Raw genomic sequence first — 144,179 nt, 5'->3', positions numbered from 1 at the left:
AAACAATGGCTTCAGAGAGTTCAGATTCTGAAAAAGATCCTTTCTTGTGACTCATCCAGTTATGAATATGATTCAAATAGTTCTGAAGAGGAAAGCATAAGTGCTTGCGATCGATTAAAGAAGTCCTTACGTATCAATTCAAGCCGTGTAAGCAAAGCGACAAAACTGGTGAAAGAGACAACATATGAAGCATATATGAAGCTCCGTGAATAAGAAATCTAGCATCAACTTTGGTGATATGTGGCATATGAGGACATGAATAACAACTAATAAGCTACAAGATGTCAACATCAATGCAGATTGTTTAATGGTTGGGCATGCAAAACGTTGTTTAAACTTTCAAGATGAAGAGTTATGCACTTGCGTATGAATGACAGCGGTTATCTATCTCTAACTCCGGTTAGCCCCTCGTTCCAGCAGCTGAATGTTTGTCCGATTGGTTTGCTCCACTATTATGACGATTGCTCTCTTTCACCACTGGAAGCAACGTTCTACCCATTGTCAGGCTGAGAAGATGACAGCGGTTATCCAAGCGGGGATTCGCGCACTCCGGGTAGCTCCTCGACTGGCACTATACTGCTCTGGTCCGCTGGGAATTTGTGTAAACTTACACCTTCTTTATGCGTGTTACCGCAATTAGCTGCCACGCAACGATTCACCATCACGTTATTTATGTAGTTTTCCTTCTAATTTTGCGATCAACACGGTGTTCCTTCAGCGACGTCACTTCAGGCATCGGCATCAACTCGAAAACAAAATGTCATGAATATTCAGCGCAAGTTTTAAAATGTAATATGTAGCTATATGCGGTGGAATCTTTGTAAAATGCGGTCAGTAGAAGTCATTTGAAGTGATTTTACAAATTATGGACGCAATTTGTCAAGGAGGTGTCGGTTGGTCTTTCAGGGGTCGCCACAGCGAATCAGTGTCCTCCATGTAATCTGTTTTGTGCACCGTCTTCTCTCACACAAGCTTCCTTCATGTCCTCTTTGACAACATCCATAAACCTCCTCTTAGGTCTTCCTTTCAGTCTCCTGCCTGGCAGTTAATGGCTGAGCATGCTTCTCCCAATATAGTCACTCTCTCTCCTCTGGACATGTCCAAACCATCTCAGTCTGGCTTCTCTGACTTTCTCTGCAAAGCCTCTAATATGAGTTATCCCTCTAATGTACTCATTCTTGATCCTATCCAACCTGGTCACTCCCAAAGAAAACCTCAAAATCTTCATCTATGCTACCCCCAGCTCTGCTTCCTGTCTTTTCTTCAGTGGCACTGTCTCTAGTCCAAACATCATGGCTGGTCTCACCACCGTTGTATACACCTTTCCTTTCATCCTAGCTGAACCCCTTCTATCACACATCACACCGGACATTTTTCTCCAGCCATTCCAGCCTGCCTAGACATGCTTCTTAACCTCTTTTCCACACTCTCCATTGCTCTGGACAGTTGACCCCAAGTACTTAAAATCCTCCACCTTCTTTATCTCTTCTCCCTGTAGCATGGCTCTTGTGCTTGGATCCCTCTCATTCACACACATATATTCCGTCTTGCTGCGACTGATCTTCATTCCTCTCCTTTCCAGGCCATATCTCCACACTTCTAATTTCACCTGTTCCGTGTTCTCGCTACAGATCACAATGTCATATGCAAACATCATGGTCCAAGGAGATTCTTGTCTAACATCGTCTGTCAGCCTGTCCATCGCCACAGCAAATAAGAAGGGGCTCAGAGCTGACCCCTGGTGGAGTCCCACCTCAACCTTAAATTCCTCTGACACACCAACAGCACACCTCATACTGTCCTGTTCCAGTCATGATACATGGCTTGCACCACTCTGACATATTTTTCTGTCACTCCAGACTTCCTCACGCAATACCACAGGTCTTCTCTGGGCACCCTGTCTTTTTTTCTACAGATATATTACATACAATTACTGCAAAAGAATTAAAATGGCTCCCCTATTTTTAGCATACATTTGAAGGACAAATCAAACCAATTACATACTTGTAGAACAGCAACTGCAGCATTTGTTATTTTGGGGGGGAAGAACACAAAAGTTTTTTTTAAATAAAAGTTTTATCACGAATGGCATAAATGATCATATGATTGTATTTTCATTTATTTAATTACAGTAACTTTATGACTAGCTCATGGGTTAAAAAATAATATGAATTCCAAGACGGGATTGTATTCAAAATGGAATTGTGATATTTAGAGAAACCCTACCTTTATTGTTACATTGGTTGCTGAAGCTGGGTTGACCATGAGTCTTGAGGTGGCTTGTGATGTAGGCAGCACTTAACATTTTGCCACAAATGTTACAGGTAACTTTGCCTTCATGTCTGATCATGTGAGAGCGTAGACGGTCTTTGGTAGCAAAAGCAGAAGTACAGGCCTAAAAGAAAAAGAAAGAAAAATTAACCAAACCCCAACCCTCGAATGGTTACTCAAAATATGAAAGGCAGAAAGAAACCCCTTGCATCCAATAACCATACTTGTACAAACTTTCTTCAAAGGAAACTTATGAATACATACAAAAGTTGTTTTGTTTTTGTTGTTATACCATTTATTTTAAAGCAGTTTTGAGAGTAAATACAATTCAGTGATTCAAGATGAATAAGAGGTTAAGGATGCACAATAGCTATCGACCAATAATCACAAAGCCAAAATTGGTTGAAAATGACCTCACTTATCTGTCCAGTATCTGTAAATTAGGCCAATATTGAATGCCGCCGACGCGATGCCGCCAACATGATGCCGCCGACGCAATGACAATTCGTTCTGCCGTTGGCGCTCGGCCCACGTCGCCACCGCCTATTTGAGGCTTTTTTCCATCAGGCGATGCAGCCTGTGCCGGGGACCTACCCACCATTTTCCTCACGGCGGTCCGGCGCACCCAAGCGCCGATGCCCATCCGGCTCGGCTTTCGCGTTGGCCGGTGGACACCCCCCCTCCGATGCCATTACATGGTCAATTGCTGTGCGACAGTGAGATACTGGCTGGCCAAAATTGCGCTGCGAGGACGTTGCGGTGCCTGGCGTAGAATTTTTAAAAAAGGGTCTGGCGGTTGTGGTCGTAAGTATGTGTGTGTGTGTGTGTGTGTGTGTGTGTGTGTGTGTGTGTGTGTGTGTGTGGCCTGTGTGAGACACATATTGACAAAAAGAAGTCATTAGATTAGCTTCAGAGAAATAGTCCCCTGCTCCCCAACCTTAGAGCAAGGACCTATCAAAGCAGAGGTCTGGAATCGCCACCTCTGGACATTAGGGTATATATAGGGCCAGAACTGCCAGCACAACTTTAGTTCACTGAAAAAGCTTTTTGGATGAGGAGTGAAATGTCCAACACCTTCAAAGAAGTAAGGGTGACGGCTGAAGAAACCTTTTCATCGATGTGTGTGTGGCTGGGGGAAGTGTGCGTTTGAGTGAGAGAGATAGAGAGAGAGAGAGATAGAGAGAGAGACAGATTGAGAGAGAGAGAGAGAGAGAGAGAGAGAGAGAGACAGAGGATGAGAGAGAGAGAGAGAGAGAGAGAGAGAGAGACAGAGGATGAGAGAGAGAGAGAGAGAGAGAGAGAGAGAGAGAGAGAGAGAGAGAGAGAGAGAGAGAGAGAGAGAGAGAGAGAGAGAGAGTTGTATATGGTCATGTTAAATTTGACACATTTTTACAAAAAAAATCTTTACGATAGTGACATGAGTTACCGTGACTTGGCACTTGAAAGGCCTCTCAGAGGAATGAACATGCTTGACATGACAGCTTAGGTGATCAGGCCTGCAGAGAACGTTGGGGACATTTAAGACAATTAAAGTAGGATCAACAGCCTTAAACAGCAAGAACTGAAAGTGGCCGCCAAAACTTCAAAGTTTCTTTTATTAACTCATTCACTACCAATCACCATTTTTTTCGGGAATTGAAAATATGATGTACAGCACCATTCCCAAATTTGTTCGGTTTTGATTTTTCTTGTTTTTGTGCCGATAAAGCACTGGCCATGGCCTCTGGCAATGTGTTTCCTTTCCACAAGGGGGCTGCATTCCCCTTTTTCCACGTTAGCGCTTTGTTCCAGCTTCATCTGTTATTAAAGCGCTATATAAACCAATATGTATGTATTGCATTGCATTTTGGACAGCCGCCCTCATTTCAAGCTCATGTAACTCCAGACCCATATAATTTAGGAATGAACTCTTTTTGTCTGATGAAAGAAGACAGTCTCAGGTTTTTTTTACACTACATTGAGTGTTTATGTAGAACTAAATCTCAATATTCCGTGGGTCCTGGAATTCGAGTGACAATGACAAACTCTGGTGCAGTACTGGACACATCTTTGCACGTCTGGCAGTCAATAAGTTGTTTGTTTCTGTGGTTGCTCAGTGTGTAATTTCCTGTGAACTCGAAACACTTTTGTGTCCCTCAAGATTAAGAATATAGTTTTCTTCAATGAAAATATCATTGCATTTAAAATATCTATCTACTGGTGAAAGGACACTTTGATCCTACCCTCTTTTCATTTATAACCCCGTCATACAACAAAGAGGCAGAAATGTGGTTAAGATGGAAGACTGACTGTCTTCTCGTTGTACTAAATTCATCCTGTCTACTTGATAACTAATGTTAAGCAGATTCCTTACTTACAGACAGTGTATTGTAGGTGTTCAAATAACTACAGACAGGTATTTGAACACCTACAATACACTGTCTGTAAGTAAGGAATCTGCTTAACATTGACTGTCTTCTGTCTTGCATTAGAGTATATTTTGTTATTATAACTTCAAGATGCCGCCGCAAGAGTGGTTGCCTTTACAGCAGCTCCTATATTAGTTCTTTTACTTCGTTTATACTTTGCTACTGTTAAATGGGAATATCTCCATTGTGAAAGCAATAGTTATTCTTATCTCATTTATTCAGTAAAAGCATAGTCATTATTCTTATCATTATTTAAATTGTGAATGCAAAGCCACCCCCGCAGACCATTTTTGAATCAAAACAAAAATCTATGGGAAAATGCCTCAGGACCTTTACATCAGGAACCAATATTGCTTTCCATTTTGGCTATTTCCCCACTACCTTCCATTTTAAAATTTCAAAGCTATTGGTTCAGAATCTGTCAGCATACCAATGAGCACTATTCTACAAATAAAAAATGTAAACAATTATGGCTACTAATAATATATATGTAGGGGAGAGACTGGAGTTTCCAATAAAAACTATAATTGTGTCATCACACCCAACATGACTCTACACCCAAAGGAAAATAAATTAATGAAAAAAAATTAATTGCCCACCTGCGAGTCAATGCATCACCTTCATCACTTTTTTAAATACATTTTATGGGGTAACTTTTGAAAATGTACCATTTAAAATTTTATAATTTTTTTCCCACGAACATTACATTTTGTAAAGATTTGTAATGGGCATATGTGCATCATGACCATACTGACGTCTTTTCCTTTACCATATTTAACTGTGACCAGTTCGGCTTTAGTAATCTACAATACTTCTATTGAACATGCTCAAATGTGTTTGGGTGTGTTTTTGATTCAAATTTGAGCATCTACATACCTGGAGAATCCTTTCCCACAAACAGAACAAATATAAGGCTTGTGAACCCCGCCGTCATGGGAGCGCGCATGATATGTCATTCGATCCTTCCTTTTGAACCTTTGACGACAGATGGGACACTCAAAAGGCTTCTCATCAGAGTGTGACAACTTGTGGCGGTTCAAGTGATAGACATCCCTGAAAGCCTTGCCGCACATTTCACAGCCATGATTTTTTTTCACAGGTTTTGGGGGTTTCTTAGGGATGTTCTGCTGCTGTTGGTGTTGCATCTGGGTCATGATACTTGTGCCCGTTGCTGTTGATGTGGTGGCTGTTGTCAAAATGCCAGCTACAGTAGTAATATATGACGGGGGTCCACTGTTATCACGGGCTACAGTGGATATGATTGGCACCATGGTGGGAGCTGGGTGTGTCTTCTTAGGCCGTGAAACCATCTTAATGCCGGTGTGGCATGACTCGTGCCGCCGCAGGTGGTAGCTGTCCCGGAAAGCCTTGTTGCAATAGCCACAAATAAATGGTGTCTTGGATTTCGGCTCTTTTTTGACAACAGCAAGTATAGGTCCTCCACCATCTCCTCCCGCAGTCCCGCTGGCCACATTGTCTTTCAACAGTTCTGCAGCACTGACTTGTGGTTTGTGGTCTAATACTATAGGTAGCACTGGTTTTTGATCAGGTGGCTCCGTTCCAGAAGTTAGCAAAGGCAAGAGGCTGTTCCCGGCTAATTGGTGCTGGTGGTGGAGTGCCTCATTGGCATGCTACAATGACAAAAACAGAGCATGGGAATGGTATTTAAGTCAGACGGAATAGAAAATCAACAATGTCTATCTTCAACTAACTGAAGTAACAGAACGCGACTCTAGCAGTGGGAAAACAAGAACACCACACCACGGTGAACACAGTGAGAATTTTTTCATTCAAGAGAAGACCACAGTAGGAAGAAAACAGACCGCTTTCGCCAAGTGAGATCTGGTGGACAATATTGTAGTGTCTCCAGTGAGGCTCTCAAAAGTAACAGTGTTGCAGCAATGATGAATTTCCTTGACTAATGAGCAGCCGATAGTGGTCTATGTCGGTCAGCCCAGGACAAAGTCCTGGCTTTGCGTCCATGAAGCAGAACTACGTCGAACATTACATATACAGTGATACCTTGGCTTACGAACTTGATTGGTTACACCCCATCGCCCGCTGCTGCGTTCTTGACCAATCACGTGGCTTTAACCGAAGACTGGGGGCAGGGAATAGAGGACAAAAACAGTGGCCACCATTTTTTTGTTAGGAGAACGGGCTCGTTCGCGAACGAGACATCACTCATTGTGGCGCCTCCGTGTGTATCCCGAAAAATAGTTCGTATGCCAAGGTAAAATTTTCATAAATGTAACGTTCGTAAATCGAAAAGTTCGTAAGCCAAGGGGTTCGTAAACAGAGGTTTCACTGTATAGCCGCCCTGCCTTTCCACACCCTTTCTCTGAATGCACACGATCGAGAGAGACAGACACAGACACAGACAGAGACAGAGAGAGAGAGAGAGAGAGAGAGAGAGAGAGAGAGAGAGAGAGAGAGAGAGAGAGAGAGAGACAACCCCTTTCTCTGAATCTCAGCCTGACACATTTCCCACGCTGTGTGTCACTTCCCTGAGAGTAACTTTCTACTACCATTCTACAAATAAAGAAACCGGTACCGGCCACCATTGCTACCATCCTTCGCCTAAAAGCTTTACACAAAGGCGTTTTTTAGTCACTGCTTTCACGTGACTAATGACGCCGAAATTGTCACGTGCGAGATGACAGCTGGGACGGGGCCGCCGCTCCCAAACTCCAGCTGATGTCAATTCCCTGATCACCAATACTGGGAGAATTCAACGAGTCGCTGTCACCTCACCAGTGACATGATTACGACGCCTCGCCAGTGTCTTGGACTTGCCAGCACAAGAGTTTGCTTCGCCCGAGGTGATTGTTAGCCACGATCGCGTAAGTTTGTTGCTTTCCGGGATCGCATGTTTTTTGTCCACCCCCCGCATGCCATTTTATTTTGCCTAGCTTGATAGGCAGGACGGATCGCCCCCGCCCACTTTCTTTTGTCAGGTCCGTGGAATCATCAGACTTGCGCCTTTTGTTGTCATAAAATCTTTGCCAACACCTACGTCTCTGCCGCCTGCTTAGCTGATAGAAAATGCTTGGCATGATGTTACCCTTCGATCCTTGAAAGCAGCATGGAAGAATTTGTGATGTGCAGGCTTTTATTGAACAGTTCCATCCAGAAAAGACTGTGGCTATGAGAATCATCAACATGATGAATGATAAAGTGATGCCTCAGTTTCGTAAGACCTTACAAGTCAGAAAGCAACAGGTGTTAATTAAGAGCCATCAACGACCATCACAAATGTAAATAAAGTGACTTTATTAGACAGTGCAGTGTATTTCTTTCATTACAATACAATAGCACATTTATTATACATAGAATAAGGTATGTTGTGTGTAGTTTTAAGGCTTATTTTATATTTTATGGAGACCTGGGAATGGATTATTCTCATTTTAATGGTTTCCTATGGGAAATTAATTTTTGGGATACACACTTTTTGCCTTACACACTGTCTGGGAACCAATTAAGTTCGCAAGCCAAGGCCCCACTGTGTGTGTGTGTGTGTGTGTGTGTGTGTGTGTGTGTGTGTGTGTGTGTGTATATATATATATATATATATATATATATATATATATATATATATATATATATATATATATATATATATATATATATATATATATATATATATATATATATACACACACACATCAGAATCAGAATCAGAATACCTTTATTCGTCCCGCAATGGGGAAATTTGCAGTCCACAGCAGCAATTGAAGAGGGATGGGGTTGGGGTGGGATGAAAGGATAGAAAACAAGATATTCTAAGCATAACAAAATAAAATACACATATATATATATATATATATATACAGTAAAGTCTCGTTATATCGATATCGGATATATCGATAGTCCCGGTTATATCGATACTATTTCTATGCACGCACGGAGAAAAATACATGCAAACAGGGTCGGATATATCGATATCCCGGTTATATCGATATTTTTTCGGGCTCCCTTGGATATCGATATAACGAGACTTTACTATATATATATATATATATATATATATATACACACACACACACACATATATATATATATATACACACACACACACACATATATATATATATATATATATATATATATATATATATATATACACAGTGAGACCTCAGCTTACGAACACCTTATCTTACGAACTTTTCGTTTCACAAACGTCAAATTTATGAAAATTAAACCTTGAAATACGCACTACTTTTCGCGATACACACCCACCACGGCTGGCGGAGTGCTCTTCGGATCTGGCGGAGTGATCTTCGGCGGGAGCACACAACCGAACAGAGCTCCAGCCGGCGCTACTTTCCACGCCCCCTCTCTCTGAATTCACACATCGATCGCCTCCGAGGTACTTTTTGCAGATAATTTTACTATTATGGGACCAAAAAAAAACCACCACACGCTCGTGTTCAGCCAGAGAAGACACAAAAATAAAATCAGCGTCGAGGAGAAGTAGATCATTGAGAAACACAAACGAGGTGTGCGTTTGTGGCGTCACATGTGCACACCACGGCTGTCGTGAATCTCAGCCTGACACGTCTCTCACGCTGTGTGTCACTTCCCTGAGGGTTTCTCCACCATTGCCACCATCCTTCGCCTAAAAGCTTTACAGTGTAAAATAAAGCTTCAGCGACTCGTTGAAATGAAATGAAATTGAAGTGTCGCGAGCGGCGGCGCTGCCCCAGCTGTCAACTCGCACGTGAAAATTTTGGCGTCATTAGTCACGTGAAAGCATCGACTAAATAATGCCTTTGTGTAAAGTTTACACAACACTGTAAAGCTTTTAGGCGAGGGACGGTAGCAATGGTGGAAATGAAGAATGTTACTTTCCCGAGAAAGCGACACACAAATCATTTTGGGTACTTGATTTGGTCTGAAAACGTCGTGTCGATCCATGTTGAAGGCGAAATTAGAAGGAAAACAAAAAATAACACGATGGTGAATCGTTGTGTGTTGCTATTTGATACTAGCTGACACAAATTCCCAGCAGACAAATCAGCCCATTTCCAACGGAGCTTGGGCGCCATCTTGTGCATTTTCTGGGAAGCTACATTGGAATCCAGACACCTCAAAAGGACACGGAAGGACTTTTTTAATCGATTGCAAACATTTATGCTATCCTCTTCAGAACAATTTGAATCATATTCATAACTGGATGAGTAACAAGAAAGCATCCCAATCTGAAGCCATTGTTTTGATTCTTGAGCAAGGCAAGACGTCTTGGCGTGACGTCACGAACAAGGGGGCGGGACCTTCTGAAACTGAAACTTTCAGAGGTCATTTTGAACTGGTTTTGGGACATTTTAAGTCATTTTTATTGGTGTTTTTCATTTGACAAAAAATATCAGCCTGCATGTTTGGGTATTTTAGATACTATAAAACGTTTTTCTGATGTCAGTTAGGAAACAAAAAAATGGTGTTGGTTGTCCTTTAAAACCGTAAATAAAGTCTCTTCAAGATCAACAGCACATATTCTTAGCGAAACAGTTCTGACCACTTTAAAATCAAAATGTTAATTCTTATACTATAATTGCTGTTCCCGTGTCTCTCCCCAAATATGCCCATTGCTTGCGTCTGCACTTATTCCAACGTTGGCTTACGAATCTGTCCTCAGTGAAAATGTGTGTCTTTCATTCACCGACACACAAGAGTTTGCGGTGGTACTGATGGACAGGTAACGATAGATGTAAATGCCCACCCACCTCTGGTTGCAACAAATCTTTCACGGACAAAATTCATACATGCCACTCAACATAAAATGTCTTTACATGTTTTTCAGCAAAAAAATAAATAAATAAATAAAAAAGCATGATTCATGGAACGTTGGCAAGCTGGTCGATACCTAATTCATAATCACGATATCTGTTGCATAACTTTTTAGACAACCTGTGGTAGCTCACAATGTCAAGGTGAGGTGAAAAAACAAAAATGAGCTCTCAAGGATAACACCTTCCAGCAACTAATGTAGATTTAAGAAAATAATTTAGTCTAAAAAAGATGATGGATGCCCAGTCTTTGAATCCTCCTTGCCTAGAAAGATGACACACTAGCCACCATTGTTTAAATTTGCATGTGTTGTAGGTTTTAGAGGACACGACCTTGGCAGAGACCAAAGTGTAATTAGCTTTGACCACAGACAGCAACATATTTATCAGAATCAGAATCAGAATCATCTTTATTGCCAAGTATGTAGAACACACAAGGAATTTGTTTCCGGTAGAACACGCTGCACTAGTATCGTTGTAAAAAAAAAAAAAAAAAAAAAACTGATTAATAATAATAATAATAATAATAATAATAGTAAATGCATATGTTATCTTGAAATTGGAGAAGTTTGCTGCACGCCGTATTTTAATTTGTGATAAAACCTCCAGTGTCTTGAACACTATTCATAGGTTTAAACTTGAAAGTCGTAATTGATAACTTGAGGCGACTTTAAAATGAACATCTTGCAAATAATAAAATAAAGTCCGTTTGGGGCAATGGCATTCAAATGTGACATTTTTGATAACTTGTGGTTCAGGCGATGCTCCTGTGGCGTGGTAAGTTTGGAAAGTTTGTAATGGTTTCGTATGAGGTTTTGGCAATGGCTACGCGCGCTACTTATCTTAGCTTTGAGTTTACATTGTGATCCCCTATTGTGGTTTGTGGTCAACTCACGTTATGCTTCATATATGTACGTACGCTAATCACCGAGAACAAATAATTAACTGAAATCCGTTCAGTCAACGGTGAAGAAGATTGCTGCAGTGCGAAGGATAAATGAACCATAAGCCAACACGCTTAGCATGGCTCAATGGAAAAGCAATTGGCTCGCGCTCCTAAGTTAGCGCGCGCGCAATGGTAGCTTAGTGAAGACGATGTAAAATCACCGTTTCAAAAAACATAAGTGTTGCAAGTCGGGTGTCGTTAAATCCCCTTAAACGAGGCGGTGGTTCGGTTATCTCTGCATCGCTTGAACGTGGCTCGCTTATTCGATATAGTAGTTTGTGTGCTGAACGGGCGAGCGAGAAAGTCAAAGCTAACACCTTTGTTTTGCTGTGTATACCGAACTTCAGTGTAAAAAAGCAAAACAACAATCACTATTTTTGTTAACATAATTTGCAGCTATATGCAAATGAATATAGTACATTTTTCGGACACACGTCAGAGTTATATGACTTACTTGAAATAAAAACGTAGTCCAACTTGATTCCATCGCAAGTCTAATGCTAAAACCTGCAGGAAACCATGAAGGAAACCTCAACAAAGCAGCCAGCGAAACATGGCAGCAACTTCCTGCCACCAATCGGGCTGAGCCAAATAAAATTCACCAACTTGCCCATATTTGAAAAAAAAAAAAAAAACGTTTCTGTTTGTAATGATGCTGACAGACAATTTACATTTACAATTTACATGGTTTGTCTGTCTTTTTTTAGCCACATTATAAGTGCCTTGCACCCTGGGTCAGAGAGGATAGTAATTACATATGGTGGTGTATGTAATGCATATTAGCATATTTGACAATAAAGCTGACTTTGACATAATACGTATTGCCATTCCAAAATTAAATGATCATTTTATGCACAAAAATCTAAACTGTCTACAATGATACCTTGGCTTACGAACTTAATTGATTCCCAGACAGAGTAAGTGCGAAACGTATGTATCCCAAAAATTAATTTCCCATAGGACACCATTAAAATGAGAATAATCCATTCCAAAGTCCCCATAAAACATAATTTTCTACGATCTAATTTTCTTAGCCTTGAATCTACACAAAATATAACTTATTTCATGTATAATAAATGTGCTGCGGTATTATAATTAAATAAATAAACTGTACTTTATTATAAAGTCGTATTATTGACCTTTGTGATGGTCGTTGATGGCTTGATGGAATGGATAGCTTTTTGCATAAAGTGTATGAAGGAGCTCTGGGTTGTAGATCTTGGCAGTTGTGATATTGCAACAGCAACAGATGCAAGCAGACACACGAGAAACATCATTAATAGCTGGTTCCCTTGCTTGTCTTTTCATTTCAAATTGAACTGATGGCTAGTGCTGGTTATTTGTGGAGCCTGATTGATGAGAATTTTAACCTTGCAGTCTACACACTGCCTTTTAACTATCAAAGTTAAAACGAGTCCAAATTTCACTGTTTTTGATCCATTTTCTCACTGTCTCTCTGTCGTTTGCCTGTCTCTTTAATGTTTAAACCACCTCCCTTCACTGCTGCATCCTTGACCAATCACGTGGCTTTAACCGAAAACTGGGGCCGGGGAATAGAGGACAAAAAAAATGTCGGCAGCCATTTTCTTTTTTGGAGAATGGCTTCACTCTCTCTCTGTCTGCAACCCCCCCGCCCCTCACTGCTGCTTCCTTGACCAATCACATGGCTTTAACCTACGACTGGGGGCGCGGAATAGCGGACCAAAACAAGCCGGCTCCCATTTTCCTTTAGGAGAACGGGCTCGTTCACAAACGACACATCACTCAACGACACATCACTCATTGTAGCAGCTGCCAAATTTTCATACATTCAACGTACGTAAACCTGTAAATATATATACAGTAAAGTCTCGTTATATTGATATTCTCGGGAGTCGGAGTTGGAAAAAATATCGATATAACCGGACTATCGATATATCCGATCCTGCGGCATGTAAATTTTCTCCTTGCGTTCATAGAAATAGTATCGTAATAGTAATAGTATATATCGTAATAAGCAGTACTATCGATATAACCAGACTTTACTGTATATATATATATATATATATATATATATATATATATATATATATATATATATATATATATATATATATATATATATATATATATATATATATATAAAATCCTCGTCTCACCCACCATGGGTGGTGTCTGTCCCCATTTCAGCTCGGGTCCTCTACCAGAGGCCAGGAAGCTTGAGGGTTCTGCGCAGTATCCGTGCTGTTCCCAGCACTGCGCTTTTCTGGACCGAGATATCCGATGTTGTTCCCGGGATCTGTTGCAACCACTCGTCGAGTTTGGGGGTCACTGCCCCAAGTGCTCCGACCACCACAGGCACGACTGTCACCTTTACCTTCCATATATATATATATATATATATATATATATATTGCATGTAATAAGCCAATCGCAGGGCACACAAAGACATACAACAGTCACTCTCACACTCACACCTAGGGACAATTTGGAGTGGTCAATCTGCCTGCCATGCATGTTTTTGGAGTGTGGGAGGAAACCGGAGGACCCGGAGGAAACCCACGCGGGCCTGAGGAGAACATGCAAACTCCACACAGGAAGGCCAGACCGGGACGCGAACCGGCGACCTCTGCACTGTGAAGCCGGTGTGCTAACCACTCAACTACCGGGCCGCCCATATATATATATATATATATATATATACAGTAAAGTCTCGTTATATCGATATCGGATATATCGATAGTCCCGGTTATATTGATACTATTTCTATGCACGCACGGAGAAAATTACATGCAAACAGGGTCGGATATATCGATAGTCCCGGTTATATCGATATTTTTTCGGACTCCCTTGAATATCGATATAACGAGACTTTACTGTATATATATATATATATATATATATATATATATATATATATATATATATATATATATATATATATATATATATATATATAATATATCAAACGGTCGTAAGTCGAAATGTATGAACCACCATTGTTCCCGACCCAGAAAGGTCAGGTGGAGGTCCCTTTCTGTACAACTCAATCTCAGATGGGCCCATCATGTGTGGAAGGAGACCAGAGCCGGTTTATCTCGCATTGCAGGAGGTGTGGCTGTCGACAAGGTATCTGTGTCCGGCAAGTACCTCGGCCAAGTTGGAGCCGTGATTTGCGGGCCCATATATTTATGATCAGCCCCGTGGCCGTCAAGCTCCGGCTGCCAGCTTCGATGAAGTGTTCCATGTGTCTCTGCTCAAACCGGTGACGACCAGTTCATTGGCTCCATCTTCCACCCCGCCTCCGCCTCCACGGATTGTCGATAGTGATCCGGTGTACATACACGGTGTGGGAGATCTTGGACTCACGGCGCAAAGGTAAGGGTGTCCAATGCTTGGTCGATTGGGAAGACTACCGCCCGGAGGATCGCCAATGGGTCCCCCACTCCTGGATCTTGTGTTCCTACCTTATACTCCTCTCACCCTTCGAAACCGAGTAGTCCGCCAGGGGGCGTCCATTGAGGGGGCAGGGGGGTACATTCATATTCAGATTTGGCAGCAGCTGGCGGGTTTGTGCTTGCCTGTTGTTACGCAACTGCTGCCAATCTCCTCATTATTCACCGGGTGTCATTCGGGCATTAGATTGCTGGTCAATTGTTTGGCTTGGCACTGCTCGTGCCCAGGTTTGGTATTTTTCCATCTTGATCTTGTTATAGTCGTTCTTGTTGCTCTTTATTGCGTACTTGCACGAATTGGGTATTCCCAATTTTGTCTTGTAGTCCCGTGATTGTTTTTTTTCTCCTTACCTTTTGTGCAAGCGCTTGTTGTTAACTTATAGTTTGTATTTCCTGGTCTTTATTTGACCAGCGCTTTGAGGTTGATTTTTGTCCGTGCGTATTTACGTCACCAGATTAATCATTTTGTATGGTACGCCTGTCTCCGTCTGGTATTTTGGGATCCAGCTACTTATTTCACTCAAACGAAGCGAGACTTCTCTTCGCTTCGTTTGGACGTGACACAAGGTCGCTCATCCTTGACCTTTTCCTCCGTTGGCAATTTTATCAGGATGTCCCTCTCAAGCTAGGATTGGGCATGGCTTGATGTCTCTCAGTATTTAAAATTGAGTGATCTGTTGTCAGATCATTCCACTTTCTTCCATGTCTCCCGCATTCAGGGCTGCTCTGTGTGTTTACTTCATATTAATTAATTAATTCATTCATTAATTAATCTGACCACTTAATTCTCACGAGGGTTGTAGGGACTGCTGGGGTCTATCCCAGCCATGTTCGGGCTCTAGGCGGGTGACACCTTGAATTGGTTGCCAGCCGAACGCAGGGCACAAAAAGACAAACGACCATTCGCACTCACACTCACACCTAGGGACAATTCAGAGTGTTCAATCAGCCTGTCATGCATGTTTCTGGAATGTGGGAGGAAACCTGAGGACCCGGCAAAAACCCACACGGGCCCGGGGAGAACATATAAACTCCACACAGGGAGGCCGGAGTGGGACTTGCAACATCTACATTGTGAAGCCGGCCACTCGAACCGCTCGACTACCAGCTCGCTACTTCAATTTTTTTGGATAAAAAGATTTTTTAATTGACTTCTGTGTTTACATTTGATTGAAATTCTACTCCTTATGTGAAACTTTTGGCAAATTATTTTTTTTATTTGCTTATGGTTTTGGAATGCTGATCGAACACTCTAAAGTATAAACTGTTGTTTGCCTCTGTGTTCCCTGCGATTGGGTGCCCACCGGTTCAGGGTGTACCCCGCCAAGTGCCCGAAGATGGCTGTGTTAGGCTCCACCGGGTGCCCACCGGTTCAGGGTGTACCCCGCCAAGTGCCCGAAGATGGCTGTGTTAGGCTCCACCCCACGCGACACAAGTGAAGATAAAGCGAGTTCAGATAATGAATGAATCAAGGACATTAAAGCAAATTAAAACCTTTTTTAATCAACTACGATAGCTTTGTACTTTAGTAGTCGTTGTTGCTGAACAAAAAGGTCTGTTGAAGAAAGGCATATGTTAGGAAGTAGCTGCTCATTCACAGAAAAAAAAGTTCTTATCATCTATATCTTTTTTTTTGTTTCCTAACTGACATCAGAAAAACGTTTTATAGCATCTGAAATACCTGATATTTTTTGTCAAATGCAAAACACCAATAAAAATGACTTAAAGTGTCCCATAACCGCCCCAAAATGAGCTCGGAACTCGAGAGATTCAGAAAGTCCTGTCCCCTTGTTCATGACGTCACCTATGGGTCACACACTGCCTTGCTCCAGAATCAAAACAATGGCTTCAGTGAGTTCAGATTCAGAGAAAATGCTTTCTTGTTACTCATCCAGTTATGAATATTATTCAAACAGTTCTGAAGTGGAAAGCATAAATGTTTGCAATCGATTAAAGAAGTCCTTCCGTATCAATTCGAGCCGTCTGGACTCCAATGTAGCACCCAGAAAATGCACAAGATGGTGCACAAGCTCCATTTGAAATGAGCTGATTTGTCTGCTGGAAATCTGTGTAAATCTACTTGTTCTTTATGCTTGGTACCGCAATTGGCTGCGATACACAACGATTCAGCATTCGCATATGTAGTTTTCCTTCTAATTTCGCCATCAACATGGTGTTTTCAGATGAAAAAAAGTACCCAAAATGCATCGTGTGTCGCTTTCTCGGTCAGGGGCATTCCAAATGTGACATCACTTCAGGCATCGTCATCAACTCGAAAACAAGACTTCGTGAATATTCAGTGCGAGTCTTAAAATGTAAAATATAGCTATATGCCGTGGAATCTTTGTAAAATGCGCTCAGTAGAAGTCATTTGAAGTGATTTTACAAATTATGAACGCAACTTGTATTGCAACTTGTACTGCATAGAAATAAAATGTATTATTATTATAATGCCCTGCTGAAATAATGGCAAAAATATAGTAAGTTGCCACTATAACATGTTGTATAGAAAGTGACTGACTGTGTATAATAAAAGCCTTGCAAAGCAGATAAGGCAGTGGTGTGTAACTCATTTTTGTCGCGGGTCATTCTGGATGTATGTCTTCCTTTGAAGGGCCGTTCAGAGAGTGAACCGAATAAATGTTTATTATTGCATTATTACTTGTACACACACAAATGCACACACACACACGCACACAGACACACACACATACTGTCGTTTGGTTTCATAGTTGTTTTTAAGTATGGGCTTTATTTTATCCGCTAAACACAGGGTGTTTACAACACTTGGCATTGTTTTGTTCCAGCTCGTTCTATACACTGTTGAACCGTTTCACCATTCCCAGCTTTTCAGAGAAGGAACCCCCTCATTGTGTTTTGCACTGTACATTGCCTGCCTTTGCAGCCACACCGGACAATGCCAGGTTCAGACGGACCGGTTCATTATGTGTGGTCAGCCTATTCTCCTTTACCAGGCTCAACGGGATTCATCTCATCCAAACTTGAAGATTTAAAAAGCCATGAAAATGCATTGCAAAGATTAGTTACAAAGAATTTCGGTCTTACATGAAGGTAAGTTAAACCTTCATTCTGCTACTCATTATTTGATTTGCTTAGTTAAGCAGAGTTGGTAGCACAAATACCAATTCTTGTGATGTGTAAAATGTCAAAAACAGAATACAATGATTTGAAAATCTTTACAAACTATATTCTATTCAATTCACTACATTGAACAGATATTTTTATGTTTATCCAGATGAATGTTATTATTCTTTTGTAAACATTGTCTCATGAACAACAACAATGCCTGTTTGAAACATTGCACGGGTGAACTAGTTATGTGGAAGCATGTGAAGCATAATTTCATGACAAAAAGAGTGTCTGCGGAAGACTCACTGGTTTACAAGCAGGGACAGACTGAGTTTTATTCCTGTGTGAATACCTGTATGTGGAAATAGTCCCGAAAGTTGAACTATGTTACATAACGTACATTCAAAAGGAATTAAATGATTTTGTCATTTGCAGTTAAAACATTTAAAGTTTCTGCAGAAACCACAAAAATCTCTAAACATAAGTGGTGAGATAAGATACAGTACAAACACTTGATTGCTGAGGTTGCACTGCATTAAAAAACGAACTTAATTGTTTTTCCTGTGATTGCTTTGGAGCTCTTTGTTGCAATAGCTACAAATGCAACGTCAAATGTTGCCATGCATGGCAAAAGCTATAGCTCAGCACTATCCAGAAACGCAACAGGCGTCTTTGGGGTTGAGCTTATATGAGATGGATTAATGCAAAGTGTGCTTTTGTGCGATGGGCCCACATTTCAAGTTGTTGGATATCATACTCTGGCCAGGGATGATTCAGATTGTTTTCAGCATAGAGTTCAAAGGTGAGCATCAGGGACGTTATGAAGCTGTGCTTGTGTCAGTGCTATGGTGATCATTAATCATTAAAAGACCACCAACACATTTTTTTTGTTTCCTAACTGACATCAGAAAAACGTTTTATAGCATCTAAGATATTTTTAGTCAAATGAAAAACCAATAAAAATGACTTCAAGTGTCCCAAACCTACTTCAAAATGACCTCACAATGTTTCAGTTTCATAGGGTCCCGCCACCTTGTTCGTGACATCCACTTGAGGGAAAATCTCTTCCCCGACCCAGAGGGGGCATCCACTCTTTTCTGACTGAGAACCATTGTCTCAGATTTGGAGGTGCTGATTCTCATCCCAACCGCTTCACATTCGGCTACGAAACGCTCCAAAGAGAGTTGGAGAGCCCTGCTTGAAGGCCCCAACAGTACTACATCATCTACAAAAAGCAGAGATGCTATTCTGAGGCCACCAAAACGGAACCCTTCAATGCTTCGGCTGCACCTAGAAATTCTGTCCATAAAGGTTATGAACAGAATCGGTAACAAAGGAAAGCCTCACTGGAAATAATTTGGACTTACTGCCGGCAATGCGAACCAAACTCTGACATCAGTCGTATAGGGATCGAACGGCCCGTATCAGGCGCTCCTGTGCCCCATAGTCCCGAAGCACACTCCACAGAACTCCCCAAGGGGCACGGTCAAACGCCTTTTCCAAGTCCACAAAGCACATGGCGACTGGTTGGGTGAATTCCCATGCACCATTGAGGACCCTGCTAAGGCTGTGGCGCTGGTTCACTGGTTCACTGTTCCACGGCTGGGAATAAAACTACACAGCTCCTACTCAATCTGAGGCTCGACTTCCCAACGGAGCCTCCCCTCTAGTACCCCTGAAAATATTTTACCAGGGAGGCTGAGGAGTGTGATTCCTTTGTAGTTGGAACACACCCTCCGGTCCTCTTTTTAAAAAGGGGGGCCATCACCCCGGTCTGGCAATCCAGAGGCTCTTTCCCCGATGACCACACGAAGTTGCAGAGGCGTGTCAGCCAAGACAGCCCCACAACATCCAGAGCCTTTAGGAACTCCGGGCGGATCTCATCCACCCGTGGGGCCTTGCCACCGAGGAGCTTCTTAACCACATCAATGACTTCAACCACAGAGATCGGAGAGCCCATGTCAGAGTCCCCAGACTCTGCTTCCTCCAAGGAAGGCGTGTTGGTAAGTTGAGGAGGTCTTCGAAGTACTCTGTCCATCGGCTCACAACGTCCCGAGTCGAGGTCAGCAGCCCCTTCCTCCTTTCCATCCCCTCCTGAGATGCCGGATGGTGGACCAGAATTTCCTCGAAATGGTTCGGAAGTCGGCTTCCATGGCCTCACCGAACTCTTCCCATGCCCGAGTTTTTGCCTCGGCGACCACCGAAGTCGCATTCCGCTTAGCTAATTGATACTTGTCAGCTGCTTCAGGGGTCCCACAGGCCATATAGGCCTGATAGGACTCCTTCTTCAGCTTGACGGCATCCCGTACTACTGGTGTTCACCAGCGAGTATGATTGTTCCCTCCACGACAGGCACCAACCACTTTATGGACACAACTCCGATTGGCTGCCTCAGCAAGGGAGGTACGGAACATGGTCCATTCGGACTCAATGTCCCCTACCTCCCCCGGACATGTGAAAAGTTCTGCCGGAGGTGGGAGTTGAAACTCCTTCTGACAAGGGATTTCACCAGATGTTCCCAACAACCCCTCACAACACATTTGGGTGTGCCAGGTCGGACTGGCATCTTCCCCCACCAACGGAGCCGACTCACCACCAGGTGGTGATCAGTTGACAGCTCCACCCCTCTCTTAACTCGAGTGTCCATAACATGCGGCCGCAAATCTGATGAAACAACTACAAAGTCAATCATCGAACTGCGGCCAAGGGTGTCCTGATGCAACGTGCACATATGGACACCCTTATGTTTGCAAGTGTTCGTGACAGACAATTCGTGTCGAGCACAGATCTCCAATAACAAAACACCACTCGGGTTCTGATCGGGGGGTCGTTCTTCCCAATCACGCCCTTCCAGGTCTCACTGTCATTGCCCTCATAAGCATTGAAATCATCCAGCAGAACAAGGGAGTCCCCAGCGGGAGTGCTCTCCAGCATACCCTCTAAGGTCTCCAAAGAGGATGGGTACACTGAACTGCTGTTTGGTGCAGATGCACAAACAACAGTCAGAACCCGTCCCTCCACCCGAAGGCAGAGGGAAGCCACCCTCTCATCTACCGGGGTGAATCCCAACGTACAGGCGGCGAACCGGGGAGCAATAAGTGTGCCTTGATTTGCTTAGTTAAGCAGAGTTGGTAGCACAAATACCAATTCTTGTGATGTGTAAAATGTCAAAAACAGAATACAATGATTTGAAAATCTTTACAAACTATATTCTATTCAATTCACTACATTGAACAGATATTTTTATGTTTATCCAGATGAATGTTATTATTCTTTTGCAAACATTGTCTCATGAACAACAACAATGCCTGTTTGAAACATTGCACGGGTGAACTATTTATGTGGAAGCATGTGAAGCATAATTTCATGACAAAAAGAGTGTCTGCGGAAGACTCACTTGTTTACAAGCAGGGATAGACTGAGTTTTATTCCTGTGTGAATAGCTGTATGTGGAAATAGTCCCGAAAGCTGAACTATGTTACATAACGTACATTCAAAAGGAATTAAATGATTTCGTCATTTGCAGTTAAAACATTTAAAGTTTCTGCAGAAACCACAAAAATCTCTAAACATAAGTGGTGAGATAAGATACAGTACAAACACTTGATTGCTGAGGTTGCACTGCATTAAAAAACGAGCTTAATTGTTTTTCCTGTGATTGCTTTGGAGCTCTTTGTTGCAATATCTACAAATGCAACGTCAAATGTTGCCATGCATGGCAAAAGCTATAGCTCAGCACTATCCAGAAACGCAACAGGCGTCTTTGGGGTTGAGCTTATATGAGATGGATTAATGCAAAGTGTGCTTTTGTGCGATGGGCCCACATTTCAAGTTGTTGGATATCATACTCTGGCCAGGGATGATTCAGATTGTTTTCAGCATAGAGTTCAAAGGTGAGCATCAGGGACGTTATGAAGCTGTGCTTGTGTCAGTGCTATGGTGATCATTAATCATTAAAGGACCACCGACACATTTTTTTTGTTTCCTAACTGACATCAGAAAAACGTTTTATAGCATCTAAGATATTTTTAGTCAAATGAAAAACCAATAAAAATGACTTCAAGTGTCCCAAACCTACTTCAAAATGACCTCACAATGTTTCAGTTTCATAGGGTCCCGCCACCTTGTTCGTGACATCCACTTGAGGGAAAATCTCTTCCCCGACCCAGAGGGGGCATCCACTCTTTTCTGACTGAGAACCATTGTCTCAGATTTGGAGGTGCTGATTCTCATCCCAACCGCTTCACATTCGGCTACGAAACGCTCCAAAGAGAGTTGGAGAGCCCTGCTTGAAGGCCCCAACAGTACTACATCATCTACAAAAAGCAGAGATGCTATTCTGAGGCCACCAAAACGGAACCCTTCAATGCTTCGGCTGCACCTAGAAATTCTGTCCATAAAGGTTATGAACAGAATCGGTAACAAAGGAAAGCCTCACTGGAAATAATTTGGACTTACTGCCGGCAATGCGAACCAAACTCTGACATCAGTCGTATAGGGATCGAACGGCCCGTATCAGGCGCTCCTGTGCCCCATAGTCCCGAAGTACCCTCCACAGAACTCCCCAAGGGGCACGGTCAAACGCCTTTTCCAAGTCCACAAAGCACATGGCGACTGGTTGGGTGAATTCCCATGCACCATTGAGGACCCTGCTAAGGCTGTGGCGCTGGTTCACTGGTTCACTGTTCCACGGCTGGGAATAAAACTACACAGCTCCTACTAAATCTGAGGCTCGACTTCCCAACGGAGCCTCCCCTCTAGTACCCCTGAAAATATTTTACCAGGGAGGCTGAGGAGTGTGATTCCTTTGTAGTTGGAACACACCCTCCGGTCCTCTTTTTAAAAAGGGGGGCCATCACCCCGGTCTGGCAATCCAGAGGCTCTTTCCCCGATGACCACACGAAGTTGCAGAGGCGTGTCAGCCAAGACAGCCCCACAACATCCAGAGCCTTTAGGAACTCCGGGCGGATCTCATCCACCCGTGGGGCCTTGCCACCGAGGAGCTTCTTAACCACATCAATGACTTCAACCACAGAGATCGGAGAGCCCATGTCAGAGTCCCCAGACTCTGCTTCCTCCAAGGAAGGCGTGTTGGTAAGTTGAGGAGGTCTTCGAAGTACTCTGTCCATCGGCTCACAACGTCCCGAGTCGAGGTCAGCAGCCCCTTCCTCCTTTCCATCCCCTCCTGAGATGCCGGATGGTGGACCAGAATTTCCTCGAAATGGTTCGGAAGTCGGCTTCCATGGCCTCACCGAACTCTTCCCATGCCCGAGTTTTTGCCTCGGCGACCGCCGAAGTCGCATTCCGCTTAGCTAATTGATACCTGTCAGCTGCTTCAGGGGTCCCACAGGCCATATAGGCCTGATAGGACTCCTTCTTCAGCTTGACGGCATCCCGTACTACTGGTGTTCACCAGCGAGTATGATTGTTCCCTCCACGACAGGCACCAACCACTTTATGGACACAACTCCGATTGGCTGCCTCAGCAAGGGAGGTACGGAACATGGTCCATTCGGACTCAATGTCCCCTACCTCCCCTCCGGACATGTGAAAAGTTCTGCCGGAGGTGGGAGTTGAAACTCCTTCTGACAAGGGAATTCACCAGATGTTCCCAACAACCCCTCACAACACATTTGGGTGTGCCAGGTCGGACTGGCATCTTCCCCCACCAACGGAGCCGACTCACCACCAGGTGGTGATCAGTTGACAGCTCCACCCCTCTCTTAACTCGAGTGTCCATAACATGCGGCCGCAAAACTGATGAAACAACTACAAAGTCAATCATCGAACTGCGGCCAAGGGTGTCCTGATGCAACGTGCACATATGGACACCCTTATGTTTGCAAGTGTTCGTGACAGACAATTCGTGTCGAGCACAGATCTCCAATAACAAAACACCACTCGGGTTCTGATCGGGGGGTCGTTCTTCCCAATCACGCCCTTCCAGGTCTCACTGTCATTGCCCTCATAAGCATTGAAATCATCCAGCAGAACAAGGGAGTCCCCAGCGGGAGTGCTCTCCAGCATACCCTCTAAGGTCTCCAAAGAGGATGGGTACACTGAACTGCTGTTTGGTGCAGATGCACAAACAACAGTCAGAACCCGTCCCTCCACCCGAAGGCAGAGGGAAGCCACCCTCTCATCTACCGGGGTGAATCCCAACGTACAGGCGGCGAACCGGGGAGCAATAAGTATGCCGACATCTGCTCTAAGCCTCTCACCGTGGGCAACTCCAGAGTTGAAGAGAGTCTAACCCTCTCGAGAGGGCTGGCACCAGAACCTGTATGTGTGAAGACCAACTATATTTAGTCGTAACATTTCGACCTCGTTCACCAGCTCGGACTCCTTTCCTGCAAGAGAGTGACGTTCCACGTCCCAAGAGCTAGCTTCTGCAGCCGAGGATCGGACCGCCAGGATCCCCGCCTTTGGCTGCCGCCCAGCTCACAATGCACCCGACCTCTCTGGCCCCTCCCATGGGTGGTGAACCCTTGAAAAGGGGGACCCACGTTTCTTCTTCGGGCTGAGCACGGCCGGGCCCCACAAGGCGCTCACCAATGAGCCCCATCTCCAGGCCTGGCTCCAGAGAGGGGCCCCGGTAACCCGCGTCCGGGCAACGGAGAATCAGATCCATTTATGTTTTTCTTCATAAGGGCTCTTTTGAGTTGTACTTTGTCTGGCCCCTCCACCTCATACTCTGATTGTATACTTCAGATTCTGTTTGTTCAAAGTTGAGATCCAAATTAAACAATGCAAATTTAATTTGTGTAATTTAGAATCATTTTTTTCGTCGCACTTCCTCAAGTTTAAGTCTTCAAATTCAAATATAAATATTCAGATTCAGTTTCTGGTGTCGCATATTTTAGCCCATAACAATTGTACATACATATATGCTCAAAGTAATATAACTTTATGTCAGACATGTTCGATCGGACACTGTGTACCAAGGCTCGAACACAGAAAGATTGTCTTTTATCAATCATGACAGACGTCTGTCAATCGTCTGTCAATCATGACAGACGCCTGAATTCTGCAGCCCTCTGCCAAGCTATTTATTGAGAGTATATGCAAATTTAAGTGATACATTAGTAAAACATAGTTTTCTTAATTAGAATACCACACCTCTTCAGTTCTAAGCACGAACAGCTGTAAGCAATAAAACATTGTCTTTTCCACGAACTGATAAATTTGTAACCTGGCGAAGGATGTTTTCAGGTGAAGGAGTTTCCCAAGTCCTAAATTCCATCCAAGGCCAGATCTCCTAGATGAAGATGACAGTTTAACTTATGGTGACTGTTAAACATAGATTGACCTCAGGCCATCTGCGCCTTTTCTTTGGTTGGCCAGCTAAACATGAAACTTTTAAATATGATAACTTCTTATTCTGTCTAAACTCTATCACTTTATCAAGGCATTTTAAAGTAAAGAACACAGAAACAGAAATAATGAACATGTCTCAATGAAGTTAGATTTTTAAAGAAAAAGAAAAAAAACAACAATCATATGCTGAGCACTCCACATTTCGATAATATAAAAATGAACAATACAAAGCAAATCAATGAAAAGGTTTCTTCAGCCGTCATCTGCACTTCTTTGAAAGTGTCGGATGATTCGCTGTTCATCTGAAGAGCTTCGTCAGCGAATACAAAGGGACATTATTAATGGATCATGTAATAGAAACAACCTAGTCTTCTTCTTGTTTTCCTTTCAGCTTTTCCCGTCAGCAATAGAAACAACCTAGTCAAGAACATAAATTATGTGCTTCCTTAAAGGACAACCGACACCATTTTTTTGTTTCCTAACTGACATCAGAAAAACTTTTATAGCATCTAAAATACCCAAAACACGCAGGCTGATATTTTTAGTCAAATGCAAAACACCAATAAAAATGACTTAAAGTGTCTCAAAACTGCTTCGAAATGACCTCGGAAATGGCGAGTTTCAGAAGGTCCCGCCCCCTTGTTCGTGACGTCATGCCAGGATACTCCACACACAAAACAATGGCTTCAGAGAGTTCAGATTCGAAGAAGATGCTTTCTTGTTACTCATTCCTTTCATCACTTTGCTGCTTTGAAATGTAAATTTCTGCACTGTGAGACTAATAAAGGCAAATCCAATACAATCCAAAAATCCAATCCAGTTGTGAATATGATACAAATAGTTCTGAAGAGGAAAGCATACGTTTGCAATCGATTAAAGAATTTATTCCGTGCCATTTTGAGGCAACATTGGGGGGGAATGTATCACCAAAAAAGAGGCAGAAAATGGCGGCCAAGCTCCGTGTGAAGAATAAATCAGCCCGTTTTGATCCGTATCAATTCGAGCCATTCGGACTCCAATGTAGCTCCCAGAAAATGCACAAGATGTCGCACAAGCTCCGTTGGAAATGGGATGCTTACAATTTGTGTCCATTTTATCGTGTTACCGCAATTGGTAGTGTTGGTGAGACACACAACAATTCACCATCGCGTTATTTATGTGTATTTCCTTCTAACAACACGATCTTTTCAGACCAAACAAAGTACCCAAAATGCATTGCGTGTCGCTTTCTCGGTCAGGGGCGTTCCTGACGTCACGTCACGTCAGGCATCGTCATCAACTCGAAAACAAGACTTCCTGAATATTCAGCGCGAGTCTTAAAACGTAAAACATAGCTATACGTCGTGGAATCTTTGTAAAATGTGCTCAGTAGAAGTCATTTGAAGTCATTTTAGAAATTATGGACACAACTTGTCCGGGGTGTCGGTTGTCCTTTAATGGTGTAGTTTAGAGTCAATATAATATACAGTAAAGTCTCGTTATATCGATATCGGATATATCGTTAGTCCCGGTTATATCGATACTATTTCTATGCACGCACGGAGAAAATTACATGCAAACAGGGTCGGATATATCGATAGTCCTGGTTATATCGATATTTTTTCGGATTCCCTTGAATATCGATATAACGAGACTTTACTGTATACATTTTAGGAAGAAAAGCACACAGTATCAAGATGTTTTACTTTTTTGTTTCTTTGTTTTTTTTTTACTCAGGTCAAGTCATGGGTGACTGGTCCATTCTTGGCCGTTTTCTCTCAGAGGTCCAGAATCATTCTACAGTCATGGGAAAGATCTGGCTCACTATGCTGCTGATTTTCCGCATCCTGCTGGTAGCCTTGGTGGGAGACGCCGTCTATAATGATGAGCAGTCCAAATTCATCTGCAATACCCAGCAGCCTGGCTGCAACAACGTCTGTTACGACACATTTGCACCTGTGTCCCATCTGAGGTTCTGGGTTTTTCAAATTGTGCTGGTTTCCACTCCATCAATATTCTACGTAGTATTTGTTTTGCATAAAATTTCTAAAGATGAGAAGCTGGATGGACAACAAGGGCAGGTATTGATGCAAATGTCTTCAAGGCAAAGTGCTCGCAAGAAGGATGGCAAGGAGGCGATGAGGGTGGATGTACCGATTGACTGTCCTCATTTTCGGGAGGATTGGGATGAGAGAGAGAGAGTTCAACAAAGCTTCCTGGAGGAGGGTCGTGGTACACTCACAGATGATCCCACCAATCAATCTCACCAGGTTCTGCTCATCTACATTCTTCACGTGTTACTTCGATCCATCATGGAAATCACCTTCCTTGTGGGCCAGTATCTGTTATTTGGCTTTGAGGTTCCTCACCTCTTCCATTGCGAGACTTACCCCTGCCCAACTCGCACAGACTGTTTTGTGTCTCGCGCCACTGAGAAAAACATTTTCCTCAACTTTATGTTTATCGTCAGCCTGGGCTGCTTTGTGCTAAACATTGCAGAGCTTCACTACATTGGTTGGGTTTACATTATCCGTGTCCTCTGCTCAGCCTGCTCCAACTGTTGCAGTCAGGAGAAGGATCCAAACAAAATGTACTCCAAACTCGAGCATTCTCTGAGAGGTCAGCTGGTTCTTCAGACCAGATCAGCCAAGGTTCCAGAGAAGATGGGGTGTTTGCTCACACGTGCCCCATCGATCTCTTTTGAGACAGACTCAATAGTGGAGTGCGTCTCAAATGGGAGTCCGGAGAACACAGACAAGGTGAAGGTCAAGTTGGCCAACATGGCCAGGCTGGGGCGAACTAAAAAGTCTTGGCTGTGACAGCTTTGTGGTTATGCTATACAAAAATGTGTTGTCTTGTTTATCATAAGTACCTTATTCATTCATCTATTCAATTACTAACACAAATACTGTATTGTATTATATGTAGCATCAGTGTCCGAAACTCATGACAAAAAGTTAGCTGACACCAGGGAAGGCAACACTTAAAAGTTGCCTGCCCGGCCATAAAGTTGCCTGCCCGGCCATAAAGTTGCCTGCCCGGCCATAAAGTTGCCTGCCCCATTTTTCACAACTTGAAACACAATACGACGATTAATCGCAAAAAAAAACATTGTTGCGAAGTATTTTTTTAAATTAAGGAAGTACCTACCACAAATGCTCCCTTGCTTAACTTATAGTAAATAACCCTTGCTGAAGATTTTGCTGCAGTTGTCATCATGGTGCACAATGCAATGTTTGCGTTACGTTGTCTGCTAAAAGCCACGTGGACTCCTCTTTCTAAGCGCATTTCAAAACTCTCAAGTACACTTTTCAGTCACGGTATAGTTCGAAGCACGAAACAGGCTCCTGATTGGCTGCCCTGCAGAGTATGCAAATTGCAAAAAGGAACATTCGTTTGGCAATTTGCGTACTTGGCACGACAGCCAATCAGAAGCATGTTTCGTGCTTCGGACTATACCGTGACTGTAAAGCAGGGGTCTCAAACTTAATTGACCCGGGGGCCGCTGGAGGCAGAGTCTGGGTGAGGCTGGGCCGCATCAGGATTTCCACAAGAAAAGCACAGATAAAACATTCCAATGTTGTCAAAATCTTTATTTTTAACATACAAAAAATGAATGAATAAATGGAAAAATGAATAAAAAATAAATTAACCAGCAATGAATAAATCAAATGATTATAATATCATAAGGCAGATACAGATGACTGAAAAAAACCACAGGAAAACTAATTATTATAATAAAGTTTCAAATGTTCAAATTCACAGTTCTTCTAACCTTTAACTTTCTTAACATAAATAAAATATTGAACATGAACTGTCCAAAACATGGCTTATATTGCCTACTTGTTCAGCTCCACACACAGGTTTCATTCATATCAATCATGCGGGCCGCACTAACATTAATCTTTCATATCAGGGCGGGCCGCAAAATATTCTTTGGGGGACCGCATTTGGCCCGCGGGCCGCGAGTTTGAGACCCCTGCTGTAAAGTGTAATTGAGAGTTTTGAAAGGCGCTTAGAAAGAGGAGTCCACGTGGCTTGCAGCGGTTTGCTTGTAGCTTTTGCTTTATTGATACAAACGTTTGATTTGAAAATAATCTTTTTTTTTACTTGAAGAAGTTGTCGGCCACCTGGGCCGAGACGTTTTGAAAGTTGTACGCGCGATGTAAAAGTTGTACGCCCCGTTATTTCAAACACGGTGTAGTATGCAAGTTTAGTTCAATACAACCATTTGCAATGGGTATAATCAGAGATTCATTCATTTTCTGATTGTGAATAATTGTCTTGATTATGTTGAAGTGATTGTTGATTGTACATGTCCGCTTTGGTATTTTTAGATTTAATATTTGATTGTTCAATCAATTGTTGGAATAAATGAATGTACAGTTGTAATATTATTTAAAAAAACGTTTGAAAGTATGTACCAACTAATATTAAAACATCTATAAACATCCAATTAATGGGTTGCAAATTTTCTACATTGCGATCAAATAATGGAGACAGACAATGAAGCCCAAACAATGTGATGTATCTGATCTACAATAAGTATGGCTCTGCTAGGTTGGACCGGCATTTTCCCCATCAGAGCTTACTAGCACCAGGTGGTGATCAGTTGACAGCACCATCACTCTCTTCACCCACAATATGTCCAAAACACACGGCCACAAATCTGATGATACAACCACAAAGTCAATCATCGAACTGCGGCAAAAGATGTCCTGGTGCCAAATGCACAAATGGACACACTTATGTTTGAACAAGGTTCTTCGTTATAGACAATCCGTGTCGAGCACAGATCTTCACCACTCTGGTTTTGATCGGTGGGTCCATTCCTCCCCATCATGACCCTACAAGTTTCATTGTAATTGCCCACATGAGCATTGAAATCACCCAGCAGAACAAGGGAGTCCCCATCAGGAGTACTCTCTGGCACACCCTCTAAGGCAGGGGTCGGGAACCTATCATATATGGCTCTTTTGATGATTGCATATGGCTCGCCAATAAAACTAAATACATATTCTTGTTTTTTTCGACGTTCATTTCCCGTTAAGGCTGCAGTTGACGGAAAGCGCAATTTTGATTGAATGACACTGACCTAGGTTGGCCGAAAGCGCCATTTGGATGGGATGATACTGGCCGTCATCTTGAAACAGGTAAACGCCCCTTTAAATGAACCCAACGAGTGCACTTCAGCTTGAATGCACCGGAGGATTCATTTGCCTTTGTGCAGAGAAAAGGCAATGAAACAATATAAATAATTTGCAATGAAACAATACCATTGATGAAACAGTCGAATGTCAGTGACATTTTAACAAGCCCCATGTTAACGTTAGCATCAACATACTTCTGCGAGAAGTGGATTGCAGATGTTGAAGCTAATGAGCCGTGTGCAGGCTAGCTAGCAGTAACTTCGCCTCTGGACCGGCAAGTTCAATTTCATTCCGATCGTTTGCCTGGATTTTTACCAATCACGAGGAACTGTGAGTTATTTTAAATAATACATTTTGATATTTTGTTGAAAAGTGTGTTTGTATGTGGGCACGCGCGTGCGTGTGGCTATCACTGAAAAACATTTCTAAATATTTTACTTTTATGGCTCCCTTAGTCAAAAAGGTTTCCGACCCCTGCTCTAAGGCAAGGGTGTCCAAAGTCGGTCCACAACCACCGCTGTCCTGCCTGTTTTCCAGCTCTCCCAGGTGCAACGCACCTGATTCAAATCATCAGGACCGTTTTGATGCTGCTATAATAATAATAATAATAATAATAATAATAATAATAATAATAATAATAATAATAATAATAATAATACAGTAAAGTCTCGTTATATCGATATCGGATATATCGATAGTCCCGGTTATATCGATACTATTTCTATGCACGCACGGAGAAAATTACATGCAAACAGGGTCGGATATATCGATAGTCCCGGTTATATCGATATTTTTGGGACTCCCTTGAATATCGATATAACGAGACTCTACTGTAATAATAGGGCGGCCCGGTAGTCGAGTGGTTAGCACACCGGCTTCACAGTGCAGAGGTCGCCGGTTCGCGTCCCGGTCCGGCCTCCCTGTGTGGAGTTTGCATGTTCTCTCCGGACCCGCGTGGGTTTATTCCGAAACATCCAAAAACATGCATGGCAGGCAGATTGACCACTCCAAATTGTCCCTAGGTGTGAGTGTGAGAGTGACTGTTGTATGTCTTTGTGTGCCCTGCGATTGGCTGGCAACCAATTCAGGGTGTCCCCCACCTCATGCCCGAAGACGGCTGAGATAGGCTCCAGCAACCCCCGCGACTCTAATGAGGAATAAGCGGTACGGAAGATGAGATAATAATATTATTATTATTATTATTATTATTATTATTACAGTAAAGTCTCGTTATAGCGATATTCAAGGGAGTCCGAAAAAATATTAAAAGCCACGTGGACTCCTCTTTCTAAGCGCATTTCAAAACTCTCAAGTACACTTTTCAGTCACGGTATAGTTCGAAGCACGAAACAGGCTCCTGATTGGCTGCCCTGCAGAGTATGCAAATTGCAAAAAGGAACATTCGTTTGGCAATTTGCGTACTTGGCACGACAGCCAATCAGAAGCATGTTTCGTGCTTCGGACTATACCGTGACTGTAAAGCAGGGGTCTCAAACTTAATTGACCCGGGGGCCGCTGGAGGCAGAGTCTGGGTGAGGCTGGGCCGCATCAGGATTTCCACAAGAAAAGCACAGATAAAACATTCCAATGTTGTCAAAATCTTTATTTTTAACATACAAAAAATGAATGAATAAATGGAAAAATGAATAAAAAATAAATTAACCAGCAATGAATAAATCAAATGATTATAATATCATAAGGCAGATACAGATGACTGAAAAAAACCACAGGAAAACTAATTATTATAATAAAGTTTCAAATGTTCAAATTCACAGTTCTTCTAACCCGATATAACCGGGACTATCGATATATCCAACCCTGTTTGCATGTAATTTTCTCTGTGCATGCATAGAAATAGTATCGATATAACTTGTGAATAATTGTCTTGATTATGTTGAAGTGATTGTTGATTGTACATGTCCGCTTTGGTATTTTTAGATTTAATATTTGATTGTTCAATCAATTGTTGGAATAAATGAATGTACAGTTGTAATATTATTTAAAAAAACGTTTGAAAGTATGTACCAACTAATATTAAAACATCTATAAACATCCAATTAATGGGTTGCAAATTTTCTACATTGCGATCAAATAATGGAGACAGACAATGAAGCCCAAACAATGTGATGTATCTGATCTACAATAAGTATGGCTCTGCTAGGTTGGACCGGCATTTTCCCCATCAGAGCTTACTAGCACCAGGTGGTGATCAGTTGACAGCACCATCACTCTCTTCACCCACAATATGTCCAAAACACACGGCCACAAATCTGATGATACAACCACAAAGTCAATCATCGAACTGCGGCAAAAGATGTCCTGGTGCCAAATGCACAAATGGACACACTTATGTTTGAACAAGGTTCTTCGCGGGACTATCGATATATCCGATATCGATATAACGAGACTTTACTGTATTATTATTATTATTATTATTATAATAATAATAATAATAATAATAATAATAATAATAATAATAATATAATAATAATAATAATAATAATAATAATAATAATAATAATAATACATTACATTTTAAGCGCCTTTCAAAGCTCTCAAGGACAGGAAAATTGAAAGAGCATATTTTTCACGCTGAAAAATAAAGAAACAAACTTCTTCTTTTCCTTTGCTTTGCCCTTGAAGGGGTCGCCACAGCAAATCAGTGTCCTCCATCTTTAGAGGTTTGATCCACATGTTTGTTTTGGCCAAGCTTTTACATCGGATGCCATTCCTGACACAACCCACTGTATTTATCCGGGCTTGGGACCGGCATAAGAAGACTTATGTCCCTTTGTGGCTACAGACCAAGCAACTCGCTCAGTAAAAGGCCCCCCGAACACAAAATGGTCATCGGCAAAGCAACATTCAAAAAAGCAAAAACTATACTCACCATTTGATGACAATGCTCTGATCTTCCTGTGAAATAGGCATTTCTTTCATTACATTACATCACAAACAGAACTTTAAAGTCCTTTAAGATGCTTTATCTTCCAGTCACTGTATCTTCTTCTTTTCCGTTCGGCTATTTCCCCTAAGGGGTCGCGACAGCGAATCAGTGTCCTCCATCTTCAGAGGTTTGATTCACGTTTGTTTTGGCCAAGCTTTTATGTCGGACGCCCTTCCTGACACAACCCTCTGTATTTATCCGGCTTTGGGACCGGCAAAATAAGACACTGGATTATGTCCCCAACAAACAAATGTATAAATACTGTTAGCTAAAAGAGTGGCACCTATAAAATTGCCTTTTGACAAGACAAAAAAAACCGAAAAAAGGATTACCGTGGCCTTAGCGAATCAGGGTACAGAATATTAGTGGGGTGTCAGCGAATGAGAAGTGCCGTTTTTTACCTTCGTGACTTCAAGAACTGGAAGCACAATCTATCTCGCTCTTTTTCTGACGAGACCTGAGTGCGAGCAGACGTATTCTTTGTCGATTAAAGAGGTGTTTCAGAAGAGTGAGAGCAGGCGGAGCGTTCAAGCCAGCTGGCTCAAGCTATCGCGGAGGTCCGCCAAACCGTGTCCACGCTTGATCAACGTCTACAAGAGGTAGAGACACGCCTCGCCACCCATACGGCCCCTTCCTCCCCTCCCGTGAGTAGGGGTGAGCCACCCCTACCTCACCCCTCACGCTACGCAGGAGAACCCAGGCGCTACGCTCAGTTTCTGATGTGTTCGCTCGTGTTCGACCAACAACCCTACGCCTACGTTAGCGATGAGGCTAAGGTAGCTTTCGTCACCAGCCTGCTCACGGGTCAGGCAGAGACATGGGTGCTGGCTGTCAGGGAGTCCCGACAAGAACTATGTGCCTCGTACCCGGACTTCTTGGCCGAGCTGCGCCAGGTCTTCCACCACCCGGTGACGGAAGTCGAGGCAGAGAGGCTCCTCCACGACTGCGTCCAGGGTTCCCGTTCGGCCGCTGAATACTCGACGCGGGCACCACCCTCAGCGAAATGATGGACGCCGTCATCAGCCTGGATCATCGCCTTCGGGAGAGGCAGCGGGAGCAAAGCAACCAGCGGTCCAACAAACCAGGAAGCAAGCTGCGGACGACCACACTCGGCGGACACGAGCGGTTGCGGCGCCTGGAGGGGTCCCCCGAACCCATGCAGATGGGAGGTGGAAGCGATCGCACCAACCCCGGGGCTCGTCGCACCCAAAGCCCCCAGCCGAAGACTTCCAGCTCCTGTAAGTCCCCGCCTAAACGGTGACCGGGGCGACCTCTGGAGGCGGCTAGCATGGCACCCGTTACGCGATTGAAGCTGGACGGCAAATTATTTGGCCCTTCCAGCTCCCAAACTATACGGGCGCTAGTGCATTCGGGGTCCGATGGGTGCTTCATCGATCCCCAACTGGCCGAATCATTGGGCTGCGATTTAGTGAATCTCCTGCCTCCCAAGGAGATTCTCGACCTCCTTTACTTAGACGACATTCTCATTCTTTCCAAATTTCCAGAAGAACACAGGCAGCACGTCCGACGGGTCCTGGCACGGCTCTTCCAAAACTGGCGCTACATGAAGGCAGAGAAGTGCGAGTTCCATGTCCGCTCTCTGTCTTTTCTGGGGTTCGTTGTGGAGTAGGGGCAGCTCCGGGCCGATCCCGCCAAAACCAAAGCGGTGGTAGAGTGGCCAACCCCGAAGACGTGCAAACAGCTCCAACGATTTTTGGAGTTTGCCAATTTCTACCGCCGCTTTATCCGCGGTTATAGTCAGAAGGCACATCCCCTCACTAACCTCACTTTCACCAAAGTCCAATTCAGGTGTACACCCGACGCGGAGGGGGCGTTTAACCACCTCCGGCAAGCCTTTTCCAACCCCCCAGTCTTACGTCATCCTGACCCGGACGTCGCGTTCGCGGTCGAGGTTGACGCATCTGAGTCTGGAGTGGGGGCGGTCCTATCTTAGCGCTCCCCGGTCGACCAGAAACTCCACCCATGCGCCTTCTTCTCCCGCCGGCTCAGCCCCGCAGAAGCCAACTATGACGTGGGGAACCGGGAACTGTTGGCGGTCATCCTGGCGCTGCAGGAGTGGAGACACTGGCTTGAGGGGGCCAAACACCCCTCCACTGTATTTACCGATCACAAGAACATGGCCGCCATTCGGTCCGCCAAGAGACTCAACTCGCGGCAGGCCCGATGGGCGCTGTTCCTCACGCGATTCAACTTTACTCTCACCTACTGCCCAGGGTCGCAGAACACCAAACCTGACGCTCTATCTCGCATCCACGAGCTGGCAGAGAGGTCGTCGCCAACATCCTATCGGCGCAACACATCCTGGGTGCCCTGCGGTGGGAGGTTGAGAGGAAAGTCCAGGAGGCCCTGGGGGATAATCCTATCCCCAAGGGCTGCCCAGTGGATCGCCTGTTCGTCCCCCCGGCACTACGCACTGAGGTGCTACTCTGGGGACACACCTTCAGGGTCGCCTGTCACCCGGGGGTCAACAGGACGATCCAGCTCATCGCCCAGCGGTTCTGGTGGACGCAGTACAGGAGGGACGTCCCGAAATTTGTGAAGGTGTGCCCAGCCTGCGCCCGTGGGAAGGCCTCCCACCAACCCCCGGTGGGACTTCCATCCCGACCCTGGTCCCATATCTCTGTCGACTTTGTTACAGGTCTCCCCCGTCCCGTGGCATGACGGTCGTTCTCACCGTCGTGGACCGCTTCTCCAAGTCGGCCCACTTCATCCCAGGTTAACCAGGTTGCCGTCCGCCATCGAGCCGGCTCAACTCCTGGTTAACCACGTCGTCCGTCTCCACGGGATTCCGGCGGACATCGTGTCAGACCGGGGACTGCAGTTCGTGTCCAAAGTATGGAAGCGTTTCTGTCGGTCCCTAGGGGTGTCGGCGAGCCTGTCGTCTGGCTACAATCCTCAGACCAACGGCCAGACGGAGTGAAAGGACCAGGACCTGGAGGCAGCTCTCCGGTGTGTGTGCCTTCACAGTCCCGCGTCATGGGCCCTCCACTTGCCCTGGGTGGAGTACGCCCACAACGCCCTGGTCTCCACAGCCACAGGTCGGTCCCCCGTTCATGTCCGCCTGTGGTTATCAGCCACCTCTGTTCCCTACCCAGGAGGGCCAGGTGGAAGTCCCGTCCATCGAGTGTGGAAGGAGACCAGGGCCGCCTTGGTGCGCACAGCGTCCCAGAACCAACTGGTTGCGGATCGTCGTCGCCGCCAGGCACCCAAATACCGGGTCAGGCAGGAGGTGTGGCTCTCCACAAGGGAACTTCGGCCAAACTGGGCCCATGCTTCACAGGTCCTTTCCCCATCGAGGCCTTCCTCAGCCCGGTCTTGGTGAAGCTCCCGCTGCCACCTACGATGAGGATCAACCCGGTCTTCCACGTTTCCCTCCTCAAGCCAGTGGAGACCAGCACCCAAGTTTTCCGATACCGGTCGGAAATTTGACCACATCCATCTGGGTCTGGTCTTAGCGAAAGAACATAGATGGTTTGAAAGGGGGGTAAAAGAAGCGATTCTTATAAAACAACAAAATCCTTCATTAAACCGGTTAGGCCGTGAAGCCGGTAAGCCTGCTTAGGCAAAACAGGTTAGGCAACATTCCTAATGCTGATGAGGTGATACCGGTGGGAGTGGGGCAAATAGGCCAGTCGTTAGTCAGGAATGTAGGAACAATCAGTGGGGCCACAGGGAGTGGTCCTCTGCTCCCCCCAACCAGAGTAGGGACCTATCATAGCTGTGTCCGGCGCCGCCATGTCTGGACATTAGGGATATATAAATAGGGCCGATACGACCAGTCAGACTTTAGTTCGCTGACGAAGCCTCTTGGATAGGAGGCGAAACGTCCGAAACCTTCAAATTTGTACAGATGACGGCCGAAGAAACCTTGTCATCGATAGACCACTCCTGTACGACTGAGAGCTTACACAGACTTGTTGGTATTAGTTTAGCCCTATGCTGGAGGGTTCTGATAACTCCTAGTTTGTGTTGTAAAGAGTGGTTAGAATCGAAAAGTAAGTATTGGTCAGTGTGCGTAGCCTTCCTAAAGACTTCTGTTTCTATATAGATATAGATTATATATAGACAAACAGATGTATTTTAGATTATACCCAGGAGAGGCCACGCCATATATCTATGGCCTGCCAAAAATACATAAAAAGGGGTTCCCCCTCAGACCCATTGATTGTAGCATTGACTCCTCTACATACAATGTAGCCAAATATTTAAAAAGTATCTCCTCAGTCATCGTCCTCAGAAGGGTTTCTCTGACCTCAAGCCGGGTGGGGAGTGAGGAGGGGGAAGAGCCCAAGTGGCGCCCGGTTGGTGCCGCAACGTTTGATGACGCGCCCAAACACGGTGGCGCTGATATATGACGTCACGCATGCAGTCTCAATTCCTCCTACCTAACCATTTCTATTTTGCCGCATCGATAATCACCTCGTACCAGCCAGGCACTTCATTAGTGGGGTAGTGTCGTTATTTGGACGGGTAGGACAGAGTGGGTTTGAGATTCGTGATTGGGCTAAACAAGAAGAAAGAAGAAAACTGCAGTGGTGGGAACTTTAAGGCGTTCACGACGGTTTAAGTCATCAAGTTATAACGTTTGTTTGGAAGTCTTCAATAGTAACTGCTCGATTGGAGGCGGGAGTGGGTGTAGGTTGGTTAAACCTGTAAATAAAGTTATTAGTATGACTGCATCCTGCGTGGAGTACACTATTGGAGGGGTACGGATTCAGTTCCCCTGCAAGGCGTATCCATCCCAGTTGGCCATGATGAATTCAGTATGTAAAACTTCTCTTTACTCGACATAATCATTTTTGAAAAGATAATGTAAGAACGGGCTCAACAACATTCACGTGATCTTTTGAGTTGTCTTGACGCATGGCGCCATGTGGTGTGACTCAAGGAGTGTCCACGCGGCAAAGATTTGCATCGGTGCTGCACCGATGTGTTTTGCTGCAATGTTTTTCACCAGTTTACATTTGCGGAGCCTTCACGGGTCGTTTGCTGCTGACGAAAAAGAAGCGTGTTGAGAAGTGATGTGTCGTTCGCGAACAAATACGCGATTTGAAATGAACGACGGGAACCGGATCCGAATCGGGAGCCGCTTGAACAAGAAGCACATTTTTTTAAGCTGCATGTGATTGGTCAAAATCCATGTCATTCATGGCCTTGTGTACGGTCGCCACGGTGACCAAATTACCCAGGATGAAAGTTTGCAATACCCATATGTACTTATCTCAAGCCTAACAAATTTACTCCAATTCACACATCCGATTTTATATCAGTGCTGCCCCGCAAACAAGAACTAACAAACAAATAAATGAAATGTTGGAGAAAAAAACAAATATTGGAAAGTATACAGAAGCCAGAAATTTACTACAAACATTATTCGTCTATTTTGAACAGACATCATATTTGAACCAAAGCTGTGCATGCGCCCCCTTTACTGACTTGCAGTTTCATACTAGTCTTGTTCGAACCTGTCAGAGACTAAAGTATTGCAAAAGTTAAATAAACAAAAGTCTTGGAACCATTTCGAAGTAAAAAAAGCACTCGAATCGTTTCCAAGTAAATGGAGGCATTGCAACAGTTTCTAAAAAACAGAAGTTTTGGGGGAAAAGAATGCACTGTAACAATCATTTGGAAAATGAAGGTAAAATATGAAAGAAAGATGCGCCCCACTTATAATATATACAGTACAAGCTTTCTCTTGAGATATTGTCTGGGACGCAGGTGGGCAAACCATGGCCCGTTGGAATTTTTAATCCGGCCTGCCAAAGGCTGTTCCACAACTGAGGTTCGATGTGAACGAGTACATTCATTTCATTTGAAAGACATTTCAACAATGGATGGCGCAATTGGTTGAAGTTGGAGAGCACAGGGAGGGGAGGGGAGGGGCAGAAGAAGAGAGAGGGAGAGAGATGGAGGAAGAAATCTTATTTACCACTTGTGGACCTTTGTCAACTGTGAATTTCCGAACCAGGTTTAAAAAAATGTATGCATTAAAATTTTGACTACTACAAGACATTAACGATTGATGATTAACAACAAAAGTACTGGATGCCATACGGAACCCCGCAGTAGCGCCAACCGAAGAAGCTCCCTCTCGAAAAGAAGTACCCAAAATGCATTGTGTGTCGCTTTCTCGGTCAGGGGTGTACCAAAAAATGTTACGTCGCTTCGGGTATCATTATCAACTCGAAAACTAGACTTTATGAATATTCAGCGCGAGATTTAAAACTTAAAATATAGCTATACACCAGATATGGGCAGACTGGCCCGCGGGCCACATACGGTCCGTTAGGGTTTTTAATCAGGGCTGCCAAATTTGTCTAAATGATAGTAAAAACAGTGTCTGAAACTCATGAAAAAAAAATTAGCGGACACTAGGGCAGACAACGCTGAAAAGTTGCCTGCCCGGCCATAAAGTTGCCTGCCCCATTTTTCACAACTCGAAAGACAATGAGACGACTAATTGCAAAAAAAAACATTGTTGCAAAGTACAGCAAAGTCTCGTTATATCGATATCGGTTATATCGATAGTACCGCTTATTACGATACTATTTCTATGAACGCAAGGAGAAAATTACAGGCGCGCAGGGTCGGATATATCGATAGTGCCGGTTATATCGATATTTTTCGGACTCCCAAGAATATCAATATAATGAGACTTTACTGTATTAAGTTTTTTTTTTTAATTAAGGATGTATGTACGTACCACAAATGCGCCCTTAGTTAATTTACTATAAATAACCATTGCTGAAGATTGTGCTCCAGATTATGTTTGTCCTTTCACTGGTGCACAATGCAATCTTTGTGTTGCATTGTCTGCCAAATGCCACTGAGCGCCTTTCAAAACTCTCAAGTACACTTTACAGTCACGGTATAATGCACGTTCACGTTTTGTGGCGTCATAAATTTTATTAGCTTCTTTTGAATCTTTCTTCTGGGGTTGAGGTTCTGTGCACCTACTTTGGAAAATGATATGCAAATGCACAACTTTATAACGCTCGGGAAAGTCCGAAGCATGGAGCAGACTTCTGATTGGCTGCCGTGCCGAGTATTCAATTTCAACTGCAGGTAACCTATGTCTGTGTGCTTGGTAATGATAAACGTGTACTGTTTGCGCGTGAAGGCGAGGGTTTCCGTGGCGAGTTTGTAGAGCGCGCGGTCAGGACAATCCATCCATGATTTTGCAGAGTTTAACACAAGTAGATATTATTGATCTTGAGTATTTCGTTGTGTAATACAGTGAGACCTTGGCTTATGAACTTAATTGGTTCCCAGACAGAGTGTGTAAGGCGAAAAGTGTGTATCCTCAAAGAACATTTCTGATAGGAAACCATTAAAATGAGAATAATCCGTTCCTAGGTCTCCATAAAATATAATTTTCAATTAAGTAAGCCTTAAATCTACACACAACATACCTTATTCTATGTATAATAAATGTGCTATTGTATTGTAATGAAAGAAATACACTGCACTGTATAATAAAGTCACTTTATTTACATTGGTGATGGCTCTTAATTGACACCTGTTGCTTTCTGACTTGTAAGATCTCATGAAACTGAGGCATCACTCTGTCATTCATCATGTTGATGATTCTCATAGCCTTTTCTGGATGGAACTGTTCAATGAAAGCCTGCACATCAGCTCCTGGATGGCCTGCTTCTGCTTGTCCTCTTGAAGGCAAATCAAATCCTCTGTTTTGAGGACCTCATTATGGTCAGCAACAAGCTCCTCGATGTCATGGAAGGAGACAAATCATTTCATTTCAAGACTTAAAGGACAACCGACGTCTCCGGACAAGTTGTGTCCATAATTTGTAAAATGGCTTCAAATGAATCTTATAGCTATATTTTACGTTTTAAGACTCGCGCTGAACATTCAGGAAGTCTTGTTTTTGAGTTGGTGACGAGTCCTTGCGTGACGTCAGAAAAGGATCGCCTCCTGACCGTAAAAAAGACGCGTTGTAGCGTCTTTCCATCACGTCAATGTATTTTGCTGTACTGTTTTTTTTTAAACCTTGTGTTACACCCAAAAGCCGCCAGCAGAGGGAGTCCAAGCTCCATGGAAGGAATTTATCAGCCTGTGGAAACGGGCTGATTCATTCCTCACAGCTCGGTGGCCATTTTCTTGCCTCTTTTTGGGTGAGACATTCCCCCCCCCCACCCGTTTGCCTCAAAATGACACTGAATAAATTCTTTAATCAATTGCAAACATGTATGCTTTCCTCTTCAGAACTATTTGAATCATATTCATAACTGGATGTGTAACAAGAAAGCATATTATCCGAATCTCAAGCCATTGTTTTTATTCTCCAGCAATGCGAGACGTCTTGGCGTGACGTCACAAACTGGGGGCGGGACTTTCTGAAAATGCCCAATTCGCAGCTCAATTTTTTGCAGATTTTGGACACTTTAAGTCATTTTTATTGGTGTTTTGGATTTGAATAAAAATATACTGTGTGTTTTGGGTATTTTAGATGCTATAAAACGTTTTTCTGATGTCGGTTAAAAAACAAAAAAGTGACGTCGGTTGCCCTTTAAAGGAAAACCGACGCCTCCGGACAAGTTGTGTCCATAATTAGTAAAATCACTTCAAATGACTTCTACTGAGTGTATTTTGCAAAGATTCCACGGCATATATCTATATTTTACGTTTTAAGACTCGCAGTGAATATTCAGGAAGTCTTGTTTTCGAGTTGATGACGATGCCCTACGTGAGGTCACGTCTGGAACGCCCCTGACCGAGAAAGCGACACACAATGCATTTTGGGTACTTTGTTTGGTCTGAACATTTCATGTTGATCCGTGTTAGTGGCGAAATTAGAAGAAAAACATAAATAACGCGATGGTGAATCTTTGTGTGTTGCACCAAGACTACTGTTTGATACTAGTTGACACAAATTCCCAGCAGACAAATCAGCCTATTTCCAACAGAGCTTGGGCGCCATCTTGTGCATTTTCTAAGACGGTACATTGGAGTCCTGACTGCTCGAATTGATGCAGAAGGATGTCTTTAATGGATTGCAAACATTTATGCTTTCCTCTTCAGAACTATTTGAATCATATTCATAACTGAATGAGTAACAAGAAAGCATCTTCTCCGAATCTGAAGCCATTTTTTTCTATTCTAGAGCAAGGCAATATGTCCTGGCGTGATGTCACGATCAAGGGGGCAGGACCTTCTAAACTTGCCATTTCCGGTGTCATTTTGAAGTCGTTTTAGGACACTTTAACTTATATTTAATGGTGTTTTGCATATGACTAAAAATATCAGAATGCGTGTTTTGGGCATTTTAGATGTTATAAAACATTTTTCTGATGTCAGGAAACAAAAAAATGGTGTCGGTTGTCCTTTAACTTTTCAATAAAATGGTCAGCTTTTCAGACATCCTTGATGTCATTTTCTTTTCAAACCCCAGTGGATCAACAGTTTCATCACTAACAGGATACAATTATAAATTTGCTTTCTAATTTACAGATTGTACGAGGTTTGAACTATGGGCAGCATTGTTTGTTGGAAAGTCCTACTGGAAGTGGCAAGAGTTTAGCCTTGCTTTGTTCATCACTTGGATGGCAGCAGGCACAGTTTGGTAAGTAAAAAATACATTGAACTCTATTTGGGTTGATTACCTTGTTTTCTTTTTTTTTTTACATTTTACAATTGATTATGATTTCACTGGGCCATACAGTCAATTGAAAGAAAAAAGCAAACAGCTCACATCAAACGTTTGCTTTATTCTGATTTTGAAATATTTGTTTGGTTTTGGAAATTTCGGAATTTCGGTTTGTTTGCATTGTGCAACATCCCGAACAGTGTATGTGTATGGACAAACGACAACTGGAGCAAAATCATCAGCAAGGCATATTTAAAGTGTTGTTCTGTTATATATTCTGATTATCAATCCTTAATACTTTGCAACAATGTTTTTTTTTTGCGATTAGTCGTCTTAGTGTGTTTCAAGTTGTGAAAAATGGGGCAGGCAACTTTAGGGCAACTTTTCAGAGTTGTCTGCCCTGGTGTCCGGTAACTTTTTGTCATAAATTTTAGACACTGCATCTGCCCTTCATAAAATTTTCCTTGACTGTGACTGCTGTAGTTTTGCACATATGTGGGGCCCCCTTACCCCCCCCCCCACATGCACAATGTGGATAGGGACTGTAAACCGTTTAGTATGTAATCTAATCCTCTGTTTCAATTTGTGATTGCAGAAAAAATGCAAACCAATGCAGCAAGCTGTGCAGATGGAAGTCAATCTTGTAAAAACACTACAGATGTTACAAAGTCAAACGTGACCATCCCATGTCAATGTCTGTGCCATAACAAAGGTACCGGGGCCTCAACTACCACTTCAATCAACACTGCTGTTCTTGACCTTAAATATCACTTGGATACTGGAAATGACACTCGTAAGTACCAATTATTATGATGCTTGCTTAGTCAAAACGAGGGAGAAAAAGTAGATTAAAGTCAAACTTATTCTTAAAATACAGTAAAAATTCATCAATCCAGAGGACAAAAAAAATACCATCCACATTTCAGGAATGTACAGAAATCTTACATGCACTGTAACATGCGGTGTTGTTTACTGTCTATCCATGTGTACATGAGCAGAATCAGAATCAGAAAACCTTTATTCGTCCCACAATGGAGAAATTTGTAGTCCGCAGCAGCAATTTGAAAGGGGATGGGGCGGAGGGTGAAAGGATAGAAAACAAGATATTCTAAGCATAGTAAAATAAAAATGTCAACTGTATACTGTGAATGTGCAAAATTGTTTCATAAAAAAACTGTACATAGTGCAAGTATCAATCAGCACATTGAGTGCCACAAAAGGTTGCTTACTGTTGATGTACGGATGACAGCCCAAAGCAGCAGTGTTGGTACCCTTGCATTCATGTTTCATACATTGAGTGGTCACATGGAGCGTTTGACACAACAGGCAGGTTGAGATGGAAACTGTAAAGATATGAGGGTGGTGGGCAGTGTTTCCTCTCAATAATAATAATAATACTAATAATAATACATTACATTTTAAGCGCCTTTCAAAGCTCTCAAGGACACTTTACAGTCACAGACAAGCATAGGTACTATTATAAATAAAATACAATCACAAATAGAATGCATTAAATAAAATACAATGATAAATAGAAACAAGAGAGAGAGCTACGTACACAGAAACTGCAATTTTAAAGAGGTGGGTTTTGAGATGGGACTTGAAGGGGGGAAGAGAATCGATGTTACGAGTGTTGGGAGGAAGTGAGTTCCAAAGTTTGGGGGCAGAGCAGCTGAATGCTTTGTCACCCATCGTGCTGAGACGGGCAAGGGGGGCACACAGAGGTAGAGGGAGGAGAGGATCTGAGGCAACGAGAGGGAATAGAAATTTGAAGAAGGTCAGATAGGTATGGGGAGGCAAGGTTATGGATAGCTTTAAATGTATAAAGAAGAATTTTAACGTTGATTCTATATTTGACCGGGAGCCAGTGGAGCTCTTGGAGGATGGGGGTGATGTGGTGAAAGGATGAGGTTCTGGTGATGATCTTGGCTGAAGAATTCTGGACGAGTTGAACTTTGTGGAGACGTTTCTGAGGGACACCAAAGAGAAGTGAATTGCAATAGTCAATCCGGGAGGTTACAACACTATGAACGAGGCGAAGACGAAATAGGCGTGCGAGCAATTGCACATTGGTCTTTCTTGAACCAATGCCACCCCAACAAGCCTTTCATATTTTTAACAGTTAATTACTCTTTGCACCAGTTATTCAGGGCTGTCAAGGAATATAAGAAAAAGATGAAAGTTAAAAGTAGATGCTGTCATTATATATAAATGCAAGTGGGAATAGAACAGCTGCGACAGAGTTCAACATCAATGAAACTATGGTTTGGAATTTGGAAGAAACAAGAAAATTAACCTCAAGTTAAGACAACAATATTAAATCACCCCAGCCTAAAAACAAGGTGGCCACTGTTCGTCCAACTTGAACAATAGATTACAGTAAAGTCTCGTTATATTGATATTCTCGTCAGTCGGAAAAAATATCGATATATCCGATACTGCGGGCATGTAATTTTCTCCTTGAGTTCATAGAAATAGTATCGTAATAAGCAGTACTATTGATATAACCGATATCGATATAACGAGACTTTCCTGTATTGAATAAAGAACTGCAGAGAAAAACGTCTCGACCATTCGACTTAAAGGACAACCAACACCATTTTTTGTTTCCGAACTGACATCAGAAAAACGTTTTATAGCATCTAAAATACCCAAAACACGCAGGTTGATATTTTTGGTCAAATGATAATTTGACCAATAAAAATGATTTAAGTGTCCCAAAACTACTTCAAAATGACCTCAGAAAGTTTCAGTTACAGAAGGTCCCGCCCCCTTTTTCGTGACATCACGCCAAGACGTCTTGCCTTGCGCGAGAATCAAAACAATGACTTCAGATTCGGAGACGATGCTTTCTTGTTACTCATCCAGTTATGAATATGATTCAAATAAAAAAAGGAGTCCAAGATGGCGCCCGAGTAGGCAGCCGTCAGCAAGTGCTCTGATGAGCCTTGCTTTTTTGTTGTTTTTGTGTTTTCTTTTGTCACTTTGTGTTGTTGTGCGTCGTGTGGAACGGATACGGGTTGTTTTTCAGCATTTTTGACCACGACATTCATCAAGGAGGAGACTGTGCTAAGCGGTTGCGCCTTTTCGGCAGCATGAATATGCCAGTACTGTTTTTGAATGGGAGGAATGTTGGTGCCATTCGACTGCCATCGCTGGACACCAAAGGGGCCATTGTGCTTTTTTGCGCCTGTAATGGGCAGCATCTTCACAGCCCCGCTTTGTTCAGTGGAAGGTCGGTGCTGTTGGACAGTCTGCGGCTGGATGGATACATGGCTTGGGGAGCCCGCGATAAGAAGGAAGGAGCGTCAGCGCAGAGCGCCGATGCGTATATGGAATTGTCGCGGGATGAAATTGAAGCTGATTTATGGGGGACAGGAGATCGAGACAATCTCTTTTCGTCAATGGATGCTACAGCTGCGTGTTTGCTTTCAACATTTAGCTTGTAGTCGACGTGCACATTCCACCATGATGTCCCTGATCCACTGGTGAAGACACGCTTTGATCCTCTCCTTTTTCATCTGGAACTGCTTTATGTAACAAAGAGGGTACAGAAAGTGCTTAAGAATTAATGTCTTTCCGTGTCTTTGTGTTTTCATGTTATTTGTTATTTAGTTTTTTTGTTCTTTTGACTTCAAGACGGCGCCGCGAGAGTGGCTGCCTTTCCAGCAGCTCTGACTTCATGCACCCTCATCTCACCGCTACTGTTAAAAACCAAGTGAAGAAAATTAATTGGGAGATTGCCATCATTCTGGTGGGGACATTGGTGTCACTGGAATGCTCACAGTGAATTTGTTAGCGGCATAGGAACAATTGTGACAGATACAGGGACATTAACCAAGACAGGGAGGAAGCACCAGGCGTCTTACAGCATCACATGTAAATGGTTATGCATGTCTGGGCTAAACTATCTGCTTCAACTGTCGCGGCTTGGAATTGAAGCGGGTTTATGTGGGACAGGAAATGTGAGGCAATCTCTTTTCATCAATGGATGCTAGAGCTGTTTGCTTTCAACATTTAGCTTGTAGTAGACATGCACATTCCACCATGACATCCCTGATCCACTACTTCCGGGTTGAGTGAACGCTGGCGTGTGTGGCTCCGACTGCTCACCTGCAGAAAAAAATATCCTGTGACTGTAAAGTGTCCTTGAGAGTTTTGAAAGGCACTCATAAATGAAATGTATTATTATTATTAGATTATTATAATAGGTTTTGTGATGGCTGGCATCTTTGGTCAAAAATGGCGACCAAGCTCCGTGTGAGGAATTTATCAGCCCGTTTCCACAGGCTGATAAATTCCTTACATGGAGCTTTGTCGCCCTCTTCTGTCTCTTTTTGGTGCAACACAACGATTTCAGACCAAACAAGTCCAGCAAAATGCATTGACATGATGGAAGGACTGCTACAATGTGTCATTTTTTCGGTCAGGGGCGTTCCTTCAGTGACATAGGGTGAGGACTCATCACCAACTCAAAAACAAGACTTCCGGAATATTCAGCGCAAGTCTTAAAACGTAAAATATAACTATATGCGATGGAATCTTTGTAAAATACGCTCAGAAGAAGTCATTTGAAGCCATTTTACAAATTATGGACACAATTTGTCCGGAGATGTCGGTTGTCCTTTAAAAGCACTGTTAAATAAGACATTGTGGCACATCACAACATTAAAACGACCAAACTCCAAACCGCATTTCAGGATGTCACTCAAATGCTACATAAAGGAAGCCTTTTTTCCCCTAGCCATCACTTTAGGCCAGGGGTCGGGAACCTATGGCTCGCGAGCCATATATGGCTCTTTTGATTATTGCATATGGCTCGCCGATAAAACTAAATACATATTCTCATTTTTTTGCCGTTCATTTCCTCTTGGGGCAGCAGTTGGCGGAAAGCACAATTTTGATTGGATGACACTGACCTACGTTGGCGGAAAGGGCAATTTTGATTGGATGACACTGCTGTCAAGTTGAAACAGGTAAACGCCCCTTTAAATGAGCCCAACGAGTGCACTTCAGCTTGAATGCACCGGAGCATTCGCCTTTGAGGAGAGAAAAGGTTCTGATTCTAATTTGCAATGAAACAATACCATCGATGAAACAGTCGAATGTCAGTGACATTTTAACAAGCCCCATGTTAACGTTAGCATCAATATACTTCTGCAAGAAGTATATTGCAGATAGCAAGTGTGAAAGCGTTTGAGCTGTGTGCAGGCTAGCTAGCAGGAAGTTCGCCTACGAGGAACGGAAAACCATTCATGTTAACGGTGAGTACTATCACAAAGTTATTTTAAATAATACATTCTGAGATTTTGTTGAAAAGTGGCCGCGCATGCTTGCGTGCGTGTTCGCATGTGTGTGTGTGTGCGCGCGCTCGCGTGTGTGTGGCTCTCACTGAAAAACATTTCTAAATATTTTACTATATTTACTATATATACTAATACTTTACCCCTTTCTGACTAAGAGAGCCATAGAAGTAAAATTTAGAAATGTTTTTCAGTGAGAGCAACACACATACGATAACACGCACGCACGGCCACTTTTCAAAAAAAATGTCAGAATGTATTATTTAAAATAACTTTGTGATAGTACTCACCATTAACATGAGTTTTTTTCGTTCCTCATGATTGGTAAAAATCCAATCAAACGATCGAAATGAAAGTCAACTTGCCGGGTCCATAGGCAAAGTTACTGCTAAATAGCCTGCACACGGCCCATTCGCTTTCACACTTGCTTTCTGCTGTCTCTCGCAGAAGTGTATTGATGCTAACGTTAGCATGTGGCTTGTTAAAATGTCACTGACATTCGACTGTTTCATCGATTGCATTGTTTCGTTGCAAATTAGAATCAGAACCTTTTCTCGCCGCAAAGGCGAATCCTCCGGTGCATTCAAGCTGAAGTGTACTCACCAATTTTTTACTCGTCTGGCTTATTTAAAGGGGCGTTTACCTGTTTCAACATGACGGCCAGTATCATCCAATCAAAATTGCGCTTTCCACCAACTGCAGCCCCAACAGGAAATGAACAGTGAAAAAGCGAGCATATGTGTTTAGTTTTATTGGTGAGCCATATGCAAACATCAAAAGAGCAATATATGGCTGGCGAGCCATATGTTCCCGACCGCTGAACTAACTTTTAAAATATGGGCTTTTGGGTATCGGACGTACAAAGCAAAAAATAAATACATTGAATTGACAATATCAGTCGTAATTTTTCATCTTGTGTCTCACTATTTATCAAATGTACACACTTCATTTTCAATGTATTTAGCAGCCAAACCCATTCCTGGAAAAGGGTTAACCTGTGAACTGGGTGAGACAATCATATTTGACCAAGATAAAGCCGATTTCCAACCTGAGAGGAAACGCATTCGCATTGCTGAACCTAAGGTAGGATGATTTAAATATAAAAATGTTTTTCAAACCTTGTATTTCCAGCACCGTTCTCTTCCTGACTCAAAATGAATTTTTCGAACTTGTCCTATTATGTTTTACATGATTGGATTCTTTAATTGTATCAAACAAGGCTAGTTGAGTGGTTAGCACTCCGACTTCACAGTGCAGTGGTCCTATGTTCCATGTATGGCGTTGTTTGCAGTGTTGTTTCTTTTGCACTGAAGCCGCGATAAGTGAAACACAAATTCGCAAGGGATCACTGTGTATATATATATATAAACAGTATATATGCGTGTCCTCCCACCCCCCCACCCTTTTTTCCAGGCTTTTTTTTCTCATTTCTCATTCTCATCCCTGATGATGCTTGCTAAAATCTCGAACAAAATGTAAAATTCTTATATGTACTAAGAAAGGAGAAGCTCCAAGATAGATTTTTTTGTCTCCAAATCCCTGGTGACACTAACCTACTGATAGTTTAATAAACTGGTCTTTACGAGCTTTCAATTATAACAGTAACAGAAGTGTGGACCGCGAAAAAAAAACAATGACACCCCAGCTATATGGCAACCTTAATGTGGATCAAGCTGTTTTGCAAGCACCTCTCCTTTCCTGAATGTAGATATTTGACACTTATTCTTCTGAAAAGTAAAACACTGTGTTTGTTGTAGGGAGTTGTATTTTCAGAAGATATGCCGAAGCTGGAACATCATTCTTCATGTCCTCAGAGTTCATCTATGGACCTCAAAAGCCACGGACATCAAGTGTTGTCCCAATGCCATGTGAGTTTACATGGAGCAAATGTATTTTGCTGTCTTCGATTTCTTTTCTTTTTAACATGGGGACATATGTTCTCACGTTTTTTTTCAATTTGCTGTGATGTTAAGGCAAATATACTAAATACAATAAATGCATTTCGGGCACCCCGGTTGTTGAGTGGTTAGCACGTCGATTTCACAGTACAGTGCTACTGGGTTCAATCCCAGCTTTGGACTCCCTATGTGGAGCCTCCATGTTCTCCTCCGGCCCTGCGTGGGTTTTCTGTGATCTAAGACATGCCTGACAGTCAGATTGAACACTCCAAAATTTTCCTAGGTGCGAGCTCAAATGGTTGTTTGTTTCTGTGTGCCCTGCGATTGGCTGGCAACCGGTTCAGGGTGTCCCCCGCCTAGTCCATGATGACGGCTCAGATAGGCTCTATGCACGCGCCGACAAATCAAATGTATTATTATTTGTATTATTATCATCATTATACAATTATAAATAGAAACAAGAGATGGAGCTACACAGAAAATGCAATTTTAAAGAGGTGGGTTTTGAGATGGGATTTGAAGGTGGGAAGAGATTGATACACTGGACAACCAGTCAGATGACATCTCATTGTTAGGTACACTGCGTGCTCAAACAACGCCCCTGAGCCTTGCGAAGTAAACAAGTTAGTCGTTAGTTACATACTAATTTTTCACTCATTTTTTTCCCTCTTAAAAGTTCCGGTCCCAAGCCCAGATAAATACAGTGTTGTGTCAGGAAGGGCATCTGACGTAAAAGCTTGGCCAAACCAAACATGCAAATAAAACCTCTAAAGATGGTGGCATGGTGCACACTGATTCGCTGTGGCGACCCTTTGAAGGGAAAAGCCGAAAGGAAAATAAGAAATGGAAGATAGCATATAAAAATGAGTGGGGGAGCTGGATCACTTTCATACAGAATGGAAGGAGGAGTTTTTTTCACGATGACATTTTCAAAGTGTGCTTGTTTCGTCTGCCAGTCATCAGAGTGAACTCAGGTAATGGCAAAAAATGTACATAATTATGTTATTTTGTGTGTGATTGGCTGGCAACCAATTCGGGGTGTCCCCCGCCTCGTGTCCGAAGACAGCTGAGATAGGCTCCAGCAACCCCCGCGACCCTAATGAGGAATAAGCGGTACGGAAAATGAGATGAGATGAGAGATGTTATTTTGTGCAATATATGCGCTTATACAACAACATAATTTGCATGAATCCTTACTTTCTCAATAAATATAATTTTAATATAAATATCATTTTGACTTGGTCATTTCAAAAGTAGCTCCCATGCTGAAAGTGTGAGCACCCCTGCTGTAGACTAGAGATGAAGTATGATACTGTAATTACATTCACAATTATCATGGCCATCTGTTAACACATGTGTTACGCAAATTACTTTAAAACAGTCGATGTAGTGAACTAAATGCTTCCAATAACATTTTTGACACTGTTTTTGCGGCTCAATAATTTTAATTGTTGATGACCCATTCTGACGTCTGTTTTTTGTTATAAACTAATGCATTTTTTTGTCTCCTCCCCCCCTAACCCCACACATGCACACACACAATTTTTAGTCCCCTAAATCATGCTTCCAGTGCCCATGTGCATCATCAGCCAAGGATAGTGCAAAGGATAAAGATGGAAAAAGGAAGATCCCCAAAATCTTTTTTGGCACACGCACGCATAAACAAATCACTCAAGTTGTTCACGAGATGAAGCGTACTGCATACTCCACTGCTCCAATGACCATATTATCCAGCAGAGATCATACTTGTGTCAACCCAGATGTGACCCCTCACTCTAACCGGAATGACCTCTGCAGGGACCTCATGGAAGCCAAAGATGTGAGCTCTTACCAACATTCTAATACATATTACCATTTTTGGGGGTCATTCACACATATTCACGGCTCCACATTTCAAAATGAGCTTTTTGCATCTGGTCGGTAAGCCGTATACACCTACCTTATGCTTTCGTCCTTTTCCTCAAACTGGCAGATGTAACTTTGTGTGTGTCTGTGTGAGAGAGAGAGAAAGTCAAAGTCAGCTTTATTGTCAAATATGCTCATATGCATGACATACAGCAGAGATGAAATTACTGTCCTCTGGGACCCAGCGAGCAAGGCCATGATAATGACTTTAACAAACATAATAAACACGAAAACGGCAATTCGCCAGGAGACAGAGGAGGCGCTGCGTGTTCACGCGCCGCCATCTTGGGAAAAAAAACAATAACTGATAATATGACAACACAAAATCACAGGGTCATTCATTCTTCAGCACTTGCTGTACCCTCTTTGTGATATGAAGCAGTTCTAGATGAAAGAGGAGAGGATCAAAGCATCCTTTTCAGCAGTGGATCAGGGACATCATGGAATGTGCACGTCTACTACAAGCTAAATGTTGAAAGCAAACACGAAGCTGTAGCTGTGTGACTGTGTGCGTGCATATGTGTGTGTGTGTTCTGAGGTGGGTGGGTGTGTGGGTTGTGTTTTCTTTTGGGCGAGTGAGCGGGAAGGTGTACGTTTAAACCTTTGCTCAATGGTCTGTCTACATATTGACTGGAGGAGGGATTGGATGCAAATGATAACACAGTGTCTATATCACAACATTGTTTTTATATTTTAGGGAAGATCATGCCATTACTTCCATGCAGTACAGAAAATGGGAAACCAAAACACTCTGCAGTTGGTTCATGGAATTCACCAAGCCTGGGACATTGAGGATCTGGTCTCTTTGGGCAAACGGCTTCGTTCATGTTCATACTATGCTGCTCGTGAACTCATGCAGGGCTCCAGCATCATCTTCTGTCCGTATAACTACCTGTTAGATCCAGTGATCAGAAATTGCGTGAGTCAACTCAGAAATCATGGATAATAATAATAATAATAATAATAATAATAATAATAATAATAATACATTTCATTTATCAGTGCCTTTAAAAACTGTCAAGGTCACTTTTCAGTCACAGGATCAGTTTTTCTGTGGGTGAGCAGTGGCAGCCAGATGCGCCAGCGTTCACTCAACCGGGAATAACTCAATAGATCAAGTTACCTAGCTAGCTAATACATAACTAATAGAGAGCTAGCTAGCTAGCTAGACAGCTAATAGATGGCAAATAGATGACCCTAGTGACACTCTTCAACCGGGAAAAACTCCACTTTGAGTATAATAAAGGTAAATCCAATCCAAATAGATCAAGTTAGCTAGCTAACTAATAGATTACTAATAGCTAGCTAGCTAGTTACACAGCTAATAGATAGCAAATAGATAGCTAGCTACGTAACCAGCAACGGTGACCCCGTTCAACCGGGAATAACTAATAGATAGATAGATAGAGAAGATAACTAATAGATAGCTAGTTAGACAGCTAATAGATAGCAAATATATAGCAAATAGATGACCCTGGTGACCCCGTTCAACCGCGAATAACTCAAATAGATCAATTTAGCTAGCTAGTTTATAGATTACTAATAGCTAGTTAGATTATAGATAGCAAATAGATAGCTAGCTAGGTTGCCAGCAACTGTGACCCCGTTCAACCGGGAATAACTCAAATAGACCAAGTTAGCTAGCTAGCTAATAGATGACTAATAGCTAGCTAGCTAGTTAGACAGCTAATAGATAGCACATATATGTTATTGCTACCACACAATATTTAATAACTAAAATAGCAACATTTTATTGGGAATCAAAGATTGGTCAGGTCATAGCAGCTGCAGTGGACGGTAAATGTTTGCCCATCCTATATCCAGTCTTAACTTTTCAACCAGATGGAGATTGACCTTGCAGGCCACATCGTGGTTCTGGACGAAGCCCATAATATTGAGGACTGCGCTCGGGAAAGTGCCAGCTTCATGTTAGACCACAATAATTTGCTGATGTGCAGGGACGAGCTTGACGGCATGGTCAACAACAACATCCGGCGGTTGAAACATGAGCCTCTGAGAGATTTTTGCTATAGTTTACTCAAGTGAGTGACTTTTTTTGTTCTTTTTTAACCTGTATCATGGCCCTTTGTATCCACTTTTTTCATTATTGTGATGCATTAATGTCCATATAGCTGGGTCCAGGAGAGCCAAAGCCTCATGTCTGACAGGGGATATGAAGATGCGTGTAAAGTTTGGAATGGAAAGGAAATACTGAGCATTTTTAACACCCTGGGCATTACTCCTGACACCTTCCAGATGCTGAAGGTATGCTCTTGGAAACTATGCCTGTTTCACAGTTGTAGTTTGGGACTTTTTTTTTTTTTGCGAATGTAAATTTATTAAAGGACAACCGACGCCTCTTGACAAGTTGTGTCCATAATTTGTAAAATCACTTCAAATGACTTCTACTGAGCGTATTTTACAAATATTCCACCGCATATAGGTATATTTTACGTTTTGAGACTCGCACTGAATATTCAGGAAGTCTTGTTTGTGAGTTGGTGACGATGCCTACCGTGACGTCACTTCTGGAACGCCCCTGAACGAGAAAGCGACACACAATGCATTTTGCGGTACTTTGTTTGGTCTGAAAACTTTGTGTTGACCCGTGTTGATGGCGAAATTAGAAGGAAAACACATAAATAACGCGATGGTGAATCGTTGTGTGTTGCACCAAGACTACTATTTGATATTCCCAGCAGACAAATCAGCCCATTTCCAACAGAGCTTGGGTGCCATTGTATGCATTTTCTGGGACGCTACATTGCTCTCATTGACGGCTCGAATTGATATGGGAGAACTCCTTTAATGGATTGCAAACATTTATGCTTTCCTCTTCAGAACTATTTGAATCATATTCATAACTGGATGAGTAACAGGAAAGCATCTTCTCCGAATCTGAACTCCGTGAGCCCATTGTTTTGTTTCTTGAGCAAGGCAAGACGACTTGGCGTGACGTCACGAACTGGCGGCGCGACTTTCTGAAAATCCCCAGTTTCGAGCTGATTTGTGGCAAATTTTGGACATTTTAAGTCATTTTATTGGTGTTTTGCCTTTAACTAAAAATATCAGTCTGTGTGTTTTGGGTATTTTAGATAACATAAAACGTTTTTCTGATGTCAGTTAGGAAATAAAAAAAATGGTCTCGGTTGTCCTTTAAATGTTTTATGTCATGAAGCAATAACAAATACAACATATAAATAAACACACAAACATAAATCTGTGATAATGATTTGTCTTTCAGTAATTAATGCTTGGGAGGATGCATTAAAAGACTGAAAATTGTGGTAATAGCATAAATAATATGTTGCTTCAAAACAAAAGCAAAGAAATACCTGCAGTAGGAGTATAACCTGTATATTTCTGTGAAAAAGCATTGATAGAGCGGCATAGTGAGCAAACGCTGGAGAGACTATGTGTCCGATTAAAACTTCGTTTGTCTCTCCTGGTTCGCGCATTGTCTGGAGTTCACTTGATAAAAATATCAGCAAGTACAATAGATGGTGGACAAACATCTACTTTATTCTAATGAGGCAGAGAAAGCACTTCTCCTCTCGGTGGGACGAAGACATGAGCACAAGAGCACAAAGAACAAAGAGTAAGCAAGAGAGCAAAAGAGAACGAGCTCCCGCTCCTACAAGTTTTAAACGTACAGAGTGGCGATCTGTTGTCCAATCAGTTGCGAACAAGTCGACCTTTCCCGTCCAATCGGTTACGAGCAACTCAGTGTTGGGCGGGTCTTAGATTGAAGTTGGAGCCGCTGCTTTTTTCCTTCCACGGCTATTGTACTAATAAGACTGATAGTTTTATTTAACTAAATTAGACTGAAATTAAACGTGCACAATTCATAATATATACTAAGCTAAACATGAAAAAACATATGTTTACTTAATCTAAACATGAAATAACGTAATATGTTTACTAATGTGCATAAACACTCTATCATTCCCTCCTGTTGTACATTTAAACATCAGTTCATACATTTCCAAAAGATTTCATGCATGCACGTCATACTAATTGCACGGGGAACCATTCTAATCTCATCTATCCAACGTCTAATATTATTTAACTTACCATGGAGAAGGCGAAAAACCTCTATCACAATTTTGCTGCTGTGATATATAACCTCTCCATTTTTTGGGGGTTTTTAATGAGGAAAACTCCTTCTCGGCTCTCCGTTTTCTTTTTTTTGCTTTTGTTCTTTGGAGCAACCACTCTCTGGCCATGGTGTACTATCCCTAGCTACAACACTGGGTCCCCTTCACGCATTTGTTGATACAAAACCTTTGCGTAATTCACCTGGGAATTAGTTATCATATTCATTAGCATTGTTCTTAAGCATGGAATAATACAACCAATGACTAAGAAAATAAGTACAATCACAATTGCGAATGGGATAAACAGTCTGAGCAAAGTCTTATACCAAGAGCCCCCAAAGAGCCCGTCAAAGATCCACGGTTGATCAGGCCGGTGATCTTTGGCCATGGCATCTCTGAGATCCCTGACAACAGACAGAGCATCAGTCATGTTTATGGAATTCGCTTCTTCGGGTATGTACGTACAACAAGTATCACCCACCATAGCACAGACGCCCCCTTGTGGCGCGGTCAAAAGGTCCAAAACCATTCTATTTTGCAGCACCATTTGTCTAATTGCTGCAATTTCAGTGTTTTGCATTTCATCTACTTCCAAACTGGCGTTTACAAACACTTGAAACCTGTAGTCAATTGTTTCAATTCGTAGCATGTTTTTAGCTACTCCAATTTGTGGAAAAAGAGCTAACATTACCTTACTTCCCGTGCTATGGTGTTTGAATTGTTCTGGAACATCAGTTCCCCAGATCGAATCGTGGGGCTTAAACGACACTCTTCTTTTCACATGATGGTGTGCTGGACGACTGGTAATGATGAAAGTATTGTCAGTCACAGTAACAGGTGCGCACATACCGTAGGCTTTCGGAGGAATAAAAGAATATACTTTCCAACCACATAACCACCAAAGATGTGAAGATACAGGTAAAATGGTGACATTGGTGTTTAACGGTAGCACGTATAAACATCTATTCTCATCTATAAAACCTAGATTTTGACCTGTACCGTACATTGCAACGCATACTGGTAATCGCAATCCGCTCTCGGTCATAACCTGATTTTCAGTTTCCAAAATGGTATCCAAACTTGGAACAATCTCTCCTCTCGAAGCATTGCGAAGAACTGGAAAATGTTGATCAGGTTTATGCGAAGATATTAACATATACGCAGCTCGAGCCATTTTATCTCCAAATACCTTTGAATGCACTCTTTGTTGCGTTACAGAATGTGGCATAAAAGAACAAACAAAGCAATTACTTTTCCTATTTTGTTTAGCAATTAATGTAGCATAACGATACCACGTGTTTGATAACAACGGATTCCAGTCATGTTTTTCTCCTGCAAATGGTTGATATAATGCGTCCATGACATCTGAATTTTGGGCTTTTTTGTCAGGTGTTTCCATCCAGGCTGTCGGTTTGATGTGTGGTTTGCGCTGGAAAGGCGATGTCACGACTGGTGTTGTCAAAGATGACAACATGCATATAGTTACAGGAAAACCAGTGTGATGTTCACGAAAATCAGGACAGAGTCTCAAGTCCATGCATCCCGCAACCTTGTGGGTTACGATAACGAGTTGGATATCTGTCATTGTGCCAGTTCCAGTTCCTAACCAGTTCCCTTGAGTTATCTTTCTGACAATTCGTTTTGCTTCTTGGGCACAGCTATTTTGAACCCATTTTGTTTTGGGCTCAGAATGGACCACAACTGAGTCCCAACCAGTGGTCCAAGTCTTCCCTGACTTGATACGAGCGTACCAAGAACCATGAGGGTAATCACTTCCCGTTTGTCGTGCTTCGTTCCTGAGGATGTTAAGAGGAAATGAGATGATTCCTGCATCTTGTAGTGGCAAGCAGGCTACAGGATGTGCCATGCTAGGGCACTTTTCTGTCATCGTTGGTTGCAATGGTGGAGTCTGGCAGGCTGATGGAATGGGAGGCTTTACGTGCGTCATCTGGATTGCCTCCACTAATTCATACAGCAAGATGATGTGGACCAAACCCATGGCTATTGAGTGGTTTGGCTCCGTCTCTCTTCCACCTGCTCCGGATCTGGTTGGTGAACGATTTTGCAGTGGCTTTGATGCACCCAGGTGGACCTCTCGGCGATTTTGATGGCAGTTGGCGTGGTTATCAGCACGGTGAATGGCCCCTCCGACTTTGGTGCAGACCTTGATCAGCGCCTTCGGGGAGCCCAGCAGCCTCTCTGTTCCTGCAAAGGGAACACAGGACTGCGGCAGTACACGTGCTGTGGACCTCTTTGTTGTTGTACAACATTTCACACAACCATTTTGCCAACAAAGCGCCTGGATCTGAATTATTCTTTTAGAATAAAATGCAACTGGTCTCAGCTTTTGTCCATGCTTTTGTAACAGGACTGAAGTCATGTATTTGTCTTTGCAGTCAACTGTTTGAACAAAAGGTTTGTCATAGTCAGGTAAAGCTAAGACGCTAGTGTTTGCTATCAAATTTTTTAATTCTGTAAATGCTTTACTGCCCTCTTCGGTCCACTGAATAGAGTCTTTCAGTGCCATTTCGTCTTGGTATATAGGTGTCAATAATGGTTGGGTAACTTGTGCATAATGCGGAATCCAAGTTCTGCAATAATTGCACAGTCCCAAAAACGTCATCATCTGTTTTTTCGTCTTAGGTCGAGGAACCTGCAAAATTGTCTGTTTTCTCTTAGTTGTCAACTCTCTTCCCTTTCTTGACAAAAGATGTCCTAAGAAAACTACTTCTTGTTGACAGAACTGCAATTTATCCAAAGAAGCTTTGTTACCTGTATTCGCTAAATATTGGAACAAAGCTATTGATACAGTCTTGTTCTCATCTTCAGTCGGTGAAGCAATTAAGATGTCGTCAACATACAAAAGAATCTGAGAAGATTCAGGATGTTTAAAATCAGCAATGCACGAAGACATTTCCTGTGAAAAAATTGTAGGACTATCTGTAAACCCTTGTGGTAATCTTGTATATGTATATTTTTTCCCATTAAATGTAAATCCGAACCAATGACGTGAATTTTTGTGTAACGGAATGGAGAAAAAGGCATTGCTCAAATCAATCACTGTAAACCATTTTTTGTCAGGTTTTAAACTGTTCAATAATGTGTGCGGGTCTGGCACACACGGAGCACGTGATTGTATGGATTTATTTACCTGTCGTAAATCATGCACCATTCTCCAAACTCCAGATTCCACTTTTTTAACAGGAAATATCGGTGTATTACATTCACAAGTTGGGTCTTCAATCAAAATACCAGCTTTCACCATATCCCGTATTACAGGGGTGATGCCAATAATAGCGTCCTGTTTTAATGGATATTGTTTAAGTCTTGGTCGATAAGTCGTTTTAGGCAATACTTCAACTGGTTTCGCTGTTTTAAGTAAGCCCACATCAGTTTTTCCCGATGACCAAAGGGTGGCAGGGACGTCTGGAAAGTCCTCCGCCCCTAAAGTGGCCATCAGTCATAATTCTAGTGAATCGACCTTTACTGGGTCCCCCATAGCGTCAACTACGAAGGACTCCAGAAAATTCACTTTTTTGGGTTTATACCCTTCTTCTGTTGGTATTAAAGCTATTTGCAATTTTTGTAACAGGTCTCTCCCCAACAAATTTATAGGACACTCTCCACTCAAGACCATAGTGACCTTGTATGGACTTAGTCCCTCATCTAAAATTTTTATTGGTTTAGAAATCGGTAACAATGTCACTTTCCCATCTGCAGATACCACAAAAATTTGTTGTCGACTCGGAGTGACACCTGGAATGGTGTCTCTTAACACTGATCTGCATGCACCACTATCGCAAAGAAATTTGACATCCTTTTTCCCGATTTTTAGCCAATAATAAGGTTTTTCGTTTTCCGGTAAGGTTAAGGCAAACACATTAGTCAAATCCAAGATTTCAACCGGTTTTATTGATTCCCATTTCTCACTGTTGTGACTGTTGTCATCAGTGTTGAAATGGGGTTCCTCGCGTCAATCTGAATGTTTTGTTTTATGTCCTTCACCATATCGCGTATTATATGGTGGAGGTCTGTAAGATTTCCCATGTTTCCTTTTCGGTATAGGTTTCTTTTTGCAGTGGCGAGCCATATGCCCTACACTGCCACAACTGTAGCATCGATCATTGTGCGGCATCCGTCTCTTCATCCGATCCTGGTATAACACGTTCTCCATTATGTTACCCATGGTAGATGCCATCACATGTTCCATCGGCGAATCTGCACCATTTCCCCACTTTTTTCTCACCACTTCTTGGGCGTGTATTGCCCATTCCATGAGATCAACCAACCTTCCAGTCCGGTGTTGGACATAATGTTTGCGAATGAAATCTCCAATTTCCGGCGTCAAATTCTGCAAAAATGTTTGCTTGAATTGGTTGACATATATAGAATTCTCATCAGCAGATTCAGGAATACAGCAGTGGTTTCGAAAAACATTTTCCAAGCGTCCCCGAAAAATGTTAATATCTTCCCCACGTAACTGTCTACAATTCTGAATCAAGCCAAAGTTTGGTGTTTTCTTCCATAATGTTCGGATGTTTTCACAAACCAATCTTCGTTGGGTTGTTGCTTCCTCGTACGTCATATTTGTTCCCATCGATGTTTTCCCAGTGAAGTCACCTTTCACCCGATTCCAATGATGTCCCAAGCATCTCCTGAAAACCTTAAGTGTTTCTTGTCCATTCAACTGATAAGAAGCACATAATTCCTCAAAATTCTCAGTCCAACTTTCTGCATTTTCAACAACATTACCTAGTCCTTTACACGCCTCTGCAACATCACTGTCGCCCCATGGCCGATAAACCAAGATAGTTTGATCATGTATGCTTGAAGAATTAGGATTTGCTACCTGAATGAGTGGCAAAACGTCACAGTCGCTTCCATTATTCATTTCAATTCCATTCAACTCTTCAAACGGATACAATTGTCCAGAACAATTTGCTTTGCTCCTCGTACGCGAAGAGACACAATCAGCGGCAATCTGATTTGCCATCTCAGGTTGTAATCCTCGTATTCCTCCAGTAGGGGTCATAAGCGCTCCATTCTGCTGGTCTGCCCAACAGACATTTGGAGTCATCACCTGGGGGGCCCACGCAGGGGGGCCCACCCGCCCCACAGGGGTTGAACAAATGGCGTCCTCCCCCTTCTTCAGCTCCGCGGAGGATGGGTAGAAGGAGTGGTAGGAGGGGGGTTGTCGTGGCGCCTGCTCGGGGCAGCCCCCCGCCTCTCCCCCTCGCCTCCCGTGGGGGAGCCCTGGGGTTTGAAACAATGGCTGCTCTCCATTTTCCACCAACTTTTCATTGGGACGTGCAACAGACGAAGCCACAGTTTCATCGTCAGAGCTCACTTTGGAAGACATTGCAACTATCGCTTTCTCCTCTTTTTTCATCCGTTTGGCTTCCATTTCTCTCTCTCTGATTTTTGCTTGCGCAATCCAAGCTTCGCAGGCAATTATCTCGGCACGTATCTTTCCAAGAGATTTTTTCATCGCGGATGCTTCCTGAAGTTTCAATAGAAACAAAACTTCCTTCAGAGGCTGTAGTTGCAAAGAACCAGAGAACGTACTACAGTCCATCCACTTCTTGCAATAAAGTTCGCTACCTGGGAACTTTTTGGACATAAACTCTACGTCCCTATGAATTGGGGTCTTTTTAGAAAAAATAGCACCCATTTTCACGATTGCAACAACAAATTCCTTCTTCAACTATCACAAGAAAGGAAGCACACCTCGCGATGTTGATTCAAACCCAAGAACAAAGGGCGTGATTCGCGCCAATCCTCAGCCAGGATGCGCGTTCACGCACACACACAAGGAATGCTCTTACGCACACACGCACACCACACACACACACCAACGGCTCAAATGACTTCGCCCCCACCCTTTCTTCTCTCCGAGACAAAGAACTTTCTCTGAGCCACGATGCTAGCATAGACAAACCAAGTTAAGAATGTATTTTTGATCTTATTTCTTTCCTCTCGACTCAGTACAATAGCAGCTGCCCTAAAACACTTCCGCTCTACAGACTAAAAGCGGTCCACCACACAAACTGAATCCCAGCTATCACCACCTTGTGAACAATATTCTTTCGCTGGAAAACTTCCGATTCACATTTCGGCGTGTGGATATTGCGTGCACCTTAATATGCACTCCTCCACCGGCACACGTATTCTCATTTGGCCACCTTGCCTAACGAAAATCGCTTCACACCGGTCCGTACGTGAGTCAAGTGGAAAAGAGACTCTCTGGCCAGGAGGTCTCACAATGCATTCAAACAATGGCTGCTAGCTAGCGCGCTACTTACTTAGTGAACTTTTGAATGCTGCCGTGTAGTCCTTCAGCCAGAACGCGAGGAGCACAACTGCCACCAGAAAGTTGTGATTCCTTCTGTCTCTCGCGTGGAGGATTTTCCGCGAACAGGCTTTAGTGAAGAACGAAAAAAAAAACTTCGTTTCTTCCGTAGGTTGTCCCAATCAAAGCGCAGATTTGACGCGCATCTCAATGCGGGCCTCCCGTCGAAAAAATCATAAACGGGTCAATCGCCAGGAGCTTCTTTAGCTCCCGTCTCGCTTTGACTGGTCACCCAGGTTGTGGTCCTCGAGCAAAGGCTGGTCGACGTAGCACGGGTTTTTCGGCACCAATTAATGTCCGATTAAAACTTCGTTTGTCTCTCCTGGTTCGCGCATTGTCTGGAGTTCACTTGATAAAAATATCAGCAAGTACAATAGATGGTGGACAAACATCTACTTTATTCTAATGAGGCAGAGAAAGCACTTCTCCTCTCGGTGGGACGAAGACATGAGCACAAGAGCACAAAGAACAAAGAGTAAGCAAGAGAGCAAAAGAGAACGAGCTCCCGCTCCTACAAGTTTTAAACGTACAGAGTGGCGATCTGTTGTCCAATCAGTTGCGAACAAGTCGACCTTTCCCGTCCAATCGGTTACGAGCAACTCAGTGTTGGGCGGGTCTTAGATTGAAGTTGGAGCCGCTGCTTTTTTCCTTCCACGGCTATTGTACTAATAAGACTGATAGTTTTATTTAACTAAATTAGACTGAAATTAAACGTGCACAATTCATAATATATACTAAGCTAAACATGAAAAAACATATGTTTACTTAATCTAAACATGAAATAACGTAATATGTTTACTAATGTGCATAAACACTCTATCACTATGTCACCCCGGTGACTCAGGATTTCAATGGGACCTACCAGGAATAGGTAGACGAACTGGCTGGGGAGAGGGAAGTCTGCCCTTCTAATTCTAATTTTATCTGTGGTTTCATTTTTGTCCTTGTTTTGTGATTGTGAAGTGTCCTTAAGAGCTTTGCAAGGCGCTTAGTAATAAAATGTATTATTATTATTAATGCTGCTGCCCACACGACTCGACTTTGGATAAATGGTGGGAAAATGGATGGATGGACGGATGTTCTTCATAGAGCTTTAATTGTCACAGCTCTAGCACTAGATAGATAATATATTTTCATGTATTGTTGTGGTAGTGCCACCAACTGGCTCCTGGAAATCTGTTTTATACTTTGGCATTTTTTTGCTCCCCCGCGGGATAATTACATCAATTCATATTTGTCTGCTAGATGTCCTGATGTTTTTGCAAAATGCTGTTGCTGTGGCGTGCGGTTCTCTAAGAAAACACTCATTTTTAGGGGTCTAAATATGCACGAAAGGTCAGAATTTTGGACACGCATGGTTAGACAAAATCTCCATTGTTGTATTTGTTTATTTTGGAATTTTGAAACAATGGCATACCACTGCCACATAACAATTATTAACAACATAGGCCTGATTCTTTGTTTCACTTTGGTGGTGTATGAAACAGGCAGAGACATTAAAAAAACTTTTATTGAAGCCATAGCCTAAACCCAAAAGTAAATTCTTAAAAATGTTGCATTGCCTTGATCTCAAAAGCTGATCTAACTTCAGTTAAAAGTGCTCACTGTTTTTTTTTTTTTTTAACAAAATAGCCCTGGAATGTTTCACAGAGAGCAATGCAAATTTGGTCGCATATGAAAGATTTATAGTCAGTTGCTTGTTCTGTAGCCACAAAGGGTCTTTGTCACGTTTTGCAAGGTGGTGATGGCGGCTGCGGATCCCAAAAAGCAGGCAGGAGTGAGCAGGAGGTTGTTTGACAAATTGTATTAAAATAAAGGTCAGCAGGAACAAAATGTAAAACATCAAAATCATCTGAATGGAAAAAATACAAAGTATTAAAAGAAGACCAAAAGTAAAAGTCCGCCAAGGTTAAACAAACACATGCACAGCATACACAATGCATGCAACAAAAACAATGAACCGACACCGGATGGTCGTGCCGTGAGTCCTTTTAAGTGTCACTGATTAAAACGACCAGCACCTGTGAGGCTGCAGGCAGGGCTTACGTCGCTACCCGTTGGTCGCCAATCCGAACGTTGCAGTCCGCCACTGATCGGGACGACCAGCACCTGTGCAGGTGCAGGCGGGGCCGACAGCGCCACCCGTTGGTCATCAACCAGATCATGACAGTATCCCCCCTTCAAGGGGCTCCTTCCAGAAGTCCCAACAGTCTCCCAAAAGGTCCACTCACCCGGGAACAATGGTGGAGACGGCAACCGCTGCCTCTCCAGCATACGACGGGCGGCGGCCTGATGGGAACGGGACTCGGCCTGGGGTGGACGAAGACGCGGCACGGATCTTCGTGGGCGTGTATCATCAAGAAAATTGTCAATAAAAGTCACAGTTTTGTTATTAACATTTATTTCTCACATATTGCAGCAAAATCTGGCTGCAGTGCTGGAAAGGGACGAGATTGTGGAATTCGTAAATGGGAAAGAGCACATGATGCCGGTCCCAACTATAAGCTCCTCAACATCCATCATCCTCAAAGGACTATTCATGGTTCTTGACTTCCTTTTCAGAGATAACTGCAGGTTTGAGTCAAAACAAAACATAAAAGCCAATTTGTTATTTGACAATACTGCATTACAGATCTGAACTGAATGTTGCTAACAAATCGCATCCATCATTCCATTATTTTTTTCTTCCTGTCCTTACATACAATTACAGTCGATTTGTTGACTTTTGGTAGCACCAGTTCCCGGTGCTGATACTTTCATGCCGACTGAATGGCAAATATGCATGTAAAGGGTGTGAATCTAATTGTTGTAATTGTTGTCTTTGTGTCTGGGCATTTATAGATATTCTGAAGACTACAGAGTTGTACTTCAAAAGACATGTACTTGGCCGACCAAAGCCAAGCCTAATGCACAGGGGTCCATGGTCCAACGAGGCAGACAACATCGAGTCAGAGTGAAGACTGAATCTCTGTCACTGTGTTTCTGGTGCCTCAATCCTGCCGTGGTGAGACTGCATTTGTACTTGATACAGTAGGGAGATATATATATATATATATATATATATATGTGTGTGTGTGTGTGTGTGTGTGTGTGTGTGTGTGTGTGTGTGTGTGTGTGTGTGTGTGTGTGTGTGTGTGTGTATGTGTGTGTATATATATATGTGTGAGTGTGTGTACAGTAAAGTCTCGTTATATCGATATCGGTTATATCGATAGTACTGCTTATTACGATACTATTTCTATGAACGCAAGGAGAAAATTCACATGCCGCATCGGATATATCGATAGTCCGGTTATATCGATATTTTTTCCGACTCCCGAGAATATCGATATAACGAGACTTTACTGTATATGTGTGTGTATGTGTGTGTGTGTATATGTGTGTGTGTGTATATGTATGTGTGTGTGTGTGTGTGTGTGTGTGTGTGTGTGTATGTCTTCTTCTTTTCCTTTCGGCTTTTCCCCTCAGGGGTCGCCACATCGAATCAATGTCCTCCATCTATCCCGGTTTTGTGCATCCTGTTCTCTCACATCAGCTACCTTCGTGTCCTTTTTGACCACATCCATAAACCTCCTCTTCGGTCTTCCTCTCGGTCTCCTGCCTGGAAGTTCAAGGCCCAGCATCCTTCTCCCGATATAGTCACTCTCTCTCCTCTGGACATGTCCAAACCATCTCAGTCTGGCTTCTCTGACTTTCTCTGCAAAGCCTCTAATATGAGTTATCCCTCTAATGTACTCATTCTTGATCCTATCCAATCTGGTCACTCCCAAAGAAAACCTCAACATCTTCAGCTCTGCTACCTGTCTTTTCTTCAGTGGCGCCGTCTCCAGTCCAAACATCATGGCTGGTCTCACCACAGTTTTATACACATTTCCTTTCATCCTAGCTGAAACCCTGCTATCACACATCACACCTGACATTTTTCTCCAGCCGCTCCAGCCTGCCTGGACACACTTCTTCACCTCTTTTCCACACTCTCCATTGCTCTGGACAGTTGACCCCAAGGACTTAAAATCCTCCACCTTCTTTATCTCTTCTCCCTGGAGCATCACTGTTGCACTTGGATCCCTCTCATTCACACACATATATTCCGTCTTGCTATGACTGATCTTCATTCCTCTCCTTTCGAGGGCATATCTCCACCTCTCTAGTTTATCCACCATCTGTTCCCCATTCTCGCTACAGATCACAATGTCATCTGCAAACATCATGGTCCAAGGAGATTCTTGTCTAACATCGTCTGTCAGCCTGTCCATCACCATCGCAAACAAGAAGGGGCTCAGAGCTGACCCCTGGTGAAGTCCCACCTTCACCTCCGTCACACCGACAGCACACCTCACAACTGTCTTACAGTCATGACACATGTCTTGCACCACTCTGATATACTTTTCGGTCACTCCAGACTTCCTTATGCAATACCACAGCTCTTCTCTGGGCACTCTGTCATGTGCTTTCTCCAGATCTACAAAGACACAATGCAATTCCTTCTGACCTTCTCTGTACTTCTCTATCAGCATTCTTAAAGCAAACACTGCATCTGTCGTACTCTTTTTTGGCATAAAGCCATTCTGCTGCTCACAAAAGTTCACTTCTGCTCTTAGTCTAGCTTCATGAATGCTTGGAGTGTATAAAACGGTGGTGAGACCAGCCATGATGTTTGGACTGGAGTCAGTGCCACTGAAGAAAAGACAGGAAGCAGAGCTGGAGGTAGCAGAGCTGAAGATGTTGAGGTTTTCTTTGGGAGTGACCAGATTGGATAGGATCAGGAATGAGTACATTAGAGGGACAACTCATATTAGAGGCTTTGCAGAGAAAGTCAGAGAGGCCAGACTGAGATGGTTTGGACATGTCCAGAGGAGAGAGAGTGACTATATCGAGAGTAGGATGCTGAGCCTTGAACTGCCAGGCAGGAGACCGAGAGGAAGACCGAAGAGGTTTCTGGATGTGGTCAAAGAGGACATGAAGGTTGCTGGTGTGAAAGAAGAGGATGCACAAAACCGGGATAGATGGAGGACATTTATTCGCTGTGGTGACCCCTGAGGGGAAAAGCCGTAAGGAAAAGAAAAAGAAGAAGAAAATGGCTTCTTTTACTCCCCTTTACTCCCCTACTTACAAACAAGAGTTTTAACGAGAGCTGGTATCAAGTGATCAAGAAAAATACCTCTAAAAATACAATCCTATGGAATAGCAGAATTCGGAGCAGAGTCCTTAATTACAAATCTTGGCTTGATTAGGAAATGAGCCACAGATGCTCATGCTGGAGGCGAAACTCCCTTCACTACAGCTGGAGCTGGAACATAATCAAGACACAATATGGCAGATTTCAAAATAACAATTTATTTCGTCTGAGCAGGAAAAAAACCACCAAAAACAATCATGAGTCCAAATAATATTTTTTATGACAGGCCTCATTGTGACTCACATACTGGACATAATAAAAATGTGTGTATTTAGCCTATTCAGCAGACTCATTGTTTTAAAGTTGTTGGAATTTTTTTCCGGCATTTAGAAGCCTGATGTCTTGTATGTAGCAATTTTTATGTTTAGAAAAATTAACAATAGTTTTATGACAATTTTTTTCTCTATGCAAGGTTTGTTAACAACTCTAGGAATGCTTGTTTATTTTATGTATTTATTTGTTTGTTTATTTGAAATAGGTTATTAAATACTGTATATATTTTGGACTTAATTCACATTAAAACTGAGAAAACACAAACTTAATTGTGATTTAAAATCCGCTTTTTACGGGGCTAGCCCTTTTCACATAAAATATGCTGCATGTGTCCTCTGAACGGAGTTTTCCACTTTAGTTTTTCTTTGGGGGGTGTTTCAGTGGTAACTTTCGTATTTTATGACCAGAGGTAGACAATATTATTGATATATGTATTCATTATTATTTTTTATTGTTTATGGTCATTTTATAATTATAATGATAATACATTTGATTTCTAAGCGCCTTTGAAAACTCTCAAGATCACTTGACAGTCACAGGATACGTTTTTATGACCAAAGGTAGACAATTTACAAATTGCTGCCCTGGATACTAATGATGGGAATATGAGGCCTTATCGAAGCAATGAGACTTTCCACCCAAGTAGTTCACTTTTTGGCGATACTGCATTTGCATCATCGGGCCTCACTTGCTCTACTGTGGTATCATGTGGATAATAACTGTCATGACAGAGAGTGATACAAGGCAGGGAGTTGTGATGTGAATCACTCTGTGTGTGTTTTACTTAAAAGCATAATTGCTTTACTTTAGACATTGACCTAGAAACAAGGAACAAGACACACCTTTCATTTTTTTGCTGAGGGAAAGGTGTTCTTCTGGTACCCAAGTTCTTTCAAAGTTTACATTCACCTTTTAAAATGTCAGCTAGTAGAATCAGAATCAGAAGCCTTTGATAGTCCCACAATGGGGAAATAGAATATGCTAAAACCAGTGATACACCTTGTTGTCACTGAAGTATACCTTATATATTCGCTCTGATAATTGTTATTATAATGTGTACCCTTTTAGCAGAGATCTGCACAAAATGATCCTAGCCAGGGGATGTTCTCTTCTTTTTCGTTATGAACAAAGCAGAACAAATCCGATTAATACCTGTCAACTTATACGTTTTCCCCATATTTTACACGTTTTGGAATTTTTTTTTAGCATTTCAAATGATATACAGTGATACCTCAGTTTACGAACCCCTTGGCATCCACAGCCACAATGAGAGATGTGTCGTTCGCGAACTAGCCCGTTCTCCTAACAAAAAAATGGTGGCCGACGATTTTGGTCCTCTATTCCCCGCCCCCAGTCTTTGATTAAAGCCACGTGATCGGTCAAGAATGCAGCAGTGAGGAGGGGTTGGGGGTTACAGACAGAGAGAGACTGAGGCCGTTCTCCCCAAAACAAAATGGCGTCTTTGGTTTAAAACCACGTGATTGGTCAAGAACGCAACAGTGAGGGGGAGGGTAAACATTAAAGAAACAGGCAGACGACTGAGAGAGAGTGAGAAAACACACACCCACACACACACATGAAAAGGAGACGACAGAGCTTGAAACAAAAAAAACAAAAGTGAAAAAAACTGAAATGGTGAGAAAATGGATAGAAAACTGAAATTTGGACTTGTTTCAACTTTGATAGTTGAAAAGCAGAGTGTAGACTGGAAGGTTACAATATCCCATCAATCATGCTCCACAAATAATCCGCACAAGCCATCTGTACACTTGTTGCAAAAAGCTATCAACCCAGCTAAACAATTAATGAGGAACTAGGCAAAATTATCACAGAGAAAGCACATACAAGGGATCATTCCTCAAGATGGTGACAGAAGAAGGCTACGTTCCTCATCAAGTGTTTAATGCTGATGAAACCGGCCACTCCATTCCATCAAGCCATCAACGAGCATCACAAAGATAAATAAAACAACTTTATAATATAGTACAGTTTATTTCTTTAATTAGAATACCATAGCACATTTATTATACATAAAATTTTATTTATTATACATAAATTATGTTTTATGGGGACCTGGGAACGGATTCTTCTAATTTTAATGGTTTCCAATGGGAAAATAATTTTTGGGATGCACACTTTTCGCCTTACACACTGTCTGGGAATCAATTAAGTTCATAAGCCAAGGTGTCACTGTACGGCGTACTACATCTTTTATACAGGAAAAAATGTGAACCGATCTTACAAAGACCATTTTGGCTCAAATCCAGTTCGTCTCAACTGCTGGTTGTCGTCAACGACAATGCTGCCGCCGATCGCTACAATTGTCACGGCAATCCAGCAAAAGTACTCCTCAATCGTATCGGCACAGTCGGGCACATCACTACTGGATACCCTTCTGTCTTTCAGTGAAGTATTTTAATATTAAAAGTGGAACTGTTTACAATTCTAGTTGTCTCAATTGAACTTTTGCCACCCACAAAACTTAAAATCAACAGAAGCAATGCCCATCTCAATTCACGTCAGCCTCTTCATCGACTGGTTTTGTGTGTATCAACTTCCGGAATGTTGTGTAGCATTGTAGCCACCTTGGAAATGTCTGTAACCTTCTTATCAATGTCTGTCACAAAGTGATGAATACACAGGGATGACTGGAGCTCTGAGTGTAATCTAATATGAAAAGATGTTAATTGGTAATTGTTCTTTGTATTATGTCATTTATAGGCTTTTTCTGATTTAATTGGGACAGTACACAGCATTGTTCTGACATCAGGGACGCTATCACCAATGAAATCCTTCTCCTCAGAACTCGGGGTGAAATTCTCAAGTCAACTGGAGGCCAACCATGTCATCAACAAATCTCAGGTTAATTTACTGTTTTATTTAGTCTACTGTATTGGATTTTTGTGCTTTTCTGTCAGAGAAGTCTGTTCGGACACTGAACAAAGGCTCTAACACAGGAAGATTAATCGTCTTACTGCTAGCAGGGCACGCAGCCATTCCTGACTGACGCCATGTTTTGCAGCCCTCTGCCAAGCTATTTATTGGGTATATGCAAATTTAAGTGATAAATTAGTAAAATATAGTCTTGATTTGAATACCACTCCCGTAGACGTCCCAAGCACCAACATCCATAAACCAACAGTATGTAGACATTTTAACGGGTTGTCTTTCTTGGAATTGATAGATTTGTAACCTTTTATGTTTTAAGACCTCGAGCTGAATATTCATGAAGTCTTGTTTTCGAGTTGATGACGATGCCCTAAGTGACGTCACATTCGGAATGCCCCTGACACTCTCTTGCTTGAGTAGACACACTTCCCCCAGCCACACAAACACACATTCACACACACTAAATAGAAGAAATTGAAACTAAATAGAATTGAAATTGAAGAGAATGGGAAGCATTGGTTGGTTGAGGACCTCCCTGAAGTGTTTTACTCATCTTGCTATTGTTCCTCGTCACTTAGGAGTATCCAAAATTACCTAGTATCCTTCTATCTTTGCTCCTGATTGGCACGCAAGAGCTGCTCCTGGAGTTGGGTAGCTTGTAGATGTTGTATAGAGTGTGTTCTTCTGTGCTGCCTCCTGTGCCTCTTTTGCTTTCTCTTCTCACCACTGTCTTTTGTCCTTTGTGCAGCTCTTCTTCATTGCTCTGTCCAAGCGCCCGTACTCTTCATCTTCCATCCTCCAGCCCTGGAACCTCCTCTTTTGTTCTCTTTTTATCTTGACCACATTTTTTTTAACTTTCATCAATCAACTGCCAGTTGTATTCTGTTATCCATCTTTCTTTGTTGGTACTCCTCATTCAGCCTATAACTGCTTCTACAGTCTCAACATACTGAACTGCTCTTTCATGGTTGCAAGGTGTTGGGGTGACTCTCCCCCGTCCACGTCATTTCACAAATGCCTAAAATGTCCAGGCAATAGCCCTTCATGTTCGTCAGCACCTGGTCCATGTGACCAGACTGGAATATTGTGCGCACATTCCAGGAGCCTTCTCTGGTGTTGGCCTTGGTTCCGAAGATATGGGTAGTCAGGGGTTGGACTTCCTGATGGATTTATAGGGTGATGTTATTAACCTCTGCCCCAAGCCCCACAGTGGAGGACCGGTTGGATGCAGTTTAAATCATACGCAGAACTCAGATGACAACTGTGCCAAATCACAACTGTAAAAATACTTTACATTTAATAGCACATGATATGAGCCATACTCTCAGTGAATAATGAAAACATGTGAAAATCAAATACGAAAATGTCTTTGCAGGTTTGGGTTGGTACTCTTGGTGTAGGACCTCAAGGTAGAAAGCTGTGTGCCACCTTTCAAAATGCTGAAACATATGCCTTCCAGGATGAAGTTGGTGACCTGCTACTACATGTTTGCAAAGTGATGCCCAAGGGTGTGCTTTGCTTCCTGCCATCCTATAAGGTAAATATGCATCCATACTCATGTTAAATGAAAAAAGAAGATAATATTAAATACAAAATCCGGAATAATTTTTGCATTTCTGTCATTCAAATCCAGAAATTATTCAGGAAAAACAAAGGCTGGCTGAAACCGAGGCTCTGTTTAATCTTACGTACTATGATTGTTACATTTCTGACAGGATTGGTAATTGAGGTGGGGAGAATAGCCATAAACTTAACACAAGTAAGAGTACTACAAGGACAACTGACACCTTCAGACAAGTTGTGTCCATAATTTGTAAAATCACTTCAAATAACTTCTACTGAGGGCATTTTACAAAGATCCCACCGCATATAGCTATATTTTACCTTTTACGACTCGCGCTAAATATTCAGGAAGTCTTGTTTTCGAGTTGATGACGATCCCCTAAGTGACGTCACAGATGGAACGCCCGTGACCGAGAAAGCGACACACAATGCATTTTGGGTACTTTGTTTGTTCTGAAAACATCGTGTTAATCTGTGTTGATGGCGAAATTCGAAGTAAAACTCCATAAATAACCCGATGGTGAATCGGTGTGTGTCGCGGCCAATTGCGGTAACATGCATAAGAACGTGTAAGTTTACACACATTCCGAGCAGACAAATCAGCCCATTTCCAATAGAGCAGGGGTCTCAAACTCAATTGACCCGGGGGCCACTGGAGGCAGAGTCTGGGTGAGGCTGGGTTGCATGATTTCCACAAGAAAATCATAGATAAAACATCCAATGTTCTCAAAATCTTTAGTTTTCACACACAAAAAATGAATTAAATTAATAAATGGAACAATGAATAAAAAAATTATTAATTAGCAATAAATAAATAAAATAATTCTAATGATCATAAGGCAGATACAGACAACTGAGAAAACCACTGGAAAACTAATTATTTTAATAAAGTTTCAAATGTCTGTACAGTGTCTGAAACTCATGACAAAAAGTTAGTGGACACCCGGGCAGCCAACTCTGAAAAGTTGCCGGCCCGGCCATTAAGTTGCCTGCCCGATTTTTTACAACTTAAAACACATAAAGACGTCTAATCGCCCAAAACAAATTCAAAGGGTTTTTTTTAAATTAAGGAAGTACCAACCACAAATGCAACCTTGCTAAATTGATGGTAAATATACCTTGCTGAAGAAGATTTTGCTCCAGCTGTCGCTTAGCGTCACGGCGTACACGGCAACGTTTGCGTTGTGTTTTCTGCTTAACGCTACGAGGACTCCGCTTTCTCAGCGGCTTTCAAAACTCTGAAGTACACTTTTCACTGATGGTGTAGTCCGAAGCAGGCTTCTGATTGGCTGCCGGTGCTGAGTATGCAAATTGACAAACGAACGTTCGAAGACGCGAAAAATTAGGACACGTAATGTTTGTTAAATCCTCTCGCAAATTGCCAAACGAACGTTCGGTTGGCAATTTGCATGCTCGGCACCCGCAGCCAATCAGAAGCATGCTTCGGACTACACCCTGACTCAAGAGTACTTCAGAGTTTTGAAACCCGCTGAGAAAGTGGAGTCCATGTGGCTCGTAGTGTTTTGTTTGTGGCTTTTGAGTGATTGAGTAAAAGAAACGTTTGATTTGAAAAAAACACTTTTTTTCTTGGAATAGTTGTCGGCCATCCGGGCCGAGACGTTTTGAAAGTTGTCGGCCCGACGTAAAAGTTGTACGCCCCGGGCCACCGGACATACGCTATTTCAAACACTGGTCTGTATTAAGAGTTCTTTAACCTTTAGCTTTCTTAACATAAATAAAATATTGAACATGAACTGTCCTAAACACGGCTTCTCTTGCCTATTTGTTCAGCTTCACACACAAGTTTCATTCATATCAGAATCAGAATCATCTTTATTGCCAAGTATGTAGAACACACAAGGAAGTTGTTTCCGGTAGAACACGCTGCACTAGTATCGTTGTCAAAAAAAAAAAAAAAAAAGTGCTAAGTGGCACTATACAGTTCCATTTTGGCTACTGTTGATCCACCTTATTCAGATGATTATTTCATCAGCCAGCTCTGAGGCAACATGAGAATAATCCTGATTATTTGAATCAGGCATTTTGCTTCTGGGAGAGCTGGAATAGGCAGGATAACGGCCCTTGAAGCCTGACTCTGGATACCCCTGATTCAGAGTGTTCTATTAGCCAGCAATGCGTGTTTTTGAATCTGGGACGAAACAAAAGTACAGTGGTACCTCGGTTCTCGAACGCCTCACAGTTGAACAAATCGGAATTCGAACAAAATATTTGAGATATTCTTGCTTCGGCGGTGTTCGAACGCCAATACTAAGACGTGCTGCGTTTTGCTCTAGCGTTTAATATAGGTGTACGAAGAGTTTTAGCCCCTAATCATGCCTCCAAAGAAAGTAATTGCTGTTAAAAGTGACAAAAGAAAAGTAGTGCGTACAACTATTGCATTTAAGAAAGAAATACTCGCAAAATATGAAGGAGGTGTGCGAGTGTCTGATCTGGCGAGGGAATACAGCATGGCGAATTCTACGATCAGTCCGATATTAAAAAATAAGGAGGCTGTAAAATCTAGTGATGTGGCTGTGGGAGTGAGAGCAAGTGTGTTTGGATAGATATTTTAAGAGAAAAGAACATCCTGTAGCCGAGTGATCCGTAACTGTCACGTTCCGAGCGAGAGTGAAGGCAGCTGACTCGTCGGAACGTAGTGGAATGTTTGGGATCCCAAAGCAGACACGTACTAACCAAGCAGGATGTTTATTCACAAATAAAGAAAACACAGCGAGTAAGAAGGCAGGGGGTGATCCGACTCGCTTACTACGCCAAAAAGCAAATGGCACACGAGGGTGCAAAATTACGCAATCCCGGAAGATGACATAAATTTACGGGACGCAGGGAAAATACCTCGGACTGGATACACTCGCGCATCGAAGGAAGAGTCCAGGTACGGTGGCGAGTTGAGTCAATCATCCGGCATTGGCGAGGTGATCGCGAACCGTATAAATGCCCCGTGTCCGTGATTAGAGAATTGACAGCAGGTGGAGAACGGCCAGGAGAGGCAGCCCCGCCCCACCGCTGTCAACTCGCAAGTGACAGGAGCAAAGAGATGGTTTCGGTGTTCGAACAAATCCCTTTTCGAACAGGGTCCTACAACGACTTATGGTCGAGAACCGAGGTATCACTGTACCTGGAGAAAATCCATGCAGGCACAGGGAGAACATGCAAACTGCACACAGAGAGGCCGGAGCTGGAATCGAATCCTGCACCCTCTGCACTGTGAGGCCGACCTGTTTTAAGTCTGAGCACTGTTAGTCAAAGGTATAATACTCCCTCCCGGTGGTCAAATTACTAAATGCAGCAGTATCTTAAATGGATTTGGACCTTCCGTCTATTTAATAATTTCATCAAAATATATTTTTAAAGTAAGTTGGCTAATTAGTCTCGTAAAAATGTACATTACAATATATTTTGTTTCTAGTTTTTAGAACAAAATTCCATTCATTTCAAGAGGTATTTTTTAAAGTTTGAAGTTTGGTCACAGAATTAATTTAATTCACACTTCAAAGCACCACTGCAATTAATTCTTCTTGTTAAATAAATCAATTAGACAAAGCACTGTATTTCACAATGTGATGATAATCATATTTGTTTAGATGCTGGGTAATATGCAGGATCGATGGAACATCACTGGTGTTTGGGAGAAACTTGAAAAACAAAAGAAAGTGATAACAGAGCCTCGTGGTGGTGGCAAGGGTGACTTTGACGAACTTCTTCAGGCTTACTACAGTGCGATTAAGTCCTCTGAGAAAAGCGGTAGGATACTTTTCTTTCTATTCATCCCTCAAGGTGCTTTGCATATCATATTGCTGGATATGTATGTACACACTTCACAGAAAAATCAAATCACACATAGATTGATTTACGAGAAGAGATGACACAGGGAACACAAATAGTGCTACATTTCTTGAGGTGGATGGCGGTTTCATCCCCTTCCAAAGGTCACATCAACAGTAACCAGGAAGCAGACTCGAAATCTCTTTAACAATCAGGCCTGAGGATTTCACTGTATCGTTTTATTTTTCTGTTAGCATGTCGTACCCATGGGGTAATTTTTACGATACCGAAAAATTGTTTCCCATAAAATCACTGTGCACTAGTTGACTGTACGAAATTGACTCTTATGTATAATCAGTGCAATTTCACTGAGAGTGTATGTTTGTTTTAATCTGCACGTGGAGATAAAATGATGGACAGAGGTGGTGGTGAAAAAAAACAAAGGTTTATTACATTTTTGAAATCGAAATGCCAGTTTATTTTTCATTTGAACCATCCAAAGAAGGGTGATTCACTAAACGCACATGTGATGTATGCACAAAACATGAAAGAGATGTTGGACGGGAAGCAGGATTCCAAGGGAAGTATCGACGTTGGTTATGAGATCTAATAATGAAAGTCATCCGGATTTTTAAAATTTTCACTAAAGTTCCCCTGGAAAATTGAGGAATTGCCTAACTTTAATCTGGATATTAGTCGTCAACATTGAATGAACATACGTTTGAGTTTATTGTTTTGCCGGTAGCGACACCAATCAAGCTAAACAAGCCTCAGTTCTCGATAGTCCTCTAATCTTGGCTGTGCGTGCATCAGCGTGGACATGTATGCACACGCGCCTCTTTTGGTTTCAACCAATAAGCGCCGATGCAACCAAAATAGCAGATTGAAGCAGTTTTGAACAACGACAACACGTAAGCTAGCGGAGACGACGCGACCCTCGAGGTCGGACAGATAGCCATTGATTTTATTTTTCAATCATTCATCTTCCAAACTGCTTAGGGTTGCGGGGGGTGCTGGAACCATCCTAGTTGCCCTCAGCCAACAGGCGGAAGACCCCTTGAGCAGGTTGCCAGCCAATTGCAGCGCACACAGAAACGAACAGCCATTTGTGCACACACTCACACCCGGGGATAATTTGGAGTGTTCAATCAGCCTGCTCCGCATGTTTTTGGAATGTGGGAACAAACCAGAGGGCTCGGAGATAAACTACGCAGGTCCAGGGAGAACATGCATACTCCACACAGAGGGGCTGGAACAGCGATTGAACCCACGACCTCTACAATGTGAAGTCTGCTTGCTCACCACTCGAGTACCACTCTGATATTATTTTTATTTACAGTAAAGTCTTGTTATATCGATATTCAAGGGAGTCCGAAAAAATATCGATATAACCGGGACTATCGATATATCCGACCCTGTTTGCATGTAATTTTCTCCATGCGTGCATAGAAATAGTATCGATATAACTGGGACTATCGATATATCCGATATCGATATAACGAGACTTTACTGTATATAAATAGAACACACACATAATCATGTTAACATTGGTAGGATTACTTGTGGCCCAAAGTATATGGCGAAATTTTATGGTATGCTGTGTTCATTATACCGTAAGCACACTAACAGTGTTAAACAACATACCGTATTTTGATCAGAATCAGAAATCAGAATCACAGCAGCAATTTGAAAGGGGGATGGGCTGGGTCGGGTGAAAGGATAGAAAAACAGGATATTCTAAGCATAGTAAAATGAAAAAATGGCAACTGTATACTGTGAATGTGCAAAACCGTTTCATAAAAAAACTGTACATAGTATCAAGAAAGGCATATTGATATATGTAGCTATATTGCATCAAGCCATATTTACAGGACAAGTGGCAATTTTTTTTTTCACATGTGATTATTGAGAATTGCAAAGCCTGACAGCAGTCGGTAGGAATGAGCGGTGGTACCTCTCCTTCTGGCAGCGTGGCTGGCTTGCTGAAGGAGCTCCCCAGGGTGGGCAGGAGGGGGTGGGAGGGGCTGTCCATCATAGCTTTTAGTTTAGCTAGCGTCCATCTGTTGCCCACCTCCTCCAGAGTCCAGCAGAGCAGCCTAGGACAGAACTGGCCCTCTTGACAAGGTGCTCCAGTCTTTTCCTGTCCCGGGTGGTGATGCTGCCTGACCAGCAGACAATTCCATAGTGGATGGCAGAAGCCACCACAGAGTCATAAAACGTTTTTAGAAGTGACCCCTGAACCCCAAAAGACCTCAGTTTCCTGAGTAGGAAGAGGCGACTCTGCCCCTTTGTGATTAGGGCATCCGTGTTTGTAGTCTGGTCCAGTTTATTGTTGAGAGTAACACCCAGGTACTTGTAGATTTTCAATTTATTAAATGAACCCGGAGTACCCAGCTGCTTATATAATGGTTATGGTTAATGCATAGTTTACATTTACCCTTTAAATTGTATATTTTGAGGATCAACAATCTTGATTATGAATATCAGTTAAAATGGATTAACATTTACGGAACCCAAAATTATTTACTATGTATTCCCATCAGGTAATCCAATGGAACCTAAAAATGGAATCTGGTATTTCTGAAAATCCTCAGGCCTGACAATAAGCTCTTATATTCCATTTTGGGAACAGCAAGATGTGATCCATTTTCTCCTGGTTTCAAACCTCAAGTTCTTACAAATGCTCTTCAATTTCATTCAAGTTAGTTAATACAAGTACAAATCAAAGCTTAGTTTATTTTATTTGCATTTTCTATTTTTCATGGTTTAATTCTCATAGATGGTGCACTCCTCCTGGCTGTGTGTCGGGGAAAAGTGAGTGAAGGACTGGACTTCACCGATGACAATGCCAGAGCAGTGGTCACGATTGGAATTCCTTTCCCAAATATCAAAAACCTCCAGGTAAGTCAACAACTGCTGTTCAGCCATGATCTTCTTTCGCATTGTAAGATCAGACAGACTCAAATCCATTTTATCAGAATCAGAATCAGAATCATCTTTATTGCCAAGTATGTAGAACACACAAGGAATTTGTTTCCGGTAGAACACGCTGCACTAGTATCGTTGTCAAAAAAAAAAAAAAAAAATGCTAAGTGGCACTATACAGTTCCATTTTGGTTACTGTTGAAATAGTTCAAAGAGTTCAAAGAGTGGGGGAAGAAGCTGTTTAAATGTCTGCTGGATTTGGTGCGCATGGATCGGTAGCGCCTGCCTGAGGGGAGTAGCTGGAAAAGGTGGTGGGCAGGGTGCGGAGGGTCCAGTAGGATTTTCCGCGCCCTAGTTTGGATTCTTGCAGTGTGCAAGTCCTCGAGAGTGGGTACTATATATATATATATATATATATATATATATATATATATATATATATATATATATATATATATATATATATATATATATATATATATATATACTATAGGAATTTATAGACCACTTTCAAACAAGCAATGCTGCATACATGGAGCAACTATCATTTCCAAGCAATAAGTCAGTGACAAAGACAGTAAAAAAAATTGTATGCAACAAAATTGTAGGAAGCCTTTGTCCAGATATCCATCATCCACGAATCTATTCTCCCTGAGGTCTGTGGAGAGTGATAATCAAAACTCCATGCACTTGCTGTGAAGAAACACCCACCAATATTAAATTCTTTGATTAGTGATGCTGGCTCCATCCAAGTAACTGTCAAGAGTGCTGCCTGGCCATATGGGCACCAAGAAAAGCTGCAATTTTCCCCATTGTGGGTCAATTAAAGGCTTTCTGATTCTGAAGCCTTTTACACGGGGCAAACAGTCATTGTTTGCCACGGGCGACATTGTAGTTACGGTTTCCTCTCGAGGGCTATTATGAATTTGGGGAAACCTCCACCACATATTAGATACAGAACGCACAACCAATTAACTCATTCACTGACAGACGATGTGCAAATATGTGTCCACTCCAGTGCCAGTGTTTATGTCATTTTCACGCAGGTTGCAGGACCCACATGATATTGAGTTTTAGGACTATATAAACATTCATTGCAGTGTAAAATACCTGGTTGTGAATAAAGTCAAGGAGCCCCAAGCCATTGAACATTTTTCGACGAAAGAGTCCTCTTTTGTTCACCGCTTGCTTCAAAGGTCTTCCACTTATTTGGAAAGCGGAATTAATATCAAGAACAGATTCAATGTTTGTGTATTTCAAACAGAAGTAAAATTTGATTAAACTCACCAATGGGTGAAAAGGCTGTTTGTTATTTTTGTTTACCCAGACGATGAAATGGCAGTACTTCAACGTGCAGTAAAAAAAAAGTTGCAAGATCTTGCATTCTTTGCGAGGGAATGCAAAGTTTTGCAAATGAGTCCAATACATTGTGAGGGAATACAAAGTTTTGTGAGGGAATACAAAACTTTGTGAAAAAACGCATTTTTATTCTTCAATGTCCCCTTAGGAGCTTAGTACATACCTTAGGGGCGAGGGAATGCAAGGTTTTTTTCGAGGGAATGCAAAACTTTGTGAGGGAACGCCAAAGTTTATTTTTTTTTTAAATACAATGTCCCCTTAGGGGCTCTGCAAGACTGCCATGTGATCAGAAATCACATTTTCAAAAACTTCAAAGTGGGTTCTTTCGGTTATAAGTCTGGCTATTGACTGCCAATGAAAACCTTACATTTTACACAAAACCTCCTTTGTTTTTTGAACATTAATGCTTGATGAATGATCCATCCAGCCATCTTCTGTCGCTTATCTGGTGTCGGGTCGCGGGGGCAGCAGCTTCATTAGGGAAGCCCAGACTTCCCTCTCCCCAGCCACTTCTTCCAGCTCGTCCTGGTGGATCCCGAGGCGTTCCCAGGCCAGCTAGTGTCTCCCAGCTGATGAATTATATCACAAATAATTTTGATTGCATCTTAATGTAAATTCACAAAATCATTCTATAGATTCTAATCTTCCAAATCCAATAATCATGTAGGAAACAGCAACTTCTTTTTTAATGGATGACCGTGTTTCTTGCTCAGACAGACACATCCGAATGAGTCGATTTTCAGGAGATGAGGCCCATCAACAACCTTGGTGACACTAGATGCCCCAAACTGCCAGAGGAAAAATTGTGTTGCTTCAAATACACCTTCCACATTTCCACCACCTCCAAAATCCAGTTTAATATAGTCTTTAGATGTTCTTTTCTGACAGCCGCCCCTAATCATGGTCTCATATATTTTTCAGGATGAACAGGTTTTAGATGGCAAGACCAAAGCAAGCGAATGATCTCTTGACATTTCAACTAATCCCTTCTAGCTTGTTTTTTTCTTTTTGCACATTATGACATTTGCTCAAAGCCATAAGTGGCTTTTTCACATATGTTAACTGTCATGTTGGATTGGAAGATGTCAGTATACAGGCCAGGTTTCTTTGGTAGCCAGAATGCTAAAATAGGTCAGGATTGGATTTAGATGACAGCAACCCTCTGGGCTACTGGCATTTTGTGCAGGATCTGTAGGTTTAGAAGTTATTTATTTATTTGTTTTAATTGCTCAACTGTCTCATGTGTTACATGGCAAACGTGAGCATTGAATCATTTGACATTTATAGGATTGTTCAAGAGAACCACTGTGTACTGATGATGCAGGTGATGTGATTCTGTGTTTTGCCACAAGGCCAGACTTTCGTGCTTCTGTCAGTACCTTTGCTCAGACATCGTCATACATTTTCAGCAAGTGTTTTCATTTGGTGTAATTGTTTGAACAAAGGTGAGCTATGCTACAGTGACTTTGTTTCATGCACATGAGGGAACACGGTGTACCTGTCACATCCCTTTGGTACCTTTGGACGAACAAATAGTACCTGTCAAGATTGGTTATAGCTCTGTTCAGTCACCTTCCCTTCGTCGCTACCCCTCAGACGGCAGATGAACTTTTCACTTGTCCATTTCAAAATGTTGATGATAACAGTGAACATCAACAGAGTCCAGTGTTTGGAAGAATTCCAATTATTTTTCTTCAATAATGGATCATGATGCTGAGATAACCTCACTTTCCACCACTGAATTCTGTGAAACAAGGTAAAACTCTTATGTATGTTTTAAGTTAATGTGACAGATGAAGTTACTTTCAGAATAAATGGGAAACTATCAGACCATTGTTGTCAATGTTTCTACAAAAATCTGGGGACCTTGACAAAATACTCAGCGACATGAGGACTTATTTCACAACCGTTAGGCAGATATGTTTTGAAATGTAGTTTTGAAACTAAACTTTGACTGGATTTTGATATCGAAAGGATGTGCCATTATCCGAATCAAATTACTCCAATGCTTAGGAAATAATGGTGTATTGTAGGTTGAACTCAAGATGAAGTACAATGATCAACACTCAAAGAGTAGAGGTCTTCTCCCTGGCAATCACTGGTATGAGGTGCAGGCTTACCGAGCTCTAAACCAAGCCCTGGGAAGGTAAATATGCTGTTTCAATTGTATTATTTCAAACTGAAATTTTAATATTTAATTCATTCTTTTATATGTTCAGGTGTATTCGTCACAGAAAAGACTGGGGAGCCTTAATCTTAGTGGATGACCGTTTCAGGAATAATCCAAACAAGTATATCAAAGGTAAAATGGTTAATTTAGATCATCTGTCTTTACTTTAAACCTGTACCTGTGGATGCTTTGGCAATCCAACAATATGTTAGCTTATTGCTTTCAATCATGCCTTGTATGTAAGTGTTCATTACACTAAAACTAATGATCAAATGTTTTTTTTGTCTCAGCTCTTGTGACCACCTGAGTCTGGATTGTCGCTGAAAACTGTGGTTTTGACAGTATAAACATAGATTTCAATTACCCCCTTTCCCCAGATTCACTAACTCGCCCCAATATATACACAGATAAATAAATACTTCAGTAATGTTCCCTTAATAAGGAAGACAACTCATGAGAATAATTTTTGTCCATCTGTCTGTCTGCCTGTCTGCATGTCTACGCATGCACACACACACACACACACACACACACACACACACACACACACACACACACACACACACACACACACACACACACACACACACACACATTCATACAGTAAATGTTCTCTCGTATGGAACCATATTTGCAAAGTTTAATCTGTCCAGATTAATGAATTTCCTTAACTGGAAAACGATGACGGTTAATATCCTGTATGAATCTGCAAGTATGTTGACAAAAGCTCAAGCAATAAAATAAAATACTGTGTATAAAATATATAATATGTATTAAATGTACAAAATAAGTAGAAATGGCCAGATGCATGTGTGTACGTGTGTGTGTGTGTGTCTCTACACCACAGGTGTCAAAGTCAAGGCCCTCGGGCCAAATCCGGCCCGCCACATCCTTTTTTTCAGCCCGCGAAAGCAAATCAAACTTGTTAAGTTCCATGATGATTGCTAAAACCTGAGCCAAAATTTCATATTTTTGGATGTCAACCACAATAAAAGTCATTATTCTTGACTTCAGATTTGAAAATGAGTTATTCATTAATTTGTTGTGTGCTCTATATGTAATATTTGAAGGGATTTAAACATTCTAATGGGTTCCCCAAATTCATAACGGCCCTCGTGAGGAAACCATAAATACAATGTGGCCCGCGGCAAAAAATGACTTTGACACCCGTGCTCTACACGTATAAATAGCGTTTGAGGATTTCCTTTTAGATATTATCATTTCTATACAGGTAACATACGATTTACGACCGGCACGAGTTACGACCATCCGTTCTTACGACCACGACCGCCAGACCTTTTTTTTTTATTTATTTTTTTATTCTATTGCCGCCTGGCACCGCTAAGCGGTGGTAGTTCGGCAACATTGTTGAGATCTGCAGCGTGTTTGCGATAAATTTGGTAGAATAAAGACTCGAGATTGTCCTTCTATTTTAGATCGAACAAGTTCGATGTTTATTTGCCGGAGCACAGCGAGCAACCGTGTTGGGGTAATTCGCCATACAAACATCTCTAAACATCGCTCGGTAATCTTTGTTTACATTTTGAACTCCCTGATACGTCATATCCTGCCTTCCCTTACATGATGTGGCATTTACATTATGTCACATCCTTTGGCGTCACACACTGCGTGCCGTATAAAATGTTCTCCCTTCTTGTTCGTCGCTCTCCTCTCTCTGCCTTCCTCCTTTGCTGACCTCCCACAATGTCTCCGCTGTCTTCAAGATTAAACCAACTTTCTGTTCTACACCTGGCTTCCTGATGATTTAACCATCCTCTTCCATCACACCCGTCGAAGCAATGAACCAAGGGCGAACGATCAAAATAATCCAACAAACCGCTTCTCTCAGCATTGTATAACAACTATTTTTTTAATCGCTGTCAAAGGATCATATGTAGCGTTGTGGATGGGTTGCTACACATTCAGCATTTTGTCTCATTTATCTTAACAGAGCATATGACAGCATTGCACAAAATAAGGACACAAAATAACTGTTTTTTAACAAACGCGTACGACAATTTTGGCCAGCCAGACAGCATCTCACTCGCACAGCAATCAACCGAGGGGGGAGAGTCCACCGACGACGACGCGGGTGGGAGTCGGCGCGCTGGACAAGGGTCCCCCATGACGAAAGCCGAGGCGGGTCGGGCGTCGGCGCTCTTGCAGGTGGGATAGCCACGACGTGAAAGTGCGCCGCATCGGGCCACGGCCGGTGCCGCCGCCTCTTTGAGACAGTTCGTTCTGCTTCGCGGAGAGGTGACGAGATGGGCGAGTCGGCGGCAGACGGCCGCTGGGTCGGGCCACGGGGTACGGCCTGGGAGAGGGCAACCAGTAGAACTTCGGCGTCCGCCTGAGTCCGAGCGTGTGTGTTGGGCGATCTCTTCTGGCTTCTCCATTAGCAGGGAGAAAGATTTTTCAACAGCGCGTATGCATGGGAAGCCATGCGTATTTGTGTCGGCAGAAAGCGTGTACGCCGACACAGTAATAAATGACGATGATACGAAATATAAAATGATAAAAATGACACTAAAAGTTTATTAATAAACTATAATGGGTTTGGTATATACAGTAAAGTCTCGTTATATCGATATTCAAGGGAGTCCGAAAAAATATCGATATAACCTGGACTATCGATATATCCGACCCTGTTTGCATGTAATTTTCTCCGTGCGTGCATAGAAATAGTATCGATATAACCGGGACTATCGATATATCCGATATCGATATAACGAGACTTTACTGTAATAGTATTCAATAGAAAACATTGCTTAAAAACAACAGATTGACATCGTATACTATCCTGTCATATAACGCTTGCGTCGACCATTTTGAATGCATTTCAACCGTTTTGTTGGAACGGAACCCGGACGTTTCCGGATGTTACCTGTATATTCATGAATTGTATTGTATTGGATTGGATTTACCTTTGTTAGTCTCGTAGTGGAGAAATGTACATTTCACAGCAGCAAAGTTATGAAAAGAAACAAATAACTCAAAAAACAAAATACAGGAGCTGGAAAGGCAACACTCTCACGGCCCCATCTTGAAGTCAAAAGTACAAAAAAAAACAATAACAAATAATATGACAACACAAAGTCATTCTTGCGTCACTTTCTGTACCCACTTTGTTACCTGAAGCAGTTTTAGATGAAAGAGGAGGATGAAAGCGTCCTTTTCACCGGTGGACTAGGGACGTCATGGTGGGATATGAATGTCTTTCCATCTATTTTCCATACCGCTTATTCCTCATTAGGGTCGCGGGAGGTGCTGGAGCCTATCCCAGCCGCCTTCGGACCCTGAATTGTTTGCTAGCCAATCGCGTCGCACACAGAGACAAACAACAGTCACTCCCACACTCACACCGAGGGACAATTTGGAGTGTTCAATCAGCTTGCCATGCATGTTTTTGGAATGTGGGAGGAAATTGGAGGACCCGGAGAAAACCCACGCGGGCCTGGGGAGAACATGCAAACTCCACACAGGGAGGCCTTAGCGGGATGCGAACCGGCGTCCTCTGCACTGTGAAGCCGGCGTACTAACCACGAGACCAGTGGTGTCCAAAGGCCCCAAAGGAGGTTTGATCAGGCCCGCAGGATTATTTAAAAGTGGAAAAATGCACATACGACATGGAATTCATGTTTTATTAATGAGGTGCAATTCAAGGATTGTCCACTGTTGTGATCAACAGAAGAAAATAGCAAGGTTTTTTTTCAACCGGGGTCTATTTTTCAACCGTGGTTTCAACACCATCATTAGCCAAAATGTCATTATCCAAACGGAAAAAAGTAGATAAGGAGTGTAGAATTTTCCATGAAAAATGGAACATGTTTTTTTTTCCAGAAATGCATGAGAAACCTTTGTGCTTGGTGTGTTTTCAACAAGTTTCAGTATTGAAGGAATATAAAATGTCAGCTAAATTTAGCCCACGTGAAAGTATCAGCTAGTCAGGCCAAAAGATGCCACATATCAGGAACAAAAACAATGGTTTAAAAATTCATTTCTTTATAAAACTCATTTAATCTTAAAGGACAACCGACGTCTCCGGACAAGTTGTGTCCATAATTTGTAAAATTGCTTCAAATGACTTCTACTGAGCGTATTTTAATAAGATTCCACTGCATATAGCTATATTTTACATTTTAAGACTCGCTCTGAATATTCAGGATGTCTTGTTTTTGAGTTGGTGACGAGTCCGTACGTGACGTCACGAAAGGACCGCCCCCTGACAGTAAAAAAGACGCATTGTAGCGTCCTTCCATCACGTCAATGTATTTTGCTGTGCATGTTTGGTCTGAGAACCGTGTTGCACCCAAAAGCCGCCAGAAGAGGGAGTCCAAGCTCCATATCAGGAATTTATCAGTCTGTGGAAGCGGAGGTGGCCACTGGAGATCGCCATTTTGTGCCTCTTTTCTGGTTATCCATTGTTGCCCCAATGTTGCCTCAAAATGGCATGGAATAAATTATTTAATCGATTGCAAACATGTATGCTTTCCTCTTCAGAACTATTTGAATCATATTCATAACTGGATGTGTAACAAGACAGCATATTCTCCGAATCTGAAGCCATTGTTTTGATTCTTCAGCAATGCAAGAAGTCTTGGCGTGACGTCACAAACTGGGGGTGGGACTTTCTGAAAATGCCCAATTCGCAGCTCAATTTTTTGCAGATTTTGGACACTTTTAGTCATTTTTATTAGTGTTTTGCATTTGATTAAAAATATCATACTGCGTGTTTGGGTATTTTAGATGCTATAAAACGTTTTTCTGATGTCAGTTAAAAAACAAAAAGAGTGACGTCGGTTGCCCTTTAAAGTGCATTACTATTTTTTCAATACCAATTTATTGTCAGTTTTGTGCCGTTGTAAAATCATTGGGATCAGTTGCAATGCATATATGTGAATGATAAAAGTAAATTGCACATTTGTTCATGAAACGAAATGTTGTGTAAAAGGAAAACTCATTAAATGTCATCATTTTCCTCATGTCCGTGTGCTTCTTTACACCAAAAGTAATGAAGTACGTGATATGTTGGTTATTCATAGCATGTATGGTATCATTTTAATGGTCCGTCCCACTTGACAACTACCGAAGCCATATGTGGCCCATATTGTGAAGTGAGTTCGACACCCCTTCACTAGACTAACGGGCTGCCCTGTGCACGTCTACTACGAGCTAAATGTTGAAAGCAAACACGAAGCTGTAGCATCCGTTGCCGAAAAGACATTGTCTCACATCTCCTGTCCCACGTAAATCCACATCAATTCCAAGCCGCGACAGTTCCACATACTATTTGAATCATATTCATAAGGGGAAAAGATGGAAATAGTTGTTGGTGAGAGGGAAGTCTTGGATTCACTGCTAAAGCTGCGGCCCCCGCAACCCAATCCCAGATAAGCAGTAGAAAATGGATGGATAGATTTTCCTGAGAAATGGTTTTCTTGATGTGCCGTTGTTCACTTTCAGGGCTCTCCAAGTGGGTACGCCAATTAGTCCAGCATCATGACACCTTCACCGATGCCATGGAGTCCCTTGCTGCGTTCTCTCAGGCACAAGAGAAGTGTTGCCTTCTGACAGACGACCAGGACTCAATCATCTCTTTCCCAAGCAGCGCATCTGGAACCACATGAATTCCAAGGTGATTTCTATTTACATTTTCTCATTTTTGATTATAGATACTGTACAACCATTTTTTATGCAGATATTTAACCATAATTGCTTCCACCAGTCTGCTGGCTCACTTGTCACGAAACTCCAACATGCATGTATTTTAAGAACTACAAATGCCGATTACAGTCGCTCCCCAACTTACGAACAATCGAGTAACGGTACTGCAAGTTATTATTATGTATTGCGTGCCTTTTTCCGCGTAGGACTTCTTTACGCCGCTAATACCGATGTGGGGCTCTGTGAGCGCTCGGCCACCATACGCCGCGCATCTGAGTCCCTCTGGCCAGTTCGTCACAGTGCCCGAGTCTGGACAGTACATTAAACATATCTCCAGCGTGCTTGACATTTCTTATTGTAAAATACATTACTGAAAAGCGAAAGGATTCAAGTGAGAGTAGAAGTTAAAAGAAGAGGAAAACCATTTCATTTGATAATAATGAAATGGCAATAATAAAGAAGCTTTGTGTCGGGCAACAGAGAGGTACTGAAGGCTGTGCAGGTCCAACTGAATAAAAAGATCAGAGAGGGAAAGAAGGCCTACAGGATGAAAATGGAGGAGCAGCTGCAAGCCAGCAGTGTCGCTGGTGTCTAGAAGGGCCTGAAAAACATCTTAGGCCACAAAAGCCCACTGACATTGAACGAGAAAGACAAGGACTGGGCAGATGAACTAAACCCCTTTTTCAATCAGTTTGACAAGACGTCTCTTGCCTCCGGCCCACCGTCAACTTCACCTGTAGCTGCTCCTGCACCCACTCACACTGTGGACTTCCCCTCCCTGCTCCCTCTCACGATCAGCTTCCCGCAACGAACAACTGCCCTCCCAACCGTTGCCACACCCTCAGCCGCCACTCTGTCTACTGGTTGTTGCCTGTCTGTCGCAACTGCGCAGTAGAAGGAACCAACTGAGGAGGATGGAAGTGAGAAAGGCAGCAGGTCTGGATAACATCAGTTCCCGACTCCTCAGGACCTGCTCTGACCAGCTGTGTGTGATTGTCCAGCACAAATTCAACCTGAGCCTGAAGCTGGGCAGAGGTCCACAGCTGTGTAAAACATGCCTGGTCCCAGTATCCAAGATTGCCCACCCAAAGGAGCTCAATAGCTACAGACTGGTGGTGCTGACGTCTCACCTGATGAAGACGCTGGAGAGACTCGTCCTCACCCACCAGCGAGCTCATTACTGGACCCGCTACAGTTTGCCCACCAGCCCAGCATCGGTGTGGACGACGCTATCATCTTCCTACATCACTCGGCGCAGCAGCACCTGGAGAATGGCGGGAGCACGGTGAGGATTACGTTCTTCGATTTCTCCAGTACCTTCAACACCATCCAGCCCAATCTACTGCCGGACAAGCTGCTGCATGCCGAAGTGGACCAGCACCTCACATTTTGGATTACAGATTACCTCACAAACAGGCCACAGTACGTGAGGGTAAAGAACTGGCTTCTCTGTAGCACTGGAGTGCTGCAGGGGACAGTCCTGGTTCCATTCCTGTTCACCCTCTACACCTCCGACTTCAATTACAACACCCCAACCTGCCACCTTCAGAAGTTCTCTGACAACTCAGCTCATGTCGGCCTCATTATAGAGGGAGACGATTGGGAGTACAGGGGACTGACAAAGGACTTTGTGGACTGGTTCCAGCAGAATCACCTCCGGATCAACACCGGGAAAACCAAGAAGCTGTTGTGGATTTCTGCAGGAAACAGTCTTGACCTGCACAGTTGAACATCCAGGGTACGGACATTGAGAGGGCCTCTTGGATAGGAGGCGAAACGTCCGAAACCTTCAAATTTGTACAGATGACGACTGAAGAAACTTTCTCATCATCATAGAGGTCCGAGGTTAACCTCAATGCCGCGTGGAGGCCTCCATGCCTTCAGTTCGTCAACAACTTCCGTGGCTTTAATCAGGAGATAATCAATAAGGACTTTCTCAGCACTCTTGTTCTCATCTTATTACGTGTGTCTCTCTTTCTTCCTCCAATGATGCTATGGAGGATAAATAAACATTTAATTTATCTTACTATGTTTGTGTGTCTCTCTCTCTCACCCTAACATAAGTACTGTAGTATTCTCTCCAGTTACACATGTAGTACTGTACATATCTTTAAAGAGCATACAGTATACAGTGGTACCTTGGCTTACGAACTTAATTGGTTCCCAGACAGAATGTGTAAGGCGAAGTCTGTATCCTAAAAAAAATATTTCCCATAGGAAACCATTAAAATGAGAATAATCCGTTCCCAGGTCCCCATAAAACATAATTTTCTACTTTCTAATTTTCTAAGCCCTAAAACTCCACAAAATATATCTTAGTTTATGTATAATAAATGGTATTATGATTAAATAAATAAAATGTACTGGATAATGAAGTCATTTTATTTACCTTTGTGATGGTCGTTGATGGCTTGATGGAATGGAGTGGCCGGTTTCATCAGCATTAAACACTTGATGAGGAACGTAGCCTTCTTTTTTCACCATCTTGAGGAATGATCCCTTGTTTGTGCTTTCTCTGTGATAATTTTTCCTTGTTCCTCATCAATTTTGTTCTGTTTAGCTGGGTTGATAGCTTTTTGCATCAAGTGTACAAATGGCTTGTGTGGGTTATTTGTGGAGCCTGATTGATGTAATTTTTTAACCTTGCAGTCTACACTGCTTTTGAACTCTCACTGTCGTCTGCCTGTCTCTTTAATGTTTGAACCCCCCCCCCCCACCACCACTGCTGCGTTCTTTACCAATCACGTGGCTTTAACCGAAGACTGAGGGCGGGGGATAGAGGACAAAAACAGTCGGCTGCCATTTACTTGTTAGGAGAACGGGCTCGTTCGCGAGCGACACATCACTCATTGTGGCAGCTATGTGTGTATCCCGAAAAATAGTTTGTATGCCAAGGTAAAATTGTTATGAATTTAACGTTCATATACCACAAAGTTCATAAGCCAAGGGGTTCGAAAACCGAGGTATCACTGTATTTGACTTTGTAATGATGTGGCATATTCACTTAATTTCGCTTTCATCTTATGTCATAGTGTATTTTATAAAAAAAAAAAACATTTCAATGTTTTTGACATTGGATGACATACATTATACGTTCAGTACCACTCATGCATATTCCAGCTGACAGTCCCAACCTCATTTTCAGCTCAGGTAAAAAGATGACGTTTGGAAAAAGAGCATTTGGAAACTTTTCATGTTCCCATCTTTGCAGAGAAACAACAAATTCTATCTCTCCAGACGAATACAGAGAATTATGTACGTGAATCATCAGCTGCAGTTAAAGCGACATCACGGGCACCCTCGTCCAACGCGGCTCGTGAATTGACGCCAACAAACAATTAAGATGAAAACAAAGACAGCCCTTTCAGACCGTCACATTTTTAAAGTGGAAGCAGAGGAAGCCACTTCCTGTGCTGAGATTGATTCACCATCTAGGATAGGTTTTGAAGCAGACCAAGGATCCTCCTTTCGGTTCCCACAATATTCTCCCTTTGACGAAGAGAACATGATTTCGGTTGGCACAGAAAACCTAGTCCTCAGACAGAGAAGAGACCAAAGTGTCTTTTTCCAAGGAAGAACAAATAGCCACAGACCAACAAATATGTACTGTGGCAAATGCAGCTCAGAATGTCAGCTTTTTTCTTTTTGAGTATTATTCTTTGTAAAAAAAAAATACACAATAAAGTAAAAGTTTACAATTTATCTGTAGTCTATTATGCTTTTATTGTAAGCTTCGAGGATGTGCATGCATATGTATATCCCCAAGGTACAGAGTAACACATGATTTTGAAGAGTTGTAAAAACATCCAATGGAAATCATTCAGGATTCACCTGATTGTTTTAACTTGTAAAGGAATTATCAAATAAAGGGTAACAAATATCTATACAGCAAGCCCCGAAAATATTTGGACAGACACACTAGTTTCACAAGTTGAGCTCAACATGCAACCACATTGGACTTGAAATTCAATATTTTGACCAGAATTGAAGTGCAAACTGTAATTTTTAATTCAAGTGGTTGGACAACAATATGTCACTATCAAGTGTTACCCAGAAACATTTTGCTAACATGTTTCTGGAAGATGTTACTGTTCGAAAACCGAGGTTTGACTGTGTGTGTGCGTTATATAAAATACACGTGTACTGTAGATATATGCATGACCCGGTGACGTGCGTTGAGGTTCGTGGCTGGTGAGGCACTGACGTCATCACAGTCAGATTTACAAACATATGAACTCTACAGAGCTTATTCACCATTTGATTTGACAGTTAACGTGTTTTGTTTCAAATGTCATGTCAGCATTCTTTATATAATATGTAACATAGAAAAAAAGAATTTAAAAAAAAACATTATCGTGTTACCTTTATTTATAAATGAAGTCCATGCGCCGCTCCTTCTGAAGAAAGGCATCTATACCTTCTTTATCTTTCTTCAGTTTTAAAAGTCTCTCTATTTCTTTCAATTTAGATATATAATCCTCCATTCTGAAAATAAGGCCAAGCAACACTAAAAAATGACTCGATGGTTGCACTTAACTTGCTAACTGTTTACTGTAGCTTGCTTTCACTAATTCTATCGATGAAAAGGTTTCTTCAGCCGTCATCTGTACTTCTTTGAAGGTGTCGGACGTTTCACTTCTCATCCAAGAAACTTCGTCAGCAAACTAAAGTCTTACTGGTAGTTTTGGCCCTATATATATACAGTAAAGTCTCGTTATATCGATATTGGATATATCGATAGTCCCGGTTATATCAATACTATTTCTATGCACGCACGGAGAAAATTACATGCAAACAGGGTCGGATATATCGATAGTCCCGGTTATATCGATATTTTTTCGGACTCCCTTGAATATCGATATAACGAGACTTTACTGTATATCCCTACTGTCCAGACATGGCAGTGCCGGACTCTGCTATAATAGGTATAACTTCGTATTTGAACGGTAAATGTGAACATTCTTGAACATTTTGAAAACAAATCCAAACATGGTGAAGTTAAATGGAAAAGAACTTTAAAGTACAAATCACTCAATAAGTATAACTGTTTAATTTATTTTTTCATTTGATATTTCCATGACGACAGGAGAGGCTCAGCCTCACCTGCCTCCCCTGACTGCACGTTACTGGCATAACCTAACCATTTTGCTGTGTTACTTCCGGGTAGAGTGAACGCTGGCGCGAATGGATGCTAATGCCAACCCGCACAAAAAAAATCCTGTGACTGTAAAGTGTCCTTGAGAGTTTTGAAAGGCGCTTAGAAATTAAATGTACAGTAAAGTCTCGTTATATCGATATTCAAGGGAGTCCGAAAAAATATCGATATAACCGGGACTATCGATATATCCGACCCTGTTTGCATGTAATTTTCTCCGTGCGTGCATAGAAATAGTATTGATATAACCGGGACTATCGATATATCCGATATCGATATAACGAGACTTTACTGTATTATTATTATTAAATCAGAATCAGAATCAGAATCATCTTTATTGCCAAGTATGTAGAACACACAAGGAATTTGTTTCCGGTAGAACACGCTGCACTAGTATCGTTGTCAAAAAAACTGCTAAGTGGCACTATACAGTTCCATTTTGCTCAGTCACTTTAAAATAAAAACACAAAAGGCCGATTTTCTTTTGCAAAACCCAGTTTACTGTGATCAGTTATGAACATACAGCCCACCAAAGAAAAATGAGACTCTTTTTTTTTTCAAATGAAAAAGTTGTTTGTTTCAATCTTTTTGGTTTTTTTTTTGCAATCAGCATTAGAAAATGTCATCATATTCCATTTTTTTGTGGAAACACAATAGAAAAGCGCCTTTTTGTAAAACCATGCATTCCAAGCATATTTTATTCCATCTAAAAGAGATTTTCCTCCCACGAGGCATCAACAAGTCCACAAAAAATGGCTTTTGATCTACACATATTTAGCTGTTGTTGAAACTTTTTGTGAGCCACGTGAGGGACAAGATGTTCTGGCACGGGGAGCGGCTTCTTTGCTGCCTTCATCGCCTGAAAACGTCTCAAGCAAACCTAAACATGCACTATGTGGGCTATGTGAAGCACATGGGGTTCGGATCCAGTACTGGGTTGTTCGTTTTGAGAGCTACTGCTTCCTATAGCAAGGATGCGAGACTCTATCTTCCCTTTCCTCCTTTGTGGAAGATTTTCTTCCCCAAAAGCAATAATCAAGGTAAATTCCAGTGTCTGAAATAACATCTGCCCGGATGCCCGTGGCGTGCAACTTACGTCGGGTGTACAATTTACAGAACGTCTCCGCCCGGGTGGCTGACAATTTTGTTTATTTTTTTTTCAAATCAAACGTTTGCTTTATTCAGTAAAGCAAACGTTTGAACGAAGATTGCGAAATCAGAATAAATAATTCTTAGTTTGTTTTGGAAATTTCGGAATTTTGGTTTGTTTGACAATTTGCATACTCGGCACGGCAGCCAATCAGAAGCCTGCTTTCTGCTTCCGGACTTTTCCCGAGTGTTAGGACTTTGTGGACTGGTTCCAGCAGAATCACCTCCGGATCAACACCGGGAAAACCAAGAAGCTGTTGTGGATTTCTGCAGGAAACAGTCTTGAACTGCACAGTTGAACATCCAGGGTACGGACATTGAGAGGGCCTCTTGGATAGGAGGCGAAACGTCCGAAACCGTCAAATTTGTACAGATGACGACTGAAGAAACTTTCTCATCATCATAGAGGTCCGAGGTTAACCTCAATGCCGCGTGGAGGCCTCCATGCCTTCAGTTCGTCAACAACTTCCGTGGCTTTAATCAGGAGATAATCAATAAGGACTTTCTCAGCACTCTTGTTCTCATCTTATTACGTGTGTCTCTCTTTCTTCCTCCAATGATGCTATGGAGGATAAATAAACATTTAATTTATCTTACTATGTTTGTGTGTCTCTCTCTCTCACCCTAACATAAGTACTGTAGTATTCTCTCCAGTTACACATGTAGTACTGTACATATCTTTATAGAGCATACAGTATACAGTGGTACCTTGGCTTACGAACTTAATTGGTTCCCAGACAGAATGTGTAAGGCGAAGTCTGTATCCTAAAAAAAATATTTCCCATAGGAAACCATTAAAATGAGAATAATCCGTTCCCAGGTCCCCATAAAACATAATTTTCTACTTTCTAATTTTCTAAGCCCTAAAACTCCACAAAATATATCTTAGTTTATGTATAATAAATGGTATTATGATTAAATAAATAAAATGTACTGGATAATGAAGTCATTTTATTTACCTTTGTGATGGTCGTTGATGGCTTGATGGAATGGAGTGGCCGGTTTCATCAGCATTAAACACTTGATGAGGAACGTAGCCTTCTTTTTTCACCATCTTGAGGAATGATCCCTTGTTTGTGCTTTCTCTGTGATAATTTTTCCTTGTTCCTCATCAATTTTGTTCTGTTTAGCTGGGTTGATAGCTTTTTGCATCAAGTGTACAGATGGCTTGTGCGGGTTATTTGTGGAGCCTGATTGATGTAATTTTTTAACCTTGCAGTCTACACTGCTTTTGAACTCTCACTGTCGTCTGCCTGTCCCTTTAATGTTTAACCCCCCCCCCCCCCCACCACCACTGCTGCGTTCTTTACCAATCACGTGGCTTTAACCGAAGACTGAGGGTGGGGGATAGAGGACAAAAACAGTCGGCTGCCATTTACTTGTTAGGAGAACGGGCTCGTTCGCGAGCGACACATCACTCATTGTGGCTCTCCGTGTGTATCCCGAAAAATAGTTCGTATGCCAAGGTAAAATTGTTATGAATTTAACGTTCATATACCACAAAGTTCATAAGCCAAGGGGTTCGAAAACCGAGGTATCACTGTATTTGACTTTGTAATGATGTGGCATATTCACTTAATTTCGCTTTCATCTTATGTCATAGTGTATTTTATAAAAAAAAAAAACATTTCAATGTTTTTGACATTGGATGACATACATTATACCTTCAGTACCACTCATGCATATGCCAGCTCACAGTCACAACCTCATTTTCAGCTCAGGTAAAAAGATGACGTTTGGAAAAAGAGCATTTGGAAACTTTTCATGTTCCCATCTTTGCAGAGAAACAACAAATTCTATCTCTCCAGACGAATACATAGAATTATGTACGTGAATCATCAGCTGCAGTTAAAGCGACATCACGGGCACCCTCGTCCAACGCGGCTCGTGAATTGACGCCAACAAACAATTAAGATGAAAACAAAGACTGCCCTTTCAGACCGTCACATTTTTAAAGTGGAAGCAGAGGAAGCCACTTCCTGTGCTGAGATTGATTCACCATCTAGGATAGGTTTTGAAGCAGACCAAGGATCCTCCTTTCGGTTCCCACAATATTCTCCCTTTGACGAAGAGAACATGATTTCGGTTGGCACAGAAAACCTAGTCCTCAGACAGAGAAGAGACCAAAGTGTCTTTTTCCAAGGAAGAACAAATAGCCACAGACCAACAAATATGTACTGTGGCAAATGCAGCTCAGAATGTCAGCTTTTTTCTTTTTGAGTATTATTCTTTGTAAAAAAAAAATACACAATAAAGTAAAAGTTTACAATTTATCTGTAGTCTATTATGCTTTTATTATAAGCTTCGAGGATGTGCATGCATATGTATATCCCCAAGGTACAGAGTAACACATGATTTTGAAGAGTTGTAAAAACATCCAATGGAAATCATTCAGGATTCACCTGATTGTTTTAACTTGTAAAGGAATTATCAAATAAAGGGTAACAAATATCTATACAGCTAGCCCCGAAAATATTTGGACAGACACACTAGTTTCACAAGTTGAGCTCAACATGCAACCACATTGGACTTGAAATTCAATATTTTGACCAGAATTGAAGTGCAAACTGTAATTTTTAATTCAAGTGGTTGGACAACAATATGTCACTATCAAGTGTTACCCAGAAACATTTTGCTAACATGTTTCTGGAAGATGTTACTGTTCGAAAACCGAGGTTTGACTGTGTGTGTGTGTGTGTGTGTGTGTGTGTGTGTGTGTGTGTGTGTGTGTGTGCGTGTGTGTGTGTGTGTGTGTGTGCGTTCTATAAAATACACGTGTACTGTAGATATATGCATGACCCGGTGACGTGCGGTGAGGTTCGTGGCTGGTGAGGCACTGACGTCATCACAGTCAGATTTACAAACATATGAACTCTACAGAGCTTATTCACCATTTGATTGCAACAGTTAACGTGTTTTGTTTCAAATGTCATGTCAGCATTCTTTATATAATGTGTAACATAGAAAAAAAGAATTAAAAAAAAAAAACATTATCGTGTTACCTTTATTTATAAATGAAGTCCATGCGCCGCTCCTTCTGAAGAAAGGCATCTATACCTTCTTTATCTTTCTTCAGTTTTAAAAGTCTCTCTATTTCTTTCAATTTAGATATATAATCCTCCATTCTGAAAATAAGGCCAAGCAACACTAAAAAATGACTCGATGGTTGCACTTAACTTGCTAACTGTTTACTGTAGCTTGCTCTCACTAATTCTATCGATGAAAAGGTTTCTTCAGCCGTCATCTGTACTTCTTTGAAGGTGTCGGACGTTTCACTTCTCATCCAAGAAACTTTGTCAGCAAACTAAAGTCTTACTGGTAGTTTAGGCCCTATATATACAGTAAAGTCTCGTTATATCGATATCGGATATATCGATAGTCCCGGTTATATCGATACTATTTCTATGCACGCACGGAGAAAATTACATGCAAACAGGGTCTGATATATCGATAGTCCCGGTTATATCGATATTTTTTCGGACTCCCTTGAATATCGATATAACGAGACTTTACTGTATGTATATATATATATATATATATATATATATATATATATATATATATATATATATATATATATATATATATATATATATATATATATATATATATATATCCCTACTGTCCAGACATGGCAGTGCCGGACTCTGCTATAATAGGTATAACTTAGTATTTGAACGGTAAATGTGAACATTCTTGAACATTTTGAAAACAAATCCAAACATGGTGAAGTTAAATGGAAAAGAACTTTAAAGTACAAATCACTCAATAAGTATAACTGTTTAATTTATTTTTTCATTTGATATTTCCATGACGACAGGAGAGGCACAGCCTCACCTGCCTCCCCTGACTGCACGTTACTGGCATGACCTAACCATTTTGCTGTGTTACTTCCGGGTAGAGTGAACGCTGGCGCGAATGGATGCCAATGCCAACCCGCACAAAAAAATCCTGTGACTGTAAAGTGTCCTTGAGAGTTTTGAAAGGCGCTTAGAAATTAAATGTAGTATTATTATTAAATACTCAGTCACTTTAAAATAAAAACACAAAAGGCCGATTTTCTTTTGCAAAATCCAGTTTACTGTGATCAGTTATGAACATACAGCCCACCAAAGAAAGATGAGACTCTTTTTTTTTTCAAATGAAAAAGTTGTTTGTTTCAATCTTTTTGGTTTTTTTTTTGCAATCAGCATTAGAAAATGTCATCATATTCCATTTTTTTGTGGAAACACAATAGAAAAGCGCCTTTTTGTAAAACCATGCATTCCAAGCATATTTTATTCCATCTAAAAGAGATTTTCCTCCCACGAGGCATCAACAACTCCACAAAAAATGGCTTTTGATCTACACATATTTAGCTGTTGTTGAAACTTTTTGTGAGCCACGTGAGGGACAAGATGTTCTGGCACGGGGAGCGGCTTCTTTGCTGCCTTCATCGCCTGGAAACGTCTCAAGCAAACCTAAACATGCACTATGTGGGCTATGTGAAGCACATGGGGTTCGGATCCAGTACTGGGTGTTCGTTTTGAGAGCTACTGCTTCCTATAGCAAGGATGCGAGACTCTATCTTCCCTTTCCTCCTTTGTGGAAGATTTTCTTCCCCAAAAGCAATAATCAAGGTAAATTCCAGTGTCTGAAATAACATCTGCCCGGATGCCCGTGGCGTGCAACTTACGTCGGGTGTACAATTTACAGAACGTCTCCGCCCGGGTGGCTGACAATTTTGTTTATTTTTTTTTCAAATCAAACGTTTGCTTTATTCAGTAAAGCAAACGTTTGAACGAAGATTGCGAAATCAGAATAAATAATTCTTAGTTTGTTTTGGAAATTTCGGAATTTTGGTTTGTTTGACAATTTGCATACTCGGCACGGCAGCCAATCAGAAGCCTGCTTTCTGCTTCCGGACTTTTCCCGAGTGTTATACGAGATGCCAGCGTGACATCATTTGTTATGATCACGTGATCGGCCGCTAACTACCGGGAGGCCGATAGCCAAGTAAAGACAACAGTTGTCAGCGAGTGCGATCATTGTTTTGTGAGCTTATCCGTTTCATTTTCGGTTTTGATGAATGAAAGTCTTCGCGTTTTAGTACGATGGTGATATCGTGTGTGGTTGTTGGCTGTACAGAATACCCCCCCGGCTTCACAGTGAAGCCAGTGTGCTAACCACTCGACTACCGGGCCGCCTATATATATATATATATCCGTTTTGTGAAAGGATTGGCAATTTGCATACTTGGCACGGCACCCAATCAGAAGCCTGCTTCGTGCTTCCGGACTTTCCCGAGCGTTATAAGGTCGTGCATTTGCATATCATTTTCCAAAGTAGACGCACAGAACCTCAAGCCCAGAAGAAAGATTCCAAAAGAAGCAAACATTATTTATGATGCTACAAAACATAAACGTACATTATCACTGTAAAGTGTCCTTGCGAGTTTTGAAAGGCGCTTACAAATTAAATGTATCAATATTTTTATTAAAAGTATCGTGGAAAGAAGAGTTCACGTGGTTTGTAGCCGACGACGCAACGCAAGCATTGCATTGGATAACTGGAGCAAAATCACCAGCAAGGGATATTTACGATAAATTAAGCAAAGGAGCATTTGTGCTAGGTACATCCTTAATAAAAAAAAAAATCCTTAAAGGACAACCGACACCTCCTAACAAGTTGTGTCCCTAATTTGTAAAATCACTTCAAATGACTTCTACTGAGCGCATTTTACAAAGATTCCACCGCATATAGCTATATTTTACCTTTTAAGACTGGCGCTGAATATTCATGAAGTCTTGTTTTCGAGTTGATGATGACGCCCGAAGTGACGTCACATTTGGAACGCCCCTGACCGAGAAAGGGACACCAATGCATTTTCAGGACTTTATGTAGTCTGAAAACATCGTGTTGTTCCGTGTTGATGGCGAAATTGTGTTGTGTGTTGCAGCAAATTGAGGTCACACGGATGAAGACTGTGTAAGTTTACACAAATTCCCAGTGGACAAATTAGCCATTTCCAACTGAGCTTGTGCACCATCTTGTGCATTTTCTGGGCGCTACATTGGAGTCTAGACGGCTCAAATTGATACGGAAGGACTTTCGATTGCAAACATTTATGCTTCCTCTTCAGAACTATTTGAATCATATTCATAACTGTATGAGTAACAAGAAAGCATCTTCTCCGAATCTGAACACTGAAGTCATTGTTTTGATTCTGGAGCAAGGCAGTTTGTGGATGGGCCAATCCTAATGTGACATCACGAACAAGGGCGCAGGACTTGCTGAATCTCCCCAGTTCCGAGCTCATTTTGTGGCAGTTTTGGGACACTTTAAGTTTTGCATTTGACTAAAAATATCAGCCTGCATGTTTTGGGTATTTTAGATGCTATAATACGTTTATCTGATGTCAGTGTGGAAACAAAAAAATGGTGTCGGTTGTCCTTTAATACTTTGCAACAATGGTTTTTTTTTTGCGATAAGTCATCTTATTGTGTTTCAAGTTGTAAAAAATGGGGCAGGAAACTTTATACATACAGTGAGACCTCGGCTTACGAACACCTTACCTTACGAACTTTTCGGTTTACGAACGTCAAATGTACGAAAATTAAAGGACAACCGACGTCTCCGGCCAAGTTGTGTCCATAATTTGTAAAATAACTTCTACTGAGCGTATTTTAAAAAGATTCCACCGCATATAGCTATATTTTACGTTTTAAGACTTGCACTGAATATTCAGGAAGTCTTGTTTTTGAGTTGATGACGAGTCCGTAAGTGACGTCACTAAAGGAACGCCCCCTGACCGAAAAAAAGACACATTGTAGCAGTCCTTCCATCACGTCAATGTATTTTGCTGTATTGTTTGGTCTGAAAACCTTGTGTTGCACCCAAAAGCCGCCAGAAGAGGGTGTCCAAGCTCCATATAAGGAATTTATCAGCCCGTTGAAACGGAGGTGGCCACAGGAGGTCGCCATTTTGTGCCTCTTTTCTGGTGATTGTTTCTCCCCAATGTTGCCTCAAAATGGCATGGAATAAATTCTTTAATCGGTTGCAAACATGTATGCTTTCCTCTTCAGAACTATTTGAATCATATTCATAACTGGAGGTGTAACAAGAAAGCATATTCTCCAAATCTGAAGCCATTGTTTTGATTCTCAAGCAATGCAAGACGTCTTGGCGTGACGTCACAAACTGGGGGCGGGACTTTCTGAAAATGCCCAATTCGCAGCTCAATTTTTTGCAGATTCTGGACACTTTGTCATTTTTATTGGTGTTTTGCATTTGAATAAAAATATCATACTGTGTGTTTTGGGTATTTTAGATGCTGTATAACGTTTTTCTGATGTCCGTTAAGAAACAAAAAAGTGATGTCGGTTGTCCTTTAAACCTTGAAATACGCACTACTTTTCACAGTCCACACCCACAACGGCTGGCGGATTGATCTTCGGATCTGGCGGAGTGATCTTCGGCAGAAGCACACGACAGAACAGCGCTCCAGCCAGCGCACCTTTCCACACCCCCTTTCTCTGAATTCACTCGTCGATCGCCTCAGAGGAGGTTTTTGCAGATAATTTTACCATTATGGGACCGAAAAAAACACCACAGGTTCGTGTTCAGCCGAAGAAGACACAAAACAAAATCACCGTTGAGGAGAAGAAGGAGATCATTGAGAAACACGAACGAGGTGTGCGTTTGTGGCGTCACATGTGCACACCGTGGCTGTCATGTGAATCTCAGTCTGACACATCTCTCACACTGTGTGTCACCTCCCTGAGAGTAACTTTCTACGACCATTCTACAAATAAAGAGACCGGTACCGGCCACCGTTGCTACCATCCTTCGCCTAAAAGCTTTACACCAGGGGTCCCCAAACTTTTTCCTGTGAGGGCCACATAACTTTTCCCATCTATGATGGGGGCCCGGTGTCAGTTTGCAACAGAAAAAGTGTCACGATCGTAGGGGAGCTTAAAAAAATTGTTTTCCAGAAAGCCACACATAATCAAATAACCCTTTCCAGGTTCTTTACAGAAAAAGCCAGGAAACAAATAATAACACTATTAATGAAATCAATAATAACTAAATAACCCTCTCTTGAGTTCTTCACAGAAAAAAAGTCAGGAAATAAATAACACTATATAGGAAATAAAGAATAACTAAATAACTCTGGGTTCTTCATAGAAGAACAGGAAAGAAATAACACTATTTATGAAATAAATAATAACTAAATAACTCTCTGTGTTCATAGAAAAAAAGCCATGGAATATTAACTTTTGAAACAGATAAAAGTTCAGCTCGGTTGTCAGAGCAGAATCTCTCTGACACAGATGAGCAGTCTCTTAAAGTTCTTGTGTTCCTTCCTTATAATCCTTTTGTAGGTTCCAGTAGGCTTGTAGACACCGCTGTTTGCAGCTCTCGCTCATCAACTTCCCTGTGAAAACCACAAAGGAAGCAGGTTGAGAAAGTGAACTAAGTGATACAACACCTACACAGCACAATACATTTCACTACCAGTATGGCTGTAAAGATGGATTTTATCCCAGTAGATTTTATTATAATTATATTTGTTTATGCTCAGAATGACTCATTCAAGTCAGAAAAGTGAGCTTACCTATGTATGTTCATCAGTGTGAACTGTGGGTCTGCATCTGGCTGGTGAGAAGTTGAATATCAGATTCCATTCTAGTTAGAGCCAGTCTCAAGCACTGATGCAAATGTTCTTCTCTCAATCTTGATCTCATCGGAGATTTCAGCAGTTTCATGCGAGAAAAGCTTTTCTCGCAGATATACGTGCTGCCAAAAACTGTGGACCTTTTCATTGCGTGTTTTTGGATGTTTGGATATGTGTCGTTTGGGAAGGCGGCATAGAAGTCAATGAGACTGTTGGGCTTGAATGCGTCTTTCAGAACATCACAGTTCTGTAACTCAGGTCCAACTTCTTCATGGTTTGGTACACTTGGTCCAAAATATCCTCTCCCGTGGTAGTCCCTTTGAGACTTTGGAGGGCTGCCAGCTCCTCGCATATCTCAAAGTTTGCGCTAACTCCACGAATAAAAATGAGCAGTTGCGCTGTGTCTTGCACGTCCATGCTCTCATCCAATGCTAATGAAAAAAAGTCAAATTATTTCGTCTTCTGCTGCAGCTGGGCATATACATTAATCCCGATTTATTCATCGCGTCTAGTGATTGTACTCGCCGACAGACTTACGGCATTATATGCATCTTTCTTCTCGAGACACAACTCCTCCGCGACAGCATCCATACATTTCTTAACAAACTCTCCGTCCGTGAAAGGCTTACCTCTGCTTGCTATCGGCTTAGCAACTCGAAAGCTGGCCCGAACGGATGCCTTCTTCAACTGAGCTTGGCGTACAAATGTATTCTGCTGAGATAGTAGTCCACTTTTCGCCTTGAGTTTGTCTGCTCGTATTTGGCCTTGCAAGCTATCATACTTGTCTTTGTGACGGGATTCATAGTGTCGGCAAAGATTGTATTCTTTGAATACAGCCACTTGACAGATGAGACAAACAGCCTTTTATATGCATTGAACATGAAAATAATCGTTTGTCCCCTGCAGGTTAAATACCCTGCTATCTGAATCAATTTTTCTCTTACCTAACCTTTTCGCCATTATTCCGTTCTCTCTTTGACAGCAAGGTTTACAAGAGAAAACGGGTCTGGGACCAAATAGAGCACCAAACTGAGCGCACCTGAATGTACCACCGGACTCCCCTCCACTTCCTAATACATCATTTTCTTGTGTCGCATTGCATTGTGACAGAGTCCTTTAGCGTTCTATTGTGAGCAGGTGTGTTTGTATTGTTCAATCACGATTATAAACAACATACATTGATTACATTGATTAAAATATTAACAGATAATGATTGAAAACCGACCCTTGACTTGTAAAAGGATTTTTCTTTTTTCTGGAGGCCAAATAGGAAAAAATCTGATAGCATCCCTGGTATTGTTCAGATGACGGGCCGTAGTTTGGTGACCCCTGCTTTACACAAAGGTGTTATTTAGTCGATGCTTTCACGTGACTAATGACACCGAAATTGTCACGTGCGAGTTGACAGCTGGGGCGGGGCCGCCGCTTGCGACCTCTGCCAGCCGAAGAAGACACTTCAATTTCATTTCATTCAGTGACATGATAGTGACATCGCGCCTTGATGTGCCTTGTGCTGGCAAGTCCGAGAGTTTGCTTTGCCCGAGGTGATTGTTAGCCGCGATCGCATAAGTTTGTTGCTTTCCGGGATCGCGAGTGTGCGTGGTGTGCGTGATGACCCCCTAATCACCGATACTGGGACATTTCAACGAGTCGCTGTCACCTCACCAGTGACATGATTCCGACGCCTCGCTGTGTCTTGTGCTGGCAAGTCCAAGAGTTTGCTTTGCCCGAGGTGATTGTTAGCCGCGATCACGTAAGTTTGTTGCTTTCCGGGGTCGCGATTGTGCCATTTTATTTTGCCTAGCTTGACAGGCTGGACGGATCACCCCGCCCGTCTTCTTTTGTCACATTTTATTCCGCGTTCGTGGAATCATCGGACTCACACCTTTTGTTGTAATAAAATCTCTGCCAGCACCTACGGGACTCGAAGTGGATGCAGATGACATTGAGGAGCTTATTGCTGACCATCATGAGTTCCTCAACACAGAGGATTTGATTTGCCTTCAACAACACAGGAACCTACGCAAGGATCCTGTTTGTGGACTACAGCTCTGCGTTCAATACCATCATCCCAGAACTCCTCATCCCCAAACTTCTCCAGCTTGGTGTGTCCCCCACGATCTGCCAGTGGACCCTCAGCTTCCCGACAGGACGGACACAATAGGTCAGACTGGGAAATATATCATCCACAACACGAACCACGAGCACTGGAGCCCCGCAGGGATGCGTCCTCTCTCCATTGCTCTTCTCTCTCTACACGAACGACTGCACGTCAACGCACCCAGCTGTCAAATTCATAAAGTTCGCAGACGACACCACGGTCATCGGTCTCATCAAAGACGGCGACGAGTCTGCGTACCGACAACAAGTGGAGCAGCTGGAGCTCTGGTGCAGCCGTCACAACCTGGAGCTGAACACGCTCAAGACAGTTGAGATGATCGTGGACTTCAGGAAACATCCATCACCACAGCTACCCCTCACACTATCCAACTGCCTGGTGTCAACCGTTGAGACCTTCAAGTTCCTGGGAATCACAGTCTCCCAGGACATGAAGTGGGAGGTCAACACCAACTCTATCCTGAAAAAGGCCCAACAGACAATGTACTTCCTGAGGCTGCTAAAGAAGCATGGCCTGCCACAGGAGGTGCTGCAACATTTCTACACGGCTGTCATCAAATCCATCCTGTGTTCTTCCATCACCGTTTGGTTCGGGGCCGCCACAAAAATGGACAAAATCCGACTTCAACGGACAGTTAGGACGGCGGAAAAAATCATTGGCACCACCCAACCCACTCTCGAGGACTTGCACACTGCAAGAATCCAAACTAGGGAGCGGAAAATCCTACTGGACCCTCCGCACCCTGCCCACCACCTTTTCCAGCTACTCCCCTCAGGCAGGCGCTACCGATCCATGCGCACCAAATCCAGCAGACATTTACACAGCTTCTTCCCCCAAGCCATTAACTCTTTGAACTCTTTCAACAGTAGCCAAAATGGAACTGTATAGTGTCACTTAGCAGTTTTTTTGACAACGATACTAGTGCAGCGTGTTCTAACGGAAACAAATTCCTTGTGTGTCCTACATACTTGGCAATAAAGATGATTCTGATTCTGATTCTGAAGAGGACAAGCAGAAGGAAGCCATTCAGGAGTTGATGTGCAGGCTTTTATTGAACAGTTCCATCAGAAAAGGCTATGAGAATCATCAACATGATGAAAGATAATGTGATGCCTCAGTTTCGTAAGACCTTACAAGTCAGAGGGCAACAGGTGTCAATTAAGAGCCATCAACGACCATCACAAATGTAAATAAAGTGACTTTATTATACAGTGCAGTGTATTTTTTTCATTACAATACAATAGCACATTTATTATACATAGAATAAGGTATGTTGTGTGTAGTTTTAAGGCTTATTTAGTTAAAAATTATATTTTATGGAGACCTGGTAACGATTATTCTTTTTTTAATGGTTTCCTATGGGAAAAAAATTGGGACCCACACTTTTTGCCTTACACACTGTCTGGGAACCAATTAAGTTCGTAAGCCAAGGTCTGACTGTACACATATATATATATATATATATATATATATATATATATATATATATATATATATATATATATACATGGCTCCAGCAGCCCCCACGACCCAAGTGAGCAAGTGAGGAATAAGCGGTACGGAAAATGTATATATATATATATATATATATATATATATATATATATATATATATATATATATATACATACATACAGTAAAGTCTTGTTATATCGATACTATTTCTATGCACACACGGAGAAAATTACATGCAAACAGGGTCGGATATATCGATAGTCCCGGTTATATCGATATTTTTTCGGACTCCCTTGAATATCGATATAACGAGACTTTACTGTATATATATATATAATCTCATCTCATTTTCCGTACCGCTTATTCCTCATTCCTCATTCCTATATTCCTCTTTCAACAGTAGCCAAAATGGAACTGTATAGTGCCACTTAGCAGTTTTTTTGACGACGATACTAGTGCAGTGTGTTCTACCGGAAACAAATTCCTTGTGTGTTCTACATACTTGGCAATAAAGATGATTCTGATTCTGATTTGGGTCGCGGGGGTTGCTGGAGCCTATCTCAGCTGTCTTCGGGCACGAGGCGGGGGACACCCCGAATTGGTTGCCAGCCAATCACAGGGCACACAAAGACATACAACAGTCACTCTCACACTCACACCTAGGGACAATTTGGAGTGGTCAATCTGCCTGCCATGCATGTTTTTGGAGTGTGGGAGGAAACCGGAGGGTCCGGGGAGAACATGCAAACTCCACACAGGGAGGCCGGACCGGGACGCGAACCGGCGACCTCTGCACCGGGCCGCCTATATATATATATATATGTATATGTATATGTGTGTGTGTGTATACACATGGAGGGTGCTGAGGGGGGAATCGTACCAAGAGCTAATGAAATTGATTTCTTTGAGCTAATGAAATTGATTTCTTTAAGCGTATTTTACCTGTTGAGTAGTACTTGATCGGATCATTTGGCAATTTGTAATCTGTCTCCTGAAACAGCTGTTGTAACTTGTCTTGAGTCATTGCTTTGGAGCTACTTGGGAAATTAAACCCAGATTTATTTCAAGAGGGTCAGTAGAATGAGACAACTAATCTTCCTGTGTGGTTTAATAAGTATCCTAATCTTGATATGGACATTACTTGTTTAGTCTTATCTTCATGTGCCCACAGCATTAGCTGGTTAATGCTCTCAGTTATTGATCGTCGTATTTTCTCAGCTGAGTGTCTTTTTGGTTTACTGTGATTGGTGTTTATGAAAGCACTACTAAATTGCGAACCGTTATCCAACCCCAATTAAATATTAAAAGATAAAGTTCGTTAGCATCACCCTTTTTACATTCGCTTGATTGTGACAAATTCATGTCCTATTACACTACTAATAGTTAATGTGTATAACTTGAAATGGAATAATTACAAGGAAACGTGATCAAATAAGGAAATAATGAAATTACCAAGTTTTTAGTTTTTATGCCATTGTGTAAAATGATCAGGGAAAAATTATTTGTTAAGTTAATGAATTACTATTTTCTCATTTATTTTATTGAATTCTGGCATCACATTGGCAAGTGAGAGAGCGAACCACATATCCTGAATGTTGTTTTATGAAAATAGCTTCTGTTACTCCCCTTTAAAAGCATCTATATTCTTTCGCTAAGATTTTAACGGCATTGTCGTCAAATGAGTGGTTGCTAGCTTTTAGGTGCAACCAGATAAATCACCTCTGCATATTAGGTACACAGCGGTCAACAAACTAGTAGTTAACTTGTTTTCAAATTGGGGCCCCCGACAGTCCAGTGGTTCGCGTACCAGGTTATATTGCAGCCCTGTATGGTTTGTATTCTGGGTACTCTGGTTTACTCACACATTCCAAACGCATGAATTCCAGGCAAATTGAACACTCAAAATTGTTCCTTAGTCTGAGTGTGAGCATGTACTGTATGGTCGTTCATCTGTGTGCCCGAAAGGGTTTCACTTTCAATGAATGGAAAACGTTTTCCAAATGTAATATGAATATATACAAGTTTTGCAAATATAAGGCACACAACATTATAAGGCGCTACAGTAGAGGAGTTCCACACTACTTCTAGGGAGGGATGGGGGATGGGTGTAAATCTTACTTCCCATATAAGGTGCACCAGCGTATAAGGCGCAGGGTCATCTTTTGATGCAAATCAAGGCTTTAGGGCAGGTATGGGCAAACTACGGCCCACAGGCCACATACGGCCCGTTAGGCTTTTTAATCCGGCCCGCCGAACATGTCCAAATTATAGTGAAAACAGTGTCTGAAACTCATGAAAAAACGTTAGCGGACACCAGGGCAGACAACTCTGATAAGTTGCCTGCGCCATTCATCAACTTGAAACGCAGTAAGATGACTATTCGCAAAAAAAAAAAAATGTTGCAAAGTATGAAGGATTTTTTTTTAATTAAGGATGTACCTACCACAAATGCTCCCTTGCTTAATTTATGTTAAATATCCTTTGCTGAACATGAGTCGTCACCTTACCGTGGTGGAGGGGTTTGTGTGTCCCAATGATCCTAGGAGCTAGGTTGTCTGGGGCTTTATGCCCCTGGTAGGGTCACCCATGGGAAACAGGTCCTGGGTGAGGGACCAGACAAAGTACGACTCAGAACACCCGGTATGAAGAGAAAGACAAATGGATCTGGTTTTCCCTTGCCTGGACGCGGGTCACCGGGGCCCCTCTCTGGAGCAGGCCTGGAGATGGGGCTCGTTGCCGAGCGCCTGGTGACACCCATGAGGCCCGGTCGTGCTCAGCCCGAAGAGGAAACGTGGGTCCCCCTTCTCAAGGGCTCACCATCCATGGGACGGGCCAGAGGGGTCGGGTGCATTGTGAGCTGGGCAGCAGCCAAAGGCGGGGACCCTGGCGGTCCGACCCTCGACTGCAGAAGCTAGCCCTCAAACATAAGCGTATCCATATGTGCACGTGGCACCAGGACACCGTTGGTCGCAGTTCGCTGATTGACTTTATAGTTGTATCATCGAATTTGCAGCCTCATGTTTTGGACACTCGAGTGAAGAGAGGAGCGCAGCTGTCAACTGATCACCACCTGGTGGTTAGTAGGCTCCGGTGGTGGGGGAAGATGCCAGTCCGACCTGGAAGACCCAAACGTGTTGTGAGGGTTTTTTGGGAACGTCTGGCTGAATCCCCTGTCAGAAGGAGTTTCAACTCCCACCTCCGGCAGAACTATACACATGTCCCGGGGGAGGTGAGGGACATTGAGTCCGAATGGACCATGTTCCGTACCTCCCTTGCTGAGGCGGCAAATCAGAGTTGTGGCTGTAAGGTGGTTGGTGCCTGTCATGGCGGCAACCCCCGTACTCGCTGGTGGACACCAGTAGTAAGGGATGCCGTAAAGCTAAAGAAGGAGTCCTATCGGGCCTATATAGCCTGTGGGACTCCTGAGACAGCTGACAGGTATCGATTAGCCAAACGGAATGCAGCCTCGGTGGTCGCCGAGGCAAAAACACGGGCATGGAAGAGTTCGGTGAGGCCGACTTCCGGACCGCTTCGAGGAAATTCTTGTCCGCCATCCGGCGTCTCAGGAGGGGAAAGCAGTGCACCACTAACACTGTGTACAGTGAGAATGGGGTGCTGCTCACCTCGACTCGAGACGTCGTGAACCGGTGGGCAGAGTACTTCGAAGACCTCTTCAACTCCATCAACACGCCTTCCTCGGAGGAAGCAGTGTCTGGGGACTCCGAGGTGGGCTCTCCGATCCTTGTGACTGAAGTCACCGAGGTGGTTAAAAAGCTCCTCAGTGGCAAGGCCCCGGGGGTGGATGAGATCTGACCGGAGTTCCTGAAGGCTCTGGATGTTGTGGGGGTGTCCTGGCTGACCGCCTCTGCAACATTGTGTGGTCATCGGGGAGAGTGCCTCTAGATTGGCAGACTGGGGTGGTGGTCCCCCATTTTAAAAAGGGGGACCAACTACAGAGGGATCACACTCCTCAGCTTCCCTGGAAAGGTCTATTCAGGGGTCCTAGAGGGGCGGGTCCGTCGGAAAGTCGAGCCTCAGATTGAGGAGGGACAGTGTGTTTTTCGTCCCGGCCGCGGAACAGTGGACCAGCTCTACACCCTTAGCGGGGTCCTCAAGGGTGCATGGGAATTCGCCCAACCAGTCTACATGTGCTTTGTGGATTTGGAGAAAGCGTTTGACCGTGTCCCTCGTGGTGTTCTGCGGGGGGTGCTTCGGGAATATGGGGTACAGGAGCGCCTGATACAGGCTGTTCGTTCCCTATACGACCGATGTCAAAGTCTGGTTTGCATTGCCGGCAACAAGTCAGAATCGTTTCCAGTGAGGGTTGGGCTCCGCCAAGGCTGCCCTTTGTCACCGATTCTGTTCATAACCTTTATGGACAGAATTCCTAGGCGCAGCCGAAGCGTTGAAGGTTTCCGTTTTGGTGGCCTCAGTATAACATCTCTGCTTTTTCCAGATGATGTGGTACTGTTGGGGCCTTCAAGTGGAGCTCTCCAACTCTCGCTTGAGCGTTTCGCAGCCGAATGTGAAGCGGTTGGGATGAGAATCAGCACCTCCAAATCTGAGACAATGGTTCTCAGTCGGAAAAGGGTGGAGTGCCCTCTACGGGTCGGGGAGGAGATTTTGCCTCAAGTGGAGGAGTTTAAGTATCTGGGTGTCTTGTTCACGAATTAGGGTGTAAGGGAGCGAGAGGTCGACAGGCCGATCGGTGCGGCGTCTGCTGTGATGCGGACTTTGTACCGATCTGTCGTGGTGAAGAAGGAGCTGAGCAACAAAGCAAAGCTATCAATCTACCGGTCGATCTACGTCCCAATTCTCATCTATGGTCATGATCTATGGGAACGAGATCCCGGATGCAAGCGGCCGAAATGAGCTTTCTCCGTCGGGTGTCTGGGCTCTCCCTTAGAGATATGGTGAGAAGCTCGGTCATCTGGGAGGGGCTCAAAGTCGAGCCGCTTCTCCTCCACATCGAGAGGACCCAGATGATGTGGCTCGGGCATCTGATTAGGATGCACCCGGGATGCCTCCCTCGTGAAGTGTTCCGAGCATGCCCCACTGGCAGGAGACCCCGGGGACGACCCAGAACACGCTGGAGAGACTATGTCTCCCAGCTGACATGGGAACGCCTCGGGATCCGCCAGGACGAGCTAGAAGAAGTGGCTGGGGAGAGGGAAGTCTGGGCTTTCCTACTGAAGCTGCTGCCCCCGCAACCTGATCCCGGATAAGCGGCAGAAGATGGATGGATGGATATCCCTTGCTGAAGATTTTGCTCCATTGCGTTGTCTGCTACAAGCCACGTGAACTCCTCTTTGCACAATGCTTTTGATAATACATTTAATTTCGAAGCGCCTTTCAAAACTCTCAAGTACACTTTACGGTCACGGTGTAATGTAAGTTTACGTTTTGTAGCGTCCCAAATTTTGTTAGCTTCTTTTGAATATTTCTTCTGGGGCTGAGGTTCTGTGCATATATTTTGGAAAATGATATGAAAATGAACGACCTTATAACGCTTGGGAAAGTCCGAAGCAGACTTCTGATTGGCTGCCGTGCCGAGTATGCAAATTGCAGGTAGCCTATGTCTGTGTGCTTGGTAACGATACACGTGTACTATTTGCGCGAGAAGGCGAGGGCATCCGTGGCGAGTTTGTAGAGTGCGCAGTCAGGACAATCCATCCATGATTTTGCCAAGTTTAATACAAGTCGATATTATTGAGCTTGAGAATTTCGTTGTGTAATATGCGTCTGTGTAAGCTCTCAGTCGTACAGGAGTGGTCCATCGATGAGAAGGTTTCTTCAGCCGTCATCTGTACAAAAGTGAAGGTTTTCGGACGTTTCGCCTCCTATCCAAGAGGCTTCGTCAGCAAACTTCGCTGACGGAGCCTCTTGGATAGGAGGCGAAACGTCCGAAAACCTTCACATTTGTACAGATGACGGCTGAAGAAACCTTCTCATCGTTGTGTAATATGTTGTGAATGTTGAAAGTGATTCCATTTTTCAATAAATGTTGATTTCTTTAACTTTGCACCTTCTATTGAAACGTATAAAAAAACAGACGTAATCTTGATAAATCACAGTGCGTGCGTTATTTTAATCTATTTACGTTTCCTCCTCCCAGTATGTGCGAAATATAATCTCTTGCATATGCCTTGAGACAAATTTATTAACTGATAAGGGCTATTTTTCACACTTGAAAGACAGTTAATACATTAGGTTGTAGTGTTGTTACTGTGCTATGTATGAGGTTTGCACACACTACATTTAATGCTTTTGCCCAAACACTCCCTCTAAATGCTCCTGGCCCGACCCTCTGTCAAATTTTAGTACCCATTGTGGCCCGTGACTAAAAAGTTTGCCCACCCCTGCGCCTTATACAGTATATCGAAAAATATGGTAAGTTGTTTCCAAAAAAAGAAAAAGAGAATTGGACTGAGGATTGAATACTCGTCTTTGCAAACAGCAGTGATGTCATTAAGATGCACTTGCATCTTGCAGGCAATGTTTGCCAACATTGGAACTCATTTAACTCCACGTTTTAACAGCACTGGAAAAGAGAATTAGTATGTGTTAAAAATGTAATGTTTGTGTCATGTTTGTCCTCCTACATAAACCATATTAAAATAAAGAAATATATTTCTCTCCCCGCTATTTTACCATTTTCAAATATTTTTGAAAAGCACGATGTAGCCACTCTGTGGCGGTAAAGAGTCGCAGTGGGCAAGTGAGCTGCCTTTTACCGACCCCTCATGAGCATAATGTTTTGACGGTCAATTGGGCTTCAAATCGACATTCCTGAATCCAGGTGAGAAATTCCATGGTGAAAATTTCGGTAGTGAAAGATTACATTGTGCATAAATTCCAGAAACTTGGTTTCAGATAACCGTAAAGGGTGGGCAAACTTTTTGCTCGGGGGCCACATTAATTTCTAAAATTTAACAGGTGGGCCGGGTCGGCACTAGATATGGGACATAAAAAAAGTGCATATGTTGACAGTCCATATCAAATATGAACAGAAAAAAAACCTTTGTGTTAACATACTTTTTTTGTTAAAAAACAACCCCCAACCTCCAACAACAACCAACAAAAACCAACAACCAACAGCAACAACAATCAACAACAACCAACAACAAACAACAACAACCAACAACAACCAACAAACAACTAGCAAACAAACAACAACAATAACAACAACAGCAGCAATGACAACAACAACAATAACAATACATTTTATTTCAAGCACCTTTCAAAGCTCTCAAGGGCACTTTACAGTCACAGACAAGCATAGATACAATAATAAATAAAATACAATTACAGTAAAGTCTCGTTATATCGATATCGGATATATCGATAGTCCCGGTTATATCGATACTATTTCTATGCACGCACGGAGAAAATTTCATGTAAACAGGGTCGGATATATCGATAGTCCCGGTTATATCGATATTTTTTTGGACTCCCTTGAATATCGATATAACGAGACTTTACTGTATAAATAGAATACAATAAATAAAATACAATAAATTAAATAGAAACAAAGGATAGATCTAAACAGAAAATGCAATTTTAAAAAGGTGGGTTTTGAGATGGGATCACATAACCATCTCGATAAAATGTTTTACAATTCTTACATTTCCACATTTGCAATGTCCTGTTCATATGAGAAAGAAAAAAAAAGAAATAAAAATAAGAAATGAATAATAATAACAATAATGAACAAATGTAAAGCACTTTGAGTGCATGGATTGGGGTGATTAGGGTAACTTCACTATCTTTATAAGCACTTCGGTTGCCGTAATTTTTTTCCAGGTATCCCATAGTCTCAAATTTCTCCTGCTCTCATCGGACAATGAATGTAAGCTTTTAATGATTTTTTTTTTCACCTTAATCCAGTCTGTGACTGTTGGGTGTTCTTCTGTTCGCCATCTCCTCATGATTGCTTTCTTGCTTGCTAACAGCACGATGTCGTAATGTGTATTTCTGGGCAGGATTAATGTTTAAGTCGGGTTCTGGTCGCAGCTTCAAAGGTTGGAGGAACCACTTTTCCCACATTGTCATTCTTGTCTCTTTCCAATACAGTGATACCTTGGCTTACGAACTTAATTGGTTCCCAGAGAGAGTGTGTAAGGCGAAAAGTGCGTATCCCAAAAATTAATTTCCCATATGAAACCATTAAAACGCGAATAATCCGTTCCCAGGTCTGCATATGTCATAATTTTCTACTTTCTAATTTTCTAAGACTTCAAACTACACAAAATATACCTTATTTTACGTATAATAAATGTGCTATGGTATTATAATTAAGTAAATAAACTGTACTGGATAATAAAGTCGTTTTGATGGAATGGAATGGCCGGTTTCATCAGCATTAAACACTTGATGGGGAATGTAGCCTTCTTCTTTCACCATCTTGAGGAATGATCCCTTGTAGGTGCTTTCTCTGTGATACTTGTACCTTGTTCCTCATCAATTGTGTTCTGTTTAGCTGGGTTGATAGGGTTTTGCATCAAGTGTACAGATGACTTGTGCGGGTTATTTGTGGAGTGTGATTGATGGGAATTTTAACCTTGCAGTCTAAACTGCCTTTGAACTATCAAAGTTGAAACAAGTCCAAATTTCACTGTTTTCTCTCAATTTCTCACTCTCTCTCTGTCGTCTGCCTGTCTATTTAATGTTTAAACCAACTCCCCTCAGATGCTGTGTTCTTGACCAATCACGTGGCTTTAACCGAAGACGGGTCGGGGAATAGAGGACAAAAAAAAGTCGGCTGCCATTTTCTTTTTTGGAGAACGGCCTCACTCTCTGTCTGTCTGTAACCTCCACCCCCTCACTGCTGTATTCTTGACCAATTACCTCACTTTAACCGAAGACTGGGGACAGGGAATAGAGGACAAAAATGAGTCGCTGCCATTTTCTTTTTAGCAGAACGGGCTCGTTCGCGAATGACACATCACTCATTGTGGCGCTCCGTGTGTATCCCGAAAAATAGTTAGCACGCCAAGGTAACATTTTCATAAATGTAACGTTCATAAACCGAAGGTATCACTGTATTTGGATATGACCGGGCATTCCAAAAACACATGAAAATGTGACGCTTTGTGGTTGCCACAGGATCTCCAGAGCAAGCTGTACTCATTCCTTATCAATGCTCTTGGGCCAGACCTTTAAAAAAATGGAACTACATTCTTCCACCTAAATAAATTCTCTCCAAGAGAGAGCTGACGTACATTTCCATTGATGTTCTTTTGTTCTCTCCAATGCTTCCAGTGGAATTGTAATGCCTCCTTCCTCAGACCACTTATTCTTTATATGTTGTTACTCCAGCTTCCAATCCCTGCAGCTCTTTGTATATTTTTGATATAGTTCATCTTCCACTTTCTTACCCTTAGGATAGTAGGAATATCTTAATTATGCCAAAACCACTTTTTTGGACCCATCCTTTATTTAGGTTTCTCTTTAAATAGTGTCTAAGTTCACTGTAAAACCCAACAAGTTGAAAGTACTAAAATTTTTTATGGCAACTGATTACGTCAAAATTTTTGAGTACAGTTTACTCACAAGTTTTGAGTAACCTGTACAGGTTACTCAAAACAGGTTACAGGTTACTCAAAACTTTTGAGTAAACTGTACTCAAAAATTTTGACGTAATCAGTTGCCATAAAAAATTTGAGTACTTTCAACTTGTTGGGTTTTACAGTGTTGTAGGTATTTATATAAGTCTAAATGACTCTCTGTGTCTTTGTGTTGTCATATTATTTGTTATTTTTGTTTTTTCTTTCCCCAAGGTGGCGGCGCGCGAACACGCAGCGGCCCCTCTTTCTCCCGGCGAATTGGCGTTTTCGTGTTTATTATGTTTTTTAAAGTCATTATAAGTGCCTTGCACGCTGGCTCCGAAAGGACAGTAATTTCTTCTGTGCTGTATGTCATGCATATTAGCATATTTGACAAGAAAGCTGACTTTGACTTTTGAAGTCATGAAGACTCATTCCAACGTTTTGTTGTATCCCTCTAACCTCAAGGAGGTCTCTGTAGATCTTTAACCCTCTTCCAACCCATTTTTCAAAACCTGCATCCATTCTGTTTGGTAAGAAATCTGAGTCAAATCCGATCCATTTTAGGAGCAAATATGGGCTATTGTCTCTGTCTTGTTTTAATATTCTATATGCCACACCTTGATTGAGGTCTTTCTCCAAGGATGAACACTTAAGATAATCGGTCAAATCGGGGTCTCCGATAAATTCTTGTAGTGGAATTTCACAAGATATCTGGTTTTCTTAATTTTAAATCGGAAATTTTGCTTATTTAGGTTGCCAACTATTGAGTGTTCCCTTCAAGGAACATTTTGGCCCAATGAAACAGCCAGCTCCAACCCTTTCCTCCGGGAATCAACTTCTTCGCCTCCTTCAAAAGAGCCCCTCATTCAATTGGAAACCCCATCCATGCTATTTTCACCCCGTACATCCATCCAACGCATGCAAACCCGCTCAAAACCACTCGACCTGTTCATCCCAGGGGAACTCCCCTCAACCGAATTACAATCCCGGGACAAATTTTATCACAACGCTTGACTCTAAAATTTCCACAAAACCATGGACTTACCAACCGAAAATTTAGGATAACCGCCGAAGGAAAAGGCCCCCGGGAAAGAGAAGCTGGCGAAGAAAGGGATTTGTTCGGGAGAATTTTTAAGGGGGAAACTAAGAAGAATTGGGGGAAAGGTGTAGACAGAAGGGAGTGGTTTAAAAGAGAATTGAAAGGGGTTTAAGAAATCAGGGATGAAAATAGATCAGCAAGGGTGGGGTTTTTGGGGTTAGATCTGTTGAATGGGAAGGTTAAGGGGTTAATGAGGTGTGTCCAAAGGGATAGGGGGGTCGTGTGGGGATGAGCTGGGGGAAGGATTCCGGCCGCCCTGCCTTTGGTGCCGGCCCCTGGTAGGTTGGGCATCCCCAAGGTACCCTAGGGCCGGGCCCAGAGGGCCCAAAGGCGGGAGGGGGGCTGGCGCCGGAGCGAGGAGCGGGCCAGAGAGGGCCCGGGCCCCAAGGCTGGACCCCCCGCTGGACGAATGGAGGGAAATTTGGCAAAAGGGAACCCCTGAATTCAGCCCCCCGGGGGTATGAAAGGGGTATAGATAAAGAAAAGTTCCATAACGGCATTATTCTTGGATATTCCTTAAGATTATATATGAATATGGTTAATATCGTAACTGATTTGTAATACTGTTGGTTATTCGGGGTAATTGAAATGTTGAATGAAAAGGGGATCATCGAATCGGAACGGAGGAATTAGGGTGCGGAATGTGGATAAGAGGTAAGGGAGATACAGAGATAACGGAATCTGTATTGAAATTAACGAAGTTTGATTAATGTAAATCGGTATTATGGTAACCGGTATTCAGGGTTAATGACACATGAAATATGTGGTTTGAATACAGAATGATTAATGTAGAATTATGATGACGAATTAGATAACGTTTATTAGAACTTTAATGAGGAAGATTCATTGCATAAACTGATTCAGATTATGTGTAGACTATCAAGCAACTGTAAATAACTATTATACTAATGAACATTGATATTAACTTATCATTAACATTCTATTTTCTTTCCCCAAGGTGGCGGCGCGCGAACACGCAGCGGCCCCTCTTTCTCCCGGCGAATTGGCGTTTTCGTGTTTATTATGTTTTTTAAAGTCATTATAAGCGCCTTGCACGCTGGCTCCGAAAGGACAGTAATTTCTTCTGTGCTGTATGTCATGCATATTAGCATATTTGACAAGAAAGCTGACTTTGACTTTTGAAGTCATGAAGACTCATTCCAACGTTTTGTTGTATCCCTCTAACCTCAAGGAGGTCTCTGTAGATCTTTAACCCTCTTCCAACCCATTTTTCAAAACCTGCATCCATTCTGTTTGGTAAGAAATCTGAGTCAAATCCGATCCATTTTAGGAGCAAATATGGGCTATTGTCTCTGTCTTGTTTTAATATTCTATATGCCACACCTTGATTGAGGTCTTTCTCCAAGGATGAACACTTAAGATAATCGGTCAAATCGGGGTCTCCGATAAATTCTTGTAGTGGAATTTCACAAGATATCTGGTTTTCGATGTCTTTCCACTTCGCCCTATAAGATGGGTTAGAGATATTGACCAAAATACTTACATGGGTTGCCTTGTAATACTTTATCAGCTTCGGTAGGGAGAGGTCCCTTGCTTTTCGCCAGATGTAGAGACTTTTATCTAATTCTTGGCCTCTGTCCCTGCCAAATAAATTGTGATAAAAACCCCACATGGCCATGAGGAGAACATCAAAACTCCACATTGAAAGGTCGGAACCGGAATCTAATACATGATCTATACACTGTGAGTTTGACGGACCAACCAGTGGACCACTGGCCCGCTGATGGAGCTGATGTATATAATAATAATAATAATAATAATAATAATAATAATAATAATAATAATAATAATAATAATACATTACATTTTAAGCGCCTTTCAAAGCTCTCAAGGACACTTTACAGTCACAGACAAGCATAGGTACTATAATAAATAAAATACAATCACAAATGGAATGCAATAAATGAAATACAATTATACATAGAAACGAGAGAGAACTACACAGAAAATGCAATTTTAAATAGGTGGGTTTTGAGATAGGACTTGAAGGTGGGAAGAGAATCGATGTTACGAATGTTGGGAGTAAGTGAGTTCCAAGGTTTAGGGGCAGAGCAGTTGAAGGCTCTGTCACCCATCGTGCTAAGACGGGCAGGGAGGGCACACAGGGGCGGAGGGAGGAAGAGGATCTGAGGCAACGAGAGGGAATAGAAATGTGAAGAAGGTCAGATAGGTATATAGGTAGGTATATGAAACTATGGTGTACCATCAAGTGGTACACCGTAGATTAATAATACAATACAATTTTGCTTTTATTATGCTGTAACAAAGTAATTTACACCTGAATTAAAATAATCATACAGTTCCAAACTGCCAAAAAAACACACACAAATTCATGACACAACTCTAAATACAGTGGACGCCAAAAACCAATATCACAGTCTCAGTCTCAAAAGCCAAAGAATAAATATATGTCTTCAAAGGGTTTGGATGTGTGGTTAGGGGATGGGTAACTTTTAATTGAATTTATTCCAGAGGGAAGGACAGGGAAGAGTTGAGTGGGACTACTATCAGCATGCAATTCAAACTTTTGTTGGAGGGTCTCACCGACAAAAAATACAATCAGGAGACGTTTATGAGACGTATTGAGCTGTCGATGTTGCCATGACAAAATTAGACATTATCAATTAAATTTGGGGACCTGCACTCAATCAATCAGCTGTGACTTGCTCTTTTTATTTTTTTAATAAACTCCGCAGACATCACGGGATGTGCATTAAAACCTTACATTTTGTTTTCAACTGTGACAAGTGTAAATACTGACTTGACTTCCAACTTAAACGCTTTCAGGGACACTGGTTACTACAGTGGACATTTTATCAGAGTATCAGGTTAGACGTGATCATTAATGTTGCATAAAATAACCCTTTTACAAATCTGTCAGTCTTTCCTCAATTGACATGTGTGCAGTCAATATCACGCCTTATAATAATAATAATGAATTTTATTTCTAAGCGCCTTTCTATACTCTCAAGGTCACTTTACAGTCACAGGATACATTTTTCCGTGGGTGAGTAGCGGCAGCCAAATGCGCCAAGCTTCACTCAACCTGGAATTACTAAATTCGATAAAAAGTTAGCTAGCTTGCTAATGAATAACTAATAGCTAGCTAGCTAGATAGATAGATAATATATAGCATTTAGATAGCAAATAGATAGCTCGTTAGGTAGCCAGCTAGATAGCCAGTTAGCAAATAGATATCAAATAGATATGTAGCAAGGTAGCCAGCTAGATAGCCAGATAGATCGCAGGATTAGCTAGCCATTAATTAACTAATAGATAGCCGCCTAGAGAGCTAGCCAGCTAGCTAATAGATAGCAAATACATAGCCAACTAGATAGCCTGGAATAACTCAAATAGATAGAAAGTTAGCTTGCTAATGGATAAGAAATAGCTCGCGAGCTAGAAGACTTACATCATGTTCAGCCTGTAAATACCAGTTCCACTTTTGTACGTGTATCATGTGAAGCTATTTATTTTGGGGCTTTGGAAAGTAATATTGTCTTTAGAATGAACCATAAATTAGTTTTATAATACAATGCATGTTGAGGAGTTGTGTACAATGTTGTACAGTAAGTTGTGTACCTTTTTTACTGCGACATCAGGATAATTTGAATAACACTTTGCTCAAATGGCTTCATCATGCAGTTGCAACACAAGTGAAAAAAATGATGCGATTTCCCACATATCATTTTTTATAACGTTTCTCTTATTCTCTGGTTCAATTGTCTTTTTTAGAGGGGTGGAGGAGGGGAGCTGCTAATAGCATCCCTAATGTGATGATCATGTATTTTTTTTTAAGTCACAGCGCAGTCTATATAATTGACTGTGCACATCCGTGTATTCTGAAAATTAGGCACACCAGTAATCCTTTTTCTGTGACATGAAGGTATTGCAGGCATTTTTTTTACCCTTTGTCCACCTCCCATTTGAGTGCTTAAGCCTTATTGCCCTTGACATACTACTTCACAGAGCAGCAACTCACTCTCCTGTTGTTTTGCTCTTTTTTGAACATAGTGGGATATTATTTCCCCTTTTTGCTTGGCATTATAATGACGGCTCCTGCCAGCTGTTTACAACTTGGTGTCAATCAAGGGGAAAAACAAAATTAAGTGAATCACAAAATTGGATTATTAGTAAACAGTGATCGGTCTCTAGCTCTTGTCACCTCTATGCCTCTTGGCCAGGGCGTGATTGCAAATGAAAAATGGTTATCAACTGATCAACTTGTTATAAAAAAAAGGTTATAAAAAAGGTGGCCTCGGCGTCGGTGGACACCCCCACACTCGAGCACGTGGGATCCGTGCCCCTGGTTCGGGCCGCACGTCGACGCGGGGTGCGGCCGGGGAGAGGGCAACCGGTAGAACTTTTTTGCTTCGCCGTCCGCCTGAGTCCGAGCGTGTGTGTTGGGTGACTTCTCCGTTAGCAAGGAGAGCGATTTTTGGACAGCTCGCATGCGTGGGAAGCCGTGCGTATTTGGGTCAGCAGAAAGCGTATGCGCCGACACAGCAATCAAGATCTATAATACGAAATATAAGATGATAAAAATGACACTAAAAATTATAAGATTTATAAATGAACTGTCAACATTTTGGTATATAATACCATTCAATAGAAAACGTTGCTTAAAAGCAACATATTGACATCGTATCCTATCCTGTCATATAGGAGATGCCAGCGTGTCATCATTTGTTATGATCACGTGAATGCTTTTCGCTTTACGACCGTTTGACTTACGACCGTTTTGTAGGAACGGAACCCAGTCGTAACTCGGATATATATATATATATATATATATATATATATATATATATATATACAGTAAAGTCTCGTTATATCGATATTCTCGGGAAATATAAGAAAATATATCGATATAACCCGGACTATTGATATGTACGCATGTAATTTTCTCCTTGCGTTCATAGAAATAGTATCGTAATAAGCGGTACTATCGATATAACCGATATCGATATAACGAGACTTTACTGTATATATATATATATATATATATATATATATATATATATATATATATATATATATATATATATATATATATATATACAATGCCATTGTGATTGAGAGGGTCACATCTTCACACATGATACACTCAAATGCATAAATGCTTTGTGTGAATGATTTATAGACTTGTATAATAATTAGCTAGTCTGTGATTTAACTTTTATCTCGTATCCTATCCTGTCATATAGGAGATGCCAGCGTGTCGTCATTTGTTATGATCACGTGAATGCTTTTCGATTTACGACCGTTTGACTTACGACCGTTTTGTAGGAACGGAACCCAGTCGTAACTCGGATATATATATATATATATATATATATATATATATATATATATATATATATATATATATATATATATATATATATATATATATACAGTAAAGTCTCGTTATATCGATATTCTCGGGAAATATAAGAAAATATATATATAACCCGGACTATTGATATGTACGCATGTAATTTTCTCCTTGCGTTCATAGAAATAGTATCGTAATAAGTACTATCGATATAACCGATATCGATATAACGAGACTTTACTGTATATATATATATATATATATATATATACAGTAAAGTCTCGTTATATCGATATTCTCGGGAAATATAAGAAAATATATCGATATAACCCGGACTATTGATATGTACGCATGTAATTTTCTCCTTGCGTTCATAGAAATAGTATCGTAATAAGCGGTACTATCGATATAACCGATATCGATATAACGAGACTTTACTGTATATATATATATATATATATATATATATATATATATATATATATATATATACAGTAAAGTCTCGTTATATCGATATTCTAGGGAGTCCGAAAAATATCGATATAACCGGGACTATCTATATATATATATATATATATATATATATATATATATATATATATATATATATATATATATATATATATATATATACAGAGACGTTATTCTGGGCATCCCGGACATTGAAGAGGACGGTGAAGAAGCTCTCGCCAAAGATAAGGCTACAAATGGAAAGTAATATGCAGAGTTGGTGCAATGTCTGGACAATAGGAGCTTATCGCTGGTAATGAGGGATGCAAAACGTGACGGAAGAAGAGCACTGGAAATTCTCCGTGAGCATTATGCTGGAAAGGACAAAGTTTATATTGTGAACTTTCCTCACTCCGAACAGGCACCGATGAGACAGTTACGGATTATGTTATCCGAGCAGAGACTGTATTCACCTCATTAAGGAGAGCAGATGAGCATATAAGCGATGGACTTCAGATAGCCATGGTGCTAAAAGGGCTTCCTGACTCTTACAAACCGTTCGTTGTGCACATCACCCAAACTCATGAAAGTATGACTTTTGGTGAGTTCAAAACTAAGCTACAATGCTTTGAGAGCACTGAAAAATATGTAAAAGTAGACCAGAGTGCCGACACAGATACCATGATGAAAACCAGCGGGACTACAAGATCGCATGGGAGAGTGAGAGGAAAGAAAATGAACCTGGCTGATGTCGAGTGTTACACCTGCGGTAAAAGAGGGCACATGGCCAGGACATGTCCTCATGCTTCCCAGGCGAGAAGAGAAGAAAGAAAGTGGGACTCGCCATATCAAGGCCGACATTGTCGAGGACGAGGCCGTGACGACATGAAGAGAGCTGCTGACGAGATTGAGTCAGAGCACACAGTTTTTTTTCAATTTAAGTGACCTCCAAGGACATGGTAGGTCAACACTAACTCCATCCTGAGGAAGGCCCAACAGAGGATATACTTCCTGAGGCTGCTAAAGAAGCATGGCCTGTCACAGGAGGTGCTACAACATTTCTACACGGCTGTCATTGAATTGTGTTTTTCCAGCACTTTTTGTTTCAGGGCCACCACAAAAATGAACAAAATCTGACTTCAACGGACAGTTAGGACGGCAGAAAAAAAATCATGTGCAGCGCCCTACCCCCTTTCAAGGACTTGCACACTGCAAGAATCAAAACAAGGGTGCGGGAAATCCTACGGGACCCTACTCACCCTGCCCACCAACTTTTCCAGCTACTCCCCTCTGGCAGGCGCTACCAATCCATGCGCACCCAATCCAGCAGACATTTAAACAGCTTATATAGCTTACGAACGCCTTGGATAACGAACTTTTTGGCTTACAAACATTAAATTCACGAGAACTTAATCTTGGCATACAAACTATTTTTCGAGATACACACGGAGCGCCACAATGAGTGATGTGTCGTTCGCGAACGAGCCCGTTCTAACAAGGAAATGGCAGCAAACTTTTTTGTCCTCTATTCCCCACTCCCAGGTTCAGTTAAACCTGCACATGATTGATCAAGAATGCAGCAGTGAGGGGGGGTTGACAGAAACACAGAGCTGCAATTGAAAATAGATAGGCAGACGACAGAGAGAGGGTGACAAAATGGATAGAAAACAGTGAAGATTGGACTTGTTTCAAATTTATTGATAGTTCAAAGCAGAGTGTAGACTGCAAGGTTAAATTATCCCATCAATCAGGCTCCACAAATAACCCGCACAAGCCATCTGTACACTTAATGCAAAAATCTATCAACCCAGCTAAACAGAACACAATTGATCAGGAACTAGGTAAAATTATCGCAGAGAAAGCACGGCAACTTCACTCGGTTATCATCAAGAGGCAACCTGGAAGTTCGTCGTCCATTGATGATTTCATGGCTAGCCACGGATGGTTCGAGAACTTTAAGCGTCATACAGGGATTCATAGTGTCATTCGTCATTGCGAGACAACCAGTTCTGGGGATAAAGCTGCCAAAGCTTACAAGGAATCATTCCTCAAGATGGTGGAAGAAGAAGGCTATATATACATATATATATTGAATATAGAAGGCTATATATATATATATATATAAGGGGTGACACAACTTGAAGACAAGCGCACCCAGAGGAGGATCGTGCGGCACGAGCAAAGACACCTTTGTGCTGCTTCAGTACCGCCTCGCCAGCCCGGTCCTGGCCTCACATGTCCTGAATGTGGCAGGATTTGTGGCTCCAGAATCGGGCTTCATAGTCACCTACAGTGGCATCGCCGCCAGCGCCAATAACCACTGTCCAATACCCCACAAAGCAATGGAAGCGACGTCATCCTCGACTTCGATGGACTGCCAAGAGATATATATATATATATATATATATATATATATATATATATATATATATTATTATATATTTATATATATATATATACATATATATATATATATATATATATATATATTGTTAGCTCTTTGCAGTCAGAGCTAACAACCTTATATATATATATATATATATATATATATATATATATATACAGTAAAGTCTCGTTATATCGATATTCAAGGGAGTCCGAAAAAATATCGATATAACCGGGACTATCGATATATCCGACCCTGTTTGCATGTAATTTTCTCCGTGCGTGCATAGAAATCGTATCAATATAACCGGGACTATCGATATATCCGATATCGATATAACGAGACTTTACTGTATATATATATATATATATATATATATATATATATATATATATATATATATATATATATATATATATATATATATATATATATATATATATATATATATTGGAGAAATACCAAGGGCTCAGAGACGAGCTGGAGAGAGCCTGGAAGGTAAAGGTGACATTCGTGCCTGTGGTGGTCGGAGCACTCGGGGCAGTGACCCCAAACTGGACGAGTGGTTGCAACAGATCCCGGGAACAACATCGGATATCTCAGTCCAGAAAAGCGCAGTGCTGGGAACAGCATGGATACTGCGCAGAACCCTCAAGCTTCCTGGCCTCTGGTAGAGGACCCTAGCTAAAAAAATGGGGGACAGACACCACCCATGAGGGGTGAGATGAGGATTTTTTTTATTATATACAGTAAAGTCTCGTTATATCGATATCGGATATATCGATAGTCCCGGTTATATCGATACTATTTCTATGCACGCACGGAGAAAATTACATGCAAACAGGGTCGGATATATCGATAGTCCCGGTTATATCGATATTTTTTCCGACTCCCTTGAATATCGATATAACGAGACTTTACTGTATATATATATATATATATATAGTGAGTCCGATGCGCTTGGAAATATATTTGTTTTCAATGAATTTGACATCCCTGCTCAAAATTGTCTATGGGTGTGAAATGTGAGCGTGAATGCTTACTTACATCTATTTGTGCCTTGGGATTGGCTGAAAACACGTACAACTTACTCGCACCAATTCAGCCAGAATTGCTTGTTTAGACCATAAGAGACCAAGTAAGAAAAAGCCTCAATGTCATCCGCTGGTGCTCACTTTCAAACAAATAAATCAAGATAAACTTGGATATTTAATTTCAGCCAATTATATTAACAATAAGCAACTTCCAAGTTCTTCAGCTATCTCCCACATCAACCTGGCCATGCAAACACCTTTTTTGATGAACGAACTTTGTCGTATCGTCACAGCCTAAACCCTGAGTGGATTAGGTCCAAATCATCGGTTAAGACTCTTTGCAGTCAGAGCTAACAACCTTAATCTCCAAGTTTACCTTTCTTACATGTGCCTAGTCCTCTTACTGTATGTCAACTAAGCAGGACGGTAGGTTATGTGGCGGGGAAGATTGTTCGGTAATCCAACACCTGCCAGAAAGACACCGGGTGTTCAGATTACCTGAGATCACAATTTCAATGTAGGAGCAGTTCATTACACCCTACGTGATTGTCCTAATTACTTAAGTATTCAGACAGGCAAGGCAAGACTCCTTCCATGAAGTAATATCTTCTTCTTTTCCTTTCGGCTTTTCCCTGCAGGGGTCGCCACCGCGAATCAATGTCTAACCCGGTTTTGTGCATCCTCTTCTCTCTTCTCTTCATATCCTCTTTGACAACATCCATAAACCTCCTCTTTGGTCTTCGTCTCGGTCTCCTGCTTGGCAGTTCAAGCCTCAGCATCCTTCTTCCACGAAGGAATATGATTTTTAAAAGATAAAATGGTAAATTTATAGTGATGTTATTGGGTGTGCCAAGGATTCAGAGCGTGTGTCATTTGCAAGAAAGTCACATAACCAGTGACGGGCAGGTTAGTTAAAGATTCAGGCAATAGTTCTAATTTGCAAAAATAATTGCGTTAAGAACTCGGTTACTGTCTTGTCAAAGGGATTAATTATTGAGGAAGATATTGTGATTTTTTTAAATATGATATGCATTTGATTGTGTCGAGGTTAGATAGGATGAACAATGAGTATGTCAGAGGGACAACTCATATTAGAGGTTTTGGAGACAAAGTCAGAGAGGCCAGACTGAGATGGTTTGGACATGTCCAGACGAGGGGGAGTGAATATATCGAGAGAAGGATGCTGAGCCTTGAACTGCCAGGCAGGAGACCGAAAGGAAGACCAAAGAAGAGATTTATGGATCTTGAAACAGGAAGGTTGCTGGTGTGAGAGAAGAGGATGTACAAAACTAAAGGCCGGACGGACGGACGGATAGATAGATAGATAGATAGATAGATAGATAGATAGATAGATAGATAGATAGATAGATAGATAGATAGATAGATAGATAGATAGATAGATAGATAGATAGATAGATACGGATGGATAGTGTATTTTCAAGCTTTTCACATATGTAAGGACTATAAGGAGCACCTTCAATTGATGAAAAATGTTTTCCAAATATAATATATAAATATAGAAAAGTTTTCCAAATATAAAGCCCCAACATTAGAAGGCGCTACAGTAGAGGCTGGTCTGTGTAAGCTCTCAGTCGTACAGGAGTGGTCCATCGATGAGAAGGTTTCTTCAGCCGTCATCTGTAGAAATTTGAAGGTTTCGGACGTTTCGCCTCCTATCCAAGAGGCTTCGTCAGCGAACTAAAGTCTGACTGGTCGTATCGGCCCTATTTATATATCCTTAATGTCAACTGGTGTTATGATATGGCATAATCATGCTCTGGAGATGTGCACTTTATTTATCTGACAAACCAACTAACTACACAAATAAATACATACATAAATACATCTTCTTTTCCTTTTGGCTTTTCTATACGTAAATAAATACATAAATACATAAATACACAAATAAGTTATTTTCCTTTCCTCTTCCTTTCATAACTTTGCTGCTGTGAAATCTAAATTTCTCCACTGTGAGACTAATAAAGGCTTATCTTATCTTATCTCATCTCATCTCATCTCATCTCATCTTAACCAACTAACTAGCCAACCAAATAACCAGCCAACCAACTAATTACCTGACGAACTCACTAACCAACTAACTAGCTAACTAACTCATTTACTGACCAACTCACTAACAAACTAACTAGCTAAAACACTCTGTAAAATATTAACTCATAAAAGTTACAACCATTAGCTTGCTACAAAAATAAAAAACAAATAAAGTGCACATCTCCAGAGCATGATTATGCCATAACACCAGTTACCCAGTGTTAGGAAATGGCAGATATATTAGACAAATAGGGTTCGATGGATGACACTGATTCGCTGTGGCGAGCGCTGAAAGGAATAGCCGAAAGGAAAAGAACAACAAAAAAACATGATACAAAAAAAGATACATTTTACAACACAATATGGAAACATAAAATTCATTCAGTCAAGAACAAAGCAGCCAAGATGTGACTTAAATATATTTTCTGACTGAAGGAACCATGCATATGTGTATGTAGGTATGTGTGTGTGTGCGTGCGTGTATGTGCGCGCGTGTAAATGTCATTCAATGAAAAAAAAATCGATGATGATTGTAAATGTAAATAACTGGAGCATGACTTGTACAGTATGCACAAGACAAGTATAGGCTTATCCCACTCACTCAGCCTTTATTTAGGTACTTAATCACCTTCAGAAGGATTGTTCCTGCTTTGGATAACCTTCCATCAGCTGCATGTGATCCCCAGTAAACTGGACTTATCAAACTAAATACTTGAGCCGGACAAGGCTAGGGGGTAAAGATTACATTGTGATTACAGATTTGAAGGCTGACATGTCTCACTCAGTATCAGGTAGTTTCATAACTAACTGGTGAGACACTTGTACCTCAGGAGTAAGATATACTTTGGATAAATATGAACTTGAAATGCGTAGTAGATTTTGTGTGCGTGTTTTTTAATGGGCTTGAGCTTTTATGAACACCTTCATTTTCTAACAAATAAAATGACAAAAGAAAGACTTGAGAACAAAAAGAATCTAACTACCAAACAAAAACCATGGCTAAGCTAAAACTATGTACAGTAAAGTCTCGTTATATCGATATTCAAGGGAGTCCGAAAAAATATCGATATAACCGGGACTATCGATATATCCGACCCTGTTTGCATGTAATTTTCTCCGCGCGTGCATAGAAATAGTATCGATATAACCGGGACTATCGATATATCCGATATCGATATAACGAGACTTTACTGTATAAGAGTCACAAAAACATGAGCGAAAACATGACCGAATCAAAGAAATGACAATCAACGACACGACAGCTAGTGCTAGAGTTGTGAGTCACAACACAATGACCAACAGGTGTGCAGCTTCAGGCTGAGCCATATTGTGCCACCTCACGCACATAAATGGAACCATGGCAGGACCCCTCCCTCATCGCTAATGGCTTTCAGTTTACTGCGCTCCTAAACCACATTGTGAATTTTTCAAAGAATTATCTGCTGTCCTCAACCATCTCTCCTCTCTCTCACCAAATATAATTATTCTGGGGAATTTCAATATAGACATGGACAATTCCGCCCTTATAATAATAATAATAATAATAATAATAATAATAATAATAATAATACATTATATTTTAAGCGCCTTTCAAAGCTCCCAAGGACATTTTACAGCCACGGACAAGCATAGGTACTATAATAAATACAATGCAATCACAAAATAGAATACAATAAATAAAATACAATTATAAATAGAAACAAGAGAAAGAGCTACACATAAAATGCAATTTTAAATAGTTGCGTTTTGAGAAGGGATTTGAAGGTGGGAAGAGAATCGATGTTACGAATGTTGGGAGGAAGTGAGTTCCAGAGTTTGGGAGCAGAGCAGCTGAAAGCTCTATCCCCATCGTGCTGAGAGGGGGGGGGGGGGGGGGGGGCACACAGAGGTGGAGGGAGGAAGAGGATCTGAGGGAACGAGAGGGATTTCAAGATGGTCAGATTGGTATAGGGGGCAAGGTTATGGATAGCTTGAAATGTTTAAAGACATTTTTCAAAGTTGATTCTATATTTGACCAGGCGCCAGTGGAGCTCTCGGAGGACTGGGGTGATGTGGTAAAAGGATGACGTTCTGGTGATGATCCGGGCTGAATAATTCTGGACGAGTTTTAAGTTTTTGGAGAAGTTTCTGAGTGACACCAAGGAGAAGTGAATTGCAAGCTCGCTTGAAATCTAGCTTGTGAGACTAATAATTAGAATTGACTACAAAATACATCTTTATACATCCATAATCTTGTCTTCCGATAACTATCTGACCCTCTTCAAATTTCTGTTCCCTCTTGTTGCCTCAGATCCTTATTCTTCCTCCACCTCTGTGTGCCCCCCTGCTCGTCTCAACACGATGGGGGACAGACGTTTTAGTCGCTCTGTGGCCAAACTCTGGGACTCACTTCCTCTCAACATCCGTAATGTCCGTAAATTTAGAAAACCCATCTATTTAAAAACGCATTCTTTGTATAGTTTTATATCCTGTCTATTTTCCTGTCTATTTCTAATTGTATCTATGGTTTTATTTATGTGCCTGTTTTGTGATTGTAAACTGTCCTTGAGAGCTTTGAAAGATGCTTATAAATAAAATGTATCTTATATGATCTTATTTTTTATTATGCAGCAGAAGTTTGTCTATTATTTGAGAAAAGTTGTTGCAATTGTAACATGCTGTTTCCCCAAGAAAACACTACGACTTTTGAGGGTCGAACGATGAATGAAAAAACATGACAATTTGCAAACGCATCAGTCCTAGCAACAGCATGATATTTTTTATTAGGTTGTTTTTCAATTTTTCAAATTTGGCTTGACAATGCCTCCTATACTTATTTTGTAGACATTGAGCTGCTAGCCGTTCGCCTCTGGCCGCATTCCCTGCCGCGGGAATTCTCACACGTCTAGCTGTGATGGCATACATTCCCCCAACGGCAAATGGCGGCGCAGCCTCTGATGCTCTCATGACTGTTGGAAACAGGCTGCAAACCCAGTCCCCCAACGCCTTGTTCATCATCTCAGGGGACTTCAACAACATCTCCCTGCAATCCTCCCGCCTAACATTCAAACAATATGTAACCCATGCTACCAGATACAATAACAACTTTTACTTATTCTATTCAAATGCTAAAGGTGCGTACAAACCCTCCCCCATCTCGGAAGAGCAGATCGCAATATGATGTATCTCCAGCTTGTGTACAAACCCCTGGTACACAGGCAACCAGCTGTGACCCGCACGGTCAGAAGATGGTCCTCAAAGGCTGAAGAAGCACTGCGGGACTGCTTTGACTCAACCAGGCGGAAACTCCTTACTGATATTCACGGGGTGGACATTGATTCACTCACAGACGCCACGTCACGGACTACATAAACTTTTGTGAAAAAAACACTGTACCCACCAGGACTGTGCGGTGTTTTTCCAACAACAAACCGTGGATTAATCCTGACATAAAGCCCCCCATGAAGGAAAAGAAAAGGGCTTTTATGTCTGGCAACAGAGAGGAACTCAAGGCCGTACAGTCGGAAAAGGGTGGAGTGCCTACTCCGGGTCGGGGAGGAGATCTTTCCTCAAGTGGAGGAGTTTAAATATCTGGGAGTCTTGTTCACGAATGTGGGTAGGAGGGAGCAAGAGATCGACAGGCGGAATGGTGCGGTGTCTGCTGTGATGAGGACTTTGTATCGATCTGTGTTGGTGAAGAAGGAGCTGAGCCAAAAAGCGAAGCTCTCAATTTACCGGTCGATATACGTCTCAACCCTCATCTATGGTAACGAGCTATGGGTTGTGACCGAAAGAATGAGATCCCGGATACAAGTGGCCGAAATGAGCTTTCTCCATAGGGTGTCCGGGCTCTCCCTTAAAGATAAGGTGAGAAGTTCAGACATCCTGGAGGGGCTCGGAGTCGAGCCGCTTCTCCTCCACATAGAGAGAAGCCAGATGAGGTGGCTCGGGCATCTGATTAGGATGTCCCCTGGACGCCTCTCTGGTGAGGTCTTCCGGGCATGCCCCCTGGACGCCTCCCTGGTTAGGTGTTCCGGGCATGTCCCCCTGGCAGGAGACCCCAGGGACGACCCAGGATACCCTGGAGAGACTATGTCTCCCAGCTGGCCTGGGAACACCTCGGGATGCGACAGGACGAGCTAGAAGAAGTGGCAGGAAAGAGGGAAGTCTGGGCTTCCCCACTGAAGCTGCTGCCCCGCGACCCGACCCCGGCAGACGATGGATGGAAGGATGTATTTTTATAGGTGTAATATTGTATGAAAATATATGCCACAACTACATACAGATGCATGTTTAATATCTGATAAAGTATATTGCGGATATGTGTTAATTACAGTCAAGTCTCGTTATATCGATATTCAAGGGAGTCCGAAAAAATATCGATATAACCGGGACTATCGATATATCCGACCCTGTTTGCATGTAATTTTCTCCGTGCGTGCATAGAAATAGTATCGATGTAACCGGGACTATCGATATATCCGATATCGATATAACGAGACTTTACTGTATATGGAAACATTATTGATGGGTTTATTTTGATCGTTCATCCCTGATTCATTGCTTCTACGGGCGTTGATGGCAGAGGATGGTGAAATCATCAGGAAGCCAGGTGTTGAACAGAAAGTTGGTTTAATCTTGAAGAGAGCGGGGACATTGTGGGAGGTCAGCGAAGGAAGGAGGCAGAGAGGAGAGAGAGAGACAAACTAGAATGGGAGAACATTTATACGGTGCACAGTGTGTGACGCGATAGGATGTGACGTCATGTAAATGCGACATCATGTAAAGGAAAGCAGGATATGACGTATCAGGAAGTCCAAAAGGTAAACAAAGATTAGAAGCGATGTTTAGAGATGTTTGTATAGCGAATTACCCCAACAATTGTCTAAATATATGAGCATGTTTTCATGTTAAACACTGAACACAAACTGGTTGTATCAATAGCCTCCTTTATTTTTCTTCATCTCAAATAACACATTCTGACAATGACGAGGTGTAAATATTTTCATTGCAACATTAAAAAATATTAACCAAGATTATGCACCTTTGGCAACACGAAAACAGTGTTCACACAATTACTCTGTGGATATACCCATATGACAACATAACTAACCATGTTTTAATTAAATTGTCCAAATTGTATGTAACTACTTATAGATAATCAATTTTCTGTAAACTTCGATAGACACACAAACTGTACAAAATGAGTAAAAAATGCGAATAATCACAAATTCCAATTTTTAGTTTCATCTGTTAAAGTATCAGCTTCCTTGGCCGTTGGAAATTGTGTTACAACAGCATCAGTCAGAAAGAAAAACATTAATAGGACCCATTCCAGTCGTCTTGCTTAATTGCTGTCCCCTGTCAGTGGCGTCCAGGATGATTTTTTTGCCTGCTTAAATGGCTGTGAATATGGCCTCAATACTGGGATTGTGCAGTATCAACAATGTGTGTGTGGGTGTGCGTGTGTGCGCATGTGTGCGTGTATGTGTGTGTGTGTGTGTGTGTGCGCGTGTGTGCATGTGTGGCTTGGTGCCGCGACTGGGATCACCACCTTATCGTGGTGAGGCACTTGGCGCACCTGCAACCGCACTCACCTGAAGGTCATCTTGAGTCCTCACTCATGCCGCTGGAATACAGTGGGTGTGGCCAAGTGTGTGGAGGAAGGAATTGCGTACACTTCCTCACACTAAATACAGTAAAGTCTCGTTATATCGATATTCAAGGGAGTCCGAAAAAATATCGATATAACCGGGACTATCGATATATCCGATCCTGTTTGCATGTAATTTTCTCCGTGCGTGCATAGAAATAGTATCGATATAACCGGGACTATCGATATATCCGACCCTGTTTGCATGTAATTTTCTCCGTGCGTGCATAGAAATAGTATCGATATAACCGGGACTATCGATATATCCGATATCGATATAACGAGACTTTACTGTACATTAGTAGTGCAGGCTTCAGCTTCCAGCGGAAGCTTTGTCATCTTCGACTCTGATGGACTGCCAAGCGTGTGGGTTGGTGCAACTGCAACTATTCTGAAGTAAAATGTCACACTTTTTTGTTTCAAGACTTTTTCAGATCCCCTTTCAATAACTTTACAATTTCATTTCCCTTAATTTCACTTTTAGGAACCACAAGTAAGATTTTCTGCAAAGATTAACGGTTTTATTTTCAGCCTTTTTAGACCTAAAAAAACATCAGAATCAGAATCAGAATCAGAATCATCTTTATTGCCAAGTATGTAGAACACACAAGGAATTTGTTTCCGGTAGAACACGCTGCACTAGTATCGTTGTCAAAAAAACATGGACATTTAAAGTCATAAAATCAATGAAAAACAAGTATGCAGCAACTCAACAGCCCACCAAATCGACAATATTGAGAGGAACAGGCCGTCGGCTTTTATTAAAATTTATAACAATGACAATTTGCTATGTAAATCAGTAGGCATTGGATTTTATATTGTCTTGCAATGTAAGAGATTGGAATGGATGTATTCTGATTATGATCAAATTAGAACCGAGAACATATGCATCTAAAGTAGTGTCCAAAGTGGTCATTTTTGTTGGCCTCCTGAAGTGTAATTAAACATTTGACTAATTTTGTCCTTATTAAACCATGCTGTCATCAGCTGTTAGTTGACTCTATTGATCAACCACTCACTAATTGATTGAGACAAGCACTTTTCCCACTGATGTGCAGCTCGCTTTTCAATGAACATAACGTGGCGACCATGTAGCCGTAATTGAATGCGAGTTTTGTGATTACCGCCACAAAATGAAAAGAAAATGAAGAAGGGGAGGAGGACGGAGGAGGAGGTTGCCTCATTAATTGTTCTGGCTGGGAGGCAGGCGACAGGCTCCGGGTTTTGGACAAAGGGCTGTCTGCAGCTCTTTTAGCTCCCACTGTTTAAACCTCAACAACAACATATACACACACACACAAACACACACACACACACACACACACACACACACACACACACACACACACACACGTGCGCACATACGCACACACACGCACACACTGTTGCCACTTTGTCCTCCTGCGAGAACCAAGCATGACCAATTGCAGTTATCAGCTTTGACTCAATAGTTAGATTGTGTAACTGCAATTAATCCCAGACAAAAAATGAAGCCCCTAATCTGCCCTATATATAAAAGCACAAAAAGTAGATTGATATTATTATTATTATTATTATAATAATAATAATAATACATTTCATTTCTTAGTGCCTTTCAAAACTCTCAAGGTCACTTTACAGTCACAGGATAACTTTTTCTGCGGGTGAGCAATGGCAGCCACACGCGCCAGCGTTCACTCAACCCGGAAGTAAATCAAATACATAGAAAGCTAGCTATTATTAAGTTAATAGCTAGCCAGCTAGATAGTTAGCCAGATAGATAGCTAATATCTAGCAAGATAGCTAATATCTAGCCAGCTAGAAAGATAATAGATAGCAAATAGCTCGCTAGCTTGGTATATAGCAAATAGCTAACTAAGTAGCTAGCTAGCTAGATAGCCAGATAGCTAGGTTGAGCAGCGGCAGCCACACGCAACGGCGTTAACTCAACTCGGAAGTAACTCAAATAGATAGAAAGTTAGCTAGCTAGCCAATAGATAACTAATAGACAGCTAGATAGATAGATAGCCAGCCAGCCAGATAGATAGCTATATAGTCAATAGATAGCTCGCTAATAGCTAGCTAGATAGCTAATATATAGCCAGCTAGACAGATAATAGATATAGTAGCAAATAGATAGATAGCTAGATAGTAAATAGCTAGCTAGCTAGCCAGATAGCTAGGTTGAGCTATCTGAGATATAGGGAGTGTTAGCAATTGTTGAGTCTATAAAGTACGTGATTAATTTGCTTATTTATTGCATGCCTTGTCGAACATATTTTATTGATGTCAATTGTTGTTTTAAAGGACAACCGACGTCTCTGGACAAGTTATGTCCATAATTTGTAAAATGGCATCAAATGACTTCTACTGAGCGTATTTTCCGTTGATCGTAAGATTCCACCGCCTATAGCTATATTTTACGTTTTAAGACTCGCACTGAATATTCCGGAAGTCTTGTTTTTGAGTTGGTGACGAGTCCTCACCCTACGTCACTGAAGGAAAAAGGACACATTGTAGCAGTCCTTCCATCGTGTCAATGCATTTTGCTGTACTTTGGTCTGAAAACGTCGTGTACGACCAAAAAGAGGCAGAAGAGGGAGACGAAGCTCCATGTAAGGAATTAATCAGCCTGTGGAAACTGGCTGATTAATTCCTTACACGACTTTGCCGCCATGTTCTGCCTTTTTTGGATGCGACTTTTCGCACCCCTGATGCCTCAATATGACACGGAATAAATTCTTTAATCGATTGCAAACATGTATGCTTTCTTCTTCAGAACTATTTGAATCATATTCATAACTGGATGAGTAACAAGAAAGCATATTCTCCGAATCTGAAGCCATTGTTTTGATTCTCGAGCAAGGCAAGACGTCTAGCCGTGACACCACGAACATGGGGGCGGGACCTTCTGAAACTGGCCACTTCCGGTTTCAAATTGAAGTACTTTTTAGACACTTTAAGTCATTTTTATTGGTGTTTTACATTTGGCTAAAGATATCATATTGCGTGTTTTGGGTATTTTAGATGCTATAAAACGTGTTTCTGATTTCAGTTAGGAAACAAAAAAGTGATGTCGGTTGTCCTTTAAATGTCTTTTAGTTTTCATGGTCTTCCACAATAAACGTTTGTGACATCAGTACGAGGCGTCATCTTTGACAGGAGATGTGAGACAATCTAAGTGACCTTGAGAGATTTGCAAAGGCGCTTATAAATGAAATGTTATTATTTTCGTCAATGGACGCTACAGCTACGTGTTTGCTTTCAACATTTAGCTTGTAGTGGACGTGCACATTCCACCATGACATCGGCAGATCCACTGCTGAAAAAAATAATACAGTAAAGTCTCGTTATATCGATATCGGATATATCGATAGTCCCGGTTATATCGATACTATTTCTATGCACGCACGGAGAAAATTACATGCAAACAGGGTCGGATATATCGATGGTCCCGGTTATATCGATATTTTTTCGGACTCCCTTGAATATCGATATAACGAGAGTGGCTTGCCATTGGCTTCAAGTGTGGTTTTCCACATCCTCATTGAGTTTGCAACGAAGGCTCTCAGGGTCCTGTTGACCTTATACAACTCCAAGCATTCAGTGATATATATATATATATATATATATATATATATATATATATATATATATATATATATATATATATATATATATATATATATATATATATATATATATATGTAAATATATAAAGTCTCAGGTATGAAAAACTGGACGGCACCAGGCCCGGATATGGTCCACACCTACTGGCTAAAGAAACTCACAGCTCTCCACGAACGCCTAGCAGTACAAATGAACCAGTTGCTGATGGATGGGACTCACCCAGGATGGCTAAACGAAGGGCGAACAATCCTGATCATGAAGGATTTCTCAAAGGGTGCAGTTCCTTCCAACTATCGACCAATAACCTGTCTCTCCACAACATGGAAGCTGTCAGGCATCATTGCGGCTAAGATAAGTGGACACATGGATCAATGCATGAGCAACGCAGAGAAAGGCATTGGTAGAGATAGTAAAGGTGCCAAACATCAGCTGCTGGTTGACAGAACAGTCGCACAAGACTGCAAGTCCCGACATACCAACCTGTGCACAGCCTGGATTGATTACAAGAAAGCATATGACTTGATGCCACACACATGGATCACTGAATGCTTGGAGTTGTATAAGGTCAACAGGACCCTGAGAGCCTTCGTTGCAAACTCAATGAGGATGTGGAAAACCACACTTGAAGCCAATGGCAAGCCACTAACGCAAGTGTCCATCAAATGTGGCATATATGTGGTATACCACAGGTCAATGGCAACCTCGAACTAGCAACAAGGAAAGCGGCTACGACCAAATACCTCCAGCGGGTGAGGCAAGTCCTCAGAAGCCAGCTCAAATGGCAAGAACAAGCTATGCCCTGCCAGTGATCAGATACCCTGCAGGAATAATTAGGTGGCCAAATGAAGAGATTCAGACCACGGATGTTCAGACCCGAAAACTCCTCACCATGCACGGAGGGTTCCATCCCAAGTCCAGCACCCTGAGACTGTACACAAGCTGTAAGGAAGGAGGCCGGGGACTAGTGAGTGTGAGAGCCACTGTCCAGGATGAAACATCCAAGCTCAATGAATGCATCAAAGAGAAGGCTCCAATGGATGATGTACTCAGAGAATGCCTCAGACAATGGGGAACAGAGGATGAGGTGCTGGACGAGGGACAATCATGGGAGGAAAAGCCCCTACACGGGATGTACAACCGAACCATAACTGAAGTGGCTGATCTCAAGAAGTCCTATCAGTGGCTAGAGAGGGCTGGCCTAAAGGACAGCACAGAGGCACCCATCCTGGCTGCTCAAGAGCAGGCCCTGAATACCAGAGCCATAGAGGCACGGATATACCACACCAGGCAAGACCCAATGTGTAGGTTGTGCAAAGAGGCACCTGAGACAATCCAACACATAACTGCAGGGTGTAAGATGCTGGCAGGGAAAGACTACATGGAGCGCCATAACCAGGTGGCTGGCGTAGTCTACCGAAACATCTGTGCGAAGTATGTACTGGAAATCCCAAGGTCAAAATGGGAAACACCTCCCAAGGTGGTAGAGAATGACCGAGCAAAGATCTGGTGGGACTTCCAGATACAGACTGACAAGATGGTAATGGCCAACCAACCAGATATCGTGGTTAAAGATAAAGGGCAAAGGAAAGCTGTTGTAGTGGATGTAGCGGTCACGAGTGATGGAAACATCAGAAAGAAGGAAAATGAGAAAATCGAGAAATACCAAGGGCTTAGAGAGCAGCTGGAGAGAGCCTGGAAGGTAAAGGTGACAGTCGTGCCTGTGGTGGTCGGAGCACTCGGAGCAGTGACCCCCAAACTCGACGAGTGATTGCAACAGATCCCGTGATATATCGGTTCAGAAAAGCGCAGTGCTGGGAACGGCACGGATACTGCGCAGAACCCTCAAGCTTCCTGGCCTCTGGTAGAGGACCCGAGCTAAAATGGGGGACAGACACCACCCACACACACACACACACATATATATATATATATATATATATATATATATATATATATATATATATATATATACACAAGTGTGGGGGGGCACAAATTATGTACAGGATTTTACGGTTAGTAATCTCTCTCTGTCTCTCCCTCTTTCAGCTTAACATGAAAATGATTGAACAAACCATGGACGATTGTCTGTCGAGTTCTGACAATACTGATGATGAATATGTTCCCAAACCTGGAGAACAAACAAGCGACAGCTCGGTAGAAGAAACAGCAGCAGAAGAACAAGAGGACAAAGAGACGCAAAGTGCCTTCGACCAACCTACGGAAAGTACATGTAACTTCACATAAAAAAAGACATGTGACACCTTCTTCTACCCTGGACACGGATAAACCTCATGAATCAAAAAGTTTACACCCGGCCAATTCCTCTAAGCCACAGACACAAAGACGTGTGACTTGTGCCGACTCATCTGACTCAGAACACCAGCAAACAGCTTCATCCAGTGGTTCTGATATGAAGGTCATGACTTTTAAAAAGAAAACATGGTGGCAGGCTCTACAACAAATCTCACTTCTGTGTGTTTTGCTCCAAGCCTTACAGAAAAATTGCACGCCATTTGATAACACAACACAAAGATACCCCTGAAGTGGCAAATGTGCTTCAATTTGCAACTGGCTCCAAAGAGAGAAGAATACAACTGTATCTTCTCAGAAATAAAGGGAATCGTGCCAATAACAATGACGTTCTTCGTGAAGGTCAAGGAATGTTGATACCTCGTCATCAATCCAAAAAAACGTGGAAGCCAAAGATTACATGCATTGTGTGAATTGTCAGGGCTACCTTATGAGGTGAGCAATGTGGAGGCACATGCAGAGGTGTCACTTAAACATGCATGTGCAAAATTTGAAACCAGGAAAGACTAGGATTCATGCCTTGTGTGAATATGCTCAGCCAGTTCCAGAATGTGTAAATGAACAGTTTTGGAAAATGGTGCTTGTTATGCTGCAAGATGCCATCACAAATGCTGTGCGTAACGAAAAGGTGATTCGGAAATTTGGGGAATAACTCTTCAATAAGTATGGGCATGAGGTCTCAAAACATGACTACATCAGACAGAACATGCGTGAGACAGGGGAAGAAAAATGGAAAGCTTAAGACATGGTGGATATCTTCGTCCCAGTAAATTTACGTCATGTGATCGAAGCAGTGAGGAAGGTGGCTGGCTTAAATGAGCAATTACATGCATTCGAAATACCATCCTTAGCACTTAAGTTGGGACACAAACTCAGGAAAATTGCAAATATTATTGAATGTGAAGGATTAATCTCAGGTGATGACGATTCCATTAATAATGCACGGGTGTTCAAACAAATCTGTGGCACCAGATGGAGTGAATCAGTGTCCTCAAAGGCCCTCAGAGACCTGCGTGAGGCAAAATGGAATGTTCCACGACTTCTGCCTTTGACCAAAGATGTGAAAGAGATGCATGAGTATCTTGAGGTCCAAAGACACGTGTACCAAACAAAACTCAAAGAAGACACAAGTAGGAAACATTGGAGAGAGCATGCAAAAGTTACACTTTGCGAAATTATCATTTTCAACCGGAGAAGAGAAGGGGAAGTTTCTAAGATGCCACTTACTGCGTTTATTTTGAGAGATATTGTTGACACATCCGGATGCAGAGCTGGCTTTGTCTGACCTTGAGCGGAAACTGTGTCGGCACTTGGAAAGAATTGAAATACAAGGTAAACGAGGGCGAAAGGTTCCCATTCTCCTTACACCTGAAGTGCAGACATCCATGATGTTACTTGCCAATACTCGTCATAAATGTGGAATACTGGATGAAAACATTCTTTTTTGCAATACCACAAGCTCCCAGTCACTTCCGAGGATCTGATGTAATTCTTCAGATAGCCCTAGACTGCAGGGCAAAAAATCCGGAAGCATTGTCTTCCAAAAAAATGAGAAAGCACATGGCCACAATGTCCAAAGTTCTCAATTTAAAAGACAATGAAATGGACGAACTGGCAGACTTCCTAGGCCATGATATCAGAGTGCGCCGTCAATATTATCGGCTGCCGGAGGGGACATTGCAGCTTGCAAAAATGAGCAAGATACTTATCGCTCTGGAAACGGGAAGTGTCCCAGTTTAAGGGCACTAATTTGGATGAAATCAACATTGATCCCCATGGTAAGAACACATCTGCATATTTTAGGAAATAATTGCACCCATTTTTTTCTCTGCCAGCTGAAGTTTTATCGGTGTTTCCTCTGTTCCTCAGAAAAGCTATGTGTTGACACTGATATGTCAGGCACTGATGATGAGGACGATAAAGATATGACAAAATGTACTCCTACATCAACATCATCGCCACAATCATCTGATATTTTTATGACTTTAAAATGTTTTAGGTCAAAATATGTTTTGTTCAATGCCTTCCCGAAAATGTAGACAATTGGTGTCATACATGTCAGTATATATTAATGTTGACACAGAAAATAATTGTAAATTCAGAACAATACTTGTGAATTTCTCCACTGTGAGTCTAATACAGGGTAATGTAATGTCATGTGATCTAATCTAATTTTGCACAAGGAGAGTGGGAGGAAGGACAAGCAGTCACTGATGCTGAGACAGCAACGTACCCACAAGTGACGTACCACAGCATAACAAGCACATTTTCCAAAACTGTTCATTTACACCATCTGGAACTGGCTGAGCATATTCACACAAGCAGTGTTAATTTACTTGATTCTCTTCAATGTATTTTATAAGATGGCGCCCGAGTAGACAACCGTCAGCAAGTGCTCTCATGAGCATTGCTTTTTTGTTGTTTTTGTCTTGTTTTTGTGTTTTCTTTTATCACTTTGTGTTGTTGTGCGTCGTGTGGAACGGATGGATTGTTGTTCAGCATTTTTGGCCACGACATTCATCATGGAGGAGACTGTGCTGAGCAGTTGGGTCTCCCCCACCTGTTCCCTGCTCTTGCTACAGATCACAATGTCATCTGCAAACATCATTGTCCAAGAAGATTTCTGTCTGACCTGATCCCTGATGGAGTCCCACCTCCACCTTGAATTCCTCCACACCTCAAACCTGTCTTACAGTCATGATACATGTACTTCCTCATGCAATACCACAGCTCTTCTCCGGGCACCCTGTCATACGTTCTCTCCAGATCTACAAAGACACAATGCAATTCAATCTGACCTTCTCTGTACTTCTCTATCCGCATTCTTAAAGCAAACACTGCATCTAGAAGTTCAAGATGGCGCCCGAGTAGGCAGCCGTCAGCAAGTGCTCTGATGAGCCTTGCTTTTTGTTGTTGTTTTTGTCTTGTTTTGTGTTTTCTTTTGTCACTTTGTGTTGTAGGGCGTCGTGTGGAATGGATACAGATTGTTTTTCAGCATTTTTGACCATGACATTCATCAAGGAGGAGACTGTGCTGAGCGGTTGCGCCTTTTCGGCAGCATGAATGTGCCAGTACTGTTTTTGATTGTGAGGAAAGTCGGTGCCATTTGACTGTCATCGCTGGACAGCTCTGGGGCGATTGTGCTTTTTTGAGCCTGTAAGGGGCAGCATCTTCACAGCCCCGCTTTGTTCAGCAGAAAGGTCGGTACTGTTGGACAGTCTGCGGCTGTATGGATACGTGGCTTGAGGAGCCCGCGGTAAGAAGGAAGGAGCGTCAGCGCAGAGGTCCGATGCGTATATGGAACTGTCGCGGCTTGGAATTGAAGCGGATTTATGAGGGACAGGAGATGTGAGACAATCTCTTTTTTTCAATGGATGCTACAGCTGCTTGTTTGATTTCACATTTAGCTTGTAGTCGACGTGCACATTCCACCATGATGTCCTTGATCCACTGGTGAAGAGACGTTTTGATCCTCTCCTCTTTCATCTGGAACTGCTTGATGTAACAAAGAATGTACATAACGTACTCAAGAATGAATGTCTCTTTGTGTTGTCATATTATTTGTTATTTAGTTTTTTAGTTCTTTTGACTTCAAGACGGCGCCGCGAGCTTCTGCATTTTGCTTTTCTACTTTCATTTCTTTCATAACTTTGCTGCTCTGGAATGTATAGATTTCTCCACTGCGAGACTAATAAAGGCAAATCCAACCCAATCCAATCCAATAAATATGCAAGAAAAAGTATGTTTGTTCTAGCAACTTAGATTGAAAATTGAGAAAATTAAAACATTGTCATTTCGGTCCGATCTGCACAGGTTGTTAGTCAATATGTAATTAAAAGACGAGATATTTTTCATAGATTAATTAATTAATATAAAA

The 144,179-nt window shown here is 42.0% G+C and overlaps 3 protein-coding genes across 14 annotated transcripts in view; 2 read left to right on the top strand and 1 right to left on the bottom strand.

Moving 5' to 3' along the window:
* vezf1b (vascular endothelial zinc finger 1b) overlaps positions 1-11,961 on the bottom strand; it is a 23,932-nt gene extending 11,971 nt beyond the window's left edge. For all 3 annotated transcript variants that reach the window (XM_089013229.1, XM_089013230.1, XM_089013231.1), the window contains exons 1-4: positions 11,866-11,961; positions 5,556-6,310; positions 3,698-3,767; positions 2,227-2,395 (exon numbers count right to left, since the gene is read on the bottom strand). In XM_089013229.1, coding sequence (XP_088869355.1) covers positions 2,227-2,395; positions 3,698-3,767; positions 5,556-6,310; positions 11,866-11,898 — 1,027 coding nt within the window. In that variant the 5' untranslated portion in view covers positions 11,899-11,961. The remainder of the gene's footprint in view (positions 1-2,226; positions 2,396-3,697; positions 3,768-5,555; positions 6,311-11,865) is intronic.
* Positions 11,962-17,600: 5,639 nt separating this feature from the next.
* On the top strand, positions 17,601-28,260 carry LOC148887983 (gap junction delta-2 protein). The gene is made up of 2 exons (XM_089013236.1): positions 17,601-17,917; positions 26,969-28,260. The coding sequence occupies exon 2, from the start codon at positions 26,977-26,979 to the stop codon at positions 28,048-28,050; it is 1,074 nt and encodes a 357-aa protein (XP_088869362.1). The 5' UTR covers positions 17,601-17,917; positions 26,969-26,976; the 3' UTR covers positions 28,051-28,260.
* A 9,427-nt stretch (positions 28,261-37,687) lies between these two features.
* Positions 37,688-143,927, top strand: brip1 (BRCA1 interacting DNA helicase 1). 10 transcript variants are annotated; one of them, XM_089013313.1, is made up of 19 exons: positions 37,688-38,112; positions 42,821-42,932; positions 43,552-43,749; positions 49,224-49,342; positions 50,017-50,127; positions 51,707-51,976; positions 52,760-52,981; positions 53,905-54,104; positions 54,195-54,327; positions 64,928-65,082; positions 65,350-65,512; positions 70,682-70,822; positions 72,309-72,386; positions 76,015-76,174; positions 78,975-79,096; positions 82,513-82,625; positions 82,699-82,781; positions 88,113-88,284; positions 91,525-92,521. In XM_089013313.1, the coding sequence occupies exons 1-18, from the start codon at positions 38,020-38,022 to the stop codon at positions 88,274-88,276; spliced, it is 2,637 nt and encodes an 878-aa protein (XP_088869439.1). In that variant the 5' UTR covers positions 37,688-38,019; the 3' UTR covers positions 88,277-88,284; positions 91,525-92,521. The 10 variants fall into 10 exon arrangements, with proteins under 10 accessions (XP_088869439.1, XP_088869437.1, XP_088869434.1 ...); XM_089013311.1 differs by lacking the exon at positions 91,525-92,521 and adding an exon at positions 140,039-143,927 and having other exon boundaries at positions 37,689-38,112; positions 72,225-72,386; XM_089013308.1 differs by lacking the exon at positions 91,525-92,521 and adding an exon at positions 131,575-134,923 and having other exon boundaries at positions 37,689-38,112; positions 72,225-72,386.
* Positions 143,928-144,179: the final 252 nt, after the last annotated feature.

Source organism: Hippocampus bargibanti, linkage group LG14 (assembly GCF_051943395.1).
Source record: "Hippocampus bargibanti isolate YZ-2025 linkage group LG14, ASM5194339v1, whole genome shotgun sequence".
Lineage (NCBI taxonomy): Eukaryota > Metazoa > Chordata > Actinopteri > Syngnathiformes > Syngnathidae > Hippocampus > Hippocampus bargibanti.
This window is presented reverse-complemented; position numbering and strand designations above follow the sequence as displayed.

Excerpts from the sequence above, each read along its gene's own strand:
- LOC148887983 (XM_089013236.1), top strand. The coding sequence starts at position 26,977 with ATGGGTGACTGGTCCATTCTTGGCCGTTTTCTCTCAGAGGTCCAGAAT.
- brip1 (XM_089013311.1), top strand. The coding sequence starts at position 38,020 with ATGACTGCATCCTGCGTGGAGTACACTATTGGAGGGGTACGGATTCAG. Across the intron at positions 70,823-72,224 it reads ATGTCATCAACAAATCTCAG|GTTTGGGTTGGTACTCTTGG; the intron begins GTTAATTTACTG and ends ATGTCTTTGCAG. Across the intron at positions 82,626-82,698 it reads CTAAACCAAGCCCTGGGAAG|GTGTATTCGTCACAGAAAAG; the intron begins GTAAATATGCTG and ends TTATATGTTCAG.